This window comes from Camarhynchus parvulus, chromosome 3, assembly GCF_901933205.1.
Source record: "Camarhynchus parvulus chromosome 3, STF_HiC, whole genome shotgun sequence".
In the NCBI taxonomy this organism is placed as follows: domain Eukaryota; kingdom Metazoa; phylum Chordata; class Aves; order Passeriformes; family Thraupidae; genus Camarhynchus; species Camarhynchus parvulus.
The window spans coordinates 15,214,995-15,359,173 of record NC_044573.1 but is presented as its reverse complement, the minus strand read 5'-3'; the positions used below and the strand labels follow the sequence as shown (position 1 = coordinate 15,359,173).

Genomic DNA, 144,179 nt, shown 5'->3' with positions numbered 1-144,179 from the left:
AAACCTGAAAAAGAGCAAATTGTTCTGAGGAACTTAGAATTGTACTAAAATCTTATTGTCATGGGACTTTTAAAGGGCCAAGATCATGGCAAGAATGAAAGCAGGGTAAGGAATTTACATGGTTAAAGAGAACCTCTGCTATTGCTGTAAATGCTACTGCTAACTTACCTTTTGAAAGGGAGAGACTATACAGAGTGCTTCGGCATTTCATCCAAACTTAAATATTTAACACCTTATCTTCATCTCCATTCCGGGTGCTTACACCATGCATGTTGTGTGATATTTAAATGTCTCAATAACAGTATTTTCCTTTGTTTCTGGAGATCCCTAGGTGAGGCTAGGCTTGACCCAAAACTGAAGTTAAGGCAGGCTGATCTTATTTCACTACTCATCTTCTACAGTCCTGAGCATTGTTGCAGTGCGGCTGTTTTTCTGTTCACTGTTGTATTTTGCACAAGTTTAATATTTAAGTTATATTTTGATGTTAACGTTAGATTTAGTTGGTAGGTTCGGTTTCCCCCTGTTCTGTTATTATAATGGTTCTGCCTAGGACTTCCTTCCTGCCTTTCCCCCTCGCAGTTATCTGTCAATGCCCGGGTGTCTAAGCAACTCCCGCCATCAATGTATCGATTTTTATGTCTATCATTTATCCTCACCTTTGTTTCTACGCTTTCTCCTAAACCCCTCCTTTGTTCCCTTGGTAACAGCTCTGTCTGTCACTATCTGCCCACACCCCTTCCGTAGAATCTTCCATTCTGAGCGGAAAGTGATTGGACCAGAAGTTGTTTCCCCTCCTCAACTAGTCCCCGGTTCGTTGTTGCATTATATCAGTCATTTCTTTCTGTATGTTCATTTGCCTGGGGGCGGGTTGCTCCTCCCTTTTGGGACCCTTTAAACCCTTGTGCAGTCCCTGCCCTCTTAGGGCAGTTCACTGCATCTTCCTTTACCGAGTAAACCCGATCCCTGCTGCGGAGATCTGCGTGCCTCCTTGCCTTTCTTCCTGCCCGTGCTTCGCTGCTGCGTTTGTCTTGCCTGTCTACCAAGGTGCTGCCTTCCCCGCCACGCCGCGAGGGAGAGCGCCTTAGGCAGCCATACGCCCCTCCTGCCGGGAGCCAGGGCTAAGCAGCCACGTGGCTGTCGCACCTAGGCTGTTGAGGTGCCTTTCTGTGGGTTAGTCGGGCTCAGACTTTCACGCACCGGCACAGAGCATGGCATTGAGTTTGTCCTTTCCACTTCTGTGCAGAGTAGCAAAGCTAAGCTTTGATACTATTTTAGTGGGTTTTAATTTCTGGAGCAGAAATGACCGCTCACAATGTTCTTTCTCTTAGTATTTCCATACTTATTCGACTTTAAAATGAATTAAACTGTTTAACTAGCAGCCTGGAGGTTTTTCATTGTTTCTCTCCTGTATTTGTTGCGTATATTGGAACACACATAAAAGCACAGAAGTATATGCACCATATTGTCTTACGTCAAAACATTGCCTTTCCTTGAAACTCAGACTCAGCAGTCTTTTTTTTTTTTAATATATAGATGTATATGCAAATAAAAATAAAGCTGCCTGTGAACAGCTTTCAGGCGTCAAAATGTCTGTGGTCGAGTGTCGTCAAACTTGCATCACCACAAAAGAGCCTTTTGCCTCCTCTCTTCCCCACACTACCAAAATACATTCATTACAATTGTGTTTCCTTGTCCCGTGTGAGCTCATCCCCTCATGCCACATTCTGACCTTCAGAAAATAGTCTGCTTCTCTGCCCCAAGAGCATGCTACATAAAGCCCAGATCTCCATAAAATTGTTTTCTAATTGCTCATCAATGACCACATTTATCTCTCAGGCAGGCCAGGCTGCAGTGGTTAGTAGTATAAATGGTGTCCAGCAGAACAAGGATGGAGGCTCTGTTTATTTCATAGATATCGGGATGGAAGTCTACATAAGCTTCAGTAACCTGAAGACATTATTCACATAAGTTTTTAAGCAAAATTCATTAGAACTTTGAGGCTTTGGAATAACAACCCATTGAAACAAAGCAATAAAGAGGATAGCCATTGCTGTCAAAGGGAACTTTACATATGGTTAAAGCAATTACATGATCAAGTTAACATAAGGCAAATGTTGAAAAATAATTAATACTTAATTCCATTCCAGCAAACAAATTCTTAAAAAATAATAAATTAAAATCTCAAATTTTCCAGTAATTCCGAATCAGTTGCATTTTTACAGTATATAAATAATTCTAATTATGATCTTAGAAGGTCAGCCTTCCTGCATGTTGGCATTTAGAAAACTGTTAAAATAAATTGTCTACATGCACTGGAAACATAATACAAAGAATGATCTAAAAAGGCAGGAGCAGGAGGCCAGTATGAGCAAAGATCTTATGTAATGTCTGACAAAGCCCAGTGCAAGTGCAGAACTAGAGCTCACATTTTCCTGGGGACCATTCTTTTTTCAAATGTAACATGAATCTAAGTCCACAAATAGACTCTTTATGTTGGAAGAGTGAATGGAGGACTTGAAACAGATGGATTAAGAGAAGATCATAAAAGAAATTTATCAATGTTATGGGTAAATAATTATAAGTCCCCATCTACAGATGGAGGTGGCTGTGTTTATCAGCCAGGATTCCCAGAATGCCAGGTGGCTGACAAAGAGCCAAGCAACTTCTCTGCCTGTTCACCTACCTATTTGTGACTTATCTATGTTAAAAACATGTGGCTTTAACTTATTCCCACTGGGTTAAAGAAAGTAATTGCTGTCAATTCTTGTGTTTATTATTACAGAACTTGTGATATCTGCTGCTGTTTTGTAAAACTCCAGTCTTGGAGGTTTTGTGATTACACCTAAAATTAAGGGAGGTCAAATGACTTCTAATCTTAAATATTTCAGAGAATAAAGTGAAAACAGTTAACCAAAACATAGATGTAATATTTGTAAATATCAAATTAAAGCTTTTTGTATTTTGGGGTGTCATGGTTGGAAGGACAGGTGTCTGCTAAGAAAAGCAGGAGCCTCCCTTGGAATGGAAAATATAACCCCCTTCCCTCCAAATTATTATAACTTTGAATTTAAGAAAACTTCTTTTGTCTCTCCTAAGTATCCGGCCGCTATTGTCTCTTAGCAACAAAAAATAGGAGAAAATTCTCTAGTAGGAAGAAAGCAAAGGAGAACTTCTACAACCCAACACGGAGATATGAATAAGTGTGCAAAATTTTCATATAAATCTTACCAAATGTACAACTCTATTTGCAGACCACCTGTTGCTTTGAATATACAAATTTAGAAAGAATTCTAATCTTTTAGTATCTTTGTTATAATGCACAAAATGAAATATTGAATTACATGCACAGATCTGCTCCCTAAAAATATTATCTGAGAAAACTTACTCACTTTTAAGGTGTATTAAAAAAAATTCCTTACAACAGGAGAGGACATTTTTCATTATGTGAATATCTGGTTCTCTTAGCATATAAAACATTGGTCTGCTGCTGGGAGCCAGGACATTGGCATTTTACCTTATGTGATACAGAGTTTCTCCCACTCCTCTAAGTGCTACCTGTGTGCAAAAAAAAAATCCAAATAAACAACAAGTAAAATGTCTGCTGAACTCCATGTAGTCACTTACTTGAGCTAAGCAAAGGGATACACATTGGTAAGATCAAGGTTCCACTAAACTGATTGCCATTAGGAAACTAGAATAACTTGAAATATAATCCGTCAAGTGGAAGCGTAATGATAACTGGAGTGCTACCCTGGTCATTCAATTCAATTTAATTAGTAGATAAGGTCATTCACTGACAGTACTTTATATCTGAAGTTGATTAGAGGAAAAGGAAAAAGAAAACTCTGCTCAAGAGCTTCACGTTACAAGAGTCCTCTCTTTCTAAGAGAGGATATAACAATACACTTTAATTTCAGGTGCCAATAACTTCCAAAAATGTTTAGGTCCTTCAGCTAATCTGTTAAGAATGTAATCAGCATGAGACAGGTGCCTAAGAGCAAAAGGAACTCAACCAAGGGTAGTGCCACAATGATAAGAATTCACATGGAAAGATTTCAGAAACAAGATTTTGCAACTCTATTGAAAAATTAGCAGCGTCTTTCCACTCAAACTCTCCTGTTTGTTGTATCTTTGGTGTATCTCAGCTGGTCAGTTCTGATCTGAGAAGTGATCTGACATCCAAAGAGCTCCGATCATCTTACAGCTAATCTCCAGTGCTTACTGATAAGCACTTTGAAATTCTACCCCAATTTCAAGCTCACCTGCCCATGCTGCTGATGAATTGTGGTCCCTTGGCAGACTAGAGGAATGGGATGATGGGGGCGCCCGAGGAGCTTCAACAAATTTGCAGATCTAAGCCCAAGCCACCTGGGTAGTTGGCTCAGTGGAACTGTTCCAGAAGCATGAAAGTCAGCCCAGGCTCTCATCTATCAGGTTTACTGGTGGAAGAACACCAAACCAGCCCTACTTAAGGAATGAAGCATGTGCCTGGGATGGTTTGAGTCTGACCCCAAGGCCAGGCTCAAAGGCACTTCTTCGTGGCAGTATGAAACTAGCTGCTAACACTATAAAGCTAACTGCGAACACCAAAATTAAGCATGCAGTATGGAATAAGATACTAAGGAGACCGACGCAGGCTGTGTAGGACCATTCTGATTTTTCAGGCAAGCTAAAAAGTATCAAAAATCGTTGCTACAACCTGCTGAACCTCACATTGCACAAGTCTGAGTCCCAGATGAGTGGCAGGGAAGCATAAATCTGACATGGATTGCCTTGTTAAAGAGATGCAGAATGGCTGAGGCTGATCCATTCTGTCCACCAAAAAAAATGAAAAAGCATGCAAGGCTTTGTCTGTGCCTGATAACTCACTGAATTAATAGCACTTTGACAGCTGAATCCCTCCAAAATGACTTTCAAGTCTCAGGGGTGGCCCTGGCACCCTATGGGGGTCCGTGTCCATCCTCCAACCTCCCAAAACCAGCAGGTTCCAAACACTTTACCATCATAACAGATAAGAGAGACCAGACTTTAACGTGAATGGACATTGAAGGAACAAATGTGACAGCAAAAAAACATTTGCCTACTCACCAGGGTTTTTTAAAAAAGCAAGTGAGGGGGTACTTGGGAGTGACAGCAGAGTCAATTCTTGTGCCTAAAAAAGCTGTGGGGGTTGCAGATTCGGTCCTGCTTCCTCCTCCAAATCCTTCCTACCTCAAGGCCTGATCTGCACCAGTGGGAATAACTACAAGTGCTATAAGTGTACAAGTGCAGCCCTGCCTTTAACTAACAAGGCAGTTCTAGAGAACTGTATGTCCCTCAGCTTCAGACAGTAATTTGTATATTATTGTGCAAAGGGGTCAACTTTAGGCAAGTATTAGATTATTTATAATTTCAAATAAGTTACTTTGCAAGCTCATTTGCCAGACTTCCATATGAGGCAGCACTTGATAGAAATAGGGAAAACGGCCTGAACTTTAAATGACAAACAGATGAGAAGGTCTAATAAAAATCAAACACTTCTGAAGGCCATGTGTTTTCACAGGAAATATAAATGGGATATTTAATTGATACTGACTTCAGCTCATGGTAACATTTTGGGTGATCTCAGTTAGTGGGGTTACAAAAAACAGTAAAGAAAGGAATTTGATTATGGCTAGCATTCCCTACTTTTCTTAAATCAGGGAGTAATCTCTTTTGTAATATAACTATCCAGCTGACATATTTTTGCAGTCACTGGGCATAGTAGGAGCTTCTTAATGCCAAAGATGCTAAGTACTGTCCTATTATCTTTTAATCAGTTTTGGGTTTTGATCTCTAGTGATTTGGACAGATCCAAGTGCAGAGGTAGCTCAGGGCTCTGAAGAAACAGGTTTAAGTGGCATTTCCCATAGAGGCTTGGTACTCAACTGTGTATTACTTGGCTTTTCTGAAATTTAATCCTCAGCTGCACAAGTGGGGATATATCCTTTCCAGAGGGGTGAGGTGAGGATAAATATAGCGAAGGACAGAAGGTACTCAAGTAGTATGTTAGGCATTAAGATTACCTAGAAGTTATTTATTTCCCAGCTGGCATCTACCCATGTAGGAGTAACCAAAGTTCACTGCTTCTCATTCAGAGCTTCACTGAGATCATCAAATTGTTTTAAGCTAGGAGTTTAAAGCATTTCCACCAACAAAAATTACGTATGATTTTCTGGCTCAAGATGGATGCGAATGATTGTTCTATTGAAGTTACAAAATCCTTTGAGCAGGAACAGTTTCTAAATAAAAAACATCTTATTCAAACAGCTTACACACAAATGCTACCAAAATATTTTTTTACCTGTGCCAGGAAAGCCTTTTGTATCAAATTTAACATATTTACGAGATCTGCATTAAGAAGCATGTTTTCTTGGTTCACAATGAACAAGAAAATCGTATATTATTGGTCAATTTTAATACCATCATTTTCTAAGAAAACTGTAGTACCTGCACAGAGAATCTGATAGGTTTACAGAAAAAAAGTCAAGTCTGAGCTTCTTCTGTCTACTGTTCATGAACCTGTGAATATTTATCATGTCTAAAATAGTATTTATCATATCAAGGCACTGAAACCCAACAGAATCTATGACAGACTAAAACTGATTTAGTTGGCTAAAAAAGCTAACAAAACAACAACAAAATATCACCCCAAAATAGCAAAAAGAAACATTGGCCTCTTTTGAGGGAAGGAAAGTTCTTACAGTCAGTTTGAACATGAATGGACTAATTTTTCCTCATCATTGTTCAACTATCCTCTTCCCAAGAGAGGCATCATTTAGTGCTTGTCTTGGACATAAGGATTAAAAACCAATGAGGAACAGTGAGATAAAGCACCTCCACTCCGAACAGGAGCAAGGCTTTCACACTTTTTTACTTGGCCAAAGCAACCTCCTGCTGATGCTGCAGAAAGACCCAGCTTAATATATCCTTGTAGACCTACACTCTGTCTTCCCAAGCAACTGACAGAACAGGTTTGTCATTGATGCTGTAATTTTGGTGGTGGTGTCCTTGCATTTGCTCCTGTGGCTGTACCTTTACACTTGAGGCTCCTCCCCATTCTCACATGAGAAGGCTGTTGCTCATTTGTAGCCGTCACATGGTAGCCACCTACCATTTGGGAACTCAACTGGCACAAGTTCAAATGTAAAAGGCACAGAGATACACTGCCATCTTCATTTCCAGATAGGTTGGAGATTTAGGGAAGGGAGGAAATAGCAATTTTTCAAGTCACACACAGATTGTCTCCCTTTTCTACCCTTAAGTCACCCCTTACATCATAGCTATGGCAAAGTTCAAAAGAATATGGGGTATATTCACTGTTGTGCAAATCCAGCACTTATTCACAACTCAAAAAAAACTGTTCCTTCCTCCTAATTCTTCCACAGACATAGCAGTCAAAAAAAAATTGGAGAACCTTAAAAAATAATGCCAAAAAGGCCCTGAAACAACATTTTTTCTCCTCTCACAAACAGAGTGGAGGATTTACCACCTGTAGAAAGTGTACAAAGAACTGATGAGAAATCCAGAAGCAATGGAAGTGCCCTTGTTAAATACAGTGTCTATTGGGAATACAGGAGTTAGACTTGCTATTCATGCAGCTAATGCTTCATCACAGCAGATCCTTTTCTTTTTTTGTTTGAATTTGAAAGCTAGGAGGTAGAATATCAGAACACCATGCTTTGGTGTTTTGAACTATTTTTCTCATTAGGTTGTATGCTCCAGGATATAGTTAGATCCCCTAGAGATTTATCGTCTTTTGTACAACAATCAAAGGCCTTGAAAGGTGTATAAGTATTAGTTTTGAAAACACATATGGCTTAGAACAGAGAGAAACAGGCTGATCAAACAGCAGGGGCAATGTACAAGAGTTAATAATACAAAATAATTCTGAGCAGCAGCCAGTTTTCACAAAGCAAACATCTCAATGTGAATGCCATATTGTCAATCAGATTCAGTAATTTTCAGATGTAATGGGAAGTGGAATACAATATCTACATCTGATGTATGAACACAACTGTGAAGAATCAATACCAGCTGGCTGCAAAGCATTTGGTCATTTAGCTAGCAAAACCAGGACATTCAAACAATAAAAAAGAGTCCAGACAATATGGGAACCTCAGATTTTTCAACATATTATTTGTAGGGCAATTTTTAAAAGAGGAGACAATGTTTCAGCAACGCTTTATCAATAAATCTGAATGTAGGCAATAACCTCAATAAGGGCCAGGGGTCGAGGTGGAATCTGTGTTCCTTCAGGAAAGGTTTATGCCTTCATATGTGTTACATTAGAGTCCAAATTCAGAGCTGCATATGAGCTGTCTAGTACCAGGTCTGGGTTTGGCCCTGCATTTTCTCATTATGCTTGTCACAAGATATCAGAAATAATCACACCACACAGCACTATGAATGCTAATAAAATAAACCAGTGATTGATGAAGAACTTTATCCTGAAGCATCAGCTGTCTTCACTTCTGTTTCATAGATACAGCAGCATTAACTGTTTCCATACTTAAATCTGTTTTGCCAGAAATTAGCATCACTGCTATTTACTGAAATTTTATTCCCCTGCCAAAGCTTTCTTTTCCCTTATTTTTTTTTTTTTCTCCTGAAGTCCTGGTCACATTATTTACCTTCATTTGTGTGTTGGTTTAACACAAACTGGTTTTTCAGTGAGGGGCCACAGGGGTAGCTTCTGTGAGAAGCTGCTGGAAGCACACCATGTCCAACAGAGGCAATCCCTGATGGCTCTGAAGATGGACATGCAGCTGACCCAATTAGAGAAGTTGATAATGCCTCTGTGATGACATATTTAAGAAGGAAATCAAAACAGTGTGCATGCAGTATTTTTCCCAGGAGTGGCAAAGCGCTGCTGCTGCCAGGGGCCATCCCCGGCATGGCACGCCACAACGCACAGCCACAGCCACCACCATCTCAGTGCGGCCCACAGCGAGCCTTGCCTGCCTGGCCACCCATAGCCAGCTGCACTGCAGGTGAAAAGGGCAGGAGTGGTGGCTTCCCCTTCCCAGCACCCCGCATGAGGAGAGGTATTAAATAGCACCAGCACCATGGTGGCCGCCACTGCCCGTGCGGTGGTGGTGGAGCCGCCTGACTGGCAGGGGAAGCATGACGAGCAATTCCCTGACAAGGAACCTAGATGAGATCAACTTCTTGGTGGTGCAGGATCTTGCAAGAATCTTTGAATTAGTGGAACTTGTTGAAGATGGCTCATACAAGCAGCAGTTTTTTCTGGTCAGAGAAGAGGAGGAAGTGAGGACATGTGAGAGAAAACAACATGGCTGCACCGAGGTTGGTGGAACAGAAAGAGAGGGAGGAGGTGCTTCAAGCGTTGGAGCCAAGATTCCTCTGCAAGCCATGGTGAGGACTATGCTGAAACAAACTGTCCCCTTGTGCATGCAAGTCCACAGTGGATGCAAAAATCCATTCACACCCATGGAAAAAGTGTTCTCGCCAGAGCAGGTGGATGTTAGAGAAAGCTGCGATCTAGTGGGAGACCTGAATGGAAAGAGAGGACTCCTGCTTCCAGAGATAGACAGGGCCCTTGCTTCCCAACTAGAACGGCCTATCTTTAGAGGACTGCACCCTGTAGACAAGTGACCCATACCACAACAGTTTTGCGTAGACTGTTTGCCCATGGGAGGGACCCCATGGCATAGCAAAGACTCCTCTCCCTGAGTGAACAGAAAAAGATCTCCAGTGGCAAACTGACAAAGACCCCCATGTCCTGTCTCCCTGCACTTTCAGTGGGAAAGAGGGAGGGGCTGAGGGGAAAAAAGGTTTAAAGGCTTATTTTACTTTTCATTATCCTCCTCTGACTCTGTTAATAATAAATTTACTTTATACCTTTAAATTTAAACCAGTTTTGCCCTTAGAGTGTTTTTCCCAGTCCTTGTTTCAACTCATGAGCCCTTTGTTAATTTTCTTTCCCTCTCCTTTGCCCAACTGTAGCAGGAGAGGGTAAGTGAACGACATTTGTGGATACCTGGCATTTGGCCAGTAGCAAACCATGACAACCTGAAAAACTGGATAAAAGAAACTTCATGTCATACTGCCTTCCCCAAGCCTTCCCACTTGCAAATTAGGCAGCACTCTTGGTGCTTTGAGAGCTAACAAGCTCTTGAAAACCTGGAAGTAGGTTTGGGTTTCTAATGAAGTGTAAATCTAGGGGATGAAGGAATTGTGTCATCGAGTAGGAGAATTTTCTACAGTGAGAAAGGAGCAGCCAGCACTACATTTTTCCTGCTTGGAATTTAAGCTGCCCTTAAGATCTGACATGCAAGTGACACCCAAGAATACACCTGGACCTTGGCTCTGAAAAAAGTCTTCAGGGACAAAGGGCAAAAATAACCACAATGGGCAGAATGCCAACTGGCTGAATTTAGGAAGGAATGTCTGAGTAACATAGGACATGCTAATACCAAGCCAAGTACTGACTTACAGTGAACTGGTTTAGCTCTACAAAAACTCGTTCAGAAGGCCAATTATGCAAGCTGAAGATCTGACCAGTATAATTTTCTAGGCATTTTTCTTGGTTTTGTTGAGAAAATAATGTAGAAGTTTACTCATTACGTCACATTCTACTCACACAAGGTCTTAAAGGGGCCTCATGTTCCCAGAAAAATACCAAATTTAGTATTTATTTATATAATAAATATGTTTGTGGTCCAACAGCATCAAGAAAGATTGCATAGCCAGCTCTGTAGGGTGACCTCTCAAAGAGTGGAATTCTGCAAAGTGCTGTCCTGTTCCACAGTCAGTACCCTCTGTGAGGATGCTCAAAATGTAGTAAGAAAGAAGAAAACCTCAGACATGCAGCAATACCTTTGAGATAAAGGATGAACTCAAGTCTTCCAACCTTATCATGGCTCATATTTTTTATTTTGTTTTTTTGCAATTACAAGAGAAGAGATTAATGGCCATGTCTACTCTCATGGTTGCTACTGTTTTGCCTGCACTTATTACTTTGTCAGCATCACAAAATATTGAAGATTAGTCCTTCTAAGCAAAGCTTACACACCTTTATACCTCCTCATGTAAACCGGTACACACTCCAAGAAATTTGCAGCATCTCAGCTTTTCTTCAACTTTTTCTTAACTTTCACATTGTCATATACAGACAAACTGAGAGCAAGCAGCCGTCAGACCACCTGTTTTCCCAAAAATCCTAGGGGGGAAAATTGAGTCAACTCGACTGCCTACCGCTACTTCAAACAGCCTAAATTCAGGTTAAATACAGTCCCTTTTACTTGATTTTCATCATATACATGCTTAGCTGTGCCAGCTTTCCCAGTGCACTGGAGCCAATGGACAGACAAATCCTGGGCTGTATCCCACCCCACTGACTCCAAGAGGCCTCCACACAATCTGTCCCCTGAAACACATCTGACTACAATTTTTATTTTTAGTCACACCTGACAAATCCTGAACTGCTGATATCAAAATTTAAAGAAATACATGAAAAACAGTCTTTTTCCTTTTAAAACACTGTTCTCCAGGGTCTTCTAGAGATAATAATTACTGCTCTGCTCAGCTAGTGCTGTCATTATATCGCTCAATAAAATGGATCATTTTAAACTCTCAGGAGCGTGGGGAGTGCCGCTGCTTCCTTGTGTGAAAGTATGAATGTGTCAGTTTTGTTTAGTGAATATAATATTTCATGTCTTTGCTCTTGGCATTCGGGACTAGTACTGCACCAACAGCAAGGAGGCAAAGTAGACCCTACACATTCAGACTTCTTTTAAAATAAATTAAGCATGTAAAAAAATCCCCCAGGTACAAAGCAAACCTAAAAGAAAAGATTTCCCCAGGAACATGCAAAATACAAAAGTCATAGCCAAAACTACTTTAAACATTCTGATTCTCTGTTACACTGTCAGAAATTGTACCTCACCACTGAATTAGTGGTTCACATAATTTCGACTGCAGTTGCCAGAAGATATGGCTGTACCTGACTCTTTTTAACTTAAGTTGTTAGGGTAATAGCCCACACCCCACAGGACAGTGGGGGCAGTAAAACAGCCTCAACACCCCCTACTTCCAGCAGTACTCATTATTTACTCCCCAGTTTTACTGGCTATACAGTATTACATGTAAAAAATCCTTCTTAATGGCCCAGACTTAAGAAGTATCAATGATTTCCCAAGCCTGTTGACTAGCAGTGGGGTTGAAAAAGCCATAGATCTGCAGGGATGATTCTGTGCCAGGATCACAATCTTCGCCTGGTACTCAGTAACACTTGAAATACTATCCTGATTTTCTTTTTTTTTTTTCAATCTAAAGCCTTAAGAACTCTGGTCCTCACAAGGAATATGCCATTCCTAAATCAAAGAATCCAGCAGACAACTCACCTCTCCAGGTGTCAAAAGAAGTCACAGTGCCCAGAGCTGGAGGCCTACTTGGCATCGTATGTTACTCATTATCATGGTACTTTGACCTAGGAGTATGTATGGAACATGTCTGAGAGTACAGACGAGTCTCAGCCTCCTTGATGTTGGAGGCTGAACTGGCTCCATATGTTCTAAAAAGCTCTTTGTATACAGAACCTTATCTCTCCAATAGGTATATTGCTTTGGTTGCTGTTTTAAACTATATAATTTGTAGTTCATGTCCTGGCAGAAAAATTTGAGTAGGTAAAAAAAAATTCTGAACATGAAGGGAAAAAAAACCAATTTGAAATAATGAAATGTGGAAGCAGTCTCTATCATTCCCCTGTAAATATTCAAGTTCCTGTTCAGAGAAGAAATGTTTCCATTCTTCTGAAAAAGTCTTGGGCTCATAACTCTTCAGATTCCCCGGATCTTCGTTAATATTCAGTAAGCATATGCAGAAACCTTGCTCCCCTACACTATTCCTTCTCTTACTCTCCTTTAAGTTCCCACTGAGAGCCTAGTATAACTCCACTCCTCAAGAGTTAGCTGACACCCAGGCCAAGTATTTGGTTTGCCCAGAAGAGATTCAACAGAGACTGATAAGGATTCTTGTAAGCCTGATGACCACAGTCCCACTTGTCCACTTGTGTGCTTTATGACCACAGTCCCACTCTTCTGAGGCTACAGAAAGAATCCTTAGGAAAATAGGGAATAAAAGTATTGAAAGAAGAGAAAACCCCCTCACTTCCTTGAGGGCTCCATCTGGTCAGACTTCAGGCATACAATTCAGTCTCAACAAAATGAAACGGGGGGGGGGAACAAGAAGCAGAAAACAGAGGAGAACAATGGATACCAGATACTTTACAGATCTTTCCCACTATTCACTCATATTTATTCAAAACTGGTGTGCAACACCTGAATGTAATTCTTCAGCCTGAGGATGATATAAGCAGCACATTTTTATGCCTGATCCTACCCAGCTGGGCTGGCTCCCTGACAACAGAAGCATTTCATCTTAGTGTATAACCCTACTACATCTGCAAAGACAAAGGAGCTGCTGTAAAGGGGTTCCCAACCATAACAGGAGGGGAGCTGGGGGTTGAAGAAGAGAGGCAAAACAGTAAAAGCAGATATGCTGTACTCATGCTTGATATGAGCACATATGCACACAAAAAAAAAATCCATCAAGACAATGATGTGCTTCTCAGATAGGGAGTCTTGCTGCTAACATTACACAGCCTGAAGTGGTACCTGCCTAAAAGGGAGCCTAGCAACAGAGCTCAGAGGGACTGAATTTAGACTGCCTGCAAAGCATGGATCTGGCAAGCAAGCTTGGGCTAGGTGTCATGAGTCGCATTTTCAAGATTAGTGGGACCAAAAATAGGCTTGGAATCACACTACACTTCATGGAAGAGTCCTACCCATCTGCAGAGCAAAAAGGTCATACAAGCAGGCAATAGACTTTAAGTCCTAAAATGGGAAAGAGTGGGAAAAAAAGGGTTCTGATACTTTTTGTTTATTCTTTTTGTTGTCAGGAAAAGTTTTTCACTCTGATGTTTGTTTTGCAGCATTGAAAAAAAGAGTATCCCATTTACAATGCCTGAGCAATTACCACAAAAGCTGAGGCTTTGTTTTGGTAGTTTGTAAACTTCCATCTTATTTTTCAAATTATTTTCAATTTAGCACATGGCAAATAATAATTAGTGATAAGTGTCATTAATTTAATCATTAATCACAGATTTTTTTTCTTTATTTAAACCAAATAAAAATTAAAAATTGCTATTGTCCCATCTTGCTTATTTTAGGCTGAGAATCCAAGTCCCAGAGGTCATCTCATGAGCTCCTAGGAACCTGCTGGGGTACAAATGAGCAACCTGAGATATTAGAAAAGGTAAATAGCCCAATGTTTAGATATGAACAGATGTTCTTGGACATCCAAGTCCCCCACTGACTTTGGAAGGAAAAAAGACAGTAGATGAAAGGTTGCATTAGCATCGACTTTCTAAATCTTCATGTGTCAGGGTCTCTGGGGTTCACTGAAGTTAATGAGAGCACTGGGTACACAGAAAAAAGCAAGACACATCTCTCTGCAGCTGTGGGAGACTGTGGCCCACTCACCAGAGTTTCCTGTGTTCATTTGTTTATAGAATAGACCTTAGGTTAGTTCAGGAGAGAGTTCCTTGTTTCCTCCTCCTCCTGCCCCTCTCCCTAACCAGATGTGACAGTGTTATAACATTATTATCCTGTCAGCACTGCAGGGAGAAATATAAGTAAAATTCAGGGTGAAATGATAGTCAAAAACAGATGCAATGCAATACTTCTGAGGTTCAATAGCCCATGTCAGGAAAACAGAAATCTTAACATCCGGGGTGTGGTTTTATTTAAAATGGTCATGGGCAAATGATTACCAACAACTTTTTGAGGTCCTGTTGTATGCTATGGGTAATTCCTACTGCAAGCCATAGGAGGTACCTGCAGCAAAAGATGGGGTGTAACCTTTGGGGCTGGGATGGGCAAATCCCATCCCAGACTGGAAGGACCAGGCTGGGTAGGTTTCACTGTGCCAGTGTCCTTCATTTTTTCAATGCCCCTGAGAAAGGCATACCCAGACTGGAGTTGCACTGTTCAAACCACTGGCTTATAGATTTTCCCTGGCAAGTCTCCCAGAAAAGACAAGCCACCTGAGCTTTCATACAGACAGGGAAGCCAAGGAAGGATGCACAAAAGGGAATGAATCAAGCAAAAGAATCAGAGGAAGGAGACTACTTAAATGAAACACCATTAAACATTGACAATATATAGAAGATTCCTTTTCACTGAAAGGCTTTTGCCTCACTTTACCATACTGGACAAGTCAGAAGTATAGCATTTATAGAGCAAAATTCAAAAGCAGGATACCTCTCCCTTTCCTGCAGCCTACTGAAGAGTTATAGCTGCAAAATAAACTATGACTCTCTCTGCTTACTACATGCTACAACCTAAAGCATGACATAGACATTATAGATCTCCTCCAATGCTACAAAGGCAATCTACAGGTTTTCCTTCAATGGGCAAACTGAAAAATACACAGTCATTGCAGGAAAGGCTATTCTGTATCTGTAGACCATTTTCTTTGATTTTTTTTCTCCTCCATCCAAAGACAGGTAAATAGGAAAAGTAAAGATTTTACAATATCCATCCTGCTTTACCCTTTGTCTTTTCACCCTGGAAATTCCCCAGAGTCTGCTTCTGGCCTACTGAAGAGAAGTTTCTTCTGTCAGTCCATGGGGGACCAGGATCTGCCCTCAAGTCTCTAGTGTATGAGAAGAGCTTTCAAAAATACTGTGTGACATACAGATGAAAAGTACAGGTTTGTTACGTGGTAAACAGCAATCTTTGAAGAGTTCCAGCCAAACATGCAGGATTTGGAGGACAGCTATCCTGTTTATGGGGTTGCCATGAGAGCAGCATTATGTTCTTGCTCAGCAATAGTTTCTCCTGGCATGTAGATGGATCTATGCTGAGGCTGGCGAGGAAGTAATTGAATTCTGAATTCATATTCATTCAGCTCTCTGGGACTGAACTACAGGAATAGTTTTAAGCCTGAAGGTGGTTCACATAGCACCACGCTTCTTTCATGTGTCAGCCCTTCTAAGCCGTTGATTATCTTGACAGACCCATTAATCCTCAGCAAGTCTCACACAGGAAATCATCCTGTTTCCTCTCTGTAAAATAAAATGGTCCCATTTTAAGGGAAAGAGTGTTGTTGTGCACCTCTGCGGTTAAATATGATGACATCAGCAGAAGAGCTGTGTGGACTGACTGACAGGGTGTGGTTGGAAAGCAGAAAGGGATCCAGGACGGCCAGCTGGGCTACTGATTAGCAGAAGTGAGATGATAGGGTCAGCTGACCTTCTGAAAAGGAGAAATTTGGTTGGACAATGTGAAAAAGCTGAACACAAGAGGTCTTTGAAGCAGTTCCTATTTGAGCTAAGAACCACACTGGCATCAGTGTTCTACTCATTATAACTGGGACCAAGTTTAAGAAGTACAAAGTTTAAAATTGGCAAGACCTAAACCAAAAATGCAGTATCTATACTGGTGATAAAATAATTGGAGAGCATAAGTCATGTACATGCAGAAGGCTCAACTTTTTCATTGTAGACAACTGCGTTATAGCTGCTTTGAACATAAGCCCCCCAAAATTAGCAGGAAGCTCTCAATTGCTCTCAACAAGCAAGAGGAGTGATTCTAGGAAAAGAGCTAGCACTTGGATATTCTCTGCCCAAAAGCATATTTCTGCCAGCTGCAACATTTCTTCTCTCTTTTGTCTCAAGGAATAGGCAGTGCAGATGTCCCTCATCCTTTGTCTGGAACACAGGCAAGTTGTTGCACTTTACAGTAATGCCAAGCTGCAATTTGATCTCATCTTCAGCAATCCCCTTTGGCTTATCTGCTTTTCAGAATTGTCCTACAATCCATGAAGCAAGCCTATTAAAAGGAGGCAGACAGAGGCACAACTACCAACAATGGTCACTATTTTTGTGAGCAGCTGTCACAACCCAGTGATCTTGTGCAACGTAAAGTTTACATTAGCAACAGGGGAGGAAGAAAAGTAATTTTCTCTAGTAGAAACCAGAAAAAAATAATAGAAATTAGTTTATTCCCAGAAAGAAAGTGTATTGATTTTGCAAGGTGTCTATCAACCCTGTTGGAAAAGAGTTGGTCTCTGGAACGTACCCTACACAGACTTCCCTGTTGCAGTCAACACAATTATTTTTCTGGTGTTAATACAGTGACATTCTGCTTTGCTGAAATGTCCCTGGCTGCCTTTCAAGCTCTTGAAAAGACAGCAAAGATTTTGTTTTGATTTAAAACTATTTTTCAGCACCTCCATGTTGGAGTGCCCTTATAAAAGTGCCCACAGAATCTTTTGACAGGGCTGTGTGACAGAGGCACTTAAAGAAGGAACTAATATTAAAAGCTGACACTCAAGTAGAGACTTCTAGCCTTTAAAAAAGTTACTTCTTTTTAGCCCACTGAATTTTCCTGACACTTCCAACTTACTATTTTTTATTGTATGAAAAGGCTGTCTTAACCTCAAATTTGAATTAATAGGTCACCAAGGAATCTAATACTATGGTAAAGCAATGCAAATATCACTACACAATGTAGAACTAAAAGAAGTTAAATGAATTCTTGATAGTATGTGTTCATAAAATGGTCAAGCTTGCAAGATTCCCTTAAACCAGTACAATATCACTTTTTTTAAACAAAAAACCAAGCTGTTCTTCAGGGCCCATCATTTCAAGATTAAACAAATCCCTTCCTCCCATCTCCCTTCTATTTTAGAAGTTTTATTGAAATCAGGTATTGAAAATTAGCAGTTACACACTAAAGATATGAAATTGATGTCCCATATGGCTGACAAAAATGTAACTATGAACAATCCATCACTCCAAAAATTTACTTCTTTTATTTTACCAACAAATGTCAGACACCTGCATAGGATGATCCTATTCCTGCCAGATCCTGCGAGGTTTCCACAAAACATTATCACTGAGATTCCAGCAAACTGTTCACAATAAATAACTCAAAGTTGACGTGATAACACAGAAAATATGGCAGGTGCTTGGAGTAAGCCAGATCTTTTGTTGCAACAATGAATCAAATCCACTGCAAAACAGTATTGGTAAAGGCAAAGACCTTACACAGCAAAGGACACAGTAGAGCTTGCAATGCTTAATGTATTGGGAAAGGCAGGAATTGATAAAAATGAAAGCTGAAAAACTTGTGAGAAGGAACCACATGGTAGCAGTTCAAAAGTCTAACCATCCTCCTGTACTTAAACAAGGAAATGACTGCATGTAACAGTTGTCTTTGCTAATGGCGTTCAGAGAGGGTTTTCTGAGGTTTGCTTTGCAGAAGAAACTGAGTCAGAGGGACTAAGTAAAGGGCCCAAAGCCACAGGAAAACTTCACTGCCAGGGCCAAATTTATCAAAAGTCCCCTGCAGACACCTGACTTCCCAGTCAGACCTTGAGGCCTCTGTAGTCTGTTAGATCTAAGATGATTTCACCCACTGTTAAAAAGCAAGGAGGATTAGAGCTGTCTATTTTTTCGAAGTATGTGTTTGTTTTGAAGCATTCACATTCTTGCAGTAAGAAGGTCTATGAAACCATCACAGTGTTTTTTCATGCAGTCTAATATAATTTTTCCATTTTGAAATCAGATATCTTTGAATATGCATGTATGTCTGTCGCAGACATCTTTTCATGTAAAATCCTCCCCTTAGGATTTTTCCCTTCTGAGAAGCTGAGAGGCCTCAGAAACAAAATGTAAACAATGGTTATCTGCTGTTGTGGAGTGCAACAAGTGGATCTGTGATTGGTCTCATGTGGATGTTTGGAATTAATGACCAATCACGCGCAGCTGGCTCTCTCTCTGTCTGAGCCACAAACATTTGTTGTTCATTCCTTTCTATTCTTATCTTAGCTAACCTTCTGAGATGAAACTTCTTCTTCTTCTATTCTTTTAGTGTAGTTTTAATGTAATATATATCTTAAAATAATAAATCAAGCCTTCTGAAATATGGAGTCAGATCCTTGTCTCGTCCCTCATCCTAAGACCCCTGTGACCACCGTCACATATGTCGTCTTTCAGCATCCAAATCCCTGAGAAATGGGACAGAATCAGAGTTTTGGCAGAAGAATCATGTTTTACCTTGCAGCTTAAAAATAGCTTAGAACTGCTGGTAACCCTGCAAGGAGGTCAAAATCTTGCACAAGCATTACACCACAGACAACAGGTTCAAGAGGTGTCACCTTACCTATCTTCTGGCTTCTCTTCAGGACCTAGCCCTTTTCTTCACCACTCCTCCACCAAAATTCTTCTCCAGACTCGTGACACAAGAAGCAAATCAAATACCAGCTTCCCTTCCAAAATAGCTGTAATGAAGCCCTTGAAGACCTGTTATGGCTCAGCTGTAACAGAGGAAAGACAACTTATGGGCTCCAAATGCTTGGGTAAAATGTAGGCCATATTCATAGATTTCTGTTTACATAGACTCTGAAATCTATTCACTTTCTCCTGTTAGCTGAGTGGCTTTTTTATGAAGAGGGGATAAAACTCGTTATCAAAATACTGAGGACCAATGCAGTTCACTGTATTTCAATGGTTAATTTCTGTTCCATGAAGAATGGGTTTGTCTGGGTTTATAATTTATCATTTTAACACTTCCGGCTAATAGTATCTGATTTTCTTGAGTTCTCCAGATGCAATGTGGCCTTCCAAATGCAATATGCCATCTTTTCCCAAATAGAGCACAAAGGCATTAACAGCATCTGTCTCAGGATATTAATAATAAGGTTTTGTGGTGACACAATAAAATGACACAAGTTCTTATGGAGGATTCCAGTGGACATCCTCCAAAATCAAGGTTGAAGTTTTCAACACACTGTGCCATCATATACAAGTAAGGCAGTCAAGTATCCAGTTATCTATATTGAATTATGTAAAATAACCAGTCAAAAGAAAGATTACCCAGATAGGCACATTCATTTCCACCATGCAGAGCACAATCCAGCACATATTCTATTTGTACAAATATTGCATTTCCTTGACTCTACCATAATTTTTTGCCTAACCTGGACCAAATAGACTGTGTAGTAGCTCTTTCCCTTTGTTACAATAGTCTAAACTGAAATCTGGGCAGACCTGCTTAACCAATAGTCTTCTGCACATGCAATAAATCCAAAGTCTCAATGGCTGCCCCAGCTCTCCTTAACTCCTTGTTTTCTGCTCATAATGCTCATTTTCTTTGCTGTAAGAGCAGTTTATGTGTTCATTCCTCAGCACAAGAATGACCATGCCAAGTAAGAGCAAATAACCAACTCCCACCACCTCCAGCAGTGACCAACAGAGAAATCCTACTGGAGGATATGAATTTGAGACCAGCGCATAACTAGTTCCCAACCTAATTCTCCCAGCTTCAAGAGTTTTGGTTCATGGAGGACCCAGATCTTTCCTGCTGCCCAGAGTTTACCAGAGTGGTAGTGATTAATGCTGTGTAATCTTCTCCCCTGCATTGCAACTGAACGTGACAGATGAACCTGAGCAGACTTTCAGTGCCAGCATAGCTGATAGCAGCACAGCCACATTGGTCATGCCCCATGACAGCTCCCTTCTCATTCCTCCTGCTACCTCTCAGCCACATCAAGGAATGTCTCTTGGATAGACTGAGGTTAGGGAAACCTGCGTTCAAACCTCTCTTCTGTCGTTGGTTTCCTGTGCAAACATCAGCAAGGCAATTTGAAATCCTTTTTTTGGCAACATAGAGACTCCTGCACAATTTGAACAAGAGCAGTTTGGCTCCCTCTGGAATTTCTCTAGAAGATTATGTTTTCTCTTCTGAATTACAGTTGAAATCCCCTTTGAGTCCTCAGCCTGCAAAACAGCATAAGGCACTGTGCTGACTCCCCAAAGCTGCTGAGAAGGGGAGATATTAAAGCCTTCCAAAGTTCAATTATGGTGGTGCAGAGATATAGGTACCCTTTGTTGCCCTTCCAAAGGCAGATGTGTAGACTGCAAAGTTAGGCAGTGGGTGGCATTTTGTCCTGTGAAAAAGACAGGTCATTTTCATGCTGCCCCTTTGCCACATGGTGAGCAAACGGGCTCTTGCCTTGTTACTCTCGGGCCTATAAACAGGCCACTGAGCTACACCTGTACCTGACACTGGGTGGGCTGACTCCTGCTGACTCCGCAACACAAAGCCCTGATTTTGTCACACTTCCACCTATGCCTTTCCTCTTTTCTAGCTAGATACAATATCTCAGCCAATGTCACATAGACATGCCACTAGATAAGCCATTTGCCATGCTGGGGTGGGAGTAGAACAGGAGGGTGCCAAGGGAACAGGGGAGAGGGACTTGCTTTAAGCTCATATCTCCTTGTCCCTAGCCCTGATGGAATTATATTCTGCACACACACTGAAACATTAGCATCAGCTGATTTGGAAAGAATATTGGAAATGAAGTGATGGCAGAGTAAATGTCAATGCATTCAGTGTGACACAGTGAGCATCAGATCTTAAACAGCTTCATCACTGTGGCATTTACTGTATCCTGAAATAATATTAATCCCACTGTTGTCCTTCTTGATGGAATCATCCATGAATATGGTTTATGGGACTGGTCAAAGTGCTAATAGGTTAAAAGAACAACCTATCCAGTGTTCCACTAAATTAAGGTCGCTTCATGGGATTTAATGAAACAAGTACTGTGTGGGATTTCAAAGGACGTTCCTGTAATTCATGTCTATTTAGGGCTCCTGCTAACCAGAAACCTAATTTCTTTGAGTAAAATAGGTTTTTGTGAAGCCTGGCCATGTGAAAAAAGCCTTAAAGGGCAATAATCAGAAGACCTCATCTGTAACACTTTGTTATTTCAGATGAGTGTTTTGAAAGTTTGGGGGATGGAGTTATTAAAAAAAAAAAAAGGGGACAATAAAGGGAAAAAAAAGCCAGTCTGCAAATTAATGAGAGCAAATGTATTACTGCTATTTGTCTCTCAAAGATGCACGAATGGTTAAAGTGAGACCCAGACACCATTAAATTACAAATGGTGTAGACACTTAATAAGCCAGATACCATCTCACAACATAAATAAGTAAATCGACTCCCATATACCCAATGAGGAATTGAAGCTCAAAAATTGTGGGCAAATGGCATCACCTAAGGCCACTGCCTCAGAAACAGACCTGTATTTCCTCCCCTTTCCTGTATGTAAATGATGAATGAAATTAAGAATAGATATGCCACTAGAGACAGCAAAGGGAATAAGAGGCAGATAAGCTTTGTTTACTGAAACTAGAATTTGGTCAAAACATCAGAGGTGTTACCTGCTCCTGTAAAGTTGGGCCTCTAATGACCACCACAGACCAAAATTTTGATCACAGACAAAAATTCACAATTGTCTCAAGGAAACATGAAGTGTTTTCATTCTTTGGAATGCTGCAATCAGTTCAGTATTCCCCAGAAGTCCAAAACAAGCTAAGAAATCAATAGCCACACTAAATTCCTGACTCTTAAATTCAGATCTTGTGTCGTGTTTTCAAGATTCTGGAAACAGACTGACAATATCTGTACTCAAGCCATGAACATATGTACTGTCAGGAAAAGAGGAGGAGGCACACTGCTTGCATTTTGTACCTTGGTGACTCATCCCAAGGTCTTGAAAACATCTACCGCTAGTGCAGGCTCTTTGAAGAAGCAAAATCAGCAACTTCAACTACATCAGACTTCTGCAAGCTGCAAAATAGCCATAGCTCTGCACCCCATAAACTCAGGCCCAGCTGGACTCTGCTACAGAAAATACTTCAGGGATAGCAGTTACTTATCAAAGAATCATGGAATGTTTTAGACTGGAAGGTACCTTAAAGGTCTTCTTGTTTCAACCCTCCCACCGTGGGCAGGGATACCTTTCACTAGATCAATTTGCTATGGGATCCATCCAACCTGACCTTGAACACTCAGGGATGGGGAATGCCACTCCTCTTTCCAACCTCCCACATGCAGCAGGGAGGAGAAGGCTTCTCTTTGACATTCCAAATATTTTATTTCCTGTTTCATGCCATCCCAACAGTAATCCTTCAGTCTTGATAAAGCAAAATTCTCACACTGCCAAGAAATTCCATCTCTGACTTGCCGATAGAATGTAAGAGAACACTTTCAGCAACTTCCTGAAATCTCACATACATAGCTTTTAAATCGAGCAGTTCAGTGTTACCAAAAGCAAAAGGCACCTCTAATACCTCGGTAGCAGAAATCAGTGACCATATCTGGAAAAAGTCTCTAGATCAGCTACAGATACAGCATGCTCTGCCTGCCAGCCACCACTGCCTGTCCACACACTTGCTTTGGAGATAATCTCTGTCCTGACTCGTCAGGTCTACCCAGCATGGCACATGGAGATTTCAGGCACCTGACTGCTTCTTGCTAAAAGGAAGTTTTTCCACCTGTGCCAAAGGGACTGCCTGCATGCATATGCATTATTCGGATTTCTCACCTTTGGAAGGAATAGGGTTCACCCAGTCTGCTGCCTTCACATGGACTCAACTGTAACAACAGTCAGGCTTGAGGGTTAAGGGTTACAGAAATTAAATTCAGAGACAGGACAAATGGCAATAAAGGTTGTAACTTGAAGGAAGGTTACCTAAAAAAATTTTATTCCAAATTTTACTTTGCCATAGATTATCTTCTTAGAATCTCTAGTATCTGCTAGACAGAATCCTCAAGGCACACTTTAACCTTTAGAGGCATGACCTAGACTTTGGGTTCATATCCTGTGAGGCAGAGACTGACTGGAAATGAGACCACCATATATCATGTCTGCCTGACAGAATGAAACATGCAGCCATCACAAGAAGAATAAAATCCTCTCTTGAATGTGTCTGTGCTGGAAAAGAGAGAGGGAAAAGCTTGATTTAAATGGTACTTAACTAACAATAAACACTATGGAACAAAAACAAACTAATGCTTAGCCATTAAAGCATCCATTCAATAGCCCATCTGTCATATTGTTAAGACCTTTAGAAGTTGCTTCACAAAATGTTACATAAGATGACATTCAGCAGCACAAAATGCTTGACTGGCTAATCCAACAAAAAGGGTTTGGCCTGCTGGTGTTTGATATACTGCTCTGTGCTACAGGCTGAAAGCACTGGAGCACATGAGGGGGCTTCCAGGCTGTCACTTTTTATCTCAGTGAGCAGTGCCAGAAAAGCCCAGAATCACCACAAGCCAGTCTCAGCAGCATCATGCTGGAGGAAGAAAATCCCAATGCAGATAGGGAAAAGAAAGAAAATAAAAAATACTGTATAAGAAGAACATAGAAAGCAGAAGGAACAAATTAGCTAATGCCAGGAAAAGGGAAGAAATCCCCAAATGATCATACCCTTGGTGACCCATGCATGTTCCAAATGTAGTCACTTGTGGGTTTTCTCTCAACCACCTCATAACTTCTACATTCAGAAGTAAGGCTTGATGGATGTGGTATGAAAATACTCCAGATTGGTCATGATAAACTATTTAGTAAATAACTAACAACTGTAAAAGTGGGTGTAGTCCATTCAAAGACACATGCAAGTTTGTTTGTTACTTACATGGGAGCAAATTTTTCTCTTTTGAAAATAGTGACTCTCATACAATATGACTTTTTAAGAACTGATTGCATTGATGCCAGAGGCTTGTACAGCTCCAAATCTATCAGCCTTAAGGCAATACAACTAGGCAAGGGAGGCAGTTAGTTGGCTTCCTGCTGTCATTGAAGAATAGATATTATTTTGCCCTGATAAAAAAGCCTCTCTCCTGAGGAAAAAAATCCTTTCTTTCAGGTCTGCAGAAGGAAGAAAAGGGATAAAGTATTCAAGTTTGGACAGTTTTCACAAGGCACTGCTGGACATCTTTACTGTCACAGATGATGCTCCCCACCTCCAAATGTCACTAACAAAACCAGGAATATGTGAAAAGCAAATAGCAACATGAGAATGACTGATAAAAATAAGAGTGACATTACCTTTTACAATTTAAATCCTTCCTCTGGGATTACAAGTATGAAGCTTTTATGCTGGTATCAACACAAAGATATCCCTGCTAGTCACATCAGTACAGGAGCACTTTGTGAAACTCTAGAGTAGAATATCATAGCCTGGAGAGCTTACAGATGTTTTCACTGACCCTCAGTGGTAGCCCAAGACACATCAGGATGAACTATGATTAAAAGTAACCAATGTTCCCAGGTAGCCTATTGATTTAGAAAGTACTCCCCCTGAAAATATACTTTTAATCAACTGTTATTTCATACATCAGAACTGAAAAACAGTAGAAACCAGGAATTCAGTACATGTTAGCAAGTCTAGATAAACACTGACTGACAAATGCAGAGACGGTACCATGGCTGCTAACAGATATTAAAATTGTAAGCCCTGCTCCTGCTGTGATTGATAAACAGATTTCTTACCAGCTACGAATACACAACTAAGAATAAATGTTAAAAAAACCCAAAACCCGCTGTTTTCCCAGCCTTAAGTATATTCTTAGAAAGAGAGGCGTAAAAAAGGAAGAAAAAAACCCAACATGCTATGCAATGCTGGCTCTAGAACCAAATCATGTGCCATAAAAGTGCTACTCTCACATGAAGGCACATTAAGTATGAACCAGATGCAAACAAAACTTCAGCTTAACAGCAAGAGTGACAAGGGAACCACACAACCTTTTTTCCTCTTGAATGTCCTCCCACAGCCTGTTGCTTCAGTAAGACCCATTCCAGAAGAATAAGGGAAAAACGAGCAAGACCACATCAATGTTCTGTTGATGACATGAGTAAAATAACAGGGTGTATGTCTATGTACATATACATGCATATATATGTATCTCTATGTGTGTGTATATCTATATATAATTTTTTTTACTCCTTTCTTACTGAAATTATCTTGGCTGTCAGTAAGAATACTTATAGTAACACCCCAGAATAATTTTCCAAACTAAGAGCTCTAAAGGTCAGCCTTCAGCTATACCAAATTCAACACAACTGTGACTGTGTCACCACTTGGGAAAGGGGGAGGGGTTTTTCAGTAAAACATATGGCAACAGCAGTTTATTTTATCACATTGCTGTATTGTTTTGAAGTGAGAGAAGGCTTGTGGAGAGAGACAGTATCTTTTATTAGACCATCTATTATCGTTCCTTCCCTGCCCTTTTAAAAGTAGTTTATTTTATGGGTTAAGGGTGACTAGAGCAGAGCAAAGAGCTCTGCTGTAGTACTCACAGACAAGAGCAGAGAAACAGAGATAAAAAGGGAAAATAAAGAAGAAATAAAGACAGCCTGATCTATTCAAAAGCTGGCTTGTGAGGGTTTTATTAGAAACATACTGGCAGAGTGAGAGGAAAGAAAACAAGGAGGAAAAGACTCATTCTATACAATGAGTATCTGACTGTACAGACTGACTCGAAGAGCTAATCCAAAACCCCAGCTGGGTCAACAGAAGATGCCAGTCCAGCCTCTCCTGTATGCAGTTTTCAGTTATATGAATATGTCTGTGAATGTTCAAGTGAGAAAGAGGATTTTAAAGCCTATTTTGGACTTTATAACCCTTCTAGTGCAAATAATGTAGAGGAATGCCAGGTAGTTGCCTGGCAAATATGCCAGCTTTTGACACAAAGGAGAAAAGAGCGCTGTGTTTGCCTTTTTGGTTTTTCCTCCATTTGGGGAAATATCTTTGCACTGCCCTGACCTCCAAGATATACACAGCAACCAAAGCTTTCTAACTCCAAGCTCACTTGAGTAACACCACATAAGGTAACAGGAGAATGCCAGCATGTGGAAGCTGTTCTGCTACAGCACCAGGGAGATCCTGTCTCCTACTGCAGATTCCCTGCTTGTATGATCATTAACTTCAAAGAAGCAGCTGACAACCTTCCACAGTGGCTGAAGAAAGCTGAAAAGATCAATTACAGAAATTATTAGTATGCAAACTATACCCAGGTTCTGCAGCCAGCTATTCCTTGGAAAGGGTATCAGGAACCAAATAAAAGGATGAATAAATAATCCTAGCCACTGTTTTCAGCAGAAACAGCAGGCAAAAAGAAACCTTTAGGGATACTAATTCTATTGGAAACACACTCCTCTTTTTCTATCAAAACACATTGCACTGAAACTTAAAGGAATCTTTAAAACTTGAAAATAAGAACACCCATCCCATAAATGGACAAATTGCTTCCTTGGCAAATTAGTCATCTGGCTAACCTATTTCTTTGCCTTTAAAACACTTCTGCACTCATCCAAAGTCATCATTAACTGTACCTGTGATTTCTGTTCCAGGGACAAAGTAATACATTTTGACAATGTGTGTACCTGCCCAGCATTAATATGATGGTTTCAAAGATGTTGAACAAGGTGGTATCAGCAACTTTACTGTAAATACTGTTTTCAGGGCCCTACAACATGGACGTTCAAAAACAAAATGCAAACTTTTCTATAATGGCCAATTTCCTGAACCGCTCTCAACATGCTCAGTAGTTTATCAACAAGATTGAGCCCTTTGTAGCAATTGGTGGATCTTCACATTTAGAGACTGTCTTAGGTTACAATGTAAGATGTAACCAAAAGTATGTATTACTGTCTAGGAAAGCTGTTAAGGTAAGTGGGGCAGTGCTCTTTATCTTCTTCATGAGGCAGCTCTGATAACTCCCTCCATGGGGCTATCTTAGCTAAGGGACCACCAAGGTCTCCCCAAGTGACTCACAGAACTACATCATTCCATTGTGAGATGCTCTGCCCAGGGGGAAGAACCAAACATTCCTACATGGATATAATCTGAGGCTCAGAAGAGCACAGGCAGCACCTACCACTGGATTCCCAGAGTACAAGAGCTCTCGATAACCACCACTGGACCTCCAGAGAAAGACATTTCTACAGGATCTTTGCTTTGATAGAACCATATCCATCACTCCAGTGGGACTGCAGCCACATTTTAATCGGACTTTTACCATCACTCTGACCAGCAAACAGGGTGTCAGGTCGTATTCTGACTCTTTCATTTTAAGCCAGTGTTTCTGTACTATTGCCTTTATTGCAATTTTCCTATTAAATTGTAGTTCTGACTTGGAATCAAGTCAGTCAATATGACTTGGCTTAGCTCTTCTCTAAATGCAGGGAGGAAATCTGGTTTATAAATGCATCAGGCAACTATATTCCTTACTAATATCAACTATTGCAGCTGCACTAATAACCATGGAGCTGCACCTTTTAATTACAGGAGAGGATCTAGGCTAAAATACCATGCTATTAGGGGCTGGTAGGTCTCATCAGTCCTCCCTTAAGGGGAAAAAAAAAAAAGAGAAAAAAATTAAAAAATAAAAGAAGAGAGATTGAAACCACAGGGCATTCATCTATGAAACTATTTGATTCACAGCCATTTCAGATTTGGCAGGACACAGGCTGACTTGGTACATAGCCTCACCCTTAAGACTTTAAACCAGATGTGCAGCAACTGATGAAGAGTGCCTTTCCCCAAACATGTTCTTTCTTCCTGTTGAACTACTCGTTTTAGAGATAGGTCTGCTGAAAGGCTACTGAACTACAAGCTAAGGAAAATGCACAGAGAGAGGAGCTGCATCTTTGTCAGAAGCAGAATCCCTGTCAGCCAGCCACAGAGAAGCTGTACTGCTGTTAAACATCTGATTAGTCTATTCTGCCAAACATCTGAGAGCATCATTAGTCACACAAATGGTTTGAATTATGATCAAATGAGCTGAGTAACCTGCTGCCATGAAACTCCATGAGTCTTGTTTTCTCAGGTCTCAACATGTGTTACTCAGTGCGAAGCTGTGTCTCCTGGTTCTGTTTGATGGCTTGTGCAGGCCAGGGTTTAGAAGTGCCCTTTACATCCTAAGGACAACCCTTCCTACTGAATTATTTTACCTGAAGATTGCCCCAGTATATATTTCCACTAGACAAGAAGAATTAATGCAACATTTTCAGACATCTTTTCTCACTGCACTATCACACACTCTTTTTGTTGGCAGGTATAGAGATGTGTTGCTGTCTATTTTTTGAAAACAAAATTGAAACCAAATCACATTTCCCTGATGATTTGAAGTTCAGTGGTGATGAAAAGGAATTAATGAAACCAATTTGTCATTTTGCTGAGACAGGACCAGGCTATGTCTACCACAAAAGAGAGTACCAGCACACCAGCCATGAGATTTACCTCTCTCCTTTACATTTTTCTGTAACTGAACCATTTATAGCAAAGAGCCTCTGACATAGATCAAAATACATCAGCTCAACATAATTCCAACAGCAAAAATATTAAATGCCAGTTTTTTGGTCCTCCAGTCCTCTCTCACTTTTGAAAGCTGACACCTGCTGTGATAATTCCCAAGGGTGAGTAAATCTCTGTAGTCCAGCAGATGAGAAATTCTTGTATAAGCAAAAACATAATTTTCAACTTGTATTTCCACTACTGCATGTCTAAACTTTGCTCAGAAACTAAAGTACCCAGATAGATTCACACAGAAATGTCGGAATCCCCCATGTGTATTTCCTTCTGTGCTGTGAAATAGTTTACTAAACAAAAGTTATTCTGTACAGAATCAATACAGTGGAAAAATTCCTGCTGTTCTCAATTCAGTGACATTGAAATATTTTATCCTGAGATACAGAAGAGTGTTTCTGTGCACAGTCTTCCCAAAATTATTGCGTAGAAAGGTATCAAGAAATATACAGCCATACTGATGAAAGATTTGTAAGAATATCCACAAATCAGTGCGTTCTTTCTTAGTTTTACAATTTCTGAAATTAGGAGTTTTGTTCTACCCTCTGGAAATAAATTGGTTTATAAAATCTGAAGGAGAGAAATTACACAAATGCACTGCTGCAACCCGGAACAATTACACACATTTAGCCATGACTCAACCATCAAGAAGCTCCACACTCAACTGCCCTGTCAGCACTGCCAGACAAGAAATAAACATCCAGGTTCATTCGAGTTAGTGACCTGTGATTTTTGATTCATTCCTATTTTCAAACACTTCCTGCAGAGAGCACCTGAACTTGAGTATAGCTCAGCTGGATCTACAGCAAGCACCTGCTGAAATGCTACAGATGTTACTTTGTGTCATGTGATAAAATCGAAACAAACACCACTAATTTCAATAACAGTGAGGGCAAGATTTAATCATCATTGCACCCATGGCTTGGAATTTTCTAAGTGAGAAAGGTCTTCAAGTGAAACAAGTAGTTTCACAAAAGCCTTTTCCATTAAAAAAATTTTCATTTCTTCCTTTTAGGAGAATAAAACCAAAACTATCCAGTTCCAGGGGACATATACTTATTTAAGTTCATGAACTACTGCAGTGCCTCATGACATTCCAGTTTTCCACTGACAGATCACATGTGTAACATGTAGTGGCTTGGAAAATACATCAATTAATATCTTGATAATAATTAACATAATACAAAAATACCACTTTTCTTCTGCCAGGAATCCTTTTGTTCAAAAATATGTTTACAGATCATGTTTAACTATTACAGCCTGACATAATGTATTGGGGGAGGAAGTATATCACAAATAAATAGTGTATTTATAAGTTCCAGCAGCTCTTACTGTATGAATACAAGACAGAACCTCAGTGGGACTAACACCTACCTGTAGGCTCCCAGCCCACAGCAGTAAACCTGCACCAGTCAGTGAAATCAGTTGACTCATTCTCTGCCATAACATCTTTTCCTATTGTTGATGAGGAGACGCTTCACATAAAATAAAACCACTGATCTTCATATTCCAGATTACCACAGAAAAATAATGGTTTTCCCCACTGAGAGACAGGTGGAGTTACTCAGTAGCTCTCCTTCACACAAACTCACTCTCTTGGATTTCTAATACTTTCATTATCCAGCTCATACAGTTCACTGCAATTAAGATATGATTGTTTTCATTAATTAAAAAAGATTAGCAAATGCTAAAGTCCTCTCCTGACAGAAATAAAGGCACAATCAACAAAATTATGCCCACTTAAATATGGAATTAAAGAGCAACAAATGCCTTGCAAATTTGCCACTAATACGTTTTCTGCTCTTGCTGATTGTTATTATATTTATGGATTTACTATGGCTTCCAAGATGATAACTGCGACTCATGTTTTTATGAAAGGACATCTGGATCAGGCACATATCCAGAATTAGTATTCTTCTTGCAGCAGAACTCCAGCATCTGTTCCATATGTGATCATATCTTGTATATTGACTAACTTCCAATAGAACTGGATGTTGCAGTTTACTACAGTGCTATGAGCGTGCTCATGAATATGTTTCTCCACTTAGAATTCAAAGTCCTACTCAGCATTAAGAAATACAAGCTTACAGCTTTTTTATGCCAAGAAGCCTTTCACTATGCAGTTCTGTACACTGTCACAGTCTTTGCATTGCTGTGGTTACAGACAGCAGACATCAGTTTTTGTCTGAAATGGTCTTAAAGAAGGTTATGTTCCAAAGTTTCCAAATGGAGTCCTAAAATATGGGGGCATTTTACCATCAATAATCTGTAACTCCTTAAGGGCATATTTTCCCTGCATAGCATTCTTCCCTGTTCTCTTTTTGATGCAACTGAATGATCTGGAGCAAATGGCCAGTTATAAGCAGTCTGATGAATTAGCAGGGTCTAGATAGAGAATACAATACTGAGGAGACATTGCCAACAGAACCTCAAAGTAAATCATTTTTATAACTTCCCTTAAGTATTTTTCTGACCTTATACCATTGTCTCATTACATTTCCCAAACTTCATAAGTTCTTTTACAAGTATATCTTTTTAATCTGGCAAATAACCAGAGCATTCCTTTCTTTTTATCTTCCATTTTCTTCAGCCTTTCTGGTTTGCCAGCATAACTTCTTTCACTTAAAAAGTTTCAAGGAGTGGAGTTGAAAGTTTTATATCAAGAACACCTTTCAACATGCAGTAGTTCTACAAATTAAGATTCCCTGCTGACAGGTAAATGTACCCATGCTCTCCTTTGTACCATCTTTTCCTTCACATATTTCCTGTCTAGTGAAGTTACTCCTCAGTTTTGTTTTCTGCCTTGTATGTAAAAAAATTGATTTTGGCTTTTGGGGACTTAGGGATGTTATCATGTTCTAAGACTTAACGCTGTTTTCCACACAACATCCATTATTCCACCACATATCTACACTCATCTGACACTCACCAGTCTGTCCTAAATGTGGTCTGAAACACTTTGCTCCATGAACTGTTCATCAGCAGTTCATCAAACATCTTATCTTGATCTCACCCTCTGTTACACAAAACTTACAAGTAAGTACTTGTGGGTGTATTGAGGAATTCAAATGGATCACTGTCACACCTACATCTTGTCTCTCCTGCTTGAAGACAAATGGAAGAAAAATGTTTCATTTACTCTTTTTTTCCTTTTTTTCCCCTAGAAAGGCTTGACACTGAAGGGAATTTTTAAAGGTGTTTTTAGCTCCACTAGGGATTTTGCTGAGCAGTGAATCATAAGACATTTATCTTCTCACCCACATAGTGCAGTCAAAGTGCAGCTTGTCTTTTGGTCACCAATTTCAAACTGCTCCCAAAAGATTTCTGAACTAGCTTGTCCACTGCTGCATCACTGTCAACCAGAGCTCCCCCCAACACCTAGAACCCCGCTGTGTTGTGACTGCACACAAGGAAAACGTACCTCATTTGGGCTTTCCATCTCTTTCTCCCACATGCCACTTTTATGTATTTTTCTTGTTACCAGACCTTTCTCAAATTTATTTCCATTTGCCTCCTCCAAGTGTTTCATGCAGCCTTCCTACTGCATGCTTTAAGACTTCCTCCCCTTTTCACTGTACACTTTTCTGCCCTCTTGACAGACAGTCTGTGAGTGGAGCTTGTATCAAAACACAACCACTAATCTTTTGCTACTTTCTTTTGTCCTTAGTAAAAGACATGCACTATACATCCCATACATTGATTCCTCTTACATCAAAACCTCCTGGCTAGTGTGGGAGTATCATTACAACTCCACTTTGGGCTCTACACATAGTTAGTCTATCAGCAGCCAAAAACCCAAAATCTGTTGAAAATGTGCATTCATACACATACACTATCATAATATCTATGGAGACCAGCCAAAATTTTCAAACTAGCAAATAACTTCAGATGTCTCTATTAAGATTGCTGACATGTTGCCCTCCAGAAGCTGAAGGAAGGATGCCACTCATCTTCAAGTTTTCTCAGCCCCATCACCTCACCCAGTGAAGGGTGAGGGTACATGACAGCAATTCCCACCAGCAGTGATTGTGTTTCACTCTTACATTGTCAGAGAAAGCTGAGAGTGCATGGTGTGTCTCATCAGCTGCCCAATCACCTTCTGCATGCTGGTTTTGCTAAGGTTTGGGCTCCATTTTTTTTAATGTCTTTTCAAACAACTTGGTCTTTTACTTGCCTGTCACCGTCATAATTTCTGGAAAAATCCCTTCACCCAGGATTCCTCTCCTGGGAAACTAAGAAGCCTCAGAGAAAAAAGGAAAACAATATTATCTCATTGCTTCTCCTGTGTTGTGCTCACATGTGGAATGTGTTTGGAGATTGTTTATCCTACAGGTGATTGTTTCATTGGTTTCATGTGAATTGTTTTGACTTCATGACTAATCATGGGCAAGCTGTGTCAGGACTCTGGAAAGAGTCACGACTTTTCATGATTATCTTTCTAGCTTTCTGTAAGTATCCTTTCTGTATTCTTTAGTACAGTTTAGTATAGTATTCTTTAATCTAATATAGTATCATAAAATAATAAATTAGCCTTCTAAGAACATGGAGTCAGATTCATCATTCCTTCCTACCACAGGGCACCCTGCAAATACAAGACTTGTCATTCTATTATAATTATTACTACAAGAGGAGTAACCTGGTTAATTGAAACCTAGATTTCTTCCACTGCCTTCCAATGCACATTCAAAAACCCAATGTTTAAATATTGCTTGTCAAGGCATGGGATGGCTTTGTGGAGTTCACCATGTATTTTTGACCTTTTTTTTTTTTTTTTTTTTTTTGTTTTGCTCTGCACCTGCTGAGGTAAAAAGGCCTGCAGTGGAAGTTTTCACCTCAACAGGGTGGGTGGAAGGATTATGTAAACAATTGTCTGGAAAGAGGGTCTTTGGCAGGTCCCATGCTGTCAAACAACAATTGTCACTTCTTGCATTTAGAAAGTCACGCTCAGATGGTTTCACCTGAAACCCTGTAGGTAATAGTAGCCTTTTGAGGTTATGATATCTCTGGATGGAATTCAATAAAAGAAATTCACTTTCAATTGAAGCCCTGGAACACTGCCAGACAGCCCCAACAATGAGATGCCTCTCCAAAGAAAATTGGACTGATCACCCCCCCATTTTTTCTCCTCCCCTTTCCATTTCTCTCTTCATCTATATTTGTGCTTTTAACCTTGTTTGTGGGTTCCTTTTTTTAATCTATTTCCTCTCCCAATAAGTTTGGGATCCTGAAGCTTTAAAAATAAAAAAACAAAACACTTGGGACTGAAAGAGTAGAAGCCAGTAATAGAGACACACAGACTCCCACTGTGGAAATAGCTGAGCTTTGCCACATATGTGAAAGGAAACAGAATAGATCCTCTGCACTGGGTGAAGGGGGGATATTATTACAACCACCATCTTCCTTGTTAAGAAGGCTTGTTAAAATACTTATTTATTTCTTTCGTTTAAGGAACGGGAAAAGCTCATAAAACCTGCCTCATTTCCAGAGGCACAAGTGTTGGCTTTTTATTTGGGTTGCCATTCATGGTGACTTGGGATTTTAGTGGGTTTTTTTTTCTTTGTTTGGTTTTTGGTTTTTGTTGTGGGGGTTTTTTTTGTGTTTTTTGTTTGTTTGTTTTTTGTTTGTTTGTTGGTTGGTTTTGGGGTTTGGGGTTTGTTTGTTTGTTTGTTTGTGTGTTTTTTTTGCACTCTACCCCTTTTTTTCCCTGGATTTAGCAGGTGTTGCAATTGTCTGTCTTCTTTTGGTTTTAATCATCTAAGCAGATTGAAGAGTGTGCATAGTTGGGAGGTGGAATGCGAATGGAGAAGGTGCATAAATCTTTTGAAAGTAATAATTTTCTCCTATATTTTCTTCATCAATGATTTACTTCTTGAGCTGTTACTACTACATGTGATTTTCATTTGATTTCCTGTCAAGTCAAATGGGCATAGGAAATGCATTAAAGGAAATAAATCCCCCATGCCTTGGAAACAGATCTCTTTGGCAGGTTTTGTGCTGAAGTTCCTTGTGGTTTGCACTTGATTCACATTGGGCTCTAAACCCCTTCTTTTGCCTCAGTTCTACAATGATTTATTTTTCTTACATTAGGTTAAGATTTCAAAACCAGTGAAGTAACAGCAATGTTTGAGTTTAAAAAATCTGACCTGCTTCCTCTCCCTACAGCATTATTTGTCCTTTTATCTCTCCAAAGCTCACAGTCTCCATAGGTTCAGGTCTGGTCATGTGTCAGCTGAGACAACAGGCATGGGGTGGCTGGAGAAAGAGGGTCATTTGTTCTGCATATGGTGTTTTCTTCTGATCAGCCGCTTCAAAAGAATCGCAAGAGATGCTCAGACACTGTCTTTTACAAGAGAGTCCAAACCAAATTCCTGGCTCACAAGGATCCTTGGGATCCTCTTGCACTTTCAAGAGAGCTGCCTGACTGTTGGCATCAAAGCTAAATCTAGAGCACAAGTTTCTGAGCAAACGAGTTTAAATCCTGCTCTCATTTCAGATTGCTACATTTTTAACTGTTCTCCCTAAACTGTTCTGTACATACTATTAAATAGAAGTAATAGGACTCATTTATTTCATAAGAGCAGTTCCAGCTAAAATTCCTTGCTAAGACTTACACAAATTCAGTGTCAGCATTAAACATACCCAAACCCAGTTTACTGCATAAAATTCTTTATGTGCTACACATACAAGAAGATGGCAGCTTTGGGTAAATTTGCATCCATAAATATTAAGTAGGGATTACGCATCTCTAACATACAAGATTTTCAACTAAGTTTCTCACAAGCACAAGGAAATTAAACAACTGCTCCAAGTTCACCAAACAGCTCAGTGACAGTGAGGAGCAGAAAGAAGGTCTTCTCACCTCCCCTCTCACACCCAGTCCTGAAAATACATTACCTCCTTAGAGTGCAGGCTTGGTGTAAGAGACAGTTCCAGGGACTAAGGTATCAAGTAAGGTATCAAGGTATTTCAGGTACTGAAATATTCGGTGCATCTCATGATGCTGGATTAGAAAAAATAAATCCTCCTAGCTAGCAGTCTATATGCTCTAATTTTCTCACTATGTAAATAAAACACATGCATATTCATCTGAGTGCAGTGGTGGTAAATGAAGTATGTGTTGGTACACATGTATTTGTCCTCTGCCTTTATTCTCCTGTAGTGCTAGGCTTGGCTGTAGAACCTATTTGGACTACCTTTTTTTCTTGTCATTGTATTTAGGTTGGAGAAGAACACCAGTTCTCTTCTGAAAAGATTTACAAAACCCACTCACTTGTTTATCTTTATGGACCAAATGTTGCTCTCCAGATTTTTTTCCTTTTGTAGGGCATACTATTTATTCACACATGAAAATATATTCTTCTATAGTGCAGAGTAGTTTTCAAGGTACAATATTAGAAAATTACTTTTAAAAAAATACCAAGTCTAAAATCACTGTAGAATTACTTTCTTAGCCTTTTTGGTACTTGAAAGATTTTCATATTGTTATGAGGTAACAAAGTAAATTCAAAACTTTCTAGACAGAGCAGTTCATGAATATCCCATCAGCATTCTTCCTATTATTTACCAGCCTTCATGTGAAATTTTTTTCCAAGAAAGAACAAAACCCAAACAGTTGTAACAGACATATAAGGCAACAAATGAATTTGTGCTTTTGAAGCAATTCAGACATCTGTAATCTAATAATCTACTTTTTCCTGTAGCAATAATAGAAAAATATTCCTTGAAGAGTACAACAGAAGGTCTAATCTGCAAAAATTACAGACATTCTTCATTGTATTCTTAAAAAAGCATTTTTGCTGCAAAAATAACCAGAATTTTCCACTGTTTCCATAGATAAACAGACCAGCTTCACAGCTAGTAAAATTTAGATAGTGCTGGTGCATGTATATATTTCGGAAGCAGATATAGGATAAGTTTGGCATTACACAATTAATAGGTGCAGTCCTACTTACCAAGATGAGCATACTCTCTTCCATTGCCAGCATGGACTTAATTTGATTCCTTAATCATAGTTTGATATTAATGGCTCTAACATGGATACTGCTATGTGAGGATCATGGTGTCTTACTCCTATATAATTTATTTTTTAATTTCAGCATATCTTCTTCTAGCTGACAATCCAGGGTGCACAATAAATCAAAATAAACATTTATTTACATGAAATAGTATCTATATTACTAACAATAAAAATCACAATAGCCTGTGTAGTTATAAACTAAGACCTCGAAGCCAAAGCAAATATCTAATTTTTACATCCTTCCTTCTGTAATTCAGGTTCTTATCAAACAAGTTCTTTTCATAGCTGGGAAAAATATAAAGCCTTGCTTGGAATGTATAACCTTTACTATCTTGAACTAAGACAAATTCATTAAGAAAGTAGAGCTGTGAGTTCTAAGCTATTCAGAAGCAGAGGAGCCCCGAACAAAATAATTGTCCTCTAGTGAAGAGAGTCCATATTGACCCAGAATCCTGGATAGCAGTGAAATTTAATCGTAGCATACAATAATAATCCTAAAATTTAAAAATCCCAAAAATTTACAGTCAACAGAACTTAATGGGATCCTAAACTATGTGTTTTAGCTGTGGTCATAACTCGTTTCATGAGAAGAATTCCAATCCATCCCCAGAATGTCATTATTTTTTTAGGGGATTTTGTTCTAATAGACTGGATTGTCACTTTGTGTTCTACTAAGTTCTCTCTTTTTTTTTTAAGACAGTCACTGCAGCATAGCACTAAGAAAGTAATTGATTATTTTAAGGTAGTGCAGAGAGTGCCCCAGATGACCTTGCAAAGTCATTGGGAAGATTAACCAGGATAGGCAGAATCATATGACATTCATGATAAACAATAGTGTAAATAAAAGGCTAGATGAGAAAAGAAAGATGCGTGCCTCTCCAAAAACACCTCAAAACATCTAAAAACTCAAACAAACCCAGGTGTCATAAATATGTCAGACTTCTGTGAGGGAATGCTTATTTTTCCTTCAGATTTTGAGAAGAGTATGGTATACCTCTATTTTCTACTTCCTGAGCCATGTTTAAGTCAGCCTCCCTTTCAACACATGCAAACATGCTGCCCCAGAAATACTGAATTCAAGAACAATGTGCATTTCTATTGTCATTCCAACATTACAAAGCTTACCATCTACTGGGAAGATATCACAAGATAGCAAAGAAACATCCAGTAAGTAAAACAAAAAGCAATCAAAAAAATCACAATTTACAGACAGAAAATACTCAAACCCCAGGAAATTTTCATTTTGTTCTAAAAACACAATCTGAAAAGAAATATTGTAAAAGAAAATCTATCCTACTTTATGAACTAATCCTACCCTGAAGAATTTTCTGTCCTGTACTGGTGGGTTTCTCCACTCTTTTTAAATTAATTGCTCCTGCCCTATCAGGTCTCCAGTGCTGTAGGGCAGAGGAGATTTCAGCTACACCTGCCCACATTCCCCCCCTGTTCTCTTCAGCCACAGACAAACATTTGTTTATATCCAGCTGTTCTACAGGAGCCTCTCTCTAGACCCTCATTTTCCCCCTGTGCTTCCATTACCAAGCCCTTTTCAGAGAACAGAGTGGCCACGAAACAGCAGTTCCAGGAATGCAAATTATTGTCTCCAAGGCAAAAAACTACTCAGCTAACAGCTCCCATGAATCACTCAAGAACTGGTGAAAGTACTCACTGCTTCTACCACCATCTTCTGCTTCTGGAAACAGATCGCATCACAGCCTGGAGTGCTCTGGGGCCAGAAGACTGAAATTACAAGTTAAAACTTCTCATAATAAGATAGAAGTAGAGCAACTTGCATTGGAAATTTTGCTTGAAAATCCCATGGCATTTTGTAATCTCCCCCCCATACAATGATTCATCTCACCACCTATACAAAATTCCATCGTTATTTTTAAAATTTATTAACCAATCTTCCCACTTAAAGATAGGAGAAAGTTTCCTATACAAAAAGTTTTTTATATAATAATATTCTTTGCACAAAAAATGTTTTCATTTTGTTGAAAAAGACAAGTATACAGGAAAAAGCCAACAAGTACAACCCACCAGGATTAAATCCCAGCAAATCAGAAAACAAAACCAGCAAGCCAACAAGTAACAGTGGTCTCACATCCTATAGCCACTTAGGATGCTCAGTCTACAAGTGACCTTCAAAATGTAAGCCTGAAAACTAAAATTTCCCAACACAATGGTCACTAATGATTTAAAATGTGATTCAGATCTGCTTTAGTATATGTATACATTATTACCAATTTATTTTTTGCTTATTATTACATTTGAGCTCATTCTCTGCTCAGCACCAGACATACCAGTTTTGCAGCCTGCCACATATCAGTTTTACAGCATATAACACATGAGTGGGTCCAGCCTCCTTGCAAGCAAGAGAGAAGACTAAGGACTTAGAGATGCTAAAGACTTAGAAGATATTGCTGAAATTCCTATTGTGCCTAATACAGACAACCTGCCTAGCAACCTATCAGCCTCTAATGACCTCAACCATTCTTCCTACTTCACATCTCTGTCACTACATCAACCATCTGTCTCTGATTCACTAAATCATTAAAAAAAAAAGAGGCAAACAGATATTGCCTCAGAACTGTGCAAGCAGCTACAATGAACTATATATTGATCCCATTCCTGGGATGGTCATAAAGTCTGCTCTCTATCTGCTAGTTAAAGAGTTACAAACTAGAGGAGAAGAGGGTTGTCACCAGCATCACTGACAAGAATTTACCTTAAGCAACAGCCCTTCATGGTCTCTGTTCTAGGTTTCTCTGGCTTATATACCTCTGCCAGAAATAGGTCTGCTGGTCACCCAGCTAACAATGCAACTTTCACATCCCCTCTTCCATGCACAAGGGCAGGTAGTTCAATAAGTAAAGATGAATTAATATCTGTTTCCAAGAACATTTATTATTTCATTATTTGCCCTCAGCACTTAGCATGGAGCTCCCAACATACTTTGAATGCAAAGGACAGCGTTCCCTTGTCTTGTTTATTGAGGGTGTGTTAGGCAATCCCAAAGAAAGTAAGCAGGAAAACTGCTTTCCAGCACTGGTGAGTTTTGGTTTGTTTTCCTCTTTCTTCCACCGCCACAAAATCTGAACCACAGTCACAGTGCATCTGGAAGGGCAACTGTGGTCTGTAGTTCATATGGATGACTTCAAACCAGGGCTCACAAAGATGTGTGGGGTTAAGGAGAAGAGAAGGAGGAGGGAAATTCGAGGAGAGAAAATTTTAAAAAAATTCCATGGATTAGAAATGAAAGTTGAAGATGAAAGTTTATCCTTCCCTATTTATTGAATCCTTCCCTATTTATTTATTTTATTGTGTTCCTTCAAGGGACCCTGGTTTCAAGTCTGGGTTTTGGCTGGAAAACTCTCCAAGCTTAATTTTAATGAATTTATAAAACAGGACCCTAGGGATGATGATGATACTGTGTTCTGTGCAACCTATAAATACCATGAATGACTAACAAAAAATTACAAATAACAGGATATTCCACCTGTCTACTTGTGAATAAATATTCTCGTTTAGAGATTAAGTAATATCTCAAGTGGACCTGAACTTTGGGCAAACATTGTGACAAAGACATTGCTCTCTTTCTTATTTTACTTTACTTGTGTTGGAATGTTGGGGGACACAAGACAGATGATGGACTTTGGATGTGTTTAACATAAGAGATTTGATAACAGGATGCCTTGGCAAAAGCAAATGGAACTTTGAAAATTATACTTATATTGCAAGAAGATTAAATCGAATGGGTTTACCATTAAAAGAAAATCCCATTATCTCTGCAAGAAAGAGATGTTGTTATATGCATAAGTTTGTGTATGTGATTTTAACCTAATCATTGTAGTACACATTACTAGTCTCCCTGAAATAGTGTATAAGCGCTCCTATCCCACAATAAAATTGGATTCTGATCACCGAGTCAGTCTCCTGGTCTCTCCCCATTGCCAACATACTTGGGAATTTTTATCTTATTCCTTTAAAAAAGAAGATAGGTCAAGAAAGGGACCTGTTTAATTTGACAGGGGTAGCGTGCTTATATGAATATGAATTGGTCTCAATTCAGATACAAACTGAAAAGTATCACTTGCATTCAAACTCATAATTTGCTTTACAATCAACCAAGTTTGAAAAAGAAACTGTCCAAGATACTCTTATAATATGTCTGCTTCAGGGGGGAAAAAGGTCCCCAAAATAACTTTTAAAGGCATGGCTCTTTTTACAAGGAAACCCAACCATAAATACCACACTTGAACCAAGAACCAAAAGCAGAAATCTGTTAAGTCTTGCCATGAATCAGTACAGAGCAGAATGCAGACAGAATCTGCTACATATTTCTGGGATATGCTGGGGCTGCTGTGAGAGAAATTGGGTTCAGAGACTCCTAGGATTAGTGTTCTGATTTCCCAGCTTATAACACAAGAAGCCAGCAAAAGATTGTCTTCCTATCCTCTCCTCCACACCATATTAAAACCCATACCAAATTACTCCTGACCACAAACTTGGGATTGCCTGCACGTGTCTGTTTCTTCCTCCATTTACAATAGGCCAATGGAAAAGAGAAAAAACCTGAAGTAGTAGCCCACATAGTAGAGAATTCATCAAGAGTTCTATGGTGCTGGAGATGGACAGGGACAGATGTCCTCCTAAATTCTGGGTTGTCCTGGTTTAGGACAAATTTTGGAAGATATTCCATTTCAAGGAATAGCAAGGAAGGCTGGGTATAGTTTTGCTATATCCACTGGTACATTATGTGCTCTGTGGAAAGTCATGGAGCCTGCTCCCTGCCAGACCCACAGGGAATGTGGGCATATCAGTACTCTCTATCCAAGGGCCTGTGGCACAGACAGAAGTTTCCTGCTTTTCCTTCTGGATTCTTCCAGGATGACAACCAGCAGAGACCTTCTGTGCTACAGCATTATGCAGGGCATCTGTGTTAGACATAACTTTTGTGATTCTGAGGAAGCTGAAGAAGTGAGAGTCACTTTGCCACTTCGCCATCCAAGCCAGTGGGAAGGATTTAACTTTCTTTGACCTGCCATTTGTAGAGAGCAGATAAAAGGATCCAGCTACCCCTTCAACAGGAAAGGAAGGGCAGTATTTTCTGGAGGATGGCTCCTATTTAGGTACCTTGGAAAAGGGGAAAAACCCCCACAACTTTCAGCACCCAGGCATTCTAGTTGGTACTGGCTTTTTGAGCAAGGGAATCCTTGGCGCTTTTTCTGCTTGAGAAATACTGCTACAAATGACACACAGCAAACATGCAGAGTCAAATATTCATTGGAAACTGCTGCCTCTGGAACACCGAAGAAAATCCAGCTGCCTGGCTCCTGTATGGTACTGCCACCTATTTTCCAATCCTGACCAAGGAGTTCTCATTATGCCAGAGAATGGGAATTGTGTGAAGATTGCCCTTTCTTCCAAGCTTTTCTGTGTGTGCTTGGCCAAAGCATAAACAGGCATATTTTAAAAGAGCAAATGGAAGTCATGCATCATCTGCAGCTCACGCAGGCTAACAGCCAAATTACTCTGTTTACTGCAACTTCTATGCCCAGAGAGGTTTCTTTTGTTCTTAAAATAGCATCAGTCACTGCAGAGTGGAGATACAAGGAAATGGAAGATTATATATAGACACATACATTTTGTCACAAGTCCTGGTTCTTGTACCTATTATTCACTTTAATCATAGTTTTAATTGATTTGCATATTACAGTACTACAGCTTCTGTAGACCGATAAATATAACAGTATTGGATGTTAAATAAGAATATTAAAAGGCTCCTCTAATGCATAATTTACTTCATGGCAAACAATCACTTCCTCTCAGATCATCACTATTGCAAATTTAGAACCTTACCTGAAAGGCTTGTCCCTAATGCGTTTCCTAGTAATTAAAAAATTAATAAAATATTATTTACATTATGATGTTTTAATTCAAGTTGAGTAGCAGTGTGGGAATGTGCTATTTTCTTAATTGAATGAGTATTAAAACTTGGAGGGGAACATAGCAAGCTCTGAGTTCAAATGTACTTATTTTAATTTTGTTATTTATATCTCAGTAACCACATCAAATTCCCAGCCCAGGTCAAGACCTAACAGGCCAGAAACTCTGGAAAGCTATCATAAGGAAAATGTCCTTGGCATAAAACAGTTTGCTTGCAAAAAACCACTTGATGGAAAACAGGAAGGCATAACCCTGAGTATCATTATCCACACCTTGAAAAGCCGGGATGAAGACGCAGGCTTCTGGAAGTCACAGTGACTTAAGCAAGGGAGTCTGAACTAGGGTAAGAAAATGGAACTCAACTCTATTAAATGTGTCAGAGGATATAATCCATGCTTGCAAGGGGAATATTTCTGGTACTAAAGGTCTCATTAATCTAGTGGAAAAGGCATGACAAGACCTCATGGTCAGGAGCCAAAGCCAGGCAAGTTCAGAGACATGAAGGGTGACCATCTATAAAAAGGGAAAGTAGGCCATTAGAGTTCTGACATTGAGACATAGAGACACAGTGACTTCTCCAGCTCCTGAAGGCACTGAAATAGAGCTAAATGTCTGCCAAAAAAGGCAGAGATTCTGTACACCAAAGTCACAGAATTGCAAAATCACTACTCATATTTCAGTCTGGTCATACAAAATATCAAACTCTTCTGATTTCAACTGAGTCAAGAGCAAACTCTCAAATTCCAACCTTTTATCTCAGCTACTTTATCTCAGAGATCACATAACTACTGAGAACACATCACAAGCTAGACAACAGAAAGCTACCACCAACAGCTGCTGCTGTGAAACCACACAATGGATGAGAAAGCAGGAAACGGTGGAGAATACAGGGGTCTATTTGTCAAAAATACCATGCCAACAGAACTTGACATTTCTAATACTGACAGCAGCTGACAAAAACAACCCAAAAACATATGTACTTCACAATCACTTCCTATCAGCTGGGGAGAAAGGATGTCCCTATATCATTCTCTGAATTTACACACAGAAGAAGGAGATGGTCAACAATACCATCACCTTTAAGAAGCAGCCCAGCACAAGTCTGGGAATGCATCACTGAAGTACAAACCAGGAATTAGCAGATGCAACCCACATATGCCCACTTTAGGGAAGGACTGGAAAAGCACTCAGCGGGTCCCAAAACCAAGAACTCTTGCTCAGGCAGTTTAATAAGGAAAACAATCTCTGGGTCTAGAGTAAAAATCCTGGCTTTAAGAAATTAAAGAAATTCAATAGGGGAGCTGCCACAGCAGCAGTTTCCTCTCCAAATTCTACTGCCAGCTGAACTACCAACCTGTTCTGGGATCTTGAACAGTCCTTCACTTCCCCAGGACTCTCCATCAGCCTTTGCATGCCTCAGGGAGCATGACTCTTTCTTTACATATGTGTCATGCCTGGCATAGCAGAGCAAGAGGCCCTTGTCACTTCCACGGTACAAATGCTATTATGGCACCATTCACAGACCAGTCCTGCTCCAGTAGTCATGGTATAGCTGGCTGTCACTACACTGGGCTGCACAAGTCCTGCTTTGGGAAACAAAAGTCATAGCAGTGCCACACCAGGAAGGATTGCTCGCATGCTGGGGACAGGTGTTGAGCTCTTCTTTGCACCAAACATGGAAAAACATTGCACCCTCTTCACTTTTTCATAATGCTGCTGAAATCACAAGCACTGCCTTGGCAGAGCTTGGCCTCAAAACTCACCAAAAGTCTCCTGTCCTATATGTGGCCTTTTTTTGAAGTAGCTGCATGGATACCAAGGGAAGGAATTAAAAACATAATACTGTGATACACAAGAAATCAATGCTGAATATTAATCTGAGATACAGCTGCACATTTTATTAAGGGACAAGACAGAGTTTATATATTGCCATTGCAATAATGTGACCAGCTCAAAGAAATTTTAAAAGGGCAAGTTTCAGAGTCTGGTGGTATTTTTTAGGTGGTTTGGTTTGGGGGTTGTTTGTTTCTTTGGGGCTTTTTTTGTTCAATTGTTTTGGGTTTTTTCCAGATGTCTGACCTTTCGAGCAGAGGAAAATTTCCCTAAAATGGCTTCATGATCTGCCATTCATGCAGCCCACAAGAAAAAGAGCATGTGGTTTCTTTCAAGACAAGGTTTTGGACAGAGCTACTCTTAAAATATTGTTAACTTTCTGCTCCAGTGCCTTGCAGCTCATTTCTAAATAATGGCCACTGAATGAGAACAGGCAGAGAAGAAACAAGTTTTAATAGCTGTACAGTGAGTGTCTTTGTCCCACAGACAGATTTGATTATATCACTGATAACCTTCACAGAGTTTGTTATCACATTACACTATACCATTCCTCAGAGCTGAAGATATTTTCCACACACCCCAAACAGCCTTAGCAGTAGTGAAAAAATAAAGGCAAAAGTCCCTTCCAGATGTTTTGGTGGGATTCTTCCATTTGACTGAGTTCCCTCAACTGGAATGAAGCCAGGAGAGCTCGGTGGTGGTGCTGCAAGTAGTGAGCGACACCAACCCAGATCTCTGCCAATGCAGCGTCTATAGGGTTAGTTTGTAAACCTGTTTATGCAGTTGTGTGTGGTACATGAAGTCTTATACCTTAATTCCCGAGAATACCATCTGGTAGGTATAGACCAATGTATTCTGCATAAACTCAGACAAGAAATATCATCACTGATACTACCTGACATGTTACGACCTTCAGACATCACCTACTATAATTTTACAGGCCCTAAGCTGTCATAGAATTGGGCAAGCCATGGAAAAAAAACCCCTCCAAATAGAACAAGTTGTTTTGGCCATGACTTCAGCCCTTCCACTGAATTGTTGTGCACTTGTGAGAAGTACAACTAGTACTTGTTAGTGGCTTGCATATGGCAGCAGATAAGGAGAAAATCAGAATCTGTTCTACAATAATATTGGGAACAAAAAGGGTTTGAATCCAGCAGAAGGCTTTTTATACGAAGGAAGTGGTCTTGGAAATAAGCATAAGCAGCCTGGATCGTTCATTTCCAGTTATTGCACCAGCCAAGTGCTGTACTTAAATAAGTAGCTCTAATTTAGTAGGGCGCAGACAGCAATTATTAACCACAGGATTCCTTCTCCCCTTCCAATTTGGGAAACACAAAACTGCTCCACAAACTGTAAGACACAACAGATCAGATCCTCACAGCCCACACACAGTTTATACTGCAGGCATAACTTCACTTAGGGGTTAAGCTCTAGTTCACAGCAGGACAGCTGAGGGCAAAATCAAGCATTGCCACCTCATCCTTTCACTGCTGCTGGGATAGATGTCATCTTCACTGTGCTTGCAAGGAGGCTGAATCCAGTCATGTGCTATCTGCTGTAAAACTGATAGGTATGTCTGGTGATGAGCAGAGAATGAGCTCAAATGTTAATAATTAGCAACAATTAAATTGGTTAATAATATAGACATGCCCTAAAGCAGATCTGAGTCACATTTTGTTTATATTCACATCTTCATCACTCCATTGGCATTGTGACATCCCTGGGAGAAGAAGAAAATAATAGCCAGTAAAATTCCTGGACAAAGTACAAATTTCCTGCACTGTCGGGTACATATTCCTTTGTGGGACTCGGAAAAATATTTTCTGTTCTGTTTGCTGTATGTGCAAATATGGACACACAAAGCAAGGAAATAAAAAATTACACCTTTGACTCTTTACTTTCAAGTCTGTTCTGAGTTTTGGCTGCTGTTTATTCTCATGGCAGCACATCATTGTACTTCTTCACACACCCTTCATGAGACTGGATTCTTGTTGATTTACATATATTGGCAGGAAGACCGGCCAGACTCCTCTTGGTCTCACCTCCCTGCTGAGGCACCCATTTCTCCGTGTTTCCCAACCAAGATTCTCCAAATCCTTTTTTTCTGGAATTCAGTGGGGCACTAGCCCTGCTAGTTGTTCCTGGTAACTTTTCCTCTAAGTGAAGGCTCATACTTCAACTCAAGGTGTAATATAGCAGTTGGTGCTTCTGCCTATTTTTTCAGCAAAACATTTCTTGTAGTAATAATAATAATTCTGGTATTGGAATGAAAAGCTTTTTCAGGATTTTAATAAATGGTGTCTATGAAAATGGCTAAAGCACATGATGACTTTTATTGGCAAAATCAGATTCCCTAAAGATATCTTGTTTTTGTTAGTTCCTGAAGATCCACTCAACAGATGATGTTGCCTGTAACCTGTGTGGGTAGCACATGCTTGTCTCTTGTGAGAGGCAGCCAGGACAGCTATTCTGAGGGCAAGGACAACATCCTGCTCCTGTCAGCCAGAGTCACTCTTTCTCAGAGAATGCAAGGGCACAGCATCTCTGATGGATACCTGGCAGTATCTTCTGACTAAACCCTGCTGTTGTAGATAGTACAGGTTAGACCAGCCTCAACAGCTATTTGGGTTTACAATTTCGGGTGTATTTGGGTTTTCAATTGCCCCTCCTGCCTTCCTCGCCGTGGGTTGCATCCTGCCTCTCTCTCCCGAGCAGCAGCCAGCCCCTCCCTGCGACAGTACAGCAGTGCCTCCAGACTTTCCACACTGCACCAGCAATGAGGAACTGCACAGGCCCCATGGATGCTGGGTAGAATCCCTTGGACATCTGCCCGTCAGTAACAACTAATTCTGCCCCAAAAACACACACTTCTGTCAACAACAGCAGCATTTTGCCTCTGTGTTGGAGGACAGGTTCAGCTGCTGGAATGTGCAATTGTCGCTCAAACATAGTTCCCCAGCTCCTCCAGGGAAGAAGCTGGTGGGTTGGATGGATCAGAGCAGAAGCCTGGAGCTGGCCTTCAGGCCACCAGCTGGACTCAGAGAACACTTGCAGCTCACATGTCTGATGGTGCCAAGGCAGTGCAAGGCTACTTCTTCAACTGAGGGCTTGTAACCATGTGTGCGCTCACATCTGTAACACACATACAGCATCTAGTCAGACGTTATAAATTAGGCTTATATTACAAAGTTCTGTTTATGAAGCTATTCTGAATCACGATCCTTTTTTTCTAGGGAGAGGTTTCAAAGTTTTGCCTTTTCACACAGTGAAGAAAGGAATTATTTTCCCCTCTCCCCCTTATTTCTGGCACTGCTTTTCCATTAACTCTTCTGCACAGCTGTGTCTGTCTGTTTGCATTAACTATTCTCTCAATCTTTCTCTCTTCCTGAAGAATCAAAAAATTGTTCTGGAGAAAACCAGATTTGAACTGAAGTCAACAGAAAAGCACCAGTTCTGGGATCATGCATCAGTTTGAAGCTATCTGCCTAAGACTTATTCTAATTCCTTGGAGCAGACCTACTGATCACCAAGACCAAATATTCATTTTCATCCTGGTGCTATGCATATTTATTACTCTTTTTTTAAACTAGAAATTATTGTGAAGAAAAAGCAAAGCATACAGCAAAGATCACAATTACAGCAAATAATTAACCACTCGGGATTTAACACACCTCTCTGCAAATGTTTCTCTCATATAAAGCCCTTTGGCACACTGACAAGCGAGGTAAATCAAACAGCAAAATAGTTTGCTCATTGCAAGGCAGGGGAAGAGGATTCAGCTGAGATGTAAATTCCAACTTCAAACTAAGAAACACTTTCAGCCTTGTAACATTACATAGCATATATTAATAATCTGAAACACCCTAAAAGGCATGATTTTCCAACATCATCTGTTGAGTGGATCTTCAAGAACTAACAAAAACAAGATATCTTTAGGGAATCTGACTGCCAATAAAAGTCATCACATGCTTTAGCCATTTTCATAGACAACATTTATTAAAATCCTGAAAAAGCTTTTCATTCCAATACCAGAATTATTACTATTACACGAAATGTTTTGCTGAAAAAATAGGCAGAAGCATCAACTGCTATATTACACCATGTGCTGAAGTATGAGCCTTCACGTAGAGGAAAAGTTACCAGGAATTTTCAGACTTCTAGCAAGGTGATACTCTGAAATTCTTCTCAGCTTTAACACACTTCCATTATTGCAGAATAGTTCCAATATATTCTTTTGTTAATGACTGGACACTTCAAAACTGCTCCTTAACTATATAAAGAAATTTTTTTGTATCTCTTCCTCTCATTTTGCCCCCATTCCAGTGGTTTCGCCATTGCTTATATTGCTGATTGAGCCTTTTTAACCACTTTGACCACACATTTGGCTCTTTACTTGATCTCTCCCACATCAGAACATATTGCTTTGGCTTTCAAACACAATTTGCTAGAAACTAAAATGGCTTAAAAATATATATGGCTGCAAAGCATTAGATTAATACTGGAGTACAGGAAATCAGAAAGTTAAGTCTAATGAGTTAGCTGATGGTTCATTATCATGATAAATTTCTTACTTTAGTTGACACATTTTCAAATCTTAATGTCCTCTAGAGGAATAAACTGTGTTGTAATGACTGGAATAATGGCTTCAAAGGTGAGCATTTGCCTTATTATTGTTTCAAACTCTGGCACTCAATGTACATAGGTGATAGGCTATGCACTTTACAAAAAGGAAATAATTAGCACCGCATAGTGAAAAAAGACAAGGTTTACAGAAAAGAGGCTGTGAAGATCTCAGTCATGGAAAGAACAACCTCCTTCATCAGTGTGAAACAATAGCTAATCAAGTACTGTACATAATATAGCAGACAGGCACTTGCAGGCATCCCAAGAGCCACAAAGCTCTTCGGATAATTGCAGCAAGTGTCTTGGTGGTTGTATGGCTTCGGCAGAAGTAAAACTCCTGTACTCTGCTTCCTCTGTCCCACCCTTTCCCCTCTACATTCACTGTGAACTGGTTTGCCCAGGGAAAGAAACACAGTCAGACTGCACAAAAGAAATAAGGAAGAGGAAAGTTGTGCTGTACATTCCGTCTCATGACAGCCAGTAACCAATGCAAGAAAGGCATGCACTGAGAAACAAGAACAGCTTAAAGAATTTCTATTTTTGGATTGCAACAAAGGATTTGGATTTTTTGTCTTGTGAACCATGGGCTTACAGGCCAGGGCAGTATCTCCACACTTTGCCTTAATGCTCCCACATTCTCTGCTCACAAACATGGACACTCTTGAGTACTGAAGTCTAACCAGCCTAAACTCTTGCACAACACTGACAATACCACTACTCCTGCAGAGCCAGCAACATTCCCTAGACTTCTTTTTTGTGGGTATACGCTTCCCCTCCAGGTATTTTCTCAATACGCAAAAGTTGCCATGAACAACCATGAAGTAGCATTCCCCTCTAAGGAGGCTGTTCTACTTGTCATTCCAAGTGGAAATAACCCAGTGTGCACCTAGTGATGATCCCACGGTCACAAATACATCCTTCTGTCCCCTTTACAGTGTCTTGCGTTTTCAATGTCATAAAAATTTACGCCTTCCCAAGAAAGACAGAATCATCTGCTGAACAGCAGTCATGGCCTTATTTGCTCAGCTATTGCATAATCTTACCTTTGCCCCCATAACATTTCTTTTAAAGTGTCCTCTGTCAAGAGTCACTCTGCAATCAACATTGCTGACCATGTGTTATTAATTAAGTAATTTTACAAAATTAGAAATACAAATCACATTGTTTTCAACCAAAATAATGACCTACCAATTATTCTGCCAACAGAAATGACTTGTAGCTTTTGGCAGGCCTTTTCCCTTTGGCCATTGTTTTCTTAGTTATTAACAAGGTTACAGTTGGTCCTTTTGATTAAAAAGCCTTTTGGCCAGAATCACTGGTATGGGAAAACAAAACCTGAAATTCAATATGCTTCTAGAATTCTTTTGAAATTCGATCTCAGTACCAATGGGGGAGGAAGGTGAGGAGGCCACAGGGGACATATTTTGTTAAAAAAAAAAAAAAAAAGAGACAGTATTTTGTGTTCACTAGTCTTCCTGTAAGGCACACACCACATTACTTAGGAGCTGATTGCAACAGCTTCAAACATCTAAAAAGTATAAATTAAGTTCATGGAGTTTCCAAGCTGGGATAAGGCTACATAGTGAGATGTATCTCCATGACTCATTCAAGCCACGTTATCCACACAGACCTAGAAGATTCTTTCAGTTACTATAAAGGTAAATAAAATTCAGAACAACAGAATCCATGGCCTTCTTGAACCAGAAAAGAATTTACAAACATATACAATAAGCTATCATTTAAAAATTCTTATTTTTAATATGACCAAAACAACAACATCATTTAAGAACTTAATTTCAACACAACACCTGATTCTGCTAAACATACCTACAAAATTTATCCTTGTACCTTTAGTATTTAGCACTAAGGGTGCTGTGCAAGTAGTTTTATCTTAGAAAGATTACTTAGAAGATAAAGTGTGCGCAACAGGGTAGTTCTGTACTCGCATGGGTAAAGCTTAGTCTCTAGGCCTCCAGCAAAATTCAGCTTCTCTGCATATGAGAGCCTGCAGAAGTAAGGATGGGCTTCACCTTCTGTGCAATACTGCAATAAATTAAAAATTTAAAAAAAAATTAAAAAGCATAAGACCTGTACTTTGCCTGCCCCTTTCAAAAGGGGTTATTAATGCTGTGATGCTGTGAGCGTCAGCATCATAGAGAGGGACAGAAATATGCCGTAGCAGAAATACGCAAAAGCATAAAGAGCATTTTCAGGTTTCTCTATGAACTGGCTTGTTCCAGGAACCTCAGACTTTGTGTTTAAGCAAGTGTGTTAGGCACTTCAAGCTTGGCAGATTTTAAGGTTTGTGTATAATTGACTAAACAATTCAGAAAATGGTGCACAGGGGTATCAGCTTCACATATCAGCAAAGAACCTACCATTCTCCATTGTTTTGCTTTCTTTCCCAGAGAGAGCAAGTGCAAATAAAATATCCAAACAGTAACCACATGAAAACATCATTTTCAAGAAATAACAGACTAAATCTTTAACAAGGTAAACTAAAGGGGGTTGGGTATTATTTTTCCCTTTTAAATTTCTCCAACATTTGCACTCAGTGATTTACCCCAACTAAACATCTGACCCTGAAAAAGAACATAGCACTATTTGTTGCAATTAGAGCTCTAGCAAACAGCACATTCCTGTATGCAAGTTACTTCAACAGCTTTCGTACCTCAATGTTTGCAGTATCCCACTAATAGTCCTGGTAAAGCTACTGTTAGCCATCTGAGAATTTTTCCCATCCTCAGTCATGCAGTTAGAATAAATGCCACCTCTTCTGCACTGACACAGTGCAAAGGCCTGGGAGTGAACCCAAAAAATCCTTACAAAACACTCTTTCAGAGCCAATTCACTCATGCCATTCTTGGCTGGGGATGGGGGAGAGGGGGAGATGGAGGGAAACAAGAAAAAGCAAAACAAAACAGAACAACACAATAAAACAATGAAGCCCTTCAAAATTAAGCCTTCAGAAGAAGACACTGAACAGCCAATGTTGAATGTTACCATTCGGACTGCAGTGACAGCAAGGCTAAAATTAAGTTATGGTGTAGTCTTGCTTGACCTTAGAAGAGAAAGATCATGCATTTCAAAACTTCTCACTATTAATAAGATTTATGCAATTCTGCACCAGTGACACTCACAGAATGTGCATTATGCTTGGCAATAGGCCTGCAATCCAGCTATTACTCCATCACATATTATAACACAGAAACAGAGTCACACCTGCAAGGCCTATGACAAATGACATTTCATTAACTTTGAAGACTGCTCGATCACTTTCCCAGGTTACATGTCAGCCAGGCTGTAATAGTCCTTTCAACAGTCTATCATGAATAGAAAGTCACTAAAATGTCCCAAATATTTCAGGGAGTAAATACTTGTCAATTTGTTAATGATAAAGTTCTATGTCAATTAGATGTAATGGGATAAAAGCCTATCATTAGAGGTCCTAGACCACACAAATTTAGAATGGTATTTCCCACTGCTTGTTTTGCCATTTCCCTACCACACTCTCTCTCATATTTATTTATTTTTTTACTGTTTCAAGTTTCAAGCAGAGTGATCCAGTACATTTCCCACTATCTGTTTTCATGGCAAAGTATTTTCTGGTGTTTCAGTCCCCTGATGATTTTGTGGGATCAACAAATCAAACTGTGAGGTTTTACAAACTTGAAAATGTCAACAGAAGAACATAGGATATAACACCTCAGATGCTTTTTTTCCAAATAAAATTATTTCCCCTCCAGTCTGTTTCAGCTTAGTTACAACAACCAAACCCCATTTGAATCATACATATTACAGGTGTACATGGACACCAGTCTGTGCTGCCAATAGAGAAGGGATTATAAAACAGCTCTTTGTAGAACATATGTCTGTTTCACTCACTATGGCTTTTGCTGTCCTGAGTAATTGCACTTCTCTCTGCTGGAAGGAGAGGTGGGGGTTACTCACATATTGGAAGCTCAGCACATCTTTAACAGCTCTGCTACTCAAAGGCTCAAGACTTTGACCCAGACTTCCTCGTGAAGCTCCATACAGCTCAGACCATGGCCTGCAATTGGATCCCACAAGTGTGCAAGGTTCTGCAGGCAGCAGATCCAGGTGAAATTCAGCTCCTGAGGGCATTAACTGCACCCCACTGGTCTCACAAAAGCCTAGGGAGGAAGACAGCATTCACCCCAGTCCTACAATTATTTCTCCAGCACCTGAGGATCACAAGTCCTAGGGCGCTCCTGGTGTGGGGAAACACTTATAATAAACAGGCAGGTCCCCCTTTTGCTTAGCCAGAGGCAGAACCTGCCTGGAGACCTGCAAAGAGTCTCTTTGCAGGTCTTTGGTCTTTATGTGGACACACTAGTCCATCAATCTCCACTTGGGCTTATCCTGAAGAAGTTACCAGGAACACCACAACCCTTCACAGTTTAACTGTCCATTCTGAATGATATCCAGATGCACGTCAGATCACAGGGTATACAGAACACTGTCAGAAAGCACCTGTAGATCCTCCCATAGAAGGCAGGCTGGCCCTCTATGCCATCTCATTATACATTCAGATATCAGAGCCTGCCCCTTGCTCTAGGCCTTGCTCAGCCGCAGAGGAATTCAATTAGGATTAAGCTGCATGAGCTGCAAAGTCAGAGGGCTGCCAGGTCTCTGTCAGTGTCTGTTGGCTTCTCAAGGAATCATGCTGGCACCATTTATAATTGTAATGAAAACCTATTTGCATCTTGAAAGCAAGAAGCAAAAAAAAAATTTAATATTCCCTAACTACAACCTCTGGGGCCAACTGAGGACATATTTCTCTTATGAGCACTCTGATTTTGAAGACACTAATGAATTTGACAAAATGTAAACAACTCATTTCTAGAGTACAGAAACAAAGAAATGCAGGTGATAATGTGTCAACATTATGTTGCTCTTCCCTAAGGAAAGCAAACTCCATGGGTAAAAGCACAGCTTTGCAATTGTAAATACACCTACACCTAAGATTCGTACTGCCTACATTGCTCTGTGGGCTGCAGGTTACATCTCATAGCATTCAGAAAAAAATATCTGAAAGCAGCCTGTTATGTACAGATGGCCCATAAAAATTAGTCGTATGTATTGTGCTGAGTTACTTAAAACAGGCTGTACTATTTTGGATTGGCTCAGAATGTTCTGCATCAAACACCATCACAATGATATAAACTAGGTATTGATTGATTGAGGTCCTTTTACCTTAAAACATACTATGTCAGGCTTCATCCATTAATTTTGTTCTGTTTAGGAGTTTAGATTTGTGTGTGTCTGTATTACTATTGTATTTCAGCTACATATCCTACAGTAAATAATCTTAATGATCAAATGACAGCCTTCGTATCTTTCTGAGCAGAGTTCATCTGATTTATTAAAGTGACACCAGACATTTACTCAAGGAGTAAACAGAGCTGACATTATAAGACGATCTCTGAGGAAAACACTCCAAGGTAAATACTGAGGAGAAAAAGGGGTTATGCATTCCATTCCTTTGTATTTCTTGCCTAATTTTTTACTTTCTTATTTTTGATGTTCTTAGGATCTTTTGTGATCTTCAGGCAACAATCTGCAAAAGGAAGCCCTTTTAAATAGTTTTAACTGTCAGCTTTAAACAGAAAAAGAATAACTGAATCTGGAGAAGAATCTGAAAAAAACATCTGGAGAAGGCCAATGCCTCTTTGTCTGAAATTATAGTCTCAGTTAACCTGTGACTACTTGCTCTGCAGTAGGATCCTGCCTTTACAAGGGAATCATTGAGGAACGCTGGCTGAATCTCCTCATCTCTAGTGACTACTTAAAAATAGGATTGTTGACTTTCATCCCCTCAAAACATCAGCCAGATTTCCTTGTTAGGATCCTGTGTTTGTATTTGTTAATAAGAACAAAGGGAAACAAAAGGAAAAAGGGGAAAAATATATATCAAAACTGCTAAGTCTTCCAGTCTAACCACAAGTCCAGAATTTTCTCTTATGACATACAGACAAAATGACATGTGGATTGGAATGACCTGACCCAGCAATCCTGTCCCTTCTGTGAATGACAGTACGAGGCTCTGCAGCTCACTTTGAGCAGCCAATTAAAATAAAAGTTAAGATAAATACTCTGTTATTTGCATGCAAAAGAAGCCTTACCCTCTTCAAATCTGAGACAACATATTCTGCTTCAAGGTCCTACTGTGGTGACCATGTATCCCTGCCTTCAAGAGCCTGACACTCGTAGAAGCAAAATGATCTTCTGTACTCCCTGACCAAACCCAACACAAAAGGAAATGCATGACTGTTGATTTTTAAATCACAAGCAAGAGCACAAGAGAGTAAGATGTATCTGAAGAGGGGAAACAAAACATCAGGGCCAAGAAGGCCACAAAGAACTTCTTTACAGCTTTCAGTTTTACAGAGATGATGATCTGGTGACAGCAGGGAGAAGATAGACCCTCAGACAATTAAACAATACCCACAGACAGTACAAAAGGCCAGGTCTGGCATAAGGCACAGAGCAGGAGAGGCAAGAGCACTGAGAAGGCAACTCTAGGTAGTCTAGCAGCATACAAGCATTAACTTCACTCACCTTTTTCCAGACATGCTTTGACAGTCCTTGAACAAAGTTGAAGCAATGCCAAACAGCTCTCACTCTGTCAAAAAGAAAACCCTTCACACTTGTACACAGGGAAGGGAGAAGACCTTCAAAGTGCTTTATCTTTTCAGCTAAAATTTGGCTAAAAACCTGCTGAAAACCATAACTTTGCCTTTCAAGATTGTTCCATCTGCAACATGGGCTCACACATGGAGGTCCACATCTGCAGCTGGCATAATTCAAAATAATGCTCCTTCAGCCAGTAGTGATGTGAAGAGCACTTATGGCTTCAAACTTAAAGGCCTCACTGCCATAAACACTAAAGGCAACTAGAAAATTATATTTCACTATAACCAGCAACTTAACCTGATTCTGTCATGAAAAATGTCTGTTTCCTTGACTCATCCATCATCAAGGCATAATAAACTTATAATCAAAATTATATCAGTTTAAATTATTCTGCCAATCTTTCCTTAATGGATTTAACTTAATAAAATTTTAAAAATTTTCCATGCCTGCCTATAGTAGACAACAATAGTAACAATGGATTCATAGGGACTGTGGGAAAAAAATCCCAACCTCTTCCCCCATGGCAAAGTGCTGTGTGTATCAGTTGCTGCTGGGGAAGCATGGAGGGACTTATTCCCTCAGGACAGAACTGAGCTTACCCTCCCTTTTAGGGAAATGCAGGGAAAAGAGTTGACATATTCTTTTCCCAGTCCTATTTTCTCTGCCACTGGCTGGAATACAAGCCTGGGAGGTTTGTTTCCTGCTGTTTGAGGAGAGTTTGAGGAGTTAAAAAGGGTTAGGTCTTTGCACCCGTAAATAACATTGCAAAGTCACAAGCTGGCAAATAGCTGTTCCCCTTTGGCAATTTGCCTCCTTAAAAAAAAAAAAAAATTAATCTTTAATATCCTCCCTTCTTCCAATTATTCATGACAACAGGCACAACCCAGTGCTGACTGAAGTTTTGGGCCTCCTGCTGATCTGGAGAAAACTAATTACTTCTTTCCCTAGAAAATAGCACCCACCATTAGAAGCACTCGTTAGTAGAAAGATAAATTAAGTTCTGCATTCATGGCAGAGATTCACCTCCAGATCCAGAAGACAGAAGGAAACTTATAATGGCAAAACCTAAGCCAAAGTCACTGGGAAATCTGCTTGGGACTTGAGATCAGAGTGCTAGTATGGTATTTTCAGCACCTACAGACAGGTTTCTACCAGTTGTAGTCCTACTCCCTCCATCACAAAGCAAACCTATGAATAACAAAGATTGTAATGGATCAAAACCAGAAAAAATCACTTCAGTTGGAGCAAAACTGGGTTTTCAATTTAAACTAAAGCTGTAGTTACACACAGGAACAAATGGCTTGTAAGTTGCACATCAGCACATTTTTGTTTGAAATAAGAAAGCTATCACTAAACCAACAGCTTCAGGAATACAGTTATGGGATAACTTTCTGGGGGCCGATAAACCTAATTAGTTAGGGATGTTGACAGGATTTTTTAACAGAACTAGGCAACTCTAATGAAGTGCAGAAACCATGGTTGCCTAATGGAGGACTTCATGTGCCTGTCTTAAAATCTATCTTAATTGTTACACTGATGCCCTTTATAGTGATACTCAGGAGTGTTATAAGCAGAACAAGTCTAGACACATCATTTAAGAAGGGAGGGGGAGAAAGAGTAAAAGCTCTTTTTTTCCTCAATGGATTTGCATAAGAGTGTTTTCCCCTCTAAAAATATATAAGAAAAACAAAACAAAAAAAAAAAAGGGCTAAAGAGTGTGGCAGATTCATTCTTTACAGGGTTTCTTCTGGAAGCGGAGTATTTTGCATTCACTCCAAGATTCAAACAGGGAACTCATCTTGGAATTCAGCCAGAATAATCTTATACCAATAGGTTGATTCAGGAGCAAAATCTTCAAAGGGATTCCAACTGCTAAAATTCTGGGCAGAAAAAGAGAAAAACCAATGTGCAGATAACTACACAGGTCAGTGGGCTGTGACTGAACCCAAAGGACTTGATTTTGCATTCCTCCTAAACTCAGCGGGCAAGCTTGGGTGGGAGAAGTGAATCACCAGAAGGTTTGCCCATGGAATGTAAAACAGAACTCAAGCTCTATTGCCCCCATTAGGATTTCACAACCACATACCACCAGTGATTTCACTAGAGTCATACCTGATTTATTAAAAAACAGAATCAAATTTTAGATTTAAGGAAACCCTTAAAATAAGTCATTATTAATATCTTAATATTTTTTATGGCGTAAATCCAAAGGAATCAGTTAGGCTACCCAGGATTTATACAGAGGTATAAGTTAAAGCAAGATTTCAAACTTCATAGAAGTTTCTTGGACCCACGCTGTGCTTATTTGCAAGCTTAGGCACAGGCATGAAAATAATTAGTGACTAGATGCTAAGCAGAGAAAAAACCCCACAAAAATTAGACCTTGCCTCAAAAAGACTTTCCCAGATAAAGCCTTTAAAAAAAAAAAGGTATTTTGGGCTACCATTCTGTGCTGGTGAAACTCAACACCATTCCATTATGAGAAGAACATCTATTTTTCCTGGCCAAGCCCTTGATCATCTTTTCCCATCCAGTGGGAAAGACACAGCTTTCATCTGGAGAGGGACAGATGTGCTCACCTCAAACACACCCAGGGTGACACATCAGGCCAGCAGTAACCACCGAACACAAGGCAACACCTGCTTAGCCCTTCTGATAAAATCATTCCTTCCCAAAGAAATGCAAAGCCTTTAGAGCCCCCAGAGCACCAGCTGGGCTCCTGTTCTCCAGTCTGCAGTGGAGAAAAGCTGCCCTTTTCCAGTCAATATTTGCCATATGTCAGGATCCTGAGAAAAAAGGACCTAATCTACTTCCTGCTTATACCACTGTAAATCAGGAGCAAAGCTATCCACATTAGCAGCCTTCTATGAGTATAAAACAGGTGTAAGTGAAAGCAGAAACAGGTCTATATACTCAGCTGAATTTAGAAGTCAGTGTATTACTTTCCAATTTTGCAGAGATTACATTACATTATGTGCGTACATAATGTACATATATATACATATACATAATGTACACACATATCCACACACCATCTTTAAAACCTCTCCAGGAAATCAGACAAACTAAGCAGAACATGTGGAAATTTAACTGGTAGCTCATAAAAAGCTGCTAATATCTGCCAAAGTCAGAAGACATGGAGCAGTCTGCTACACGGGCTTGTTATAAAGAGGAAAGGTAAAAAACCCCAGCATTTTAAACTAGACTACCCAACGGGTGGAGCAGCAGTTTCACTTGTCTCAGAAATGCAGTATTTTTGCATTTTTAAAGATTTTCAGAGCTTGGTTTTTGGGGTTGGTTTGTTTTGTTGTGGGTTTTTCTTCTTCTTTTTTTTTGGGGGGGGGGGGCGGGGCGGTCTGTATGGGGTCTTCCCCCGAGCAGCGGGAGGAGATTTCTGTGACTAAAGCGCTTCTCGCCTCTGCCTCTTTGATGCTCCTTTGCTGCCACCACGTGGGAAAGAAACGGGGTGGCAAAAACGTGCCGAAAGCGCCTGGAGCTGGGGCCAAAGGGCTCATTCTGCTCATTCTGCTGCCCCAGTTATCCTCTCAGCCACTGCCTCCTCCGGGGTTACCTGCAGGGATGGGGAGGTGACCAGGGTCACCGCCGGCAATGCCACCCCCAGCAGCCTCCACAGCACTCCATTCACAGGAAAAACTGGGGACACATAAAAAGATACTGTCACAATAACAAAAACATGATAGCACTACACAGCACCTCTAATAGACACTGTAAGGAAGGGACTCCTCAGGGATTAAATGTATTTCCTCCGTAACGAGTCCCCACTTTGCTGCTCCTCCACTAAAGGACGCAGGTGTGCTTAATGTAGATATAAGTGCAAGGAAAAGTAGATGTTTTACTTGCACTTTTTCTTGTAGAGGAAATTCAGTACTGGTCAACAAGTGCTGGGAAGTAAACAGCATATAAGAGGACTGCTCAGGTGAGGGGAGATGCCACTTAAGGTAGCGCCACTAGTCTCTTCTGCTGATGAGATGGATGAAGAGGTTAAAGGAACAAACATCTGTTTCATTGTATTGTGAACACATGATTTTGGGGCTGTCCATACTAGAGGGGTGCATAGGACACTGTGGAGACTGCTGAGGGAGACAGATGAAGATGCTCTCAAAGAGTCCAGCAGTTCATATTCGTTTCCAGCGATGTTCACTGTTCACTTTTGCTTTTTACTTAAACTAATTTAACATACTGTAAGATATTCTCCCCATCTTGTTTTTGTAGTAATTACTGTCTTTTAGGTAACACCACACAGATGAGCTCAAAGAGCAGAGAGTTGTGAGGAGCCCTGAAGAATTTCTGGCAGTATTTCTTTCATTCAATCTAATTTCAGAGGCAGACATAGAGCCACACAGTTGAATTATGTTGAAGGTGAATATAGACAGGCAGCTGAAAGACTGACAAAGAGATTAAATGGCCTTAAGCACTAACATAATCAAACATAAGAATTTTCCTGCCTTCTCTGTTGTGCCATAATCAAACTGGAAAAAAAAAACCAACTTATGACTTACACAAGTAAGTTAAACTACTAAAATAAAGAAGTACAAGATACACTAGATAGAGAAAAATTACAATCTTCTAAACTCATGATTGACTGTTTCATTTTCTAGGTGCTTTTCAAAACCTAAGCTCTGTGCTCTGCAATTATGTCAAAAAAATATTAAGATATTTTAGCAACATGGAGGTCACAAATGTGCTAACACACACACACTGCCAGCAAAGTCACTGTAGGTAATGCCAGCTGAGAATCAGCTTTCCGATTTTTGTTGGTTTTTTCCCTGTTGTTGGTGGAATACTTGAGTAGGGTAAATCATTACTAATTTTGCCAGCTGAGGTACTGACTGCTGAAGCTCCTGAAGCCAGCCAGCTACCCTGTGCAGGCTTTGTCTTAAATGACTTAGAACCTCAAATTCTCTTTGGACCAGATGAACTTACCATTATGCATTAACTGAAGGCTTGGCTCAATTATATCTTACTTTTTTGCCATGAGAATCTAAGCACCAGATAATTCTGCAAGTCAGAAGTCACTGTAGCTAATATCAGAATCTGGCCTTTTGCATTCTGAAAACTTGTGCAAGAAAATCCATGGGCAAAATCTGGTCCTTAATTTTTCTCACAGTACAACTTCACCCAGGTGGCAAAAGACAAACAAAACAAAACAATAAGGTTTTTCCAAGCCTATTTTCTTCCTGTTAAATTGTGTAAGTGGGTAAAAAGTGTGCAAAGTGCATAAGTCTCAGTCTGAGCAGTTTGCCCTGGTTTGGGGAAAAAGTACAGGTACACCTAGAAATACCAACCTATGCCCAGAAATTACTCACTTACCTACCAAAGGTCTTCTGTGTAATTCTATATATAAGGGATGAGGTCGAATTCTTAGTCTTTAATGATTGGAGTATCTTCCAAAAAAATAGGATACTTCATTCTACACATCACAAGAACATCTATTAAAAAGAATACTTTAAATGGACTAGTCTTCATTTTACCAGCTCAAGCAAGGAGCAGCTCCCACAGCTTCAAAAACTAAATGCACCTCCTTTTACAAAACAAATAAACAAACTCAGTATGACAACTGTAACTCTTCTTAATGCTCTGAGATGAGACAAAATAAGAATTTCAGATTTTTAATACATTCAACACACTTAAACAGTGAAAAGAGACATCCTTACACTGGAGTTACCACTTAGGGAGATGCCACATGTGAGTTAATTCCACCTTAGTTTAACTGGTACAAAACTAAATCCCAGCATGATCGTAATGTAAATCAATTAGATACATATAAGAGCATCTGTGGTCTACATTAAGTATTTTAAAATCTGAAATAAATAAAGCTACATTAAAACAGCACCATCAAAATGGCAAAGTTTTACTAGAGCTGCAATTCTTCAAATATACTATGTTACGGGGTGCTGTCATCAATTGAGATATAGTGAACTTTAATTTTCAAGCCCATATTCCTTCCTCAGCAATTTGTGGTTTCCGAATTGTGCCGTGAGCTTCTTGTGCATGGCAAAACCAGAACATGAGCAGACTAAGGGCCAGGACCTACCAAGCAGTTTGTGAGGTTCTCCAGAGCCCTTATTTGGATAAATTTTCACTGAGGTAACTTTTCTTTTTAATCTCCTAACAATGCATTTCAAATTTGCACCTCAGTGAAGGAGAGTTACAATCTTTAGAAAAACATAGTTGGAAATTTTAAGCTGGCATTCCAATGTGGCCTGTACTTTACACACGATGTTCTTCAGCAACTGTAAGAACTACTCAACCTTCCTGGCTTTTGGGGAATTCACTCATGGCAGAGACACAACATGAAAATGTCCAATACAAGTCGTTAAAAGCTGGCAAAATTACAGATATCTGGGAACATATTACCATAAGAAGTTGAGGCACTGTGTGGGAGTACAAATAGTAAGCCCTGTATACACCAAAAGATAAACAAAGCTTAACAAATACTGTCAAAGCAGGGAAGGAGTTTAACAGACAAATTTCACTGAAAGTAAATATCTTAGTGCTGGTTTTGTTACATAAAGACATTCATACCTACATAAAGCCAAATTCTCAGTTCTTTTGTACCGGATTTTTGCTACTGTGACCTTAATGAAATCAAGAGCTAAACTGACTTAAAGCAAAGAGAATTAAGCTTGTGATGTTATACAGAGTCTCCAACAATAGCATTTCAGTAACACGCACTTTGTATTGTTGAACACTGAACTTCTGGACAACCAAGTGATCTATATAACACACAGGTGAATGTGTAATGTGCACATCCTCAGACAGCAGCACACCATGTGATTAACTGCCTTAAGGAATTGCTCTCTCCATGGAAACTTCACAGGAGAAAATGTTTTGTCTTGTGTCTGAGCTGGGTAGTAGGTCTGTCAGCCCAGTGCAACAAATTAAAAAAATTGCTTATGCTATCCAACTTGTCAGTGTTTGTTACTAGGCATTTCTCCTTCTCACCTTTCAATAATGGAGACAGAAATTTTGTTACTTTAAACAATGACTCATTTGTTCCCATGGGGACAAAAAACACTCAGGTGACAACAAAAAAAAAGCATTCTAGAAAACAAATGGTACACCATATTCACAGAAATAACCACACCATATGAGAGAATATCAAAGACTAATTTTTCACTTGCAGAAGTCAGCAGTTGCTGATTTACTTTAACAGACTCTGCTGCCAAACTGCAGCTAAGAATTTACCCCTAGAATTAGTGCTCTAATAAGGTACATTTGCAATCACATTTGAGTTTTATTTCCTTCCTGTCTGTTCTGGATCATTGTTATGCAAGATATAGCACCGTAAACTGGAGGTGATCCTTCACTTAAAACTTAGTTTGTGGCTCACGTACTCTTTGGATATGCTCTCTAGGTACCTTTGACACCAAGACAGTCTTGATGTAAAGTTGGAACAATATAGAGCCGAATTAAATCCATTTTCTATCACTTAGACTTTAAATTTGTCCATGGAATGTGTCCACACTAGACTCAGAAGAAGCCTCTTGGCAATACTGAATTATCATACTGAATTACTTCCATCAATTTGCTGGAGCTGCCAAATTGAAATGATACATCAAGGCAACCCTACACTGAAAAGTAAAAGATAGCCTCTTAAATGTTCCATTTATAAAACTTTTTATTCACAGTTGAATTTACTATCCGTTCTGAAATATATCACTTTACAAATTGATACCTTGCCATTACAATATTTTCATGCCATATTCACTCAGCTTAGTAATAAAAACAAGCTTTTGCTCTTTCCCCTTTGGTACAGCTGATGAAAATGGTGCAGTTCAAGGTCTGCTCCTTAGATCACCAGCACTAAATATTCCATAGATCTGTAATCTTCTGCTACAGGAAAGGTTAAAAGTCAGCAAAAAGATACACTGTTGGTTTTATCAATAAATATTACAAGTGTATCCCACTGGAAAGCAGAAATTGAAGAAAAAAACCCCAATCACTAATGCTAAGATGCTAAGAGTGCTCTACAAAACAAAAGCATTCATGTGGACTTTCTGAAACTTTGTGTAAGAAATACTACTCAAAGCAGATTAGGAGAAAGAAAATTATACTGTCCCGCCGCAGAACATAAATGCATTTTTTAACAAATATGTATCATGTGTGATTCTAAAATGACAAATTGTATTTATTTTCTGTAACTGATGCAGCTTAATGCTTTTTTTTTAGTCACTAGCAAGTGAATGTCTAAGAAAGAAAAATAATAACATAAACTAATAATGCCCTGTTTTGACATCTTTACATCACAGTTTATGAGAAACTAACAGCATGTGTACATTTGGGGTGCAACAACTTTCAATTATTTTGCCACTTCTAAGTTGGAAATCTCGTGCCACAGGAGCCACTTCCACCAATGCAACTCTACTCATGTTTCCAGTTACAGACTGGAGTTTGCTGTTGATGACTCCCAAAAGCTGATACAAATCTTGATCTAGGTAACCAAGGTCTCTCCCTCTAGTGCTGCAGAAACAGGTCATCATCACTTCCTGGGTAATGTATGTCATTTACTATGAAAACTAGGATTTCCCTTCACATTTTTAATATTCCCAGCCCTGCAGTTAAAAACTGAGTATCAGTCTACCCTCTTAAACCCAAGAAAGTTCCTAATCCTGAGAGAATTTTATTTGCTTAGCTTTTATTATTCCAGATAAATATGTTTGAGGAGATTTTCAATATAACTGCAACACTGACATTTTTGACAAAGCTCTATGCTAGCATTGATTTTCAAAGCCAGGAAAAATAAGATGACTTAATAAAAAACAAACTCTTAGGAATGCAGTTCTCCAGGAATAAAAATACTGAAGGAGTAGAAATGAGCCTCATTGATATGCTGACTTCCCAAGTCATATGGCAAGCACTTTTAAGGCTGGAAATTTAAGCCCTAGGAAAATTCCCCCTTTGTTCACAGCCACAGTAAACTCTCTGTCAGAGAAATGTTTTCTAGGAGTAGATCTGTGGAAACTTCACACAGCTCAGAGAACAACTCGTTTCTCATGTCAGATAGTCATTTTGTTACAGTAAAAATCTCCTTAATTGCTAGGACAGTTAATGCCAAATTGCTATTTTTATGTAGTTATTTGCCACTAACACAAGTGGGATTTAACACCCTGAGCTGCATTTCACTTCTCTTCTGAAATATATTTTTGTGAACTTGGAAAATTCCTCATGCGACCTGACACCAAATTCTACTCCCAGCTGCTAACTTCATATGCCCTCACCAACCTCACCACTTCCTTGGTGCAAAGAAAGAAAAGTTCCAAGAACTCATTAAATGTCTGAATCAAAACAAAATCTTTAACAAAGTAATCACTTCAATGATATAAAAACCACTTAGCACTCATAATCATGATTTCAATCTTCTTTAAAATAGGGCTGTTCATGAATAATAAGCACAGGGTGAGGATTCTTAGTCTGTAGGGTATTTGTGTTGTGTTGTGTTAGAAAACCAAAGCTGCAATCCACACCATTAACAGCTGTACTGAATGATGCAAGGCTTTAAAAAAAATTACAAAACTGCACATGCTATATCTATTTAAACTGTCCTATTACAAATGTCAAATACCTGCATATTATGCCAGATGGACTTCTACCTCAGTAAGTCTCAGCTAATAGCCTTGCATTACTCTTGTTTAAATATTTACCAATGAAACCTGTGTACTTTACTGGACAATGAATTATGATCCTTTTCAGAAATTATCCTTTTAAAACAAAACCTATAATTGAAGCTTAAGAGGAAAATAATGTAATGGAAATGTCCTCCAACCCCCTTTAATTAACAGCACTGCACATAAGTACAAGCTGAGCTGCTCATTTCCTCAAGACAATGCCTCTCAAAGCAGAAGATGCTATCTCCCAGAAAATTTCTATATTAAAGTGCTCTGGTTTGTGCTACTTCAGACCACTTCTATCCTCCAACCGTCTTCCCCACTAGTCCAAAGAACACCTGACCTTTTTTCTTTTTTTTAGATCAGTGAGTTTGTAATTGATATTTTGAACCTCATGCTTTGTACACGCAGACCTCAACACTCACACCTAGTCCTTAAGTCTACTTAAAACAGTCTAACACTGCCATCTGCAGTGTCAGGTTGAAAGGGGTACAAGACAGGGCACACAACCATCCAAGCAAACACCATCCAGACCTATTTAGAAGAACTGCTTCACATAAATGTGTTACTTTTGGTCAAGGACACACTTTGGGTCTTTCAAATTTTAAACCTTAACTAAATTTAAAAAAAACACCAACAAAAACCCCCAAAAAACCAAAAAACAACTTTCCCAACTCTCCTATTCCTTCATTTGACACAACCATGACATTAACCTGAAGAAACAAAGCACGGTCATTTTTATAGGCCTTTGACATGTATACTCACATAAGTAGTCCTGTGGATTTGAGGCAGCAAGGTTAGGTACCCACACCTAAATAGTTCTCTCGTTAGATGGATTGAAGGCATTGCTATTTACCTGAAGAGCTTATTAACAAAAATACGTAAATTCATACCAGTCACTAAAAAAGTTTCTAGACATGTAATGAGTTTAATAAACTTGTCAATGCATTGAATTTTTCCTTTCAAATGTGTATGTTTAGATAACAATTAGGGGAAAACCTTCATTGTAATACCTAATTCAGTTTAGCTCACACTCTGCATTGCCTGCTGCAGTACAATGCCAAGGACAGCAACCATCCACTGAACATCATTCAGCTTGCAATACCAGAGCTTTGTTCTTATTTTATACTAACAACATTTCCCAAACACTTGAATGAACTGCTACCCATACTGCATTTTTTTGAGCTAAATCATCTATTTTTCCTTTGTAATTGTTAATTCCTTGCTAATTGTTAAATAGCTTTTGGGCAGATAATTGAGCCTTGCATTGCAGCATATTGAAAAACTGAACCCGCCTAACACCCCACCCTTCCTAAACAACTAATCTTCACATTTTGAGGAAAAATACAGTATTTCCAAGATGGAGCAGTAGTTTTTATTGCACCAGAGGATGCTTTCCCTAATGAAGACTTGAGAAACACCAATAGATGGCCACACTCCTGCCACCCCAGAGCTCATTTCTCCCAGCATTAGCACTAAGGGAGGAGCACTGCAGCCAAAATTCCATCAAGCTCCTGCATGTGCTGTTTCCTAATAGCCATCCCCAGCCTGCTCCTTTTCTTTGGACCCCACAAACTGCCTTAGGGGATACGTAACTTTTCCACTGACCAGACACAGGGGCTTAGAGCAGAATCCAGGATGTTTGCTTGTGGCCCTTGAAGCCCTGCTTTCTCACAGGCAACAGAAGTAAGGAAATATTGCACACCTTCAAGTTGAAAGAGTTTAATACAGTGAATAAACCTTACAAAACTCTAAAAATAAGGCCATTTCACACTATGCTCTCTCATAAACACCACACACTGGATAGCAGTGTTTGAAACTTTTTAATATTGAAGAGATTGAGGACATATAAAGAAGTGTCAATAAATCATTTAAAAAATTGAATTCATAGGAATTATAAACAAAACATCCCTAGTATTTATTACCAGCAAGTATATGTCAGGTTATTATCATGTGAGTAATGAAATGTCCAATGTGCATCAAATGGCACTTTTAGATACACATTAAATGTGATCACCGCAGTGACAAACGTTCTGGACAAAATACAATCCTGTAAAATTTGTAAGTACAAATTAATCTGTTATACAGCCCTTCTATGAGATGCATGCAATATGCAAAACATTTCCAAGTAAGTTCTAGGTGTCCACAATTCTTATGAGGGGAAAAAAAGATTTAGTTCCTTTGTCTCTTCTTTCCTTTAGCGGGAGTTTTGGAAGTATGTTCATTTTCTGCATTTGGTTCCCAGAGCGCATTTTTTACAAATCTAGAAGCAGCTCCTTTATCGAGTTTGGATGCCTTTTTCTTGTCTGCTATTTCTTTGACCTTGTTCATGTATGTTCTTATTCTCTCCTAGGGAGAAAAAAAAAGGAAAAGTATTTCAAACCATTCTCCCAAGATTACTGCTAAAATGAATCGATGAGTAAAAGTTCTCCACACTGTACACTTCTAGAACTATAATACCTAGAAGAATAGTATTACTTAAATAAATATACCAGGCCATTTGCAAACTTGAGACTTTCCTTTAGCATATTTTCCATCACAGGTACCTACCACACCATCTGCATGACACCCGCTATAACAGGAACACAAAGTCCGACAGAGATGCAGACTCTGTATCTAATTTGCAGAGATATGGGAACTGTCCTTGCAAGCAAAGTTAGAAAATAAAATACTGAACTCAGTTTGGAGTTTGACCTACATAAAGATGCCAAAATAATATTTAGGTATTTGATATATTTTTGGATGCATTATACTACCTAACTACTGTCCACAAAAAAAAAAATCAGCAAGTCCAAGCAAAGATAAAAAGGCATCTTACACAAAATCAAAGATGGTACAAGCATCACACATGCCTGTACCCCAGAAGTTCAGGGCTTAAGTTCCTGAAATGGTCAAGAAGTCTTATTAAAGAACTTATTTAGGGCAACCTGATGAATTTCCAGCCATATCAGAAGTTCATTTTATGGCCATAACTAACAATACAGGCTATTTCCAGGGAAAAGGGCATGTCTATATGACATATCTTAGCCTATCAGTTATTTGGTGTTTATGGGGGTTTTTTTTGACCAAACCACAACTTGGACTCAGCCCCACAGAAGTATACCCTCCCAGCTTAACAATCTCATTTATGTCCCTACTCATCCTCATCTGCTCCTGCAACAAATAAAGAAAATTACTTTGAGAGGGTAGTAAGCAGCTTTAAGATGGGAAACCCCCTCTGATAAGCACCTGCTTCTCTTCACTGACGAGGGAGTACACTTACAGTAACTCTGCAAAATATTTAGCAATTTGGTTTATAGATTTCAAGTCTACATATTTAGCCTAATATAGCCTTTAACTGTAGGGCCTTTGGATGTTACGGTCATACAAACAACAGTAACATATATACACACATATATGTAGTGCTCTGATACCTGAATTATGAACAGATGATACCTGGATTAACAGAACATGTGTGGATGCTGCTAAAATAAATTTTGATATTTCTCACAGCCATTGCCACCTCTTTGAATCTGGAACAAAAGTTACAAGACTTACACTACAGAACTGATTTTCAACTCTTCGGTGATCATTTTAAGCAACTGTCAAAAACCTAGTCACTCCTTCTGTATCAAAAACACAGCTTTAACAAGGAGGGCTTTACAGGGTCTGAAATCATGATCGGACATAGTATTTCTTTGGTGACTGAGATGACTAATGAGAACAGATGGCAAACCTACATGTATTAACATGGGAAAAAGGAGCTGGAAAATGTCAGCTTAACAAAAGAAATTAATTCTGATAGCCTGAGTGTGAGTTTTATTAATACAGTTTGAATACCTGTATGTACACAAGGAGAGCAATTCTACAAACAAAATAATCATGACAGAACAGTCTTTTTAAATTCCCTTTCCACATGAATAAGAACATCACAATGTCTTTGGAAGGAAGAAATGTGCATTCATTCAACCTTGATACTTGCAAAAGGAAAAGAGACCTCAGTAACAAACTAGGCGATGAAAATATTCAATCTTTCTTCAGAGCTAAAACAGCAGTTGTGAAGCAAAATACAAACATAAAATACTCACAGCAGAAGAGATAAAAGTTCTTAGTATCACTAAATTAACATGATATTCAATCACCACATAATATAGGAAGAACAAAAAACAAAGCTCACGAAGCATTAACTGATGAATTTTTTAATATGATACAGTCTAGACTACTGAAAACCTCGCAAATTTTAAAATAGAAGTATTCTTGTTATTCAGGCTAGCTTTCCACATTTTTAGTCCTCTCTCCCATTCCACATTTTTAGTCCTCTCTCCCATTCCACTGATTATGTAAGGATTACATTTAAGCTAACTATTTTACATCTGCTGAGATTTAGTATTTTCATTTATTTAGGAATTAAAATGAGTAGTGAGAAGTTTTGATTTCTGTTTTTTCTTCAGGCTGATTCAGTTTTTTAAGTCAGCAGAATTTTCAAGATAGCTGGCTTTCTGTACTGTAGTCATGCATCTAAATGGAATATAAAGACAAAACTAAAGATTTATTATAGGTCGTAAATATGTCACGAATGCAGAATTACTGGACAATACACATACAACTGGTGCCAAAAAAGCTTTTAGCTTTGTTGCGCAACTGGATTCTTTACTGCTGAGAAAATGAGTTATTGGAGGGCTTGGAAGGGGGAGGGGGGCACTTTCCCGTCTTCGCTAGTAAATCAACCACACTGTACTTTTAGAGTCATACAAAAGTGAGAAAAGGCAGCCTCAGAGATTAACATGATTCCAAGTATTTATAAGAAAAAAAATGCCATACTGGAAGTTATAAATTATTATCAGGCCTGTAACACTTTTCCATTTAACAAATACAAGTGAAAAGCTGGTCTGCACAGAACGCAATTTTCGACCAAAGGTGGAAAAAAAGAAAAGATAAGATGATATCATTCATCATCCTTTTCTAATTTCAGCAGACTCTACAACTTTACTTTAAACAGTACTGTTTAAAAGTAAAAAAAATTACTTTATTAATTTAAAGAGCCCAGCAGGGCATATAAGTAGTTATATAACACGATGTAGCATATGCATGCTATTAGAGCAATGTATCATTTTTAAATGTAGATATAAACATTTTTAAACTTCCATTTGGGCTAACCATCCTACACAAGTAGGACACATGCAGCGTAAGCAACTCACCAGCTCTTGTTTCACTGGATGTTCCTTTGGATTGATTCCCTGGGTAGCCAAGTATACTACAAGAAAAAAAACAAGCTTGTTTTGAAACTGAAAGCTATCTATGACTGAAGACCCTATCAAGCAGTCACATAGGAAAACCAAGGCTTCCACATAAAATCATTAATAAGAATTGTTAACAGTGTCATTAAGTATCTGACAAAATATTATTATTAAATATTGCAGCTAAAATACCCCCAACAACTAAAATGGTTAAAATTTAACAACTAAAATTGTTAAACTTTCAGTCCTTTAAAGAACAGAAAAGGCTGCCACAAAGGAACCAGAAACATACTCACGTACATACAAAATTAGCTTTTCTAAATATAGATTTTTGATTCAGAATTTCAACATCATTTACCCTATGGATGGCAATAATGTGGGTCCTCAGGGTAATTACAAGTTTTTCATTATTTGGCTATGAGATATGATTATTTAGTATTTGTGGCTGTCTAGATGTTTGAATTGTAATCATAAATACTACGTTTTTCTTTATACCACATACTTACCCCAGAACATAGAATTTAATGTGTACACCGAAACCAGATCCAGCTTTGCTTGCTCAAGAGGATCTAACTAGAATGAAAAAAAACCATTATATTTGATGATTTTTAAACAAGATATGCACAGATTGTGGTAATGTGCAGTTTTATAATTGCAAACGTATTAATAAAAGAATACACACTGAAGGAGCACGTTTTTGCATCAGAACATCAGAAGTTCACTGAGACTGTGTTTATGCCTTATTTCCATGCTATCACAGGACCATTCATTCTCTCCTCTCCAAGTATTCATGTAATTCTCCCAGTCTGAAGTTAAATGCCACAGTCCCATACACCAAAAGCACAATCGTTTAGCATGCAGCTCTTAAGACTACTGCTCCCATAGTCACAAATTAAGTCCCTGTTTTTCCACAGAAACTTAATTCAAAATAGTTGTTGCTATCAATGGAAGGGGAAAAAAAGTTTAAAAGTTGCTGAAACACAAACATCAATATACAATCAATGAATGTTAATATGACACATGGCAGACTGTGTCTTCAATGTATGCCAGAATACTTATGGATATAAAGCAAAGGAAGGATAAAGGTAATGATAGGGTTTTTGTTTCCCTTGACTGTCTAAGTCAATTTATTATTTTAGTCCTACATAACTTCCAGAAACTCTGATAATATCATTGTAGAGCTCACTAGTTCTAACATGGATACTGTCAAAAGATCTGTGTTGTCAAGACCGTTTTCTTCATAATTTGTTTGTGTAAGAAATCCTCATAGGATAAAGAAGTTCCCTCATGTGTTGCCATTTTCTTGCCCTACAGAAATAAATTACACATTAGGCTTTAAATATTATAAGACAGAGATGCTTATATGAAATTCTCAGGCACTACCTTGCTCTAATAAAAAGCCACATTTTGCAGACTTATAACATAGCTAGAGGAGACAGCTCAGGTTCTGCAAGTCTAGACTTCTGGAATCAGATCAATTCTCACTTCTGCCAGTTCACCTTCACATCCTGCTGGGTACACCAGTTCCATTCAGTTTGCTGTGAAGAAGTCTCAATCAAAAATGTGAGTGACCTCTCCATTATGGACGAGCATGTTAAGGAAGGTCAGGAATAAGCTATAATGTCCCTGAGCTAAATGTCTCACTGGTAAAGTTATCACTTATCAGCTTGGAAGAGCACATGTTGCATTGTTGAGCTTGTAAGACCATCTGGATTTCTCAGAAACGTAAGGACTTAACAGTAAGTGTCAAGCGTAGGAGTGTCATTTTTGTTATTTCTCAGTGCAGTGGCTGGCCTAACAGACCCTTTTATTTCAGTTCAGGCTCTCAAGTATTTGTGTATTAACAAGGAAAAGAGTTTCAAAAGGAAGATAACTTACCTTGTGCAAAAGCTCACTCCTAGAAACTGACATCATTGTCTTCAGCATCTCATCTACAGAACCAAGAGACTTTTCAAATGCTGTGAGATAATCATGAATTTCAGTGGGGTATTCTTCCATGTTATTATCATCTTCTGACATTTCCATCTGGAAAGTGGAAACAAAAATAATAATCCTTTTCATTAAGTACCTACAGACTGTAGGTACTTAAAAGACTGCAATTTACAACACAAAGCATTAGCATTCATTCATTAAACATTATAAGAAATGCCTACATGTGAAGAGTTCTTGCAGATAACGCCAGCAGCAACACTGTAAAAGGTTCTGCAATTTCAGGGATATCTCCTAACTCCTGTGCAAAATGGCACGACGGAGCGTTACAATTTACTCAACTTTAGTACTTATTCTTGCAACAGTCCTAAAACTGTATTTAGTTTTTATAATCTGTGACAGAAAGAAATTATTTGCATGTTTAAAAGAGGTGTTCTATAAATCACACTATATAAAGAGCTACGCCAAGCAGCAGGCAGGACACCAGGAAAAACAAAACCAAAACTATCTAACTAACCAAAAAAAACCCAAACTACAAACCAAACCAATGGGGATACAGTCAGACTGTCTTAGGAAGAGACATTACTTCAGCACCAATTATGTCATGGTCAGTTCATTTAGGAGTAGAACCAAAAAATTCTTCTTGTGTATCCAGCTTTCTGAAGTCCCTATGGGGTATTATAATCCCCAATATAACTCTACCTGTAACAAAGCTGAGTTGATTTTGGGATTTCAGAATACTCTTGCAATCTTGTCAACACATCAGTGCAACTAGGAAATAAGATGTGAAAAATCCCAAAGCACCCTTTTTTTGTTCCCAGAATTCACAGTACCATGGTATGGCTACTGCCAAGCCATCTGGCTGCTGGTTTATAATCAATATCTTTAATTCCTCTCATATCATAAATCAGGTATTATCTTGAGGAGTTAATGTTACTTAGAGCTATGTTATTTTCTACAACATCTACTGAGCAACGACTTTTCAAATGTTCTAAGGAAAAAAGAGAAGAAATATGTAATTTTCCTGCCTATTTGGTGAGCTGAATCAAGAAAAGTGGGAGCACCTGGATCACTGCAGACTTTTCTTAGACTCAGTGTGATAATCCCACTCTCCAGGTGCTGAGTACAGAGGAAGGGAACAGAAATCAGAGACGGCACTTTATCTATGAACACCAAGCCACACAGTCAGTACAAACAGCAAAGAGCTGTCACATCACTGCAGTTTGTTTTAGATAATGATTTGATCTTTCCCTTTTCCCTGGCAAGAGCATGGGATATGCAAGAGAGGTTTATTTTTATTTATATTGTCTCTTGGAGGTCAAAAAGGAAGATGATTGGGAGAAAAAAACAGTGTGGAGCTACTCAAGCTTGCTTGCAACTTCAGTTTTAACCACACCATGTGATTTCAGAAATATGATCAGGCAGTTAACAAGCCCAGTTGCACTACTATTGTTTGCACAGTTAAGAATTATAATCCTACTCAGCTGCATGACTGCTCATCCTGGTTAGAGCTGGTTTTCACAGTGAGTACATAATCACAATGCCAACCATGCTAAAGGTCCCCTCCCCACCCCAGCACGTAACCCACACACCACATACATAAGTATTACTTCTGTCAGCTGCGGCAGATCCAAGGAAGAAAGCTGAGCTGGATCCACAAGATGCTGCCCACAGAAAGGCAAAATACCAATACAATTATTTCTGACATTTACAATAACACTTCTTGTGTTTCATTCTACTCTCCTGACCACCTGCTTTATAATCTGCCATGTTAGGTTGATTAAAAGGGTTCAGAAACAATGTTTGTTATTAACTTTTGGTCATATAATACAGCATTAAAAACCCCTCAAAACTACAAAAGAAACTATATTTTCCTGGTTGTTAATACAGCCAAGTTTGGTTAGAAGGTGTCTGTCAACACGTTACCTACACTTACAAAAACAGGGAGAGGGGTAATCCAATCCAACAATCACTTACAGATCTTTCCATCACTGCAGTACTTAACCTACTATGGTCTTGATTTGACAGGCAGGCATGAACACAGTGATAAATTCCAACTTCTCTCTCTCCCTTAATCAGTGTATCCAGCACCAGCAAGAATAAAAAAGAGAACTAACAAAAGCCTATAGCAAGTATGTGTTACCAAAATTAACTGGAGCTGGTTTACAAGGATAAGCAGTCACATATTTGAAATTCTTTTCAGTATACCAAGTTAGAATTAAGGAATAAGACAGACGAATATGAACATAGAAGGAAAAAAAAACAAATACAGTCTGAAATACATTTTGCTATCATTGCTGTCTCATGAACCAGAAAGAATTATGTTTATCCTCATATTTACTGAATATTTATTTACTCGACACTATTAGCTAGGAAAGGGAAAAATCTGTCTTGGTTTGAAAGCCCGGTGTCTGCCAAGGAAGGCAGGAACCTCCCTTGGAATGGAAAAATATGACTCACTTCCCTCCAAATTATTATAAATTTGAAATTAAGGGGATTTCAGGCAAAGATATGGGAAAGGAAAGGCAAACAAAAACAACAATGGCAGAACACAAAAACACCAAACAGAACCACAAACCCAGTCGCAGCCTCTCTCGGCTGTCGGGCACTTTCCCCTTCGGTGCAGTTCCGGTCACAGCCGGCAGGGGCGCTGGTGGCTCCCAGCCGGGCACAGCGGATCCCCGCGCCTGCAGGGGGCGCTGCGGCCCGAGCTCAGCCGCGTCTCCCTCATGTGGTAACGGCGGGCGGGCTGGATGGCGAAGTGGGCTGCAGCAGGAACCTCGGAGCGGCGGCTGGGACTGTAAAGGCAGGCACACCCGGGGGCAACAGAAAATGTAACAGAAAACCCCGCAGCTTTAGCAGGAGCTTCGGGGGAGTCGGGTGGACACGGGGTTCTAGGTAAGAGTGTAGCAACAAAGCCCGAGGCAGCGTCAGGAAACGGAGAGTCTGGGCAGCAGCAGCCGGGCTCCTCTGCGCAGCTGCCACAGGCAAGCCGGGGAGACGCGCCCTCCGGGAAGGGGGAGAGGGCCGGGTCCCGGGTTTTCCCCTGAGGGAGCCCAGTAGATGGTGAGGGTCCTTTCCAGCCGGATCGGGTGTTAATTAGGTCCCAGTTCATCAGCTGCTCTTACGAGCAAAGGCTCACCTGCGGTAGGAGAAGCAATGGGAGGACAAAAGCTCTGTAGTGGCAGCAAATCCTCCGGTCAGCGACCACAGACCGACTGTTCCTCTGTCCCTCCTCCGGTGCCGAGAGATAGCCAGGGCAAAGCCCAGCCCCTCACGCCCCAGCCAGAATCTCACCATATCTCTGCCCTTCCCAAGAAAAAGCCCCTCAGGTAAGACAGTAGCCAGCCGCACCCTTCCCCCACCTTGGCCATTTCTTTTGTCTCTCATAAGTATCGGGGACAAAATTCCATGAGAGAAAGAAAAAAGAAAGAAAAGGAACAATCTTAACCTCCAACAATCGAACTTCGATGGAAGAAGGCTGCCCTTTAGCCTGTGTAAAGAACCCTTCACTGATAAGTCTGCTTCTTCTGCCTGGGGAGCGGGAAGAAATTATTTAACTTGTGTTTTCTGTTCACTTCAACAGGAACTAGCAAGTTCCTACTCCTGCTGTGTACGGACCTCTGTCTGTCTTTCCGTTACTGTTGTTTCAGCATAACTAATCTCTAAGCAGGATATACATGCCAACAATGAGGCAAGTCAACAGCCTAACATAATTTTGAGCAAACTACATTAAAAACGTGTACACTAGAAACTCCACAAAACTGTTTCTGCCAAAATCAACACATGGGTTGTGTACTCACACCTGCACAATGACAAAGCCAATGATAGCAGGGAACTCCATGACTCTCTAAACATACACCCAAAAGCTATACTGCCCTCAGTAGTTATGTTTCAGTTATTAAATAACAAAATTTTCCTCAAAGTTCTTCAAGTGTTTGTTTTTGTATTTTGACTAAGCAAAAACTTAAGTCAGTCGCTGAAGACAATGTTAATTAAACAGATTTTCTTATTTGAATTTATTGACTTTCAACCAGATTTTATTTGGCACTGAGTTCTCACTTTAAAAATTAAGGATAGTAGAAATATTCAGATAAGAGAAGTAATGAAAAATTCTAGCTAGGTAAGTAAGGCAAACAATGGGGAATTCTAAAGGAAATAAGACAGAATTTTCATTATCAAGCAGTAAGACCTATGATGCATAACACGTAACCTGTGGTTGTGTTACAATGGTAACACTTTAAAAGATCTTAAATTTTGGGAATGCAAAGAAAGGTTCATAACCCATAAACATAAAATACAAAAGAAATTGACTACTTTGATTAAGGACAAAATTAATGATTAAGGACAGAGGCAAAAAAACTGATGAAAAATGTTGTACAACTTCCTAACACAAACTTACCACAAACAAACTTCCTTTTTAATAACCCTGAGCTGCCATGTAATTTTTGGGGGAAAAACCCATAAGAATATGTATTTGAGGAAGAAAAGGACTTTAGATTGTAAAAGTAAACTATTTTAATGAGAAAATTTATGCATTGCATTTAGGTCTGTTTAAAAAAATGTTTGTTAGTTTCCATAGGTACAAAATTTCTGAATATTCTGAAATTTCTGAAAAATTCTGAATAAATTCTCATTTATTCAGAAAGATGACTGCATTTTCTGCTTAGAACACAAGGAACACCTTGTTCTCTTTGCAGTCAACATATCAATATACTATAAACCAAAGTAGGTAATACAAACTGCAAAAAGGGAGAGAAATATCAGACATTATTAATGAACCACAGAAAAGACACAAATATGAAAAGGAGAAAGAGAAAATATGTCATCTTCTGCAGACACGATAAAAACAACTACACAAGTGACAATCAAAAGCAGTTTGCTGTAGTGTTAACATGGCTATTAATCTAAGATATCTTCATATGGCATTTAACTTGGTTGTATTTTAAATAAAAACAAACAGAATGCAGATGGTTGTGGACACTACTACTAGCAAACTGTAGTCAATTTTCAGGTGGCTTTTATGAATAATCTTTTAATATATCTAGAGGTGATTTAACACAAGCCTTAGAAAGCAATTGCCAGCTGGCTTAAAAAGCAAAACCAAACTTCCCTCCCTGCTCACACCCCCCTCTGCCCCCAGCAAAGCCCTGACATACTGAAAGATATAAACTCTAATTAGACCATAAGTACCTCTATGAGAGATTTTGCTGAAGATACATGGTGAACATAGTTAGAAGCTACATGCATCTGTCAACATGGTAATAAGAAACCACTTAAGCAGAAATGAAAAATGCTCAGTGTTAGCATCATGCACGTGGTTTTCAACTGGAATTAAAACTGCAAGTTTGGGATAAAAATGGTGTAATTTAAATATTTTGTAACATGTAAACAGAAGACAAAAAGCAATTTAGCATTCTGCTAAATATTGCAATTCACTCATCATGTTAATTCTTGCGTATTCCTTAAACACTAAAAGGCCTTTTCTTCATACTTAGCTCCTTTATTTTTTCAGATTTTTCACCTAATAAAAATCAGATTAGGTAATTAGATTATTTCTTCTTTTCATGGATATTTACTGATTGCATAGAGGAAAAAAACAAACTAGAGAAAACAAAAACAAACCCAAAACCTTTTAGTCAGGACACATTAAACTGCTCTCAAATTCAAAATAAACACATGAACGTCATGTATATGACAAACCATCTCTGTCAGCTCCTGAAAACTGGCACTGTCCTCCCTCTTGTGTGTTCTGACTCACAACCTGCAGTGAATGCAGCTGATGTGCAAGTGCAGCAGCTTCTCCTCTAACACTGTAGTTTACCACTGTGGCTGTAGAGCAACAGAACAATAAGCGTTTTAAATGTAAAGCTACCAGAGATGAGAATTAAGTTCTTTGGCCACAAATCTCCTTAGGGCAGAGAAATCCATGTTTGCAAAGTCTTGAGTACAAAAGGCTCTAATCTGTGACAAACACGTATTATTGCTCATAATAAATAATTACTTGCCCACTAGTCATCACTGAGCCCACAGGCCTGCTTTGCTTTGTGCTTTCAAGCCTGCTTGGGACAGCTGGAGAGCAAATCTAGTACAATTAGAGAACTCTTGCAATGCAAACTCACAGTTCTGTTTGCAAGAAAGATTTCCATTGCAAAAGTAAAAAAGCCTACAATGAAATATCATGTATACACTAGTAGGCTTATCTTGATCCCCTTAAAAATATCCCAACTCAAGCCACAGTAGTTAAGCAGGGCATAATTTGCGCTATAGTACAACTGGTAAACAGCCCTCAAGAAATCCCTGCCTTCAAATCCAGGCTCCAGCCACCAAAAATCCTGCACAGAGCCATCCTACAAAACAGCTCACACTTGTCAATCTTTTGCTGATGCCACTGAGTCACTTGAGCTTCAGCAGATTTGCGAAGTTTATTCTAATCTCTTTTAAAAGATTAAAATTTTAAGGGAGAGAATAGTATTATAGGCTCATTTACACTTCAGCCAATAGTGGATATCCTATGGGAAAACAGCTTGGATTAAACATCCCTCATTCACCACAGCCCTCATTCACCACAGCCCTATCTATATCCACTGATGTAAAACTTCAGCTCCATCTGCACAATTCATAAAACACTCTCTGTAATCAATTGTCCCAAATTCCACATCTTGGATGACACAGTGGTTTCTCTTTATGAACAAATCCAATATAACCTGCTTCTTGTTCAGCTCCAACCCATCAGTACACTCAGCATAAGTACAATAATAAAACCAGCTTTCTTCAGGTATGTGCAGAACACTTCTTCATGAGAGGTTTTCATAAAAGCTCCCACACTCAGATATGCTGCCACACTTCAGTTCAGGTTCACTCTAAAGTGATACTGAATTTGTGTCTCTAAACTGGTCTTTAAAACATATCCTTTTCTTGGCACTGAACCTACCAGGAACTTCTTGTGCAGCAAAAGACTGTCTCCTTGGACAAATCAGTTTACACGCAGTGGGGACAACAATCAATAATGAATACTTCTGTCCTACCAAATTTCCAGCAAACAGGAAATTACCTGCCTGCAGTTTGCACCTCCTGTATACTTGTAAACTATGGAGAGTTTACTACTTCTTAAACCTACTGCCACTCTCCACTGATATCAGCACCATGAATATGAATATCCAGAATTAAAGCCAAGAGGTTTTTCCAATCCTTTTAAACTGCTGACCTAATTTCCTTTAGCCACTGGTTCCACAATACATGTAAAAGCACTTCCCTTTACTAGAATGCAATTTTCTGTATTTGCAATTTGTGTAGTGCCTCTCTGTACCATTTTGAACTGCAATTCAAAATGTATTTTTGACTAGTTCTTATTCGGCTGTGCTATTATTTTTATTTGGCTGTTCACTATTAGAAGCATGTTTACTCATTTTTTCGTTCAATATAATTTAGTAATTGTGAGATGTTTGTGTTCTTAGCATCAATTTTACTGATGTGGGAAATAAAATCTACCTGGAGCTATGGTGGCCAGTCCATTCTGGTGTACTGTTTATTTATTTAGAGGAAAAGCAGATCACAGATGAAAAAACAATGCTAAAAACCTTAGGCCACTTCAAAGAGAAAGGCACTTACCATAAAGGTTTGTGTAACTTGTACACTGCTTTTGTGACATGAAGCCTGAAAATTCTACCAATTTCAAGTTTCTCACACTCTGGAGAAGACCCTTGGGTTGAGTGTTTTCTCATTTCCTTACCAATGGTCATACTGCCACAGGATTAGCAATAGCCAGGTATTTTAGATTTGAAGTGGTTTTTTTAAAACCAAGAAATTTGCCAGACACATTTCAGTGTTGAGTCTAAAATCCAGTTCTTCCATTTTTGTTTGTCTCTAAGCGAGGCCTTTTAATTGGCAACATTTAAAGTTTAATTTGCTAGTGGAAGTCCATTCCACGATGCTAGCAGCAACCTAGCTTGTGGTCAGAAAGCTGTGACAAAGTGTAAGGAAGGGGACATTTTGACCTTAGCAGCAACATAAAAGCTACAGAAATTTCATTACAAGGTAGTCATAACTTTAAATACTACCTGCCCTTCTGTTAGGTGCTGCTTAACTGTGCTCACGGCCAGTATACACAGGCTGTACCTTCTCTTTGAAAAATTTTAAAAACTTAGCCAAGTTCTCAAGGCTCCTCAAGTTGCAACACTATTTTCCCAATTTTTAACAGGAATGTAACCGTTTACTGCCTACAGAACGTCCATCCTCAAAAAATGCAAAAAAAGCCTACAGTCCATGTTCTTTTTCTCACGTACACGTAAGCAAGTCGTAAACATGTCATATATTAAACATTCAAGACCAGGCCGGATGGAGCTCTAAGCAACCTCGCCTAGTGGAAGGTGTCCCTGTCCATAGCAGAGGGGTTGGAACGACACGATCTTTAAAATCCCTTCCACCCCAAACCACGCTGTAATTCCATAAACCGCGTTCATAATGCTCACTAGCAACGCCTGCAGCGCCCGCAACGCATGCACAGCCTCCCGACAGCACGCTTCCCCGCTTCCCAAGGTCTCGGGAAAGGCCTAAAGCCACAGGAAATCGCCAGGGGCACAGCCGGGGGGGTGGCCGCTCTTACCTGCGAGCGGGCGGCCGAGCACCGCGTGCGGCTCCCGGGCACGGCGGCGGCAGGGCGGGACCCGCGCCCGCCACCGGCGGTGACGTCAGGGAGCGGAGCGGGATGCGGAAGCGGCAGTCTGGCGAGCCAGCCTTAAGGGGAAACGATTCCAATCTCGTAAATGCGCTTGGTCGGAAGGGAGCCAGGCAATAGGGCCCGCAAAGAACCAGAAGATTTGATTAGGAAATCATACACTCGGCATAGGAGTTGGTGTAAGTTAGTCCCTGACATGCACGAAAAGCGCACGGCAGGGGTTTTGCAGAAAGGGGAAGGGGCACAGGGAAGAGAGAAAGGAAGAGAAGAATTAAAGGGGGAAGAGAGAGAAAGAGAGAGGGAAAGGGAAAGGGATCCGGCTAATGTTCAGGGCAGGGATACCTTTTTATGGATAGGTTTCCCTGCCCTGAAGACTCGTTTCTCTCTTTCTATGTAAATTAGTTCTCATGCAGTCTATTCTATCAAGGGGCTTGATCCCCCCTACAGCCCATGCCCGTCTTGGCCTCATTCCTCTGCTTGCATCATGGTTTGTTTTGCTTATCTCCAAGAACTTAAGCAAGGATATTTGTCTGAGAAAAGTGGTACCCTACCTCCTCATGGCCTCCTTCTCCAGTCACAACTTATTCTTCTTCGCAGTGTGTTAATACCAACAGTCTTCTGCTATTACCAAGAATTCTTGTCTGATGGGATTCCTGTCTGATTCATTGGTTCCACAGCCATCCAGTTATCAGTGTTTGAGACATACATTGGACCCTTATCTTCTGGGATTCTACAGTGGGGAGGGAGATGCTCTTTTAAAGCAGAAACATGCTTTCCAGTGGCTGGCTCCTCTGAGTAGAGAAGATAAACAGCCAGCATGACATATCTCCAGCTATTCCCAAGCTCTTGTAGTTGCTTCCTGGAAAAAAAGGAGACACAAACTGTGTGTAGAGATGGTCTCCTAAAGCCAGAGATTGCATGGAGTCATCCCAGGGGGTCGGCACTGGTTCCTGCCTGACACTGCACATCTTCACCTCACCCCCAAGTGAGAGCTGGTTTCCAGTTGTGTTATTGGCTATGTTTTCCACTGTGTTTCTCCACAAGTCCAGGTGAGGCTACCACAGGGATTGGAAAGACAGAGCACCTCTTCTACAAGGGAATTGGTTGTTCAGCCTGGAAAAGTGGCTTAGGGGTGATCTATTTGCTGCCTCCAGTTCCTGAGGGGAACCCACAAGAAGGAGCGGGACATTTTACAAGGGCATGTGATGACAGGACAAGAGGAAATGGATCCAAAGCAAGCGTAGTTTTAGATTAGGTATTAGGAAAAAATTCTTGACTGTGAGGGTGGTGAGGCACTGGAGCAGGTTGTCCAGAGAAGCAAATGTCCCATCCCTTGAAGTATTCCAGGCCAGGCTGGAGGGGCTCTAAGCAACCTGGTTCAGTGGAAGGTATCCCTGCCAATGGCAGGGGATTGGAACTAGAGGATCCCTAAGGTCCCTTCCAACCCAAGCTATTCTACAATTCTATGAAATTTCAGCAAATAAATCTGGGTTCAAAATGCAGTGGATTAATATTTCTCCACTGCAAGAGCTCACTGACTGGAAGATTGTACCAACACATCTGTGGCTCCAAAAGATAAGATCCGCATTTTACAGGTTTACATTCTGATAAATAGTAAAGCAGAAGTCAGTATCTGCATCAACAGTATTGCCATTACTTGCCAAAGACCTCTTTTTGCCTCCTGTTGACAAGCTCATCTGAAGATTATTGTAAATTAGGTTTTGCAGCCTATCCCCTCCAAGATAAGATCCCTGGAGTCCTTCATTATAGTTGAAGAGGGCGTCCCCTCAGCTGTAGGTTACCAGGAGCCTGCATGTGGGTGATTAAGGTTTGGATGGTTGCTTGAAGGAAATGTGCTGAGCTGGCTTGCTCAGCAACAATGTGTCTAGAGGAAAACAGGTCCTGTCTGGAGAAGGACAAGTTCAAGGGTGGGGAAGTGCAGTTATATCTCTAGGGGAAACAGGAGTAGAACTTGGGGACCTTACCTAGCTTTGGTGCACTTCCCTGCACCTTCAATACTTTTAAAAATACCACAAAAGTGAGCTTCCTTTTAATAAGCTGGTTTACATCATCTAAGTGCTATACTATGTCAATTCTAATTAGATCAGTGTGTACTGCAAATGAGAGTCTTTCTTCCTAGTCCCAGTTGGAAGCATATCTAAAAATCTTCAGATGACATTGTTACTTGTTTACATCTTGCCTCCTTTTCCTGCAAGAGATTTGAAAGTTTAAGTTCTCAGTTTCAATCAAAAGTGGCTGCAAATGAGTGTTATAAAAGCAGCAAACACAGGGATTATTTAAGAGCCTTTCAGACATATGTGGGACAGATACAGGTGGTAGAATCACTGGGGTAGAGAATGGTATCCCTACTGTGTGCAAATATTTTGTTGTAATAATAAAATTTTTCACTGCATTTTCGTAGACATTTCTTATTTTCAAAAAGCACAGTCTTAATTATTTCCTCATGCTCATTTTTACTAGTACAAGTACAAAATTATGCACTGTAAATAAAAGGGAATTTAGGAGAGCTTTCTTTAAAAAATATTCAGAAATGGAACAGTCTGAAGGGTAACAGAGAACTAGCAAGACCTGCACTCCTAAATAGAATAATACTTTGCAATTCTAGTATGCCAAATGTCTACAAGGAGGTTAGAACACTTAACAGACGTTTAGTTCATTCTTACCGCAGTATTCACATGTCACAGACCAGGAAATACAAAGAGGGGATTTGATTGATAGACTAATTGATTTGCCAAATGTTAGGTAGAAATTGTTGCCAGAGTCTTATTTCCTAAACAATATTTTGTTTCAATTACAAGATCAAAGGAAAATGCAACATGTGCTGATCAAGGTTCAGATTCAGCCAACTCTGTTTGTAGAAGATTGTAACCATGTAGAGCATTAATGCAGTACAGGTTGTGCTCTGTATTCCCTGGTCATACAGTATGGCTCTGTCTCCTACTGGTTTACATTTGTTGTAGATTTGCTCCTATTGGCTCTGGACAGATTTATACTTTTGTTCAGTTAACTGGAGTTCCTCCACTGAGTGCCTACACTGAGTGCCAAGTCTTGGAATTTCTTGAGCGAATTCACTCAGGAGATTATTAGGTATAAAAGCATTAATTTTCTGCTTAAAATGGCTGCACTGCTTGTTTGGTTTTCTGGAGCAGTGAGTGAGGAGTTAAGAATTCTCATTTATCCCAGCCAAAATCTGATTGAGATACAGCTCATATAATGCAAATGGTTTATGCTGGTGCCACTCTGAAAATATATTATTATTTTATATATGGATATCTATAGACAAGTCTATCCACAAAAAGCTGTACTGGCATCTGGTACTTAATGGAAACTACTTAATTTGAGAGGCCTATGAATGATTATTGATTTTTCTTGATCATTCCCGAAACAAGAGCAAACAACCCTGAATATTTTTGCTGAAGTAGTCAAAGTAACAAGCATCTTTAAAATAATTACTGCATTATTGTGATGCATCTCATCCACTGTACATACAGCATAATGATTCCTGCAAAGTCAGTGTTCTTTGTGGAGCAAAGTGGAGGCCAAATCCTGTAGTCTTGGCCTCACTGGAATCACTGTATAGCCTGGGTCATGCAAAGAACCAGAGCCTGACATACAGACCAGCCGTGGCAACTCCATCTCCCTGAAACAACGCCACTGAAAAAGCTTTAGGAGATGTCGTGCAGAAGACAATGTAAATGAAAAAATTTAGCCTAGATTCTTCTGTTGTGAGTCTGGTGTGAATATAACAAAGATTACTAGAAGCTACTTGTAACAAAAAGGTTAATAAACCATTGGCAGGATAAAAATACAGACTCTAAAATCAGACTAAAAATCTGGCAAGCAGACCAGTTTGGGAGATGTTCATGTGTCTAGTACACATGTGTCTGAAGGGCACCTTGGGTCTTTTGGAATAGACATTGTGTTATTGTGAGACCCACTTCTTGGCAGTGTAATCTAATGAATTTGCAATCCCATGTGTGGGCAGACAGCAAGTTACCAGAAGAGGGTGTAGCAGGAATAAACTGAAGCACAAACATCCATCTGCTTGCCAGTATCGCCCAACGTGCGCTTGTTCCTTGGTGGATGAAGGGTGAGTACCCAATGTTTTCTCTGGTAAATCAGAAGACAGACATTCCTAAAAGGACAGTGACAGGCAGCTACCTGGCTCAATGCCCTGTTTATGGGAAATTGTCTCTGCCTGAATTCTGCTGAGACCAGATGCATGCAGGGAGGGAGGGCACAGTTAGAGATTTTACAGTGATTTATTACAATGCACATGGTGAGACCAGAGAGACCAAGGTATCTATCTGGCTGCCAGATTTGTTTTTCTTACTTGCTAGATGAGGTGAGAAGGGGAAGAGAGTCTTGAGGCTAACCCACATCTTCAGCAACTAAAAATCCTATAGTGGTGACCTTAGCACAGTGGAAAAGAAATGTAACCTCCAAAATTTCCCATGTTCTGTTACACTTTGCTGAACTTAGCGGCAGCATGTGTGGCAGCCTGAGCCCAAGTGAACTTAGACTCACCTTTCAGTTAAAATGCTCTGGAAATGCCTTTTTTCTGCACTCAGATTGAATTAGAATGGCTTTAAACCTACTAAACACAGACTCTTTTCTCTTTTGAAAACATAAGATTTCTAATCAAAATACAGATGCAGAAGTACACAGAAAGAAGGAAACTGAGATTGATGTATCTTTGGTTTAGGGAGGAAAAGTAATATAATTCAATAAGACTAGCTTAAGCCCTCTAATTACAGCTTTTTTAGCACAACAGATAGGGAGTATGAGATCTACACTAAGATAGTGATAGTTGGTACAGATCAAAAGAGCTTGTGTTCATGCCAGCTAGATTAAATTACAGGATGTGGTGAAGTACTGGGTTACTTTACATACAAAGGCTTATTTACTGAATGTATATATATATATATATATATATATTAGCTTAAATACATTTCTGTATGGAAACTGTAGAAATAAATTGAAACCAATCTATCATGTGTAGAATATTTGTTCTGATACTATTCTAAGATTGCATTTCTTCCAATTAGTATGTAAAACTAATTTTTTTACACCATCTCTCTTTTACTAAGATTGGAAACAAATTGTATTAGAAATTGAGGTTTATTTTTAAATGCATTAGAATTCCACCTGTCGCACTTGTTAGCTTTTGTGCCTAAATCCAATAGAATCATATATTTTATACTCTGTTTTAGCAGAAAGCCTAAGACAACTTTAGGAGTAAATTAAACTTAGGACCCAAATTGTAGTTGTCATTTTAAAGTGTTTTTTAATATTTATTTATCTGCACATGCCCCCTGAAGAAGCAGGATAGAAGTCTTTGGCCTAATCCAGTGTGGCTGCTGCTATGTTCCTTATGCACTCTGCAACAGCAGGATGTGGGAGGAAGGGAATGCAAATTTCAGGAAGGGAAAACACTGCTGGATATAAAGATGCCACAGGCCTGTGCTATCACAGTCTTCTGCAAGGCAGGAGTGACTCTTCCTTCACATCTGCTGAACAGGCCACGAAGTCCTGCCTGGTTGAGCTGTGCTAGAAAGAAACAAGGAGAGTTTCTGTCATCTCTGCAGGAAGACTTATGGCCTAAAAATGAAAGGTTTAGCATGGAAGGCAACTGAACTGGTTTCATTAGCTGCATCTACCTGAATTTTGCCAGTGGTGGGTTTTACTGTAAGTAGACACTCCAAAAGCAGCTGGGACTTAGGGAGTTAACTAGGAATTTACTTGAAGGAAAGAGTAATTTCAGCCGCCAAGCTGTAACAGTCAATCTAATAGTGAGCAACTGCTACAATGTAATCTGGTGAACAGGCTGAGCTACTATTTCTGATCCACTGTCACATGAAAAGCTCCCATCATGTCTCAATAGCTGTGGAGTTCTGTGGGTTTTTACTGCTCTTCTACAACCCACACGTCCTCTCACTGCAGAATGTTTTCAATGTTTCATAACCTTAATATCACAAGCAACCTAGAAGAGCTTGCTTGTGCTTATTTATGCTGCTGATGGACTTTTCATAGTGATGAAAAATATTCAGCTTCATTGTCATTCTGAAGAACTATATAATCATACCATTGTTTAGAAAGGAATCATTAGGAAAGATCAAGTTAACCCAGCACTGCCAAGCCCACCACTAAACCATGTCTCTAAGTGCCACATCTGCATGGTCCTTTCAAATACCACTAGGGATGGTGACTTCACCATTTCCCTGGGTAGGCTTTTCCAAAGCTTGATTACTGTGTCTTCACCACAGCAAAGAAAGTTTTCCAAATATCCAACCTGAACCTTTCCTGGCGCAAGTTGAGGCCATTTCCTTATCCTGTTGCTTGTTACCTAGAAAATGCCAACCCTCACTGGCTACAATCTCCTTTCAGAGCAATAAGGTCTCCCTTGGGCCTTCTTTTCTCCAGAGCTGGGGCTAGACAACCCCAGCTCCTTCAGCAGCTTCTTGTAAGACTTGTGGTCTTCTACTCAGGACTGAGGCAAACAAGGCAATAAGTACCTCAGCCTTTACTTTCATCCTTTGTCACTGTGTTTCCTCTGGCATCCAATAAAGGATGGAGATTCTCCTTAGCCCTCCATTTGTTGCTAATTTATTTAAGAAGCATTTTTTTATTGTGTGGTAGTTGACAAGCAAAGTTATATCTGGGCTTTGGCCCTTCTAATTTTCTCCCACCATAAAACTTCATGACATTCTTGTCCTCCTGAGTTTCCTGCCCCTTCTTCCACAGGTCATAAACTCTCTTTTTTTCCCAAGTTCCAGCCAACACTCTCTGTTGAGCTACACACTTCAGGAACCTTCTCAACTGTTTTCTCTCTGCTGTTTTTCTAGAAGACATCTGTTAAGTTGAAGTCCCCCCCAAGGACAAGGACTAGCAATTCTGAAATGCCAAGCTGCTTATAGAGTCTTTCATCTCTCTTCACCCTGGATGGATGATCTCCAACATATTTCCACCAAGCTATCTGACTTGTTGGCCTACCCCCCTGATTTTCACCTATAAAGGCTCAACCTTTCTGTCACCATCATTAAGCTCTAGAAAATCAAAACACTCCTTAACATACACGGCTACTCCAGAAGGAAGTCAGGGTGTGAAGCAGAGAATGTCAGCCTTGGATGGCTGCCTGCACATTGAGAAGAGTGGAAAGAGACATTGTTCAGGGAAGGGAACCTCAATCCATACATTCTGTACAGGCTATTTTTACTGCCAGGCATAGCAGAAGAGGGAACTTACATGTGCCCTTACATGGTTTTGCACCTCAGCTCCCTCTACAAATCCCCAGACATGGAGATGGTGACAGAAGATTTAACTAAGATCACGGAGGCAGGGGAGTACAGGCAGGAGAGGGGGAGATCTCTTGGAAAGAGAGAAAAGTACTCTTTGAAGAGAAACCTGTCCCAGAGGCTGTAGTTGTACTAAGCTAAACATCAGTGGGCTAACTCTTTGGCTCAGAGACTGACTGATTGATAAAAATGTGGGACCATACTGTGAAATTGATCTAGTCTCCAAAGCAGGGCTGCCACACACATATTGCCTATTAAAAGCAGCTCCTGCTCATGCTGTAGTCCTGAATCACACCAGCAAAGTACCGGGCCAGCTGGCCCAGATCAACCATGTAAGAATGTAATACTGAAGAATACTATTGGGAAGAGATACCCTGCTGTGATCACCTTTTCTGCAGGATCCTGCAAAACTTTCGTGACAATTGCCTTATTGGCAGCTGAGGAGGAAACAGACCAGAATGTGGGGCAGCTACTCAGTGCCCTTGAGACTCTGGATACTCTTGCAGCCGTCAGGAAACACTAATCCAGTGTCCTCTGTGGGTCAATGTTGTGCAACTCCCAAGGCAGGCTGTGCTGCGGAAAGCAGGTCCTCCCAAAAAGGCCAGAAGTAATGGAAACATGTCACAGCCAAGGCTAGAACTGGTCACCATCACCAAGTTGCCAAATAGCTCTGGCCCAGATCCACAGAAATCCCATCTGGTCTTTCCTCTGGGCTGAACCTGCACTGCCAGAGGCAGTCCCGCAGCCATGCTTGGCGCTGCACTCCAAGTACAGCTCTTGGCTCCTGCCTGAGTCAACAGCTGCCCTTGCCCAATGTAATGGGATTTGAGTTTGCTACTACACAATATTTGGCATGTATAAAGGCTTTAAATACATGCTAGACCTACAGACTGTGGTCTGAACATTTTTGAGGAGTGGGCAGTTCTGTTTAAAGTGAATGCTACTGAAAATTCAACAGTAAGAGCATCACAAGCAAGAAAATGCAGGATTAATAATGGTGTAAAAAAAGCAGTAAATCAGTGTATTTTCCTGGTGCTTTGTCAATACCAACTTTAGACAACTTCATTACAGAGTTGAATATGCAGGCCACAAGCCTCTTATAGATCAGTCAGCTTAACCAAAAATCTCTCTCTGCTGTCAAATCTATTTGAAAGGAATAATTTGGGGAAGATGAATTGAACTGTATTGACAAGTTGTGTCTGCTGTCTCTGAAGGAATCACTGAAGAGCACATGTCTTTCTTTTTCTGTGCAATTCCCCATCTTCCTTCTTTGTACCAATTCTATGATGTCCCTAACAGAATTAGTGGTTGTGAAGAGGTGAGAGCACAGCATTGTAGCTTCCCATACAGGGTTACAACTTGCCTTACATTGCTTAAAATTTGGTCCAAGTCATGCCTCAACTGTAAATTACCTTTTTTTTTGTGATGAAAACTATATATTGTATGCAAACACTGACTCCATGCATGGAAACCTTGGAGGGCTGTAATCTCCAAGGACCTGTATAAATGGTGAAATTCAGAAGAACTATATACTGTTGTGAAACAGAAGACTCAAACCTGATTGATGAGGATTTGGGCAGCATCTCATTAAAAAAACACAAAGCACAAACCCAAAAGGGCGTAATATGTCCCTGTACCTGGGCTGCAGTCATGCCTGTAAACAGATATTTTCTTCCATGAGTACACAGGGATGGTTTGCACAGGAAACAAGCGAGAGCTGACAGGCAGATACACTTGTTAAGTGTAGTCACTCCAAATTTGGGAGTGCATTCCATTTCTTGGCCTTGGGCGAGGCAGGGGTTTTCCAGAGCACTCCTTGGAGCTGTGTCAGAGAGCATTTGGTCTGGGCATGACATCTCAGATGCATTATGATTTTATTTAGAACCCACTTCAGCTCTGCAGGCTGCAGAGGCAAGGTGCCACACTTCAGCGAGAAGGGGAAGGACTATAAATAGAGCAGGGTGGACTGCCACAGGCAGCTTTTTCTGGCTTAGCCTTGAAGAAGCAGAAATCCAATCTGCTGAGGAGATGATGCACAGTACAGGCACAAACAACAGCTCTTCTCTGCAAACAGTAACTGTTTTTCATTTTGCAGGTACACAGGTACAGCCACTTACCTTTAAGGAACAAGGACACACCACCTTCCATCTGTGCTTTCTTCCAGCTCTCAGTTTTTTGCAAGCTCCTTATATGCAAATTGTCATGTTTTCATGAAGCTATGTCTTCCCCTCTACTCATGAGGGGAACACATTCCTTCATTTACAAAACAAGGAATAAAATGAATCTCAAAATTAAGTGCACAGAGGTAACATACATTTCATATTTTTGAGGCCTATGGAGCTTTAAGAATTGTTGTTTAATAGTTCTTGCTCTAAGTTGTATCCCACTAGGAGATCTCCCCAGAATTGTTTGAATAAAAAACGGACATTTTTGCTGCAGGACAAGTACATAAAAATAGCACCAAGAGCCCAGTCCTATGTCAGGAGATTTTTGTTTTCCCTTGCAGGTACCTACACTGAGAGTTTTTTCTTCCCTCACTCTGTGGTTGATTCAGTTACTGTTAAAGAGAGAAAACTTTATTTCTACTTATTTCCACAGCCTTTTACACCTTTCAGTGAGTATATTTTATTTACAGCACAAACCTAATGGAAGCCGTCTTTGAACAGTGCATTTTAGACTCAAAGCACTTGAATTCTTTGAATTCCACACCCCCAAAGCTGCAGCCAAGAGTGCAGAGTAATGGTTCCCTCCTGCTAGAATGCACCCTAAGAAGGACAACATTTGAAGTCATTTCAGAATATGCTCTCAATATTACACCATGCACAAAAGGAGATGGGATTACTTGGGTCAAAAAAATCAGATACTAAATATTACACTTGAAAGCAAACCATCAAGTCTTAGGGAAGACAAATGAATCTCATAAATCTTTGTCTTCACAAAATATTTAGCCTACATTGCCTGTGTTTTCATCCCTGCTGGCCCTTGCTAAATATGAAATACAAGAACCTAAGTTTGTAGAGGAGAGTATCAGTGACCTACTAAAACCAAGGACTTCCACAGACACACTTTGCTTATGGTCTACTGCAATGTTCCTCCTGCCCACCCTCTGCTACAGAGGCATGAAGGATTTCTCCATTCCACAAAGTTTAGGGTTTATTAGCCTGTGAGGGTTTTCTGTACATTACTTCTCTAAATCTCTGGATGTTTGAATAATATACTTTGTTCATATTAAGAAAACACTACACAATTTTATTTGTAGAATATCAAGTTGAAAACAGATATAAAAGCAACAGAACATACAAACTTAATAGGAAACCCAACTAAAATAATAAAACAGTGCATTTTGCTCGATAGTTTAATTTCAGTATGATCTTCAATAAAAACCTTACTCCTTTAAACCTGAGTACTTTAGCCTTTGTTATAATTTCTCCATTGTAGTAAAGAATCCTAAGTCACTTTAACAAACATTCTAATTAATAAATTCAGTAACACAACAAGTTTCTGTAGTGGTTCCCACTGATGAATGCACATGGACAACACTATATATAATAAAGCCAAACCATTTAACAAGCGTGAAGAGATTTGCAATATGAATAAACTGAACACAAACCCAAGTGAACTCTGCAAATACAGAGCTGTGTTAACACAAAGGCACATTTTGTTTTCATTGTAAATTCACATTCCTAGAAGGTTAAATTTTGTGCCCAGGCAACTTCAAGTCATGACAGCACAATCAGCCAAACAACTCTGATTGCACATATCTGATCTTTCAATAGAAAAATCTGGCTTCTATTTCTTTAATGCAGTTTTATTAAAGAAGAAATTAAATTAGAAATAGAAGGGCTCCACCTCCCTTATTTACAGACTGCAAACTATATTGCTTTCTCATCAGAAATTCTAGTTTTCTTGTCAAATTTTGTTAAGCTTTGTAACTATCAGCACCCTCAGAGTTTGGTCAAAAGCCCCACAGACACAAAGTCCCTTTTTGTCAGGGCTCCAGTCCAGGCTAGAGATGGGCTGTGTTGACAGAGTCACATTCTGCAAGAGACTAAGAGACCCTGCCACCCCCATCTCAGATCCTTCTGAATCTTTCTTCGAGCGCTGGGCTGGGTACTCACTGCCAATGAGAAAATGAAACAAAAACAGCTGCTTAGAAATGTATTGATACAAACACATCATCATCATCATCTTTATTTCCTGCTCTACAGATAAGGCAAATAAATGTCTTAAAAGTAATGAATAATCATATCCAGCTATATCTACACTGCATACTTTAGTAGACATTTAATGAAAGAAAAAAAGATGTGGGAAATTTTGAATCCTTACACCCCTATCCTACAGATCTTCATTTTCTAACTGGTTGGCTTTTGCCACAGCCAGAAAACTTTCATCACAACTATGCTTCTGAAACTTCATGCACCAACTTCATTGCACTTAGGACTATTAAATTATTTTTCCATGTAATGTAAGAAAATGTAAATATAAGAATGATTAAGTCAAGGCTTTCAATATTCTTCTCAGATGTAACTGCTACCATATTAGAATTCTAGGAAACCCATTTTTTTCCATTTTTCACCTTTTTAACCAAGGATATAATTAGATCTTCATTACATGAAGACAACAAGGGCAAGATTCACCTGTGCTGTAACATTCTTTTAGGGATTAATTCAAGATTCCAGATCAAGCACTGACACTGAAATCACCCTTTCTACTGCATTTGTAAGCAATAATTTTAACCAGATATTCTGAGGTTGGAAGCAGGACCCCACTCATCATTTTCAGGAAGATTCTTTCTTAAAACATTAAATGGTTGGTTTCTTAGTCCTGGCTGGAAAAGTGATCACTTACTATTTCCAGAGATGAAGGCTCCCAGATCCTCCACTCGTCATAAATATATCTCTGTTCTGTGGCAGGTGCCGAACCTGCCAAATTGTAGATTTTTGTGCCTAACAAAAGGAAATCAGCATTGTAGAGAAGTCATTTGGAGATGAACTTCATTGGAAAGTACACAGAATCTTAAAACAGAGATCACTTGTATGTATCTCATAGTGGATGGTTAATTTCACTATATGATATCTCTTAAAATTATTACTGGAAGGGAATATATTACACTGTGCAAACAAAGCACACAGTCAACAACTCAAACCTCAGCCAGGGAACTAAGATCATACAGCAACAGAAATCACTTCGGGAAAAACCCCAATACGTCCTCTGACTTAATGTGTATCTGTCTGCAAATGTCCAGAAGGAAAAGCTAAAATGCACTAAATGAACAACAAATTCTATTTTCACATTTTATTACAAAATTATTTATAAATAAATAAGTTAAATTTATTGTTTTATTTGCTAAAAATTTTTTTTGATTCAGGATCAAGTACCTCCAACACCTTATCTGCTCTGAATGATAGTATAGAAAATAAGTTGAAACACAGCTTTTTCTAAAAAAAGGAAGTTCTAAAGAACTTCACCATAAAAGTGCCTTTTCTTGAATTACCACCAGATCTTGTTCACTAAAAAAACAAACAAACAAACAAAAAAAACCAAATAAAAACTCAAAACCAAACAAAAATAAAACCACCACCAAAAAAACCCCAAAAAATCAAACCAAACAAAAAAAACCCCAACAAAACAACAAAAAACACCCACCAAAAAAAGCAACACCAACCAAACAAAACAAAAAACAAAAAAATTATGAAGTAACTTGGGCATTTCTTACCTATTTGTACTACACCTGCAGTAATTTGACAGCATGAATTTAGAAAGTTTGTCTCTTATTAAGAAATTCTCAGTCTCCCCATACCTTCTCTGAAACAGAAGCAAAACCTTTGGTTGGATGCTGAGTTCTCATATCAAAAACATGGAATTTTCCCTCAAGCGATGTGGCCACCAGCTTATTCATATTTATATCTTTTCTGTCAAACTCCACACTGCAAACCTGGATATAGAACAAGATAAATTCAGTCTTGTAATTTAGTCACTGTTAAAAAAATGGATGTTTTGTGATTTGTAAATATGTATTAATCATTGCTTAATTCCACAATAATATCATCATCAAACAGGAAATAAACATGTTGATCTGAAAACATTAATCCACTGAAAAATGTCCTCATCAAGAATGTGAGGGATACAACATGCTGAACCTAAAGAAAATTATTCCTTGGTACAATCTCAGCAGAAACATCTTCTGGGTAAGTTTCACACAGACAGACTCCTTTTAATTTTTCCATCCTACATAGGAGCTGGAATGAAAAATACTTTTGTGATTTCCTTACCCCATTCTTAATGTTGGTCTCCCATCGTAGTGACATGGTTTTTAAGTCAAACAATTTAATGTCCCCATTGTCATATCCAGCACATACAACACGTTCCTCTTGATTGTAAGCATTACCTGGATACAGAGAGAGAATTTACCAGAAGACACAAAATCTCTTTAGCCTGTAAATTTCAGAGGTTCCAGGCCTGCAGTTTCAACTTCCACTTATACAACAACAACAACAACAACAACAACAACAACAAAAAGTTGTTGGGATATTAAGATGTGCTGAACTGGATGATTTTCAAACCTGAAGGGTCTAGAAAAATCTTGTGTAGGACACAAGCAACTTTGCTCTCTCCAAAGAAAATGCAGAGCTCACATCAAGCATTGCTGTTTTCTTTAATTTGCTCTTAAGCTTCAAGGCACTTCTCTTAAATTAACTCCTTAATGCTTGGTAGCTGCAACTACACTACAACAGTGGTGAGTTCCCTGTACATGGCAACATTTACACTCCTTCCGGACCACACAGCTAGATACACTATTTTTACATTTCTAGGCACATAAATAAAGCTTGGGCAGCTTATCTGTGAAACCACAGAATCGTCAAATCATTTAGGTTGGAAAAGACCTTCAAGATGATCAAGTCCAACTACAAACGGTGACCAAAAGTGATTAGAGAATGAATCCAAAACCCACCTATCACAAACCCACAAAACTGGTTTATTTTGAAGAAAATACCCACACATAAATTCAACAGTGTAGAAAAGTAAAACCTGCTACTTATGCATCCATACAAAATAAAGTATTCCGTAACATCCTGAAAATACATTGACAATCATCAAAACACAGTCATGTGAGAGGGAGGAATGGTCATAATCTGATCAATTACCAAATGCCACAGTCCAGCAGTCTCTTTTGCTCTCCCCCTGTACAGGTTCCATATTAGCCACAGGAGTGTCATTCTGCCTTGGGTCCCACACCTTCACAGTTCCTGGGAAAGAAAGACAATAGATTTTGTATTAGGAATACATTGTCATACTGTGTTCACCTTCCCAGGAAAGCCCTTTGCTTTTCATCTTAATAATTTCAAAGACAGGAGCAACTCTTTCAATTCTAGCAAGCTGCACTGTATTTTGTGGACATAAGAAAGAACCACAAAACCAAACAGAAACAGAGTGAAAGCATTTGTTAAAGATGTATTTTCTCTAGCTGATATTTTGCATTTATCATGGTTTGAGTTCCTTCTGTCTCGTGCCCAGTGACAACAGTACCTTTTGCTTATCTGTGGCTTCTAGAAGAATTAGAGAAAATCGTTCCCAAGAAAGATTCAAAAGACAGTGTACAAAGAACTAGTTGCAACAGCTTGTAACTAGTTCAGATGGCAGACTATGCCCTGCCATCAAGAGCTTGCAGGCTCACATGAACTGGGAAGACTTGCAGAGTTCACTAACTCACCATCTCGACTGCCAGTCACAATTTCTGGTGCACCTTCCCCAATTCCTAAGCCACCTACACCATCTATACTGTTTATGATTTCCTTATGACCTTTCACAGAATACACTGGTATTTCAGGAGCTTCTAAATTCCTAGGCAAGAAAGAAAAAGAACAGAAAACATGGCATTTTTCCTTGGCACTCAGGATTTGTATAAAAATGAAAGGAAACTTGAGCACAAATCATAAAAGCTCAGATTAACGAGAACAAATACGGATATCACCACTAAGAACCATGAGTCTTTGATTCCTTCTTTGGCTACTGCTGTGAACTGCTCCAAAAGATTTGGCTCTGTTCTGGACCTCCCTGTTTGTAACGGCAGTTGTGAGATTCACCACAGCAACCACTCAGACCCAGTTCTACATGCTGGGCTCAAAAATGAATCACACTACAGATCAAGATACTCCAAGTATCTTTACTTTCAGTAGGTCTATAAAATAATTTGATTCATTGATCCCCACCTAGCTCTGACTACTGCTAACTTCAGGTGACTATTGTATCTACCCATGAGTTTCACGGTTCTTTCCCACTGATTCCCATTCTTTGAGAATCCTTCAGAATTTTATTTTACATTTCAACTAGTAGCTGTCCATGTAATTCTTGCTATTGCAGCAAGAACCAGTAGTTCCTTGACACAGGGCAATATAATAATGATAATAAAAAAATCCCCTTTTGACACTACTACTTTATTTGATCATAAATTTACCTAGACATTAATTACACCAATAATTCAGGGACCTAGAGGAAATATTTGAAATGTCAAGATTAAAAATATATATTTAATCTACACATGAGATTTAGGTTGAACACAACCTCTTGTTTGTACTCATGCATCCATTCAAAAACATCTATCAGAGGATAACCTCACAGAACTTTAACAGGTTTTTGTAGCTGCACACTGAAGATGGGAGTGAAGCAGCACTGAATTAAACACGGTGGAGAATTCTGTGTTGTTTCTACAAAACAGGCATGGTCCAAATACAAGAGCCGGCGAAGCCTGCACTAGGTCCCAGCCACGCATGGGCAGCATGGAGAGCGTCTCATGCAAAATCCACAAACAGAAACCTCTGTTCAGACAGACATGGACAACATCAATTGAAAATGCTTCCAGAAAATATCTGTGCTTACCATATGTTAAGGTTTCCATCAAAATCTCCTGTCGCTAAGTATCTTTGCTGCAGAGATGTAGCACCAAAAGTTCCACATTTTATAGGTTTGGGCTTTTCGATCTTTTAAAGAAAGGAAATGTCTGTGTCAGCACATGGAAAAGGCAAACACACCCACAGCCACACAGTTCTCAGGAGTGCACAGGGGCAAGGGTCAGCGAAACACACATGGGATATTTGGTGCAAAATACTACCAAAATCTTATTGAAGGCAAGCTGCACTTTGAGTTTAGTCCTTGTGCACAGAAAAGCAGAGGGCGAGGTTACTGGTCTGGAAGAAAAACACTCTGCTTGTGGCCTAGTGGGGCCTTATGCACATCTGAGAGAAAAAACCAACCAAACAAAAATGCAAAAAACCAGCCATCCAGCCAAAAAAAACCCAAAAACCCAATCAACCAACCTAAAACCTCAACAAAAAAACCCAAAAAACAAAAAAAAACCCAAAAACAAAACCAAAAAAAACCCCAAACAAACGAAAAAACACCCCCAAAAAAGCCAAACACGGGCAGAAACCAGAAACCCATAACACAACACATGAAAACAACTACAAAACACAGCAGTAAACAAAATCACAAAATCACAGCCTCAGTTAGGTTGAAAAAGACCTCTGAGATGGTCGAGTTCAACCTATGACCGGCCACTACGTTGTCAACTAAACCGGGTCACTGAGTGCCAAATCCAGTCTTCCCTTAAACATCTTCAGGGACGGTGACTCCATCACCTCCCTGGGCAGCCCATTTCAATGTCTAATCACCCTTTCTGTGAGGAAATTCCTCCTAATGTCGAATCGAAACCTCGGCAGCTTAAGTTCTGTCAGTAGTTGCCTGGGAAAAGAGAGACTCCCACCCGGCTACAACCTTTCAGGGAATTGTAGTGAGCATTTCTTATCAAGAAACGACAGGGTATCAGTGAATCAACACATTTAACACGCAAATCAGCTCCTGTTTTTTATCGCCGGGCTCTGGACAAACACCCCGGCAGCTGTTCCCGAGGGGACCGTGCTCACCTCCCGCAGCACCTCCAGACGGGCTCCGTGCAGCTCGTACAGCTGGATGACGCCGGTGCCGCGGGCGGCGCTGCCCAGGCACATCAGGCGGGCGCTGCGGGGCACCCACTTGCAATCAAACACGGTGTAGCTCAGCGCCTGCTGGACGTGCGACACCACCTGCGGCCGCTCCGGACCCAGCACCGCCGACATCCCGCCCCGCTTCTCCCCCTACCCCGGCAGCTGCGGCGGAAGCGCCCGCCAGCCCCTTCCGGCGAGAGCCGTACCACGTGTGCTCCGCGGCCAGCATGGAGACCGAGGCGGCCGTGAGCGGCGGTTTCACCAGCGTCGTGTCCCGGCGGAGCCGGAGGAAGCGGCGGGCGGGCGGCGAGGAGCCGGCGGTGGACGCTGCCATGGACACGGCGGAACCGCGGCCCAGCAAGCGGCCGGCGTTCCCACCCGTGGCCGCCGAGGCGCTCGGGGTACGCGGGGTGCCGGGGAAATGCCGCTCCCGGATGTCCGCTATCCCCCGCCTCACGGCCTGCTGCGTCTCGCCCCCGGTAGGTTGGGAAAGGTGAGCTGAGGAAGATCCCTGTGCCGGCCAACAGGTACACGCCGCTTAAGGAGAACTGGATGAAGATATTCACGCCCATTGTGGAGCATCTGCAGCTTCAAATCCGGTTTAACTTGAAAACGAGAAATGTTGAGATCAAGGTAAGGGGAGCAACTTCTTGGGCCTTCCCCGGTAAGAGAAGGTTGTGTGCAGACCTCGTAGCACCTTCCAGTGTCTGAAGGGGCCTCCAAGGAAGCTGGAGAGGGGCTCTTGGTCAGGAACTGTAGTGACAGGACAAGGAGTTACGTTACAAATTGGAAGAAGGAAGATTTAGTTTGGATGTTGGGAAGGATTTTTTTACTGTGAGAGTAGTGAGACACTGGAAGAGGTTGCCCGGGGCTACCCCAACCCTGGCAGTGTTCAAAGCAGGTTGGATAAGGCCTTGAGCAGCCCCGTTTAGTGACGGATGTCCCTGCCTGTGGCAGGGGGGTTGGGACTAGGTGATCTTATGGTCCACTCCAACCCCTTACCGTTCTATGATTCCGCCTTCTGAAAAGCAGGGCCTCTCCTCATGGGTGTTCCTGGTCTGCAGATTAAAGACTAGAGAAGTCATAAATCCCATATAATGCTTGGAAAAATGGAAACTCTGTGGTGTCACCTCCCTGGGGATCACATCTGGCAGTTGTTGCTTAGAACAAGTAATTACTGCAAGTAAAATCCAAAACTACAGATCTGTTCCACAAGGAGCCCCCAGAAGCTGGGGGAGTGTTCAGGTTTTGTAGGAGAAAGTTATGTACTATAGAAAGTTATGTACATTAAGGAAGAATTTTCATCCGTGTCTTAGATACAGTTTTGTAATTCAGTGTTTTCTGGCTATTTAAGGTTACCAAATACTGACGTGACAGTAAACAGTATCTTTTACGGGGGCACTGAATCTCCTAATGCCTTTGTTTGTGACAAACGATTAGGGCCCATAGTTTAATAGCATATGATTTTTCTTTAATGGATTGCAATGGAATACCTTAGGGCACAGACACCAGTATAAACCTGTAATTCTTGTAGATACTCATTCTTTGTCCTTATTCCTCTTAAAGAATGTTCACACCAGGAATTTTTAAGGGCATATCTAAAATTCTGACATACGACTCACTGTATTAGCACCACTGACATGAGAGATCTTCCAATGTAATAGTGAAAATACAAGAGGAATTTTGCTTCCTAACCATGAAATGTTATCACAAGTTTGATGGCAGGAATTGGAGGAAAGGTGACAGAATTATCCCTTATTTACTTTACTTCCTAGAAATAACCTCAGGGGAAAGGTAGGGAGGAGCAGGAACTCCTGCAGTTTCACTCCATAACTGTGCAGGAGAAAACTCTGGGATTTTAACACTTTGATATGAAATGATGTCTGGTGAAAAACAAGGTAGTTTTGTTCTTAATCAAGGTAGTTTTATTTTGCCCATATCCATCATCAATATAAAACTTTGAAATCAATTTCATTCATCTGCTAAGGTATATTTAGAATATTGTCATTAGAATAACTCTGCTGCCATCACCATCCTTCTCTTTTTCCTGCTGTTTGCTGTTGCAGTTTAGTTTGTGTTGGTTTTGGGTTTTCTCCACCAAAAGGGTTCTACTCAGCCAGTGGTGGTGCGGATTTTCAGCAGCTTTTCTCTTCTCTTCTCTCCTCTCCAAGCGCAGGCTGATCTTTAAAGTTCTGATCCTACCTTGCCTGGTCTTAATTCACAACTTCTTGTCTTGCAGACTTGTCAAGAGACAAAGGATCTCAGTGCTCTGACAAAAGCAGCTGATTTTGTGAAAGCCTTTATACTTGGATTTCAAGTAGAGGTGAGTCTCCTAACAACCAGATTGTGAGATTGCTCCAGTTTACTGGTCTGTCCCTGGCCTCTCTGCAAATTACATTAAGAAATAAAAAGAGAAAAATCCTTAGGTGGTTTTCTAGAAATCAGTGTTTTCTAGAAATTGTGACTGGAGTAGACATCCAGTTTCTTAAGATAATGCCGGATAAAAAAGTAGCCTACAAACAGCACATAAACAGAAAACATAGGTTGTGTGAGACAAGCATAAAGGAATAATCTCCCTCTGAGGTCCCCTGCACTGGTAGAGACTGCTCATTTTTCTTAAGCCCAAACCAATAACCTCCAGTCTGTGCAAAACTCACAGAATCACAGAATTTACGAGGTCAGAAAAGACCTGTGAGATCATCAAGTCCAACCTATGACTTTAACTACTAAACCATGGCACTGAGTGCCACATCCAGTCATTTTTTAAACACCTCCAGGGATGGTGACTCTATCAGCTCCCTGGGAAGGCCATTCCAGTGCCCAGTCACTCCTTCTGTGAAGAACTTATTCCTAATATCCAGCCTAAACTTCCCCTGGTGCAGCTTAAGACTGTGTTCTCTTGTCCTGTCACTGGTTGCCTAGGAGGTGAGACCAACTCCCACCTGGCTACACCCTCCTTTCAGGCAGTTGTAGAGAGTGATGAGGTCTCCCCTGAGCCTCCTTTTCTCCAGGCTGAGCCCCTCCAGCTCCCTCAACCACTTCTCGTAAGACTTTTGTTCCAGACCCTTCATCAGCCTTGCTGCTCTTCTCTGGGCACATTCGAGCATCTGAAAGTCCTTCTTAAATTGGGGCGCCCAAAGCAGTATTGGACATAATAGTCAAGGTATGGCCTAACCAGTGCAAAGTACAGGGGAAGAAAGACTTCCCTGGTCCTGCTGGCCACACTGTTCCTGATACAGGCCAGGATGCCATTTGCTTTCTTGGCCATGTCGGTACACTGCTGGCTTGTATTCAGCCAGCTGTCAGCTGAACCCCCAGGTTCCTTTCTACCTGGTTGCTATTGTGGCCAATGTGTAGGACCTGGCACATGGACTTACTAAACCTCGTATTAATGGATTGGGCCCATCTATCCAGCCTGTCCAGGTCCTTCTGCAGAGCCCTCCTAGCCTCCAGCAGATCACCACTTATGCTTGCAGCTTGGTGTCATCTGCAAATTTGCTAAAGGTGGACTCCTCATCCAGATTATCAGTAGATACTAAATAGGACTGGGCCTGTTGGAGCAAACAAACCCACTTTTTCAGTGTTGTAGGGGCTGCTCCTTGCCCTAGACCTGTACTGGATCCACTAGCACTTTGGAGGCAGGGCTGAATGCAGGGGCATCCAAACCCGTGTAGAGTTCTCTAGATGGAAATATTTGTATTGCTGTTAAAAAAAAGTGGATTTAACTTTAGTTGTTATTTGCTAGGTTGTGTGTATAAAGAGAACAGCAGCTTTCAGCTGTGTTACTGGAACAAAATAACTGCTGATAACAGATCTCCTGCTCTTTTAGGATGCCCTTGCTCTCATCAGATTAGATGATCTTTTTCTAGAGTCATTTGAAGTTACAGATGGTGAGTATTTTCTGATGCAGCATTCAAGAAGTCATGTGTGTATCCTGCTACTATGGATTTGTTTTTTCTTTCCCCCTGCTCCACTTTTATCACTTGCCCTCATGGATCAGTAAAGTCAGAAACATTAATCTTATGTAGTACTGGGACTCCTTGGATTCCCCGGTAGAGCAGAATCTAAACCTGATCATTTCTACCAGTGTTAGCTTGGTGCACTTTGACTCCATTTCCTTAACACAAAGTGCAGTGCCTTTCTCTGCAGTTCTAAAGGAGACATCTGCAAGCCAGAAACCCCATGTCAGCACTGGCTGCAGTGTGCACTACTAGTCAAAAAAAAGCTGAAATCCAGATGGATCTGTGTTGACCAGTGAAGTTGGTTTTGTAGTACTTGGCACAAGTTGTTTCCAGCAACTTGACCAAGGAAAGCATGAACAGGAATACATACCACTGCTGTTACCCTGGTCATGCTATTCTCATTTCAGTCAAACCTTTGAAAGGAGATCATCTGTCAAGAGCAATAGGGAGAATAGCAGGGAAAGGTGGAAAAACCAAATTCACCATAGAAAATGTGACCAGGACACGCATTGTTCTTGCTGACACGTAAGTACAGACTGACTTCCTCCTAGGCAAAGCACAACCCCTCAGCTAATCCATGTCCTATGCCAGAAACAAAGATAACTTAAATTTTATGACACTGTTATAGAGTAGTAGTAAGAAAAAATATTTAAGAGACTATTTTAATGAATACAAGTTATTTGACCTTTTATTATGAGAATGATGGTGTCACCAGCGTATCTAGAATTCAGTCACTCCCCACAGCATAAGAATTCCTTCTTATGAATAATAAAAGTTGAACTCACCAACAGCACTGTTTTCCTCCTGAAGCTGCTACACTGTTAAATTTGCAAATGGTAAAATCTATTTTTCAAGGATTTAGAAAAGCACAAGTCTTATGTTGTAGGTTTTGTGGGTTTCGGTTGGGTTTTTTTTTGTTTACAAGTGTAGAAAAGAAACTAGGACACTGATAGAAAATTCCACATTTATCTCTAACCTCCAGTTCTCTATTAACTGTGCAATCTCTTAAGTTACTGTTAACTACTGCTACTTTTCTTTTTACAGAAAAATTCATATTTTGGGATCTTTTCAGAACATTAAAATGGCACGAACAGCAATTTGCAATCTAATTTTAGGTAAGTCCTCTTATTTAATCTTCACTACATATGAATCTTGCAGTTTGAGAAACTGCTTTGTGGCTCTCACCCTCTTCCCTGTCCTGTCCACACCTATATGTGGAGTAAATAGCTTGCTGGCAGTTGGCTTGTTACTCTTAAGAGAAAAATTCTGGGGGAGAAGTAGGGAATCCAGGACTTGCTTTCTGGCTCCAAAACCCTCACCACATTGCAGAAAGATGTTCTGCATTTCAATTTAGCTGCAGCATTCCCTAAGGGGTCTCAAGAGCCAGAGGGAGCAACCCATTCTGAAAGCAGAAGTTGAGCTCTGCACTTTTGCAGTAAGATGGTGATTGACCTTGCCCATCCTTCTCACCCTTTGGCTTAGTTCTTCACTTTTAACACAGGTGTGAGCACAACACATCCATTTTTGTGACAGATTACATTTCTTGAGTAGATTTGTGCCTTCTTCTGCAGGAAGTCCTCCATCCAAAGTTTATGGCAATATTAGGGCAGTGGCCAGCAGAGCAGCTGAGAGGTTCTGAGCTGCACCACCAAGGACTGGGGCTGGAAGTCCAGGTTCCTGAAAACAGGAGAAGCCGAGAGCTACAGAAGCCATCAGTTTTCTGCTGGATTTGGAAGCCCAGAAGAAAACCACAATTGTTTGTGCAGTCTAATTGACTTTGGACATGTGGTCTGATTTGAACACACCTAATGTTTCTGTCTAGTCATTAAAAGAGGTTTTAAATTGTGTCTATAGTAAAAGTCCATGATTTTACTTGAACAGCCTCAAACAAAAACCTGCTTCATTACGGATTTTTTGAATATCAGACTTAAGACGCTGCTTCTTCAGAAAGCCTTGGTGTTTAATGTTTTGAGCCTAAAGGAATTGGCAGAGTTAAGCACGTATAAGCACACATCATGGTTTAGTATCTTCCTGAAAGAAGGAGGAGTCAGCTGGAATGCAGAGTTCAATAGCAGGCTGTCCACTGAGTGCTGCTGCTGAACAATGCATCACATGAAAAGAGTAAGATGAAGGGGTAAAATAACACATTTTAACTGAATCCTGAATCTGCACACATATAGATTTCTCAATTCCTACAAATGATCTGTAAGGACAGCCTAGTGAAGCCAAGAGCCACGAGGTTAAGTATGTTCCAGTGTACCAGAGCACAAACAACTGTAAGGTCCTGTGTGTCTCCTTAAAATGCTGCATAAGTAGCATAATGCAGCAAAAGTAGGGGGAGAAATTAGTGACCACTCCCAATAAGATTTAAAAATGGACCCTCTTCTCCTAAACCTGCCAGGCAACCTTCTGCAAAATGACTTGCAAAATAAATAAGTCAGGTTTGGGAATGAAAACAGAAATAATAAGATTATCAAACACACAAGCAAATTAAGTATTTAGGTTAATGTCCAAGTTTCCAGAATAGTGCTTCACAGCATGGGATTACCACTACAGCCAAATCGATTCAAGCCTTCAGTTGTGAATAGATTTAAGACTTGCTAGAGTACCTTGACACACAGTTTAGCAGTCTCAGTGATACAGGGGACAGTGTGTGCATTCTGAGCAGCTCCAGGCACATGTACCTGCTCACTACATTTTCTGTTCCTTGGCTGCTTATGTCATTTATTTCAATTAGCTTCAAAGATAAAGGAGAGTGATGCAAGAGCACACAAAACTGACATTTATCCTAAATTAGGTGCATACCTACACTGACCCAAAGCAGCAGAAGGGAGAGGGCAGCAGAAAGAAGGTCTAAACACCTGCACCCCAAGGAGTTCAGCACAGAGCTGCTATGAAGGGTATACCTGTGCAAGAAGGGCTGGTGTCATCAATACAAAGCTCAGACATTTCCTGAGACATGAACTGCCTTTTATTCTCCACCTACATTAATGTTAGAGGGGGGTTGATTTATTTTTTAAAACCACTTTCCACAGGGATTTCAAACAAAGTAGGTTATCCACTTTGAACATTTAGCAAAGAGAACCAGATGTGCCATTAAACAACCTCAACATGTCTTGAAACACTGAAATGACCCCTGGTTGTTTTCAGCAGACTGCACCCTGTGGAGTTTTTCAGTAAATCTTAATAATCAAGGAGTGGACAAAAAATATGAACAACTTTTCTTCAGAGCAAGGTGCACAGCTGCTTTAAGGTAAACAGGAAAGGTACTGAGCACCCCAGCTAAGGTTCAAATATTTTATTTTGTATTCATACAGTATGAAGGTTCTTATAGTTCCCACAATATATGATGTAGCATGCAGAGGAAAAACTAAACATTCAACGTAAATCTTTTTTCCCCACACAAACTGAAAAAAAACCTCATCCCTCCCCTTCCAGTCCCCCATAGGAAGTAACATTAGCACTAATTCCTATAATGCCAGCCAAGATATGCACAAGCAAGAAAAACTGAAAGCATTTGCTAAAATGTTTGTAACAAATACTTATGTACAAAAATTTCACAAAAGACTAATTCCCCCCTGAAGCAGAGCACATGGCAGTTGACACTGGAACAGATACAACCACTGGCTGGGATTATAAACCACGTACTGATCCAGAAGAAGAAAAAAGTTACATGTAGTGGAGATTTTTGTTTTGAACATTAACATTTACCAAAGTTTGGCAACATTATCTTTTTAATTATGCAAATTATGTAAACAAGAGGAACATTTCAAATCGATCTACATGCAAAACTTCATGTCATGCAAGAACACTAAGCACCTGGATTTCTCTCTTACAGACAGAGCCCATGGTGTGCAGCACTCAGTTGAAGGAACAGCTATGGCAGACAGGTGCTTGATTGAAGAGGTTCAGACAACCTGCACTTTCCACCGCTCATTATAAAACATTTTTTTTAAATAGAAAAACTACTATACAGGAAAGATGTACTGTCCTAAAAAAATCTAGCAAATGTTTTTCTTCCAGCCAATAGTACCACTGCAGAAAAGGGAAGGGATGATATAAAGTTGTAAAACATGGCTCGCTACTTTTATGTCACACAAACAGATCAAGTTACCTTCCATTACAAATTATGATATGGACAAATTTAGAAAAGAAAAAAATTCTCCAGGAAAAGGACTGGAGAACTCCAAGAGGTATAAATTTAGATAGTGTGAAGTTTTCCTCCTCTATGGCATACATTAACAAAATTCCCCCCCTGTATGAATCATATATACATATATATATAAAATATTACGAGTTATTTAGCTACCTGTAGTATTTTTTAAATGCAAGGGGGGAAACTATCATGGGTGAAACAACAGAATTTAAGTGGCAAGAACATTTTATAATCTAAGTACTGTATAAAATAAGTAGATGGGAATCCTGCACAGTTATGTTGATCCTAATTTCATTAAGCTAAGCACAAGAGAAAATTGTATATGCATCTACCACCTTAAGCAGCTGTATCTAAATTGAACCCAGAACAGCAGAGTTGTCTTGGCTTCAGGACAGCTGTAACTGCTCCCAATTCCTAGGTGATGAAATCTAACAGCCATCAAAGCATTCCGGAGTCACTGTATGTACATGAGGACTACTTCTTGGCAGTAGCATTCAACTATATTCTCATATTAAGTAGAACTGAACTAAGTTATTTAGCAAAGAGACACGGTCCCTGGTAATATATTAGCAGGTAAAAAGAAACTTAGTCTCCTGTGTTACAAAAAAAAAAGAGCAATTAAGGTGATTTAATAAGAAGCAATGCTTTGTCAGCCATTCAATATATAGAAACATCTGAACAGTCACAGGAAAAGAGTTGACCTAAGACCCAGTTAAAACTTTACATTCTTCTACTATATATATAAAACTGTGTGAAATAAAAGTAAGGATGTATATCCACATATTGAACTGTTAATATTCTGCTTGGCACTTTGTACTCTAGTTTTGTTTCTGAGTCAAGTATATTAAATTAAAGCCCACCTAGCTACTACATATAGAAAGCTACATATATATCTATATATAAATACACACACACATATATATATATAGATAGATAGATAGATATTTCCTTGTTATAAAAGATGAAGAAAAATAAATTAAAAAGCCAACCCCTTCCCTTTTCTCCACCACATTGATATGCTCTTTCCATCTTTGCTGTCCTTCAGACTTTAAAGTGCTACACTGAGTTATTGAGAGAATAAAAGTTCAATAACACTTAGTTGGCTTCATGAGGCTCATGTTGGAAAATGTGGCTTCACAGAGAAAAATACTTCCATTTAAATACACAGAGAGCATTGCTGGACGTCTCGAGCAGATCTTCAGAGATGGAGAAGAAAGCAAAAGTGTTGGGTGGTGCCCTACAGAGTCACACATCAACGACCATCTTTTTGTGGATATCTAGGCCTCCTACAACCTGGGAGAAAAAACAAGGTTCAGAAACACGAGAATTGAAAATTAGCAAAGTGCAAAGAACACATTCAATAGATGCACTGAAGTCAATCATAAAGGCAGTACTTCCCTGGCCGTTCCAAACTGATTTACATTTTACAAGTACTGTGAGAGATGAAATTAATTATGTACAAACCAAGGTAGTTCAGTACAATTAGTACAATTTACATGCTCAAAAGCCTGAAAACCAGCACAAATAACACCATTCTGGCATTCCTCTCTATCTCATATTATGACCTTGTATGTTTGTGGATGTTAAATAAAATGGTGACTTCTAAAACATCCTGTAAAACTGTGAACCTTCCCAGGAAAAAGAAAGTACTTTAGGAACAGCAGCAGGATTTCTGACAAAACACACTCAGGAAAGAATTACCAGTTTTCACAGGTGTGTGATCCATGCAAAGCAGAAGGAAAAGGAAAGGTGCCATGTCAGAGAAACATTTTATAATGCAGGAACAAAATTCAAAGGCCAAATGGTATGTGCCAAAGACAACAAATTAAAACTCATTTTTGTAGATACATGGCACCAGATTCAGAGAGGGTAAAATGCAAGAAAAAGAATAAGATGTTGTAGAACTAAAAAGTGTCTTGTCATGAGGTCAACAAAAACTGAAGAAATTAAAAGTAAAGAAGAGGAAAATCCCTCAGTAGCAGAAGGAAAGAAGCCTGGGCAGAAGCCCAAAGACAAAAGAAGAAGCAACATCACATTTGATGGATGGCTGGAAGATGACAGCCCAGTACAAGAAATAAACAAGTAATGCAGTAATCCAGGCATTTGCAGGCTGTAGCTCTAACTTCTTTGCAGACAAAATGTTTTTTACATGATATCACAAAAATAGTTAAACTTAAAAGAAAAATCCCCAAAATGAAAACAACAGAATCTTGTCACTTTAGTAGCTGGCAGCATGGCAGATTTCCACCACCCTCCCTCCCCCTCTTTTTTTTAGAACTCACATATTTTTTGAGTATGAATAAGTTATGTTTGAACTGAAGTTGTAAGTTCAAAGATTAGGGAAAAAAAGCAATGCCCAAACCATGCTATCAAGTGTATCTTCCTTAATATACCATTTAAAAATCAATGTGTAAACACTCATTATTGCAATTTTCAAAGTATCAAGATTCAATGTGTCATTTACTTTTTTTGAGAAAAGAATTTAGAACTTCCTGTCAACTAATTAAACAAATATATCACATGGGTTAAAATCAACCCTTCCAACTGTTAAATGCTACATTTAAACATTCTGTTCAATAAACCTCTTCAGTTCATAAAAATGCACCTTTTAACTGTTTACTCTTTTTCCAGAGTAGCACTTGAGAGTTTTTTTTTTCCTCTCTCTGTAAATGACTCAATTTTTCTTCAGAAGTTACTTACAGCACAAAATTCTTCAAAGGATATTCTTCCATCACCATCCTTATCTGCATTAATTATGGTTTTATCTACAATTTGCTGTAACTGAGTGTCTTTGAGATTGTTCCCAACCATCATCTTCAGGACCTGGAAGAGCTCTCCATTTGAGATATAGCCATCTTTGTCCATATCATAAATGCGAAAAGCAACTGTAGAAGTAAAAAAAAATAATCAAACATAAATAAACCAACCATTTGGTAGCAACTATGGTTGGAAAACAATATATACTCACTTTAGAAAACACCTGAAATTGTTCTAACACCAGCAGTAAAAGCATTCTGTGAACACCAAAAAAGAAAATCTTCCCCACCACAAGTAAAGCACTCAGCCAGCAAAAAATTACAACCTCCCAGGAAATAGATGACTCAAAATCCCATCTGATTACTTTGCTGCAAACAACTTGTCATCGAGACTGAATTTATTTTTAAACATTTCAGTCACAGTTATTTGGAAGCTACATCCGTAACTGAACCTGTCTCTTTTCCACTCCTAAAGCCAAGGTCTGGAGATGCAGTTCTGAAACAAGAATTTAATGCTTTCCTACTGTAATAGCAAATAATTGAGTATTATTCTTAGGCCCTGTAAGTTCACAGAACGATATAGCAAGCTGTTCTTAAATGAACTTACTCTTTTTAAAAAACAGAAAGCAACTGAAAATTCTTCAACAAGCAACCAATCTCCTCCAACCTTCCCTGCAGAAAAGAGTGCTACCAAATGTTCACAACAAATAAAGGACAAAATGTGCAAAAAGCTTACAATCTACTTTCATTATTTTCCACTCTTTACAACAATTTGAATTTGCCAATTTCTTAATCTTAACTTACAAAAGAGTATTTCTGAGGATCAGAAATTTTTTGTTAAGGAAAATCAAAATACTTACACCTCAACTTCTGTTCTTTATCTCCTTTGACACTGAACTGGGAGACTCCTTCTATAAATTCTAAACAATGCAAGGAAAACATGTATAAAAACCACATTTTTTAATAAACAAAGAAGTTAACATTCAGAAAATTTTAGAAATTGTAAAAGCAATCTAATCTTTAAAATATTGCCTTCTTTGTGATACCTAAATGTCTGTGTACTTTGATATTTAATGTTCTTCAGTGGGAGGAACCCCAAATCCAATGCAGCACTCACTAAACAGACTATGTCACACCAGCATTCAAGTAATTTTGTTGCTGGACCTTCACAAGAACCTGACAGAAAACTAAGATCTTTACTAAAGTTACTCCAGTTGAGACTCCAAATGTACAACTCCTCTCAATACTGGCTTCTCAATGTAAAGAATTACATTGAAACTGAAAACTGCTTTTGAAGAAATTCTAAAATACTTTTCTATTAAAAAAAATTGTTTTTGCCGACTTCCTGTTCCCTTCCAAGAGGAACAACTCTTGATAACTGTTATTAATCACAGCTCAATGTCACAGACAACGTGATCATCATTGCTCATGACTATCTATTTTTTACAAGGGAATTTTGAATAGTTCCATGGAACAATTACTACTTCTGATCAAAACTCAACATTCTGGTTATACTGTAGATATCCCTATAGACATTAATAGGTTTTGCAGAGGTTACCAGCTCTTGTATATTAATATCTTATTTAAAATGTCAGTCTGTCAGTATAAATAAGAGTTAAGTACTTTCTCCAATTAAAAAAAAATGCAAGACTGATTAACCTTCTTTAGTCATAAGAAATACTAAGTTTTACCTTGAATAGAAGTTACAAACATTATCATTTCAGACACTGTTTTAAGATGAACTAGCGAGGAAGATTTTAATCATGGCCCTTTTAATCATGAATATTTAAAATCAATCTAAAATTTTGAAAAATGTAATAAATCAAATCTTCTGTGTTGTTTGGATTTTTTTCCTTCAAGTGTCAATCTAAGATCTACCTAAAAATAACCCCATAAAAGAAGTATCAACAGAAAAACCTGGGCTCCTTCCTATTTTCTAAATACTCCAAAGGACAGATTTCATTTGGACAAATACAACTTACGCAGAAACACATCACTTAGCCTACCACAACTTTCTTCAGTCTCTCCTCAGCATCAAAATTAAGACTCTAAATTGGTGTACTTTAAGAGATATTTAACGAGTAGTCCTTAGTCAGTCTGACTTTAAAAGCTATTACTAAACAATTTGGTCTTTTAAACATTTCACTCAGAAGTCCCCTAATGCACAGAAACTAGTTTTACTGGTATTTAGTTCCACTAGGATTTAGCACCTTATTTTAACATATCTTCTTCACCTCTCCTGTGTCAGATGAAGAAAAACCTGAATTCTAAAGCTCTAGGAATTCTGAAGTACCACCACCTATCACAGAACACTGTGCCTTACCTTTAAAATCCACTTCTCCATTGCCATCTGTGTCAAATATATCTATTACTCGCTGTACTAATGGGTTCTGTTGCAATTCAGGTAAAGACATGAACTCTTCCACGCTCAGAGAACCAGAGTTGTCCAAATCAAGCTTCTTAAATCTCTTTCCTAGTCTTTTTATCTCATCAGCATCAACTGAAATGAAAAACAACCCCATACTTACTCTCAGAAAGGCTTCAGTAAACCCTTTGCAGTTAAACACAAGGCACATTTCATTGCTTTCCTACAAGATTTTCTCCTACTTTATTTTAACTATTAAACACCTATAACAGTAACATGAAATTCTGAAGACAAACACAATTTTATTTTAAATAAGACTTACCTTTTTCCCTCCCTGCACCTGCCATAATACAGTTATTAGCGTTGTGACTCACTGAATACCACATGCTGACACAACATTTTGAAGGATTGAAGATGCTTAGCTAGTTACTTAGTCAGCTCTTACAAATACCAGATATGAAGAATTTGAGGAAGAGACTAAGTGTTCTCTGAAGGAAACAGCATTATGTTTACACTGGACTAACACAGTATGTCAGAAAGACAATTATATTCAACTTATTAGCAAAAGTAGCGCTTTTTCAGCACACCAAATGTGAGATCTCCTGGGATATGAGTCAAGTTAAGCAGGTTAACAGTCCTACTGGCAACCAGTTATCTCTCACCTACTTAAAACACTCCTCTTACTGACCTAAGATAATTTTTCCTCTCCATCTCAGATGGGAAACAGACACACCTGTAGCCACAACTTGCATACAGTTTTTTTTTTTTGTCCCAGAAATTAAAGTAGATTCAGGTTCTGTAGCAGCACCTCTTCATCTAATCTGTTAAAATTTATAGAGAATCTAAATTAAAGCATATACCTAGTACCCTATTTTACACATCTGATTATGCCAAGAATAGACTAAACCAGTGAATCTATAAAAACAATTAAAAGCAATCATGTACTTTGCTACTGCTGAAAAGCTTGAAAAATTTCTCCATAACAACCTGAAAATACCCTGTCAGCAGCCTCATTTACAAGATCCAAGTCTGTTCACATGTTGCTCACCGTTTTTAGCTACAAAGGAGCAACTGAGGTTTTTAGGAAGCCTAGAAGGGGCTCAGTACAGAGCAAACTACAGCAAACATACTCTGCAGAACCTAAGACTGCAAACCACCCTACCAACCTTCTCCTTAACATGTGCAGGTCCCTCAGTACTTCTTAGCTCCATTTAGTAGTGTGTTTGGTCCAACAGTAATAGACATTTTATCGTGTCTTCTACAAGGCACATGCATCCACCTGATCCATTTCACATCACAACAGTACCTTCTTAGGCTTTTGTAAAAGTGCAGCATAAAATCGAAGAGCTCTGAGTCTTTCCAATACATAAGGTCAGCCAAGCTGCAGAGCTTGATGTCTTGAAATTGTAGCTAACTCAGAGACCTAATCCTCTACCAACAGTAACCAACTGCCACTTCAGTTTCTTGATATCCTTGTCTAAAAACCCGTGAGACACAAATACAGAGTCCTCAGGACTGCACTATTTCAGAATGAAAGAGAGCCTGACAGAAGTCCAAAGGCACAAGATGATTTTCTGCCATTCTGCAGTCTCAGTTATTGCTTGCAACTGCAGAGGCAAAGGGCAAAAACCAGTCTGCAGTCTCAGAATAATCTTCTCTTTGCTGTGCCAGAAAGGGACGGACCTGATTCTGCCTCTAGGGCTAAAAAAGTGAGACTAAACATAATTAGCTTTCCTCGGTTTCTAGTAAGCAATGTGGTATTTCACATAATTAACCTCTCAACTGCATTGAAATATTCCTTTTACCCCAGTTTGTGCAGAAGCCTTGACCATAACTGGAGGTGTGCCCTGAACAGCACAACAGCACAGTAGTGGGAGCAGCACATTGCACACCTACCCAGGAACTCCTCCAGATGACACAGAAGGAGACAGAGCACCACATAGTAACCTGGATGTAGAACATCATCGTGGGACTAGAAGAATACAGTATTAAAAAGGAATGGCAAAGCAGAGCTCCATGGGCAATTTTGTGAGTTCCATCAGCACAAAATGCTGCTTCTCCCCAATACACTGAAAGGTATTTTCCAACTTTTGCTTCTGTGCACAGAAACTGTTTTGCCGCCACTTCCAGTCCTGCCACTGGACAATTACTGGGCCCAGCCCATTTTAATGCAGACAGCGCCTTGGCAAGCTGCAAATGTGGGAACTTCATTTTAGTGCAAGTTCTACTTCCAACTCCCATAGAAAGAGCTCATACCCTCAAAAAAGCCTCACAGCACAAGCATTTGGAAAAGCATAAAAATATTAAGGGTGACTTATCACACTACTTATGTACGCACATTTCCCCTTGTAAAATAAGTACATGAAGTGACATAATTTATAACTGTATTACTTCACTTTAACAACTAAACAGCAAACTAAAAATATTGTCTATGGTGTATTTAATGCACTGTCAGCTTCTTATCAGGTCAGTGGAATCACATTTCCAGTATTAATAGAAAGACTAATCTTTCCATTTTGGTCAGTTCTAAAGCCTCCCAAACAACCTGAAATACTTCATAGTTCTGCAACTTCACAAAATCACAATGTAATTTTAAGAAGCATTAACACAGCTGGATTTCTTCTCCCTTGCCAAAAAACTAATGAGTTAATGAACTGAAAGTTCTATAACATTTCTAAGTAACATGTAAGAAACTCCTAAGTACCAAAACACAGCAATGACATTTTCACAAATTAGGATAGAAACATGGAGCTGCCTGAAGCAGGACTACAGACCTCTGATCACTAGGTAACACCATTTTCTCACAACCCAGAGGTCACATTAAAGAAAGTCTTATTTCATTACTTGAGTTCCACTTCCTGGTTTGGGAGCTCAAGTCCATGCCATTTTTCCTCACGAATACAGGAGCAAAGACGGAAAGTGACACCCAGAGTTCTGTCAATGTTCTGCTATGAAGTGGAGTTAATTAATTACCACATACACAAGTCACTCACACACAGCTACATAGCTTGAATTGGCACAAGCTGGCACAAAGGACAAGACAAGATCGTCTCTGCCATTGCTAAGAAATGTGCTAAGAAAACAAACTGTTGTCAGAAAGGTATTTTATCTCAAGTTAATATATCTCTAGCAGAACTACCAATATGAACTATAAAAAAGCACATTTTCTTGCAGCATTCAGAAACTGATCCACTGGACACACTGCTTGTATTAACAAGCAATGCTGTTCTGTCATCATCTGCTGGGCACAAGAACCACTGTTGGGTTAACTAGCCTCACATCTGCAGTTAACAAGGTCCTTACATTATAAAACTAGCAAGCATAAGAGAAGAAAATTTTTTTTGTTTTGTTTTAAAGATGGTGGACAAGGAGGTCAAGATTATGGATGACAAAGGTACGAATCAGCTCACAGGAAGGGGAGGAGGTTGCAAAGGGATGTAAGAGTATTTCTCAACAATGTTCATGTTTTGCTGAACTGTAACAAAGCAACAGCTGCCCCAATTATGAAATTAAGGATATTTGAAAAATGTTAATTACTCTTTCTCCACATATACACACATCCCATTTCATAGCTCATACCAGCTCAACTTCAATGCACAGTCCAGGTACAAATATCTGGCAGCAGTTTCTACTAGAAATGGGATTGAAATTTCTCATTCCAAACCTTGAAATATTCAAGCAAAGGGTTTGCCTGCACTGGAGATCTGAGAGAGGCTCTTTTCTTAACAGGAGTCAAAACAAATTAAAAAACAGTACTGAAAAAAATTAGCATCTCTGCCAAAAGCTGACTAAATAGCAAACTCTTCCTATATTTTGTTTCTGGCAATTGATACAGCACGAATAGCAGTACTTAGAGGAGGAGATAATGAAAAAGCAAAGTAAATGCAGGGCTAAGAAAATTTTCTTTAATAGCTCATCAGCATATAAACCTCTGTTCCTAATGAACATACCTGGATAAACATGAGATCACTGTGTTCATAAGTGACTGTATGAGAATCTAATATCAGAATCACATTATTTTTCCTTAAATATATTGCAGGCACCTCACCTACCATTAAATCCTTTCCACAAACTGAATTTTAAAAAGCTTGAAAAAAATTTGTATTTCAGTAGTATCTTTGTCTTCATAGAACAGCTTTAATAAATAAGAATACAAATATAAAATAAGGGATGAATACATCACAGTATAATATGCCTTAGATTGGCATACCTTCTGTCTATTCTTTCTTCATAAGTCTTCATTTCTGGTGACTCTCCCTGCCTATGCTGAATTTACCCAAAAACTATGCAGGTTTTCTGGAGCTTAATGTTTGTTTCTTGGTTATCCCTTGGATTTTTGAAAGGAAAACAGCATACATTTATGTATAACAGCAGATTTCAATAATATCTTAGTAATTTTTTGCTTTATCTCCCAAAACGCACATACACAACAGTTCCAATCTAAGATGGATGCTCCCCTTTTTTACAATGTCTGTATTTTCCGTGTCCTTATCAACAGACTTTCTTAAAATTCCACATAGCTCTCATTGAGAGAACAGAACACTGAAATTAATTCTCAGTGTCTGAATAAAAAAATTGACTTCGTGCCCACAAAAACTATCCTAAGTTCTGCTGGAAATGCAAGGCACAAGACAGTTCAGCTCAAGGGAAAGCTGAGCTGAAAGGACTGATGGTGGCAGTAGCAGACAGAATTTAAGACCAGCTCAGGAGACCAGGCCAGATAAAAACGCTAGGAACTCCTAGGAAGTCCAAGTCCATAGTAGTGTAAAAAGGGCGATACCACCACTAAGGAAAATCAGGACTGAGTTTTGTTTACACTGTTTGAAGCAGAGTTTGCCTGCGACTCATCACCACGCTCCCAGCAACCCTGAGCATTCAGATCCAAAGTAGCCTTTTTTGTGCTATGCTCCCCAGCTCACAGGGGGCTCTGTGCTTCCCATGCTTTTCAGCAGAAGCAGACAGTGTCCCTTCACCTTGGCACTGATGCCTGAGCTCACAAACTTACAAACTGGCTGGAAATAGTAACTGCTAAGTGCTTTTCTTTAAAATGCTTTATTGGCAGCCCTGCTCAAACATCAAATTCTGCGCTGTTTTAAAACACTTAGAATTATTTATGTTTATTTCATAATCCATTCTGGATTTTGTTCCCCTTGTAATTAACATAAGGCAAGTGTTTAGTAGTTCTGGTACTAAGGATTTTTTTGTTAAAGAACTATCAGTACTTTCAAAAGACTCCTATCCAAGTATTAAAATTCTTAGGGCCAACACCTGCTTCATCTCTTGAATTCAATTGCATATATCTAAAAATATGATGAAACAGGTTAAAGTGCTTCCAAGAAACTACATGCAAATGCTTTGCCTCACTCCCATTTTATTGCAGGAGTCTTATCTCAATTGCTCACTTTCTAAAATGCTAATCCACACCGCTGAGTTCCTCACTTCTGCCCCTCAACACAGCAGTAGAGGATCATCCATTAGATTTTAAAACAATTCTGTTTCAAATTGTTATGCATGCAACTGATGCTCAGATAAGACTGTAAAAACTATTCAAGTGGCAACTCAAAAAACTTCATTAGAAGCCAAGTTCAGTGTGCTTTATGTTGAAACCAGTAATTTCAGAAAAAACATTAATTCTATTTTTTTACAGTTATCATAAAGGTACATAGCTAACTTTTTATTAATCTGAGAGACAAAAGTAAAGAATGCCCTAAAACCACAGATTTCTGAAATTCACTACATTCAGTGATGCTTTAACAGGATAACTGCATATGCATTAAGAAGCATGGTACATCCATTGCTGCAGAGCACATAGTATACACACAGGCATCTGCAAAGGGTACAGACCTTAGAAAAGCTGTACATCTCTCAGCAATTAGGTGCTGAGCACTTCTGAAATCTAAATGTTTACCCCTGTATTTAAAAGATTGGCTTTTCAGATACTCTTAGAATACTGGTTCAAAGGTTTAACTAACAAAAGCCAGATCAGAGTGTGGTCACAGAGAGCCCTATTTCCACTATCTTCTCAAACATGAAATCATTATAGACAAGAATATTGCAAAGGTATTAGGAAAAATTTTGCAAATCAAACATGTTCTGAAATAAATTTTAAATGTTTCCAGACTAATTTTCCCCTAGAAGAATGTATTGCAGAGATCTCAAAATAAAACAGACCTTCAGCAAAATTTGCAGCTCTACCTACAGCCTCATCTGATTCACGAATATAACGTTTCAGAGTAGCAACCACGTCAGCCATTTCAGTTTTGGAGATCAGATTTCAAAAAGATGATACCCTTGAGAACACATTCAACCACTCGTCTTGTATATGCTTACACACAGCTGGCCTAATCCTTTTTATGACTTCAGATGTGTCAATTACAATTTCCTAAGTTAGGAAAGAGATACTAGTCTTCCTAGCTTAAAATCCAAACACGCTACAAAAGAGTGTTTATAAACTATTCTTTACTCTATTACAAAATAGTCTTCTCTACATCTTTTTGCAATAATAAAATTTTCTTATGGACAATTTGACAGATTCTGGCTGACATCAAATTTTCACCATGGAAAGCAGTGGTAGGTTTTCAGTAACTTCTGGCACAGGACAGCTGAGAAACAAAACCAAACCATTTTAAGGAATCCAACAATACTAATTCACCCACTGAGAAGAACTAATGTTCTAAAATGAAAGGTTAAAAGAAGATGCTTGACTATCTAATGGTGTGCATCCTCTCTGTGGTAGCCTGAATTTGCTTCATGTAACTGCCTACTTTAACACAAAACTATTCTTATGAGACACCAAAGTAGCAACCGTAGCACCAAGCGGAGGTTATGACCCAATGTCTCCATGCAAACAGCATTAATACATTATTACTAACTGGCAATCTCCAAAAGGTGAAAATTCAAAATCTGTATGCCCTAGATTGCAAGGCAATGTGTGTATTCTATTTGCCATCTGTTAGAGGTGTGGCAGTTATCTTCTGTTAATTGGGCAGTTTTCTTTATCTCTTCCACAAACCAATCCTCCTTCCGGGGAGACATCTGCTGTTAATGGTATATTGAGTGTCACTGCATGACTGATAAAAATTACAGCATCCCATTGTGAGATGCTCTGCCCAGAGGGAGGAGCCAAGCATTCCTAACTGGATAGAATATGAGATTTTGACACCAGAACAGCCTTTCCACTGGATTCCCAGAGGAACAGCTGCCTCTTCCACTGGGTCTTCAGAAGAAGACTACACTCTTCTACAGGATCACTGCTCCAACAGAACCACACCTGCCACTCCGGGAGGACTGCTACCAACACCCTTACCAACAGGGTGTCAGGTCATATTCTGATTCTGTCAGTGTTGTTTTGTATTACTGCATTGTTTATTTTATTTTTTATTTTCTTCCCTAATAAAGAACTGTTATTCCTGCTTCCATATCTCTGCCTGAGAGCCCCCCTTAATTTCAAATTTGTAACAATTCGGAGGGAGGGGGTTTACAGTTTCCAGTTCAGGGGAGGCTCCTGAGTTCCTTAGCAGACATCTGTCTTTTCAAATCAAAACACTGTATCAGATGATCTTCAAAGAGATTGTCTGGCCTTGCCTTGAAAACTTTAGACCTGTCAGTGACAATTTCTGGAAGCAGGAGGGACATTTAACACTTAAAGAACAATGTGAACGTCTACTTGCAAGCTTGCTTCCAGACATGCAGCTGTGCACACCCGTGCCCAAAACCTCTGGCTTTCAGAATACTGAGGCACTCAGGATCTTTAAGCACAGCACTATCATTGCAGTGGCTGGGCCCATGCAAGCAAAGGGACATTTTCCTGGTGTGTTGAGTTATGCTGCCCAGGATACAGCCAATCTTCTGCTGTGAGAAAGGCCATCAGGGCAGAACAACCTTTAATCATGGAAAACTTCACATTTAAACAACAGCAGCCTCAACATATCGTTTAACCACAGAATATTATGCAAAAATCCTCACTTTCTCTGCAACAAAAATGACCAAAGAAGTGTCATAATAAACCTTTAGGCTGCCCATTGCTATCAATGAATATAGTTTGTCCTAGAATCAGAAGTTAAGGATGGCAACACACTGCTTACAACTCTGACACTGACATGACTAGCTAAAAAATAATTCTTCAGAAACCAGTCTGTCCATAACAAAACACTGACCAATGCAGCAGTAATGTAAGATCGAGAGATATATATGATTCAGGAAAACACTACTGAAGTCTTCATCAAGTACAAAACTCTAACCATGTATTTGCATTTAACAAAATATACTGAGAGCATTACACAGCTATGCACTGCTGTGGATGATATTCCCTAGTGTTTGCAAACTTATGACTCAAAGTAGAATCCATGTATGTTCCCATTAGGCACACAGGACTTGCAAATGACCAGGTAAAGTCTCATTTCTCTGAAAAAACATATTTAGACAAAGATTTCTCCATGACCATTTGTTTTCTATTACAGTTTGAGTTACAAGAGCCATAGGCCAGCACAAGCACATGACAAGCACTGAGAAAGGGATTTAGAAAGATCTGATTCACCCAAGATAAGGAATTTTATCAAGTGGTTGAGAAGACACATACATATGTCTACGCACACTTTAGGGCTGAAGAAAATCATTGAATAGAAAATGCAACTAAGAACAGGTACACTTAGCACAACACCACAAGGACATTTCAAAAGATAACCCTTCCTCTGGTCAGCTTTAAGCGAAAAGATCATCTGATACTTTGTCACAAGTGGGTTCTCACCTAACTGCTTGGCTGCATGATGGGAAAAAAAGCTCATTTAGTCCCAAACGTCTCCTTTCCTCTGAATGCACAAAGCCAGTTTAAGCAATATACTTCACTCCTAACACAGCACAGACTTCACCATGACTGATCCACACCCCTGAGGAATTGGCACCAGAACTGATGGAAAAGCCCCACTGGTTGAACTACACTTCACCCTACAGACATCAAGACTATCATAAGGTTTTTTTTATATTCTGATGGAAGACTCAAAGAAAACCCTCAAACTTTGAAGTGATTTCTATTTAAAAGATAGACTGGGTTTTCATTTTACAATCTAACAGCAAAAGCTGTATTATTTCCAAAGGTAATTTTTAACATTCTATTCTTTTAGTTAATATAAAAACTGCATAACATACATGAAAACTGTCCATATCAATCCCCAAACAAAAAATTAAAAAAAACTTACAGTGCGAGCACATTTCCAAAGGGTAGCTTGCCTCATTTCCCTGAAACACAACAAGAAAAAAAGAACAAAGTTGCAATTACTCCCAGATAAGCTTTAAGTAACTATTTAAATTTCAGCACTGTAAAAATCTCTGGCAATACAAGTTACATTGTTATTTAAAAATATATATTTCAGACCCAACAATCATAGACTGTGTTTTATTTGGATAGATCTATGTTTCCAAAACATACAAAGAAATATAAAACCATTAAGAGACCTCCTTAAATAAGAACTCCCATGAAAATGTCAGTTCACATAATTATAACAAGAACTTCAATCCCGTATTCTAAACCCAGAAAAACAAACTCACTATTTATATATTGAGCAAATGTTACTTTTCAAGTTAAAAATATTTAATTTCAAAACTTCACAAAACCTGCTTTACCATTTTATTTCATAAGCAGAAACAAGACATGTCCTTACAAATTCCGATGACAAATCTTACTCAATTAGCATAAGAAAACTGTTTTCTTCCCTGAACCACCTGCCCAATCCCCCTAAAATGGATTCACACAGCAAGAATTAGGCAAAAGAAGAATTTTACATGACCAGAAACTCAGACATAACAGCTTTACATTGAAATATTTTTGTAATGTACTATGTTAATATGTTCCTGCTTTGTAACTGAATGGTAAGTCAAACTAAGACTTTAAATCCTTGCTACACAACAAGAGAGTAACAGCACAAAAAACTTAAAACTTTGAGGGCATCAACAATTTAAATGTGTACTCAAGAAAATCAGCACGAACTACTGCAATATGAACGCCAGAAAACACTTAAACTTGGTATTTTCCCCCAGATGCCCCACTTAGAGCCAGAGATCACAATACACACATGCTTAATGGCTTTTCTGAATCCATTAGCAAAGGAGCAGCCAGATAACTGAAGAGATGAATAACCACATTCAAAACAAATATTTTAAGGGAGTGTATTACACAAGAAAACAAAACATATTTCAGATGAGTCTAAGATATTCTATTCAGCAGCAATTCTCTTATGGTGTGGAGCATAAGGGATTCCACAGCTGAGCACTTGCAAAGAAAGGCTCATCAAAATGATACAAAATCAAACAGAAATAGAGAGATTACTTGACAGAAGGGGAAAAAAAAAGAAGAACTATATTTAGCCTAAAAGCTAAAATGTGACTGCATTTCCTAATTAGAGCAGAAAGGAGCAGAACAAACATCTCATGAATCTAAACATGTCCAAGAGGAGACATGTTGTTGTTGTTGAGGGGAGTTGCTTGCATTATTTTATCTCAGGAACTTTTCACTTTGCTTATCATCCCCCACAACCCACAGGCTCTCTTGGTTCTTTAAAAAACGTGCATGCATTTGCTTTCTAAGTAGGGCAGCAAAAGGTACAGCCTTAATGTCTTCTCCAGTGTCTACTTAGAGCAAGACAAGGCAGCAGAACAGAAATGTAGATGAGGACAATCAGGCCATTAAAACCTCAAAAGCACATCAGGGATGTTCTTCAGACAAACTAACTGCACTGTGGCAGGGAATCCAGGAGAGCAGTGCCACATGGAAAATACTGCATGGAACCCAACCAAAGTCTCAGGATAAATAGCAAAGACCAAAATAGGTAGCAAAAGGCTAGTGTATGCATACGAATATAAAAGGGTAGGGAATCTAAAATGGGAGAAAGCAGAATTTTGAAACAAGAAGAAACAGGAACCAGGGGATCCAGCTAGGCTGCTCAAGACACGAGGTCATGAAGAGGCAAGAAAAACACCAGACTGGAAGGCTGCAAATTAAAGGAGAAAGTTGAATTAAAACCAGTGCATTTATGCACATGCACACAAATATACAATCTTAACTACTACTGTTCTGAGCATTTACATCCTTGTTCAGGTCTTGGGAGAAAATTAATTTCTGGTACAGGCTACCAAAATCAATCTGCCTAAAGACACATAAAATGCTTCTGAAAACTGAGCAGGACAAAACAAAAAAAAATGGGAGTAACTGTTTTCAGTTCATGAATTGAGTAAGTGTAATGTTTATAACGAACCTTACTATGCATTTAGATGCATGCTAAGCCATAAGTAAGTTATCTAACTGGAGTAGCCTAAAAACTTATTTGGAGATCAGGCAAAAAAGTGAATAAACTTCAGCTTAGCTTTTCTTTGAAACAGGTACTGCTAAAAAAAAAGTGTTCAGAATACTTACCTATCCAGGACTGGATCTTGGATATCTAAAAGGGTAGAAAAATGTAGTAAATGACAATGTAAAAATTATAAGATTATTCAATATTTTCCATATAGTATTTAAGTAAAGTATTTTAAAAAGCAGTTACCTGCTATTGATGCGTTGAATATTCATCTTCACAGGAGATCCAAAATTCTTGTAAGATTTAAAAGGATGTTGGTAGGGAGGGGGTTTTTTGGTACAAATAAACATCTGAATTACTCATGCCAAAATTCCTGTTTACACTGCTGTGACCCAGACAAACACAAAGATGGTGCTCTATATGAAAGCCTTGATCTTCAAAGATTAAGAGGAATGATTTGGTCTGAGGAGCAGTCATTTTTAATCATATTCCACAAGAAGTAGTACAAGAAGTTTGCTTACTTGTCCCCAAATACAATCAGAATGTGTATATGCTCTATGAGACAGGAGATAAACCCTGAAACACAAGCACTAAGTAGGCTGAATACTCTTCTTGCTTAAGAAGCAAGGATTGTTTAACAGGCAGGCAGTAAGTAAAATGGCGTCTAGAGCTATATCCACATTCATGTGCTCAGTAAAAAAGCAGGGAGCAAAGCACAGCTATGAGACATCATTAAGTATCAAATAAACCCTCTAAGAAAAGGGAAAGAAACTGGATACACATTTTCATCTGTACAGTTTTAATGCAAAGAATTACCTAATTTTAACACCAGATGAGGAAGCATTCTAAGGAATGCTGGAAAATATTCTTTGTGATTGAGTGCACTGACAGAAAATTTGAGTTACTGAAAAAGATCATTATAATTATACACCTTATTCATTAAAATAATGCTGCATTTACACTTTAGTTTATAGGTTTAAATTATACTAATCAATAAAGACCAAAGCCAGTATAAAAGTCCAAAGATATAATTTCATCTCTGATAAAAAAGTTCATTCATACAAATGCATCTGTAGAGTAACAAGGTTCTGACACAGCATAAGACCGTCAATTTAAAAACCTCATTATAATCTTAGTGTCTCCTGCCAGATATATACTTAGCATGCCTCACAAAAAGTCCAAGTATCTGCTCATATACACTGTATCAACACATTTAGAAACAGTGACACATGGTTTGTTGAGGAAATGCATCTTTTACAAAGTCAACACTCCGCAAGCGATTTACTTGCGCCTACGCCCAGTGTAAAACATGCCTTCCCCAGCTGCATCTGGGTATCACTACCAGGCTGCTGGAACTCTGTTCTCTCTCAAGCTGTACCAGTAGAAAAAGAAGCTGAAATATTACAGATACTTTGAATATCCTTATCCTTTTAGAATAGTCTTGAAATTTTCTTAAATGCTGTTAGGAGGCTATAGGTTAATTCCTAGTAAAACAGGAACAAAATCATGACTTGTTGACAGAAATAATTACAGATAAGGGAAAAGTCCAAAATCTACTAACAGAAGGTTGACCCAATTCTGAATACTGCAGAAATGCCAGTTTCCTAGAGAAAAGTCAAAACACATCAGTAAAGGAGTTGACATGACATGTAATGTGTTCCTTTAAGAACAAAAATGGGTTTTGCAATTTTCTACTAAGTATTCTTTTTTCTTTCAGCAGCTGTGCCTTTTTACTAGGTAAGGATAACTCGTGGACTTTAGTAATTTTATCCTCTGTAAATTATAAGAAAAGAAAAGAAGTGTTTCCTGATTTTTTTTCCCTGGCAGTTATTTCAAATACTAGATACTCTTTAGTCTTAAGATCAGTTTTGTACATGCTGCTCCAAGGTAAAATAGTTGAGGCAATTATCTTGACAAGTGTCCTCTTAGTGAAAGACATGAAGATCTGTGGATAGAAAGTAAAAAAGGAAATTAAGCAATTAGCAAAATTAGTAACAATTTCAATTCTTATCTGCATTTGTTTATACAAAACAGCTTGTACAAAGACATCACACTGCAAAGTAGTTCTTCAGCATATATTAGTAGAACATTTTCTAGGTCTGATTATGCATAACTTTTCTGCATGGAGTGCATCTTTTTGTAAATAGTTCAGAGAGCTAAATTACAGCATCAGCCCTCAATTAGTTTTCTGATTTTATAAAAAGAGAAAATGTGTTTAAATGTCAGCGGGCCACAATTTCATCCTGGGACTAATCTCAAATTTAGTCCTTCAAAGGGGGTGGGGGCGTGTGAGTCACTACAAACGAAAATTAATCCCTGGACAGTTTAAAACACTAGGTTCTTTCCACAGACAGGCAGTTAATTCAGCAAGGGGCAAGAGTGGTCTCCTGATCTGTTTAGTACATGTACAGGAGTGGTTGTCCAAGATTTGCAACCTTCTGTGGCAGCATACAAAAGCAATGTAAGATGTTTATCCTTGTAAATGGCCTTAAAAATGCAAACCACTTTGTCATAGCACTGGCTGCTCCAGCTCTGCACTAGATGTTCCTGCATTTGTGTTGTTGATGCAAGGGCACCTCCCGGGGTGCTGGCAACACAATGTATGTTGTGCTTCTTGCATCTGCACCTGTACCTTCTACACTTCTAATTATCACTGTTAACAAAAGCAAGAAACTTCAGCAGGCAAGTGAAACAGTCCAAGCCATGTCAGCTGGGGACCAGAATGAGGCATTATCAAGATAGCCAACTTCAATTCTTAAATTACACAAAAAGCTGTTTTCCATCATCCCCTACCACAACTTTAAAGAATGGGAGTATTAAAAAGAAAGATGGAAGCAGCTGGCAGCTCACATTTAGGAAGAGCCTACATGTAAGACCCTTCTCCCTGTTCCACAAACACGGAAAATGCTTCTCTTGTCTTTTCTCATTCTTCTTCATATCACCCAAATTAATACTCATGACAATTACCTGTTGCAGAGAATTCTTCCTCCTCCTTCGAGCTCATTTTCCACGTATTGTCACTTTCATAAAGCTTTAACAGTGAAGAACTGCTTGTTGAAAAGAAGTTTGATTTGGGCGGGGTTTTTTTTGGCTGTCAGAGGTTCGTATTCCTCATCAAAAAACAGCAGGCAAGTAGTCAAACTAGAAATGATGGTATGTGTTTTCAAGGCTCTAAAAACTTCTGAATGACTAGAACATGCCATATAGACACAACTACAGTGGTTTAAAATAAATTTCACACAAAGCCCAGGAAGCTTTAAGCCATGTAAATATTTGAATTTCTGAATTAAATGTTAGTCACAAAAATGCAAGATCTCACCTATTGTAATTTATGCATTTTATAAGGAACATATCAGAGAATTAAACACTAAAAGGAGTTTACCAAAGTGCAGATGAAAGACATACACAAATTTTATGCAAGCACCACAAAAATATGGCTTAAAACAAGAAAAGCAGGAACAAGATTTCAGCGCAAAAAAGCAGCAAGAAAAATACTTTAATCTACCCTGTTTATAAAGAGTATGAATATACCTCTATTTGGCCTTTTTTGTTAAATTCTATGAGAAAAAGAAAAAACCCACAAAAACCCTTGAACAAACTACTCAACACAGTAATGTTGTTGTCAGTCCAAGAGGAATCTATGAATCAAGAAAAATAGTCACTCAGTATCTTCTATTTAACAGGAATATCCAATTTATACACTGCAAAAGGAAACTTGTAAAGGAAATGTTATAGATAAGATCACCAGGGAATTTGGCATTTGTGTTTTGACTTGGAGTAATTAAGTAACCTTTTAGGCTTTTTATTGCAGCCAGTGAACAAATACACCTATAATTTGAATATCCAAGTACAGTTACCTGAAAGCAAGACTTAACTGAAGAACTGATAAAAGGGCAGACTAACTGCCAAAATTTATAAAGTACCATTTAAAACAACTTGGTGACTTCTGCATTGTTTTATACAAACCAGCTACTAAGTACCTGCCTTGCTTGAAAGTATTCCAGGCAGAGTGCAACTCTCCTAAATACTTCCTCCTTGAATTAGCAGTTCTTCAACACAAGACTTCTATTCAAAGAAATTAAATCCACCTCTGAGATTCTTACATTCATACTAATCTTGAGTTAGATTTTGTGATGCAAAAGTTAAGCAAAGCCAAGAAATTAGAAGACATTGAATAAGAAGGCTTGTGGAAGTTCAAGAAACTTATCAGCAGTGACAGTTTCACTGCTGATCCCAAATTATCAGCTTGTTTTCTAAGATCATGTCCTAAAAAAGGAATTAAAGAAATACATAAAAATTCATATCAGGTGACACCCAACTCACATTCAGTAAGATCAAAAATTAAATATCTCCTAGCAGTGAGCTAGACTACACTCACCAATCTTGCATTATGTTTTCAGGTCACCAACAAGTCCAGTCTATCCTGAAGCTAGGACAGTATGACAGTGGTTTAAGATCCAAGACTTCCAAGCTGAATCCAGCTCAAATGACAATTCATTGAATCTTGAGGACTACACTACAATTTTCACCACCTCAGCTCGGCTTATGTTCCATTCATTGTAACCAAAGCCCATGAGATTCCATAGTTATTACCTTGGCTATCCAAAAATCCAATATATTTTCTGGCACTGGACTGTCCTATCTGGGCACCTTGCTACCCTTTGGTGGGAGCTTCCCACATATACAGCAGAAAGAATTAAAGATGGTACAAACGAGCAACAAATTCTTACAGATTATATAGAAAAGTCATGGATTAAAGTAAAGTAAATAAGTAAGGAAAGACAGGAAAGCAGAGAAGCAACAATAATGATACCAGGTAAGTAGCACAGACAAGAAGTATGACAGTAAAGGACTTGGGCACTCCACTGGTAAGAGTTGCACTTCTCCGAGTAAAACTTGCCATCAAAATCAGTAACTCTTGTTATGAACACAACTCGAATAGCTAGAACTAGCAACATATATTGAACTCACAGAATGGCACAAGTCATGAAAGAAATCTGTTTTGGTATTTCTTAACCAAATAAATCTTTCAATGGTCTATATGGAAAAGAATGAACAGTATTCTTATGGAAGAGTATCCACCATTTTTTCTTTAATTCTTTAGTCAACCAGCAACAAGATGTATATTGCAGCAATATATTATAGTTATTTTCTCCTGGGCCCCTGAAGATATAGCTACAAAACCACTCCATGAAATTTATGAACCGACCTTAAATGCTGGTATTTAGATTATCATGGGTATAATCACACAGTGCACGCAGGACAACAAGAGCAATCAGTGTCTCTATCAGTCTCAGTCAGTCTGGGCTCTTGCAAGGCAGGCCCTGCTTGATCAATCTCATCTCCTTCTATGGCAAGGTGTCCCACTGAGCACATGAAGGCAAGGTTGTGGATGTCATTTACCTGCACTTTAGGAAAGTCTTTGACACTTGTCTCCCACAGCATTCTCTTGGAGGAACTGTCTGCACATGGCTCAGGCGGGCCAGGAGTTCACTGGGTAAAAGAACTCCCTGGAAGCCCAAGCCAAGAGTGGTGGTGAATGGTGTTGCATTCAGCTGCAGGCCTGTCACCAGCTCCCCAGGGCTCAGTTTTGGGGCAGGTCATATTTAATACTTTTGTTGATGATATGGACAAGAGGATCGAGGGTACTCTCAGTCATTCTGCAGATGACACTATGGGAGTTGTGTTCTGCTGGAGGGTAGGAAGGCCCTGCAAGAGGGATCTGGACAGGGATCTGGATCAATGGGCCAAGGCCAATGGTATTAGTTCAACAAGGTGAAGCGCTAGGTCCTGCCCTGGGGTCACAAGCCCAGACAGCACCACAGGCTGAGAGAAAATGACATGGTGGTGTTGACTGACAGCAGCTGGACACAAGCCAGTGTGTGCCCAGGCAGCCAAGAAGGCCAATGGCATCCTGTCTGGATCAGGAATAGTGTGGCCAGCAGAACCAGGAACCTCATTCTTCCCCTGTACTTGGCACTGGAGACACCTCAAAACCTATATCCAGTTCTGGGTCCCTCACTTCAAAAAGGACATTGAGGTTCTGAAGCAAGTCCAGAGAAGGTTTGGAATCTAGGTCCCATGAGGAGCTGCCGAGGGAGCTGGGGGAAAAGGAGGTTCAGAGGGGACTTTATCTCGCTATTCGTTTGAGATTAAAAAGAAATCTTACAGTTACATTTAGTTCACACATTGCTGTCCAACTAATTTAAGGTTTCCTTTAAATTGGTAGAGGATTTACTGGCAGGCACAACTTCGAAGAGGCCACAACTATCTAGCATAATACATCCACAACTCCCTAACATCTCTGTTACAATTCCACCCAGTAGTTTAAAACCAGTGACGCAAGCCAGTCAACATATTCTTCCATTCCACCTTAATGTTTGGAAATAACTTCCATTTAGATACATAAACTGTGTTCTCCCCTACATCTGCCAACCATCATCCCTTGAAATTTTATAGTAACTTTTTCTGGGCGCATTCAGATACACTTCTTGTAAAGGTTACCAGACATCTGATAAACAATTGAACTTGTATCAGCACTCAGCTTTTATGTATGATCTTAAAGGTGAAACCATAAAGGTACAACAGACAGGTCTTACTGTTGTTAACAGGTCTTACTGCTGTTGTCAGCTGTTGTTTATATTCTAACTCAATACCTCACCTGTGAACACTAATCAATAACAAACATCAAGGAAGGCTGTAAGCATTTTACATAGACAGAACACCTCAGGGGAAAAAAAAAATCATAAACAAAACCACAAAACCAAACACAGCTTCTTTTAACTTACCTTGGAAAGAAGATTTCAAGTTTTAAATGTGTTACTGCTGAAGCAGCCTAAAGTTTTAATCCTGCCTGTAAATAAAATACTCTGTGGCCTTCAGCACTGAAGGAACTCAAAAAAAGATTAATACCTAATTCTTCAACATCTTTAAATTGCAGACATCAGAGATAATGAACCAAGGCAAAGGGGATTGGTGGATTTGGGATTACAGTAGAGATCAAGTCAGGTTAAAGCTGTTACAGCATTCTGGCATCGCTTCTTTTAAGTATGCCAAGTGTTGTAATTCCCTTTGCCACAATAAAAAAAAAAGTCTTAGTTAAAAAACCAACCAAACAAACAAAAAAAGCAAAAAAACCACCGAAACACCACCAATTTATTTTAAGTAAGTGATGATTCCTTAGAAGAGTCTCCCCTTTTGCATGTATGTCAGGTTCTACCACATCCCCTTTCTGGATACAAGAGGCAAGAAAGACTGTCCAAGTCTTAGGAAAAGCCCACAGTTTACTCCTTAGTCACCATCTAATCCAGTCATGTCTCTGCCCAAGCTTCATCAGTCATTTTAAGGGAAGATACTTGTCCCCTGGCTGGCAGTTGGCCAGTAACTTCTGCTATGCTTTATTTAAATCCTTCACTGTCCACGGGTCTCCTCCAATGTGAGATATTAATGGCTTAAGGCCATCACAGTCAAGTAACTATTCTAGGATATCACAGGGAAGCCCTAAACCAATGAAGCACAAAGCAAAACCAATGTTAGTGATGGCTCCTGTTGCCAAAGCCTCCAGCAGACAGAAAAATTAAAGGAATCAAGAGTGTAACTTACAAGAGGATTCAGCCTTTAATACACCATCTGGCTTTTTTAAGGGAAACATAACAATAAAAAATGCATCTACTCAAATAGGATAACACCAATTTTTAAATTTTTCATGTTTTGAATTTCAAGTGTTCAGGACTGAAAAGCAATCTATGAAGTCTGTACACTCACAGCAGGGATTATATGATATATATTCATATACATCAATCCTATAGCATTCCCTATCTAAACTCCATTACACTTGCTCAGCTTCCAGCAAAAATCTAGACTTGCATGATATTGAAGGTATGATTAAGTAGTTGGTTTAATCATAGATCTCTACATGCAGACACAAACAATAATTACTCACCTGCAGCGTCTGCCAGAAAAAAAAGTCACCCAAGACAGAATGAGACATACAGACCCAGCAGAAACAACAAAGAGCAGTTTGCTAAATTGCTTAATAAGAAAGAATGACCAAAGATACAAGCAATTTTACTGCAAAGTCCTTTTCCTGAATTTGGATGACAAACAAAGCCATGAGGTCAGAGCCTACACTGATAATATGATTTACTAGGTATGTATGTATTCCCCTAAATCACCTCACACAACTCTGATGCAGACATAACAAAAACCTAAAGGATAACTAGATTACTATAAACTTAACTCAATTGTCCCATCTGTAATATGTGAGACAACTTATATTTTCTGTTTCATTTTATGATCTCCCTAATACAGCTTGCAGTATGTCAGATAGACAGATAATAAAAAGTGCTGGAAACAAACATAGTGACTTTTTAAAACTAGGTAAGGCAGAGAATAGATTGTGCCACATTTAGAAAACTAACAAATTAATCTTGTTATTTGAAGGAGAAAAGCAAAACCTCATATGTATGAAAAACCATAGAAAACAATAAGAGCTCTCATTGTAAAAACCTGTAAAAACATCGCAATCTCTAAATAAAACTTGAGAGAAAAATAGTGACAGGAACAAAACTGTTAACTTTATGAGCGAAGGTACATTTCACAATTTCATTTCTGGCAGTTCCCAGCTGCTACTCTTTAGCAGCAACCACCCAATCTGCTTATCCAATCACTTCAAAGCTCACATTTCTTAAGCTTGCATCACTCTGAAAAATTCTCAGAACCCTGCAATTTTAAGTGCATAAATGAATAATGAACTCTCAAAAAGCCAAGGAAACGAGTTTCCCAGAAGGATTCTGAAGCAACACAACCTTTAGTAGGGGAACAACAAAATTCTACCACTACTAAATGAAGTCCTGATGCAATTAAGAGTTCACAATGGGAAGACTTTGGGATTAACAGTTTGTTCCTCCACTGCTTCTGAAAGAGTCACAGAAAAATCTGCAAGATAATAATTTATTTCTTCCACTTAGGTTAATATACTGGTTTCACCTACAAAACTTCTTTCTACTTTTACAACACAAAGTGAAGTTTATTCAATTCCCTTAGCTAAAGAGCAGACCATGGCAACTGGTCCTTTTCAGCTTTAAAGACAATCACAGTAGTTTCTCAATCAATCCACCCCATGACCCCATGTGCTGTTACATGGACTAACCCCACACTAGTCAAAATGAAACCAAGACCATACTGTCCAGAACATTTGTGATCCAAGCACAAAACTAGGTAGAAAACGCAAATGACTGCAAAAGAATAGACACATCATATACTTTGGAAGTACACACTGCAAAAGCTTCTCTAAGGAGTATGAGAGGAAACATTAAATGGGACTGAAAACTTTATCAAGTGACTGAGGTGTCCTGGGATTTTCAGAGTTAGGAGCCAACATCTTAACAAAGAAATTGCATTAACTTACTATTAACAAGATATTAAAGAGAAACAAAAAACCAAAGCATATCACACTGATCTTGTTTTTTGGGACAGTGATGGATATAAACTGGATATCAGACACTTAGGAACACCAATTTAATCACTTCATTAGTAGGAAGGACTGTTTCCCCCTTTGTTGGTGAATATGAACACAGAAAATCCAAGCAACTGCAAACAATAAGTTGTGTCACATTCATGTGAAAGAACAACTTCAGATTTGGAAAAGTAAACTAACACAGAGGAAAAAGGAACAAAACTTCATTCAAAACTTTAGGGCAAAACATGTAAGCATCACCAAGAACCTGGAGGAACTACAGAGTCCCACAATTTTCACCAGAAATTAAGATTATACCCAAGCTGTTATTTAGCGTATCATACTCAGTCAAACGAAGAAGAGACAAAACTACCCAGAAGAGTCAAAATACTCATTTTTGAAGGTAAAATACTCAGTAGGTAATTCAAGCTCTTTCAGCTTCTCTCCTGCTCCACAACAATTTGAAGATAAAACAAATTTTTCCCAGAAAACAGACAATGCTCCAAACTTCCACTTCAACACAAATCAATAATGACCTCATCACTGGCTGACCTACATATAAATAGGTACAGAACAATTACTTTACAAGAAGATATTAACTTGATCTAAGCCATATTGAGAAACAATTTGCTATCTATATTCTCATGAGGCTGCTTTTAATTAGGCCAATTTAATTCTCAGCATTTCCAGTGACTATAAAATGAAAAAAAACCTAACTAGGAAGCTTCAGCAAGCAGCTCTACAGACCAAGCCCCATCAAAACTCTACCAAGTTAACTGGTATTTCAATACCCCTCCAAAATTAATAGTCAAAGAATTATATTCTCTGTAATACTTCCAAGTCAAGCACTCTCGCCACTGGATTAATGAGGAGTGTGAAATACAGGCTGTCTTTTCTCTGCATTGTTTTTCAACCATGTCTAGTAGACTGTGGAAATCACAGTCACTTAAGGTATAGGACTTGCTTGCAAATTTAAACTTCTTTTTGAGTAATCTTCAAAAACCCAAAGGCTATCGATATCTATAGAATCAAAAGTTACCTCTTAAAAATATGAGTTGTGATACTCCAAATACAATAAATGAGTAAATTAAATTAATTCACAAGGCTCTACCACAAGGGGTTAGAACAAAGTCAGGAAAGTCACACAGAGTCAGGAAAGTCAGCACTGCACAGAAACAGGCTGCACAAGCAGATGCTGTCACCAGCCTTTCTTCCCATGTAAGAAACGTAAAAACAGTTCAATACCACTTGGGAAGTCAAAAAGGGAAATCTAAGTTTGAAAGGAGATAAACATCTTACAGCCCAACAGCAGCCCAACAAGAAGAGAGAAAGAGGAAACGGGATGATCAAAAAAAAGATCGCAAAGCAGGCAAAATGTCATTCAGGCTCCATCACAAAAGAGACTGAAGAATATTGTGAAGAATTTTGAAAATGACACATACCTCAAAACAAAAAAGACAATTCAAAAATGGGATTTGATTTCACAAACTGACATGAACAAAAAACAATCAAGGAGGCAAAGATGCAGAACTGAGCAAGATGTGCAAATCAAAGGAAGAACCAGTTTGTGCTGAAGGGGAATTGTTGCATAGAAACAGAATCTGAAATATAAAGATTGTTTGTATTCTCAACCTGTTAGCACTAATCTAGTTTTGCTTTTTTACTAAAGGAAAATAACAATCAGAACTTGCAGCTGTCAGCTAATAAATGGAAGCATTTTAACAAGTTCTGGTTTAGTTTATGCTATTCAAGGATTCCCAAAGAATAAAAATGAATCATATGGTTTGAAAACAGGCCACACCAACACTATGATCCAAAACAGAGGGATCAAATCTACTGCAATTATCAAGAAATTTACAAAACATTAAACAGGTATTTTTGGCATCGCCAGCTTCTATTCTAAAGTGAATACTTAATTTCCAGCACTCAAGAATTTTCCACAAATTAGAAATTGGTGTTCTGAAGATGCATTATAAATTTCCAAAGTCTTCCAATATCACAGATTTCCCAATAAAATTAAAGCAAAATGGTACATAATAAAACACAACCCCCCCCCCCCCAACCAAACAACAACAACCCAACAACACAAGTGCTTTTTCAATTAAGGTTTTCCCCACTATGGAATATTTGAAACCTTCAAACAAGTTTTCTTTTTATGACATGTGTCATAGAGAAAGTACTGACTATTTTTAGTCATAACACTGAGGTGATGTCCATTCAGGAGTTTGTTATATTAAGTAATACTCAAATGCTATTTAGAAGAATATTTTAGGTTAAGTTCTTCAGGACAGGAACTGGTTTATTTCTTACAAATAGGAATGCAAATATTGAGTATCACTTTTCCTACAAGCTAGTAATAGGGTACTCAAAGGATTACATTTTAAGTCCAAACCAATTTCAGTAGCTTATAAACATTCATGTCAAACATTTGAAGAATTATCCAAAATCTCATTACCAAAATAGTTCTAAGATATCTAAACTAAAAATTCACAGCACTTGCTAAAGATTGCTTAATCTTGACAGAACTCAAGGCTTATTAACTGCTGTAATTGACAATACAACCATAAACGGCTGTCCTGAAGAGCCATGAATTTTCTTAAGTAGTGAATGTACATAAAGTTGTAAATGTATGTAAAAGCAAGCACAAGAGTACACACAGTGCAGCACTAGAAAAATTACTGGTATTTATAGGGTCTACAGGTTCCAAAAGAAGTCCAGCAGATGCACCTCTGCAGAGCCCCAGGTAAGCACCAGTTGCTCACAATCAAGAATCCAGTCCACAGCACCATGGGAAGACTGACACAATTGCGCATGTAATCACAACCTGTCCACAGAACCACAGGCCACCATTTTTCTGCTATTTACCATCTTATCTCTTCATGTGCCATACTTTCAAAAATTTGCAGTCTGCAAGCATTAAAGGCAGTATATAATGCATATACATTTGCATACTAGTCTGTAATACAAACTGCAAATCAAAGAATGCTTGTAACTTTAAACAAAGCAGTTTAGCAGCTCTTTGTGAAACACTGGGCACAAGGTTTGACTTGACACATTTACTGCACTACACAGATGCTACACAATATCTCTGAGAAAGTAGGTAAAACTACTAGTAAAACCCATCCTTTCTCCAAAATCAATTTTTCTGGAATCTTTAGTTGTTCTGCCCCCTGCTATAGAGCAGTACACTATTACTACCCCATTACATAAAAATGCCTACATCTAAACCCACCATCTTCTCATTCTGCTGGCATTTTTGACCCCTTTACTCACATGACTTGTTTTCTCACCACTAAAGGGCATCTGGCCACCTTTTAACTCATCATCCCATTTTTTCAAGGCCTCTCAAAAGAGGATTTTTCAGAACTGACCTTCAGCAAAACTCAGCTGCATCACTAGAGCTACACTATAATATTCAAGAGTACACAAGAGTCAAACTTACTAACCTTTCATATTTTACAAATTACATTTATCTGATTTTTCAGTGCATTTCAATCAAATTTGTTTGTCTGAAAACAAACAAACAAACAAACAAAAAACCCCCTAACACCAGTGGTACCTCCTGCAAATGCCTTAGTCTAATTAATAAAATAAACAGTGTTTTGAATAAAATATTTCAGGAAAACTAACACTGCTTTTATAACAATAACTCGACAAATTTAATAGGTGGAAAACAGGTATTTTAGTTGATACCTCTGAGAAGAAAAGTTATTAGAGTGCCAACATAGTCTACTTGAGTCAAATATAAAAATCAAGTCTATTTATTCATCTCACATTTTTACTACTGCTGCTTAGAAATTCTCCCACTTATCATAGATTTTTTTCCTAGACTTTTTAGTAGACCTAGATGCAATCAAGCTTTAATCTAAAAAAAAAAAAAATCTGTGAAGTGTCACTTTAGCATTATCAACAAAACTGACCGATGACTTCTCAAATACCGCAGTGCTCAAACACCACCTGTTAGCAGTGGCTCAATACTAAATTAAACTTCCCAAGGGAACATTTTATATACACAAAACTGAAAAGCTGTTCAGTCATCATGCCTGCTATAAAATACATGAGTTCTCCTTCACAAGCTCAGGTCTGAAGCATAGCCATGGAGTTTACTGAAAAAGAAACCCCAACAACAAACCAAACTAAACTCCTTTTAAAGTCCTCTCTGCTAGCCATAGTGTCATTCAGCAGAGGAAATTCCAGTGACATTTTTCAACTTCATTGATGCTATTCAGAACCTACACTGTCAGCAGTGAAACAAATTGGTTTTGTCCTTTACCACTTATTACCAAAAAAAAACCCCAAAACATCTCATAAATGCACACAGAGGAGATATTCACAGGGTAACAACAGAGAAGAGGTAGAAAAAGAGTCCTGTAGTTTCCAGATGATGAAGATAAGGGGTAAAAATCTCCATATTTGTCACAAATACATCAGAGGAAGAAAATGTTCCACAGCATTTAAAGATGATACTAGGGTTGTATTCTAGTGAGAATCACAGCCGAATCTACTTTTCCAGTAGCTTCGTTTCTTCCCAGAACATATCAACCCTGGGCTTCATTTCTGGGCTTCCTATCTGTTGTCCCATTCCTTCCTCTCCTGCCACCCACAAATTCTGACTGAATTGCTTCCATAAATGTCTTACTAAATTTTCTTTTAATTCCTACGTTACCCAAGTTAGAAACTATTGTAACTTTAAGCTGACTCAAGCTTCAGTTCTGTGCCTGAAGCTTGCTTTAAAATGTTCACCAACACAGACTTTGCAAATATTCAGCGACACAACCTGTTTACTGCTCAAAAGCCAAGATTTTTAATGGCAGTTCCTAAGAAATGCTGCCTTTAATCCAACACATTTAACGGGTTTCCAAGACTTCTGTAATGCAGTTAAGGATTATTTATATCACTAGATTTCTTCCTTAATTGTGGGAGTATCAACAGCAGGGCCAAATGACTGTCAAGTTACAAGTGAGTCAGATATCGTCTCCAGCCTGTTTTGTATCAACAACACAGTTTTGCCCAAACAGTTAAAGCGCTTGTAGCAACATATAAAACACTGTCTATATGGAAAAAGCCTAATAAAGTACAGCTATCAAATTAAAATTTTCAAGCTACACAAAATGTCAAAATTAAGAAGAAATGACATTCCAGAAATTACTTCGCTTGAAAGATGGTGGTTTTATTCTTAGACACACCTGAAATCTAAAAAAAACCCAACTCTCCACAGACTTCTGCCACTCAAATTATATATGTAAGACCTGAATAGAGAGACAAGACATAATTTAAGTTTAGCCCTCGTTAAAATAATCTCAATATTACTAAATACATTATTTCATCCAGTGACCAAAAAAATCTAGCTACATCATTGCATTGCATGCACAAATTGTATGCACAAATTCTACCCCAGTAGAATATGCTGCTTCTAGTCCTGGACTTTCCCAGAATACCTGAACTGGTATATCAAAAGATCTATCACAGATTAAAAGATGTTGGTGCGTGTCCAAGACTTTCCCACTTCATTCAGCACATTAAGGCAATCTCTGCAGCTGATCTTGCTGACACTGCTGGTGTCAAGATTACTTGAGGCCACTGACAACTAAGAAACAGAGTAGCTTTTGCAAGATATTAAAGGCCTATCTCGACCTCTAATCTCAAAAAGCAGCCACTTTAAGAGGCTAAACACTGTTACAAAGATGTTGGAAGAAGGCAGCCAGTAACTACTGAACACCACCACAGGCCTTAAGCCAAATGGACAATGCACAGCACATTGTCTAGTGGCTGCATTTCAACTCCAATCCCAAGACCCCTAAATTCATAAGTTTGATTTAGACATATTTATTTTCAAAGCTACAAACACACATTGCCAGTACCACATACTAATGCTAACTTCTAAACAATAACAAGGACCTAGGATAAGTTTATTACCCTGCCATGACCTCGACCCGTTCCATTTACAGAACAAGGCCAATATTTACCAGCTTCACAAGAGCACAGCAAGTTAAATTCTTACCGTCTTTGGGAAAGAAAGAACTTATTTAAGTAATTTATATAATCATGTCAGCCAACAAAATTCCAACTGTTTCAAGAGTTACAACTTTTCTATATTTTAATTAACATAGGCCTGAGAGTCAAACAAGATGCTTATTTTCTAATGGTATCCTGCTCAGAGGTTCCAGCTGCGTAACCTTTAAGCACAAGCACTTTTTACTCCTCTTTTTATGCTGACATATTCCTCTCATCATTCCTTCCCCACCATCTCAATTTTTACTCCCCCATCCTCACAGCGCTCACTCCTCCAGCAGCAGAAGACTTGGATCATGACAAGGAGATCACACAGCAGCAACTTCTCTGTTTCTGCTGATTCTGGCAAAGAAATAGCATGTAGGAAGTATGGAAACAGCCAGTCCCCTTTACCCCCATGGACCTTCTGTAAGGAACATACAGGAATAAACAAAGTCAGGAAAACAGAAAAACATATAGACCCGAAGAACACAACAATGGAAAACTGGAAAATGTGTCACTATATGAACTGGCTGCCAATGAACAAAGAACTGTTCTAATTTTTTACTAATTTGTCTCCTAATTACAACTTGACAAATGATATTACACAGAGAAGGCAAAACAGGCTTGGCAAGGAAGAGGAGGGGCAAGGAAATTGGGAGCAAATTGTTTTCAAGAAGTCACATATTAGCTCAAATTACAAAAAAATGTTTTTTCATGAAAACAATTTTTCATCATCATTTCATATAGTTACACCAAAGTCTTTGGAATCATGGAATCAGTTAGGTTGGAAAAGACTTCTGAGACCAACAGGTCCAACCTACAGAACTTTACGCTCAACTACCATTCAGATTTAAAATGTTTTAGGAGAGGATACAGTTTTCTGTAGTGAAACACTGCTAAATACAGCAGCAAAAATGGGGAGGGAAAGCAAAACAATTCTTCAAACTAGAAGAATAAAAATCATAGCAATGTGAAAAATCTTATGCAAGATTAACTTATGCATTACAGTAGAAGAACACTATTAAGGACACCTACAATTAAAAAAAGCTATTTCTTCTGTAACACTGCCAGGTAAGCACCAATTCAGCACCCAGATTAAGGGGCTGGAGTATCTCTCTTAGAAGGAAAGGCTGAGGGAGTCAGGACCTAATCAATGTGTATCAGTATCTGAAGGGAGTGTTCCAGAAGGATGGACCAGGCTCTGTGTGGTAGTGCCGAGCAATAGGACAAGAGCAATGGGCAGAAACTGATGCACAGAAGTTCCACCTGAACATGAGGAAGAATTTTTTACTGTGTAGTGACCCTGCACTGGAACAGAACACCCAGAGAGGATGTGGAGTCTCCCTCCCCAGAGACATTCCAGAACCATCTGGGTACAATCCTGTGCAATGCGCTCCAGGACAACCCTGCTTGAGCAGGGAGGTTGAACCAGGCGACCCATTGTGGAACCTTCCAACCTGACCCATTCTATGAGGAGGTAGAAGCAGACAAAGAGAAATGGTTTGGCATAAAAATGTGCATTTCTGCCTCATCTCATTTCCTCGGAAATACCAGAATTACTGAATTCTCATTTTCTGGCACTGATAGACAGAGGACAGTCCCATCTACTTTAAGATATGAGCAAACCCACACAATTTAGGTGTTATTAATCCTCTCCCTTAAAATTTTCCTTTCACCTGCTAAGCCAGATGTCTTACGTCATGAATATACTAAAGCTTCTAAGTTATGCCCACCACAAACTATTTTCCCTTCAACTACTCAACTGTCATTCTCCCTATTGTTAAATTAATAGTTAAACCATACAAAAACAGAATTCCACTTCTACCACAGGAATGGTGAAAAAATATAATTACTTTTTTAGAAGTCTTTTTCCCTCTCTACCAACAGGCTCTATCTGCCTGTTTAGGAATAACTAGCTTTTTGTTCAGCTAATAAGCAAAGCATGTAACACCCTCCCTGCTAAATAGTAAAGAATTGTTTAAGATGGTCTTCTGGGGTTGTTTTTTTTATTTTATTAAAAAACTGTTTAGGAGGTTCTTTACTCCAATAATTTAGAACCAGTGTTAGATCAGTTCCGGAAAATGCAGCAGAGGCACTAGTATTCAAGTGAAGTGAGTCAGAACAACTGAATAAGAGACTAGTTAAGACAGATGCACGATGTAACATGTTTTGGATGATTCCTGTAGAATTCAGGGGCTTCTGTACTACATCTATGAAGTTCAAGATCTGGATATGAACTAGAACACAGACCATCCCAAGAAGACAGAATTTATCTAAAACTAAGATAATTTAATACCTTTATCTGTGCTGTTTACCTTTTCCTAGAAAACACTACTCATAGGAAAAACTTGCTAAGTCAACTCTAACAAAAATAGCTTATCAACATTACTTCCAGCATTATGTAATGGACTCGTCATCGTATGCTCTGACAGATTATTTTAGAACCGGCTATACCTAAACATTCAGAAGAACATTCTTTGACTCACTAGATGTTTTCGTTTTATCTTAAGCTACCTACTACAAACACAACAATACATTCACCTCTTTTTTCATGATTACTGTCAGCTCTCTCATTCTACAAGAACATAAAAGAAACGTTGTTCTAGACTGTGAAAAAGGAATTTCTCTAATACCATAAGGGTTGAAAAAAGATGTACTCCATTAAAACTGAACTCTTTCAATGGAAACATTCTCTGACTAATGACAAAAAAAAAAAGAATAGCAACTTAAATGCTGGGTGTGTTTTTTTGTTAATGTATCATTTTATATTGATTTTCAGACTAAAAGGCACCTAAGATCAGGTGGTACCAGAACCAGTGTAGTAATATAGCTACAGTAGTGCTCTGCTTACTTGAGAAAACAAGCACCTCTACTGGCAGAGATAACACTCATAACATAACATCTTTTTTCCCCAGTATATATATTTGTACATTGCAATGCATCATACACAAATACTATTCAGGAAGCAATGAAGTAATGATCAACATGCTTACATCATCAAAAGATCATAAGAAAGCTTTAATTACAACAGAATGGATGAAAAAAATAATCAAAAGTAATAATACATGAAAGTTAAGTTCATTAAAGGTTCCTGACATGCATATGGGCATCATAGTTAAATAATATTTCTTTCCTTTTATATATGTTAGCGTATCACATATGGCAGGTCTTTGAGAACAAAATTTTCACAGAAGATCCAACTACTGGCAGGATGAGCACAACTGTCATGTGGAAAATGATCACTGTTCATGATGATCTATACATTCAAAGTAATTACCAGTACTGCAACCATGGCACAAGTGATAATAATTTTTTTAAACCTCAAATTCATTTATACCTTGTTCTCAAAATATGAACTTTTCTTTCCCCCCCCAGTCTTGATGTGCTCCCAACCGAAATCAAAGCTTTATACGCTTCAAAGCACTTCTCCAAATGCACATCTATTAAAATGTACACAAAAAACCAGCCTGAGCATGGCACATTAGATTCTGCCACAACTTTATTTTTTAAAGGAAAGACTGCAATGCCTGCTTAAAAACAAAAGGAAACCCATTTTTGACTTCCAGGCCCTGTGAGGTCTAACGTGCATTGTGATAACCAACTGGCCTCGCTCTGAAAGGGTTAAAAACAACAACAAAAAAATTTAAACTACTTGTATTTCTCCAGCGGTAAAACCAAAATATTGCCAGGTCTTCCTGCAGCCAGGGTACTGGATAATTTAGGTTAAAATAAATGTTTATTAAAAAACAGGGCGTTGATTTCTTGGCAGCGGTGAAAAGCAGCAGACACCCCTAGTGTCGACGTAAAATACTACACGACTCCATACTGTATCTCCAGGTTAATTTTACAGCAGAAAAAAAGAAATTTAAACCCGTCATGATTGAAAAATCAGAGCGACTCTCGCGCACACACACACCTGGACACATCGCACTCCCGCAGCCTCAGACCCCGAGTACCCATCGTATGTGAAGTCTCAGCTTTCCGCCCCAGCCCACTTACAGCGCACATTATCCCGTCCCCTGGGCTACGTGCATTACAGCTTTCCGGTCCGCATACGAACAGCTATTGCTGCTGCACCGGGGGCGGGGGGAGAACCCCGCGGAGCTGCGAAACAACCCCCGCATGACAGCGCCGCCGAAATCGCCGGAGTTTCGCTTGGAAACGGCTCCAGGGACCGATAGTGCCTCCGTGGAACAGATGAGGCGCAGCACGGGCGACGCGAATCCCCAGACCGCGGGTAGGGTCGGGTGGGGATGAGGTGAGAGGGTGCTGGGGAAGGGAAGGGCCGAGCCCAACTAGCGCTCCCAAGGCGGTGGAGGGAGGAGGCCGAGAGCCAGCGGGGTTCCGTGGGCGGCGAAGGAGAGCGGGGGATGCATCCGCCGCCGGGGAGAGCCGAGAAGGAAGCCCAAAGAGGCGCCCGCCCGCGGGAGGACGTGGACTGCCCGGGGGCGGGAGGAGCCGGGTCAGGGGCAGGGCAGCGCCGAGGCGGAGCGGTGGTGGGGACGAGGGGGTGGGGGACCCGGCCCGGTCTGGAATATTCCAGCGGGACGGGAGCGGGGAGGGGGGAAGAGCTAGGGAGTGGAAGCGAGGGAGGGTCCTCACCATGGCGGCGGGTGGGCGTCAGGCGTCTCCCCCGCAGATGAATCCGCCGACCCCGGCCTCGCTGTGCGTTGTCCGGCGTCGTCGCCGCCGTTGGCACTCCCAATCCTCTCCTGATCCCGCTGCCGCTCCCGTCACTGCGGCAAAGGCTCCACTGACCCGCGCACGGAGCGAGCAAGCGAGGGAGGGGGCGCGAGCGGCGCTGGCGCGGGGCGGAGGGGGTGGGGCTCTCACATCCGGGTACTCCTCTGCGCCGGGGGGCGGGACGAGGTCATGACATCATCGGCGGGGTGGAGAGTTGGGAGCGCAAAATGGCGGTGGGGCGGTTGTGGTGTTGTTGGGTTGTCAGGGGCGGAAGTGATTTTTGAGGTCATTGAGTCTAACCGTCAGCCCAGCGCTGCTACTGTAACTAATCTTTAAACCACTAAACTACATCACCCGGCACCAAGTCCAGGCGCCTCTTAAGCACCTCCAGGGTTGGTGCCTCCACCACCTCCATCGGCAGTCCATTCCAATGTCCGGGCCACCAGACTAGTGAAAAAAATCTTTTTTCCTACT

The 144,179-nt window shown here is 39.4% G+C and overlaps 4 protein-coding genes across 10 annotated transcripts; 1 reads left to right on the top strand and 3 right to left on the bottom strand.

The window, feature by feature from the left end:
- Positions 1-67,773: 67,773 nt before the first annotated feature.
- On the bottom strand, positions 67,774-81,762 carry C1D (C1D nuclear receptor corepressor). 6 transcript variants are annotated; one of them, XM_030946146.1, is made up of 7 exons: positions 81,680-81,761; positions 75,653-76,216; positions 74,674-74,738; positions 73,024-73,170; positions 71,652-71,718; positions 71,107-71,162; positions 67,774-68,278 (listed from the first exon to the last, which is right to left on the bottom strand). In XM_030946146.1, the coding sequence occupies exons 4-7, from the start codon at positions 73,168-73,170 to the stop codon at positions 68,102-68,104; spliced, it is 447 nt and encodes a 148-aa protein (XP_030802006.1). In that variant the 5' UTR covers positions 74,674-74,738; positions 75,653-76,216; positions 81,680-81,761; the 3' UTR covers positions 67,774-68,101. The 6 variants fall into 6 exon arrangements, with proteins under 6 accessions (XP_030802006.1, XP_030802009.1, XP_030802010.1 ...); XM_030946149.1 differs by lacking the exon at positions 74,674-74,738 and adding an exon at positions 74,139-74,193; XM_030946150.1 differs by having other exon boundaries at positions 75,653-75,872; positions 81,680-81,752.
- Positions 81,763-92,285: 10,523 nt separating this feature from the next.
- Positions 92,286-99,441, bottom strand: WDR92 (WD repeat domain 92). Its single transcript, XM_030946593.1, has 8 exons — positions 98,988-99,441; positions 97,945-98,045; positions 96,779-96,909; positions 96,213-96,314; positions 95,340-95,455; positions 94,868-95,002; positions 93,916-94,013; positions 92,286-93,184 (listed from the first exon to the last, which is right to left on the bottom strand). The coding sequence occupies exons 1-8, from the start codon at positions 99,177-99,179 to the stop codon at positions 92,977-92,979; spliced, it is 1,083 nt and encodes a 360-aa protein (XP_030802453.1). The 5' UTR covers positions 99,180-99,441; the 3' UTR covers positions 92,286-92,976.
- PNO1 (partner of NOB1 homolog) lies at positions 99,227-104,868 on the top strand. The gene is made up of 7 exons (XM_030946594.1): positions 99,227-99,448; positions 99,531-99,680; positions 101,287-101,370; positions 102,877-102,937; positions 103,417-103,534; positions 104,054-104,124; positions 104,581-104,868. Exons 1-7 carry the CDS (start codon positions 99,275-99,277, stop codon positions 104,646-104,648), a joined length of 726 nt encoding a protein of 241 aa, XP_030802454.1. The 5' UTR covers positions 99,227-99,274; the 3' UTR covers positions 104,649-104,868.
- Positions 104,869-106,292: 1,424 nt separating this feature from the next.
- On the bottom strand, positions 106,293-143,856 carry PPP3R1 (protein phosphatase 3 regulatory subunit B, alpha). 2 transcript variants are annotated; one of them, XM_030946596.1, is made up of 7 exons: positions 143,625-143,856; positions 123,691-123,715; positions 121,481-121,520; positions 112,245-112,421; positions 110,782-110,841; positions 109,866-110,050; positions 106,293-108,458 (listed from the first exon to the last, which is right to left on the bottom strand). In XM_030946596.1, exons 3-7 carry the CDS (start codon positions 121,491-121,493, stop codon positions 108,411-108,413), a joined length of 483 nt encoding a protein of 160 aa, XP_030802456.1. In that variant the 5' UTR covers positions 121,494-121,520; positions 123,691-123,715; positions 143,625-143,856; the 3' UTR covers positions 106,293-108,410. The 2 variants fall into 2 exon arrangements, with proteins under 2 accessions (XP_030802456.1, XP_030802455.1); XM_030946595.1 differs by lacking the exon at positions 123,691-123,715.
- Between the last annotated feature and the right edge of the window lie 323 nt (positions 143,857-144,179).

Bases quoted from the DNA above. Each gene is read 5' to 3' on its own strand.
- C1D (XM_030946147.1), bottom strand. From the start codon at position 73,170: ATGGAAATGTCAGAAGATGATAATAACATGGAAGAATACCCCACTGAA. The intron at 71,163-71,651 runs GTAAGTATGTGG...TTTTTCTTGTAG, and splicing joins ATTAAATTCTATGTTCTGGG to TATACTTGGCTACCCAGGGA. The intron at 68,279-71,106 runs GTGAGTTGCTTA...TTTTCTCCCTAG, and splicing joins ATCCAGTGAAACAAGAGCTG to GAGAGAATAAGAACATACAT.
- WDR92 (XM_030946593.1), bottom strand. From the start codon at position 99,179: ATGTCGGCGGTGCTGGGTCCGGAGCGGCCGCAGGTGGTGTCGCACGTC. The intron at 96,910-97,944 runs GTAAGCACAGAT...TTTCTTGCCTAG, and splicing joins GATGGAAACCTTAACATATG to GAATTTAGAAGCTCCTGAAA. The intron at 93,185-93,915 runs GTAAGTGATCAC...TCTCATTGGCAG, and splicing joins AGCCTTCATCTCTGGAAATA to TGAGTACCCAGCCCAGCGCT.
- PNO1 (XM_030946594.1), top strand. From the start codon at position 99,275: ATGGAGACCGAGGCGGCCGTGAGCGGCGGTTTCACCAGCGTCGTGTCC. The intron at 99,449-99,530 runs GTACGCGGGGTG...CGCCCCCGGTAG, and splicing joins TGGCCGCCGAGGCGCTCGGG to GTTGGGAAAGGTGAGCTGAG. The intron at 104,125-104,580 runs GTAAGTCCTCTT...CTTCTTCTGCAG, and splicing joins AATTTGCAATCTAATTTTAG to GAAGTCCTCCATCCAAAGTT.
- PPP3R1 (XM_030946595.1), bottom strand. The intron at 110,842-112,244 runs GTAAGGCACAGT...TGCATTGTTTAG, and splicing joins TGGAGAAGTGGATTTTAAAG to AATTTATAGAAGGAGTCTCC. The intron at 108,459-109,865 runs GTAAGTAACTTC...TTTTTCTCCCAG, and splicing joins CCTTTGAAGAATTTTGTGCT to GTTGTAGGAGGCCTAGATAT.